General features: G+C 37.5%; 2 protein-coding genes across 8 annotated transcripts; both read right to left on the reverse strand.

The window, feature by feature from the left end:
• Positions 1–7,229: 7,229 nt before the first annotated feature.
• LOC117421734 (TBC1 domain family member 2A-like) lies at positions 7,230–23,550 on the reverse strand. The gene is made up of 9 exons (XM_059025535.1): positions 23,244–23,550; positions 20,549–20,722; positions 18,986–19,093; positions 16,508–16,680; positions 13,822–14,322; positions 12,698–12,818; positions 11,988–12,173; positions 11,516–11,637; positions 7,230–10,251 (listed from the first exon to the last, which is right to left on the reverse strand). The coding sequence occupies exons 1-9, from the start codon at positions 23,385–23,387 to the stop codon at positions 10,017–10,019; spliced, it is 1,764 nt and encodes a 587-aa protein (XP_058881518.1). The 5' UTR covers positions 23,388–23,550; the 3' UTR covers positions 7,230–10,016.
• Positions 23,551–39,912: 16,362 nt separating this feature from the next.
• On the reverse strand, positions 39,913–114,960 carry LOC117410414 (protein FAM184A-like). Of its 7 annotated transcripts, none has more exons than XM_034016929.3 (21): positions 114,748–114,960; positions 114,192–114,378; positions 95,872–96,726; positions 94,153–94,288; positions 89,943–90,124; positions 89,332–89,517; positions 83,139–83,165; positions 80,263–80,385; positions 78,482–78,643; positions 77,213–77,334; positions 74,520–74,670; positions 70,908–70,949; positions 69,303–69,515; positions 67,793–67,946; positions 66,715–66,842; positions 58,240–58,424; positions 55,361–55,507; positions 50,774–50,891; positions 46,796–46,900; positions 45,887–46,092; positions 39,913–40,148 (listed from the first exon to the last, which is right to left on the reverse strand). In XM_034016929.3, exons 2-21 carry the CDS (start codon positions 114,366–114,368, stop codon positions 40,067–40,069), a joined length of 3,501 nt encoding a protein of 1,166 aa, XP_033872820.3. In that variant the 5' UTR covers positions 114,369–114,378; positions 114,748–114,960; the 3' UTR covers positions 39,913–40,066. The 7 variants fall into 7 exon arrangements, with proteins under 7 accessions (XP_033872820.3, XP_058881519.1, XP_033872821.3 ...); XM_059025536.1 differs by having other exon boundaries at positions 114,636–114,960; XM_034016930.3 differs by lacking the exon at positions 83,139–83,165 and having other exon boundaries at positions 114,636–114,960.
• Between the last annotated feature and the right edge of the window lie 6,936 nt (positions 114,961–121,896).

Below are 121,896 nucleotides of genomic sequence, written 5' to 3' on the forward strand. Positions count from 1 at the left end.
GCGAGTGAGTAGCCAATGGGAAAGTGAAAGATCCGACAGCTGTCCAATCATTCGTGAGCAGAGGCGGGCTGTTAATATGCCGGGTAAACACTGAATTTCGCCGACTGTTATTGAGAAAAATAATACATTTCAGTATTTAGAATTGAATTTTCTCTATATATATTTTTTAATTTCACCAGACAAGGGAAACACCGTAGTAGATTTAGTTACAAATCCACTTTCTCTGAATAATTGTACTGGGAGATGAGCGATCTTTAAAACAGAGTAGTGTTGACAGATTTGACAAATTGACACAAAGCGAGACGCTATCTATCCTCTTATTTTAGTTTATTCATGGTTATCTATGTAAACATGTTATTTAAAAATATTTGCATTTTGTATTTTATATGAATTATTTAAAAAATAAGCGCAGCACACACAATTCCTGCCTGAGACTTGGCCTTATCAGAGTAAACAAAGAATAACTCCCACTAAAACTCTATATATAACGTTATACTATAAGAACCTATGCAATAGTCAGCGTGCCCGCAAACAGCCAAGTAAGATCAATTTATGCCCGTGCCCAAATTACTTTGAGGACCACTGCTGTAAAGTCAAACTGATAACGGTTGGCTAATAAAAAAGCACGTACTAAACTAAACAAATTGCCTATTTTTTAAAACATTGTGTCCTTTTGGCATGCCGTAGTTATTTGACGAAATAAAAAAATCTTATGCCAACTCAAATAAGAAAAGCTGAGTAGCGGTGCGAAAAAAAAGAAAAATCACCAAACTCAAACTAGCTAAATCCGAGGAGGTTATAAATAGTACCGCAAAACTCACTAAACTCTTTAAAAGTCAGTGTCAGAAGAATGAAAGTGAGGAAGAGCCACATGAGTCAGAGGAGCAAGCAGAGAGCAGCGAGTCGGTTAGCGCTGAGTGCACAGCCACTACAGCAGAGGAGAAAAACGAGAGCCAGCCATTGAACTGCCAATTTAAGGCGAGAGAAACTGACGAAACAGATAATGCTATTGCTAGCTCTGATACGGCATGTTGGGGTCCGATAACTGAGGAGGTGAGGTCGCACTAGGTGAGCAAGTGTCCCCTTATTTGCCAGTAAGACAGTAATTTTTCCGCCTCAGAGAGAATTTAATGAATTACTGAATTTAATGACTCAATCATTTAACTCTCATGTTCACTGAACATGACCTGCTTCGCCAACTGGACTTCACGGACATTAGTAAGGAATTATTTTTTAAGTTTTAAGGCAAGAAAGCATAAGATCTAGCAATGGTAAGTCAAATGTGTCTTTATACTTTGCAATGTTAAGGAGGCTTGAGAGTAGCGCCAACTACACTATGTTTTTGTCTAATGTCATATCATGCTGTGCTGCCTGATAACATGGTCCCACCGACTACAACTAGCGGTGATTTAATTAGAAACGATGTGGTCGGTAATGAGAGCTAGTGGTAGTACCGACTACCATACTATTTTGCATGCCATAGCTACTGTGATGTGAGTGGTAACGCTGTCCACTGTCTATTCGAATGACATGATTGTGTTGGTATTGTATGAGTTTGTGCTTGGGGGGGGGGGGTTCTCCAAGGGGGCCCCTGAAATGTCAGTAGCCCTGGGCCCCCAAATACCTTAATACGGGCCTGGGTGCATGCAATTATATATATATATATATATATATATATATATATATATATATATATATATATATATATATATATATAGTTATTTTTTTTCTTTGTTTTTAATGTTAGGAGTTAGGATGGTATTTACTCGCGGATAATTTTGAATGTGATTTCCGAATCTCTCCTTTAACATGGCTGAAGGGGACACTGTATTACTTAAAACGTGAATTAACGTCTTCAAACGTGTTAACAGTGAGCAGTTACCCTGGGATTACACACCAGGTTCAGACGCATTGATTGGACTAATGTATCCGCAGGCGACCTAAGACTCACCGTTTCAACGGTGTCAGTAGTGCTCAACAGAAAAGAATGCATACAGAAAAATGTTGTATACAGGCCATGGGCTTTGGATTTGCGCAGAGCCGTAACTAAGCATTTAACTACCGGGGCATGCAAATATATATATATATATATATATATATATATATATATATATATATATATATATATATATATATATAAATTGCATGCACCTCCGGTTGAAGCAATGGGAGGTGGATGGAAAGACTCCATATCGCAGCTACCGGGGCATGCAAGACTCCATATCGCAGCTACCGGGGCATGCAATTATATATATATATATATATATATATATATATATATATATATATATATATATATAGTTATTTTTTTTCTTTTTTTTAATGTTAGGAGTTAGGATGGTATTTACTCGCGCATAGTTTTGAATGTGATTTCCGAATCTCTCCTTTAACATGTCTGAAGGGGACACTGTATTACTTAAAACGTAAATTAACGTCTTCAAACGTGTTAACAGTGAGCAGTTACCCTGCGATTACACACCAGGTTCATGTGCATTGATTGGACTAATGTATCCGCAGGCGACCTAAGACTCACCGTTTCAACGGTGTCAGTAGTGCTCAACAGAAAAGAATGCATACAGAAAAATGTTGTATACTGGCCATGGGCTTTGGTTTTGCGCAGAGCCGTAACTAAGCATTTAGCTACCGGGGCATGCAAATATATACATATATATATATATATATATATATATATATATATATATATATATATATATATATATATATATATATAAATTGCATGCACCTCCGGTTGAAGCAATGGGAGGTGGAAGGAAACAGCTACCGGGGCATGCAAGACTCCATATCGCAGCTACCGGGGCATGCAATTATATATATATATATATATATATATATATATATATATATATATATATATATATATATAGTTATTTTTTTCTTTTTTTTTTTTGAATGTTAGGAGTTAGGATGGTATTTACTTGCACATAGTTTTGAATGTTATTTCCGAATCTCTCATCATGTATTGTGTATTAAAAATTGCGATTTGCACATCAATATTGTAGAGCACAATTTACAATGTATTGATATAAAGAGTTCTAAGATTAACCCTTTGCAATATTATATTAGACAGAGCAACCAGAGGTTCCCAAACGAACCCTTACTGAGAAAAAAACTTGCAATAGAACCCTAGGTTCCCTGAGGAACCCTCAAAGAACCTTTACTTTTTAGAGTGTAGTTTGGAATGTTATTTCCGAATCTCTCCTTTAACATGTGTGAAGGGGACCCTGTATTACTTAAAACGTGCATTAACGTCTTAAAACGTGTTAACAGTGATCAGTTACCCTGGGATTACACACCAGGTTCAGACGCATTGATTGGACTAATGTATCCGCAGGCGACCTAAGACTCACCGCTTCAACGGTGTCAGTAGTGCTCAACAGAAAAGAATGCATACAGAAAAATATTGTATACTGGCCATGGGCTTTGGTTTTGCACAGAGCCGTAACTAAGCATTTAGCTACCGGGGCATGCAATATATATATATATATATATATATATATATATATATATATATATATATATATATATATATATATATATATATATATATATATATATATATAAATTGCATGCACCTCCGGTTGAGGCAATGGGAGTTGGATGGAAAGACTCCATATCGCCGCTACCGGGGCATGCAAGACTCCGTATCGCAGCTACCGGGGCATGCAATTATATATATATATATATATATATATATATATATAGTTATTTTTTTTCTTTTTTTTAAAGTTTAGGAGTTAGGATGGTATTTACTCGCGCATAGTTTTGAATGTTATTTCCGAATCTCTCCTTTAACATGTCTGAAGGGGACACTGTATTACTTAAAACGTGAATTAACGTCTTAAAACGTGTTAACAGTGAGCAGTTACCCTGCGATTACACACCAGGTTCAGACGCATTGATTGGACTAATGTATCCGCAGGCGACCTAAGACTCACCGTTTCAACGGTGTCAGTAGTGCTCAACAGAAAAGAATGCATACAGAAAAATGTTGTATACTGGCCATGGGCTTTGGTTTTGCGCAGAGCCGTAACTAAGCATTTAGCTACCGGGGCATGCAAATATATATATATATATATATATATATATATATATATATATATATATATATATAAATTGCATGCAAGTCCGGTTGAAGCAATGGGAGGTGGATGGAAAGACTCCATATCGCAGCTACCGGGGCATGCAAGACTCCATATCGTAGCGACCGGGGCATGCAATTATATAATTATATAATTATATAATATATATATATATATATATATATATATATATATATATATATATATATATATATATATATATATATATATATACATATATATTATTCTTATTTATTTATTTATTTATTTATTTTTTGAATGTTAGGAGTTAGGATGGTATTTACTCGCGCATAGTTTTGAATGTTATTTCAGAATCTCTCCTTTAACATGTCTGAAGGGGACACTGTATGACTTAAAACGTGAATTATCGTCTTCAAGCGTGTTAACAGTGAGCAGTTACCCTGCGATTACACACCAGGTTCAGACGCATTGATTGGACTAATGTATCCGCAGGCGACCTAAGACTCGCCGTTTCAAAGGTGTCAGTAGTGCTCAACAGAAAATAATGCATACAGAAGAATATTGTATACTGGCCATTGGCTTTGGTTTTGCCCAGAGCCGTAACTAAGCATTTAGCTGCTGGGGTATGGAAACATATATATATATATATATATATATATATATATATATATATATATATATATATATGTATATATATATATATATGTATATATATATATATATATATATATATATATATATATATATATATATATATATTGCTGTGGTTAGTGATCCTAATTCACCATCAGTGCACTAGAACACATACACATATATATACAGACATGCTCAAATTTGTTAGTACCCTTACAGTTCATTGAAATAATGCTTCATTCCTCCTGAAAAGTGATGAAATTAAAAGCTATTTTATCATGTATACTTGCATGCCTTTGGTATGTCGTAGAATAAAGCAAAGAAGCTGTGAAAAGAGATGAATTATTGCTTATTCTACAAATATATTCTAAAATGGCCTGGACACATTTGTTGGTACCCCTTAGAAAAGATAATAAATAGTTGGATTATAGTGATATTTCAAACTAATTAGTTTCTTTAATTAGTATCACACATGTCTCCAATCTTGTATTCAGTCATTCAGCCTATTTAAATGGAGAAAAGTAGTCACTGTGCTGTTTGGTATCATTGTGTGCACCACACTGAACATGGACCAGAGAAAGCAAAGGACAGAGTTGTCTGAGGAGATCAGAAAGAAAATAATAGACAAGCATGGTAAAGGTAAAGGCTACAAGACCATCTCCAAGCAGCTTGATGTTCCTGTGACAACAGTTGCAAATATTATTAAGAAGTTTAAGGTCCATGGAACTGTAGCCAACCTCCCTGGGCGCGGCCGCAAGAGGAAAAGCGACCCCAGAGTGAACAGAAGGATAGTGAGAATGGTAGAAAAAGAACCAAGGATAACTGCCAAAGAGATACAAGATGAACTCCAAGGTGAAGGTACGTCAGTTTTTGATCGCACCATCCGTCGCTTTTTGAGCGAAAGTGGGCTCCATGGAAGAAGACCCAGGAGGACACCACTTTTGAAAGAAAAACATAAAAAAGCCAGACTGGAATTTGCTAAAATGCATATTGACAAGCCACAATCCTTCTGGGAGAATGTCCTTTGGACGGATGAGTCAAAATTGGAGATTTTTGGCAAGTCACATCAGCTGTATGTTCACAGATGAAAAAATGAAGCTTTCAAAGAAAAGAACACCATACCTACAGTGAAACATGGAGGAGGCTCGGTTATGTTTTGGGGCTGCTTTGCTGCGCCTGGCACAGGGTGCCTTGAATCTGTGCAGGGCACAATGAAATCTCAAGACTATCAAGGCATTCTGGAGCGAAACGTACTGCCCAGTGTCAGAAAGCTCTGTCTCAGTCGCAGGTCATGGGTCCTCCAACAGGATATTGACCCAAAACACACATCTAAAAGCACCCAAGAATGGATAAGAACAAAACATTGGACTATTCTGAAGTGGCCTTCTATGAGTCCTGATCTGAATCCTATCGAACATCTATGGAAAGAGCTGAAACTTGCAGTCTGGAGAAGGCACCCATCAAACCTGAGACAGCTGGAGCAGTTTGCTCAAGAAGAGTGGGCCAAACTACCTGTTAACAGGTGCAGAAGTCTCATTGAGAGCTACAGAAAACGTTTGATTGCAGTGATTGCCTCTAAAGGTTGTGCAACAAAATATTAGGTTAGCGGTCCCATCATTTTTGTCCATGCCATTTTCATTTGTTTTATTATTTACAATATTATGTTGAATAAAAAATCAAAAGCAAAGTCTGATTTCTATTAAATATGGAATAAACAATGATGGATGCCAATTACTTTTGTCAGTTTCAAGTTATTTCAGAGAAAATTGTGCATTCTTCGTTTTTTGTGGAGGGGTACCAACAAATTTGAGCACGTCTGTGTATATATATATATATATATATATATATATATATATATATATATATATAGTAATGACTTGGTAAGAATGGAAGTGTGAAACAGACGTTCTTCAAAAGCAGCAATCACTTTTATTTTGCATTAAAGAACAGGCTACATACTTCTTAGCAAGACAGGTTACTTCTCCAACTCTCCACTCCTGTCTAGCATGCAAGCTGCCTCTTACAGCCCACAACCCGTACAACATTGCAGTTTAACCACGACCAATCAGTGGCCACTATCAGCCCCACTCCCCCTGGCTCCTGCAAGGTACATATAATGATCCTGCAAGGTTGCACCAATAATCCAATATAGGGGAACAGTGTCTGCAGCAGGGTAAGCGTTCCTACGCATGGGAAGCACGGTCGCAGACCATGCAACTTTGCTCTGCAAAGCACTTCAAGCACAGACGCATGCACAAAGTCCCAGTGACAGCCTTTTGTTACAATATATATTATTAGTGATTGTATTAGAGGCTCATATATCATCATTTGATCCTCGACTACCTTTTTTCTATATGGTCTCCTTTTCCAAACATAGATGAAAAAATTATGATTTTAAAATGTTGACTGCATCAGGATACACAACATAAAAGCTTGGCTGTTGAATAATTAACTGGAATGTCATTGAGTAAAACAGAAATATATTGGGGAAAAGAAATACACTCGTTTCAGCAGTTTAATATTAGTTAATGTTTTTTATTAACATTTATTATCAGTAAACTAAAGGGAGGTATTAACACTGTTGTAGAACAATCTTTTCTGAATTTGCTGTGGGACAAATTAATAAATGAAGTGTTTCTCCACTGCAGTGTCAGCAAATGTTATTACTGTATTTATATAAACCTTTATAGAAACAAAAGAGAAATATTTTCAGTAGAATAAGATTGTGTTTAACAAATCTAAAACACAATGATAATACCAGTATTTGATGTTTTTCAGTTCAAATACCTTACACAAAGGATGCAAAAAATGCACACCATTTCATCAAAAAACAAGTTCTGTTATATTATACAGCAGAGAAAATGCCTTGAAAAGGGCTCATCTCAGCCAGTTAAAGTATGTTCTGGGTTTCACAGTTTAACCTTGTGAGGAGAGTGACACTGGTAATATATAAGTGCTTGTGCCGTAATACTTTCCTAAAATAATAATTCACTTTGAGAGACTTTGACTATAGTTCAGATTGCCATCACATTATAAAACTGCAATACAAAAATGAACGCCTAAATATTAGAAATGTTCTCATTAATTCTCCCTATTGTGCAATAATACGTACATAAAAAATCCAATCAAATATCATAATATACAAATACAGAATACAAATATGTTCTAAATGTTTTACATGTATGTGTTTAGTCTTTGACCAGGTAATCAACCTGGCAACACCTGAGAAAATAAAGGCAGCTTGTATTGGTTGCCAACAGGCCCTTATAAAGTGATTTGAGTGAAAAAGACAACCCATTCTTTACAAAAATAATTTATTTTAACACATTTTTCCATTATTCTTATTTTTTATTTTAGCTTTTCTCTTCACATTTTTTAGTAAACAAAAAAAGCACAAACAAAATCTCAACATGTTTCGACAGAGTCTTAATCATGAGTAAACTTAATTTGATACAGAGGAACACCCCCTTTTTTTTTACACTCAATTCTCCACAGGCGATTAATCACCTTTACGTCACAAACCTTCAATTGACAATCAGAACAATCAAAAACAACTGAAATTAATAAGTAATTAGGTACAGAAATGACAACAGAAGGCAGAAGACCATACTTTTTATATTATTTTAAACACTCAATCTGTACGTCAACACAAAACTTTTCATACCACTAAATATTCTTTTACTAAGTTACTTTTTTCTTTTTTACTCTGCAACTTGAATAATGAACAGAGGTATATACTGTATACATACAAACATACATTCTACAAAAAATACCCATATTTAAAGTCTTCATTAAGGCCATGTGGTGGAACAGAATTAAAAAAAAAAATATCACAAAAGTTTCCCTTCTCAAGAGTTGTTTGTCAACTGAGGTTAATCACCTGTGGAAAATTGAGTGTATAAAAAAGGGGTGTTCCTCTGTATCAAATTAAGTCTACTCATGAATAAGACGAAACACGCTGAGATTTTGTTTTCTAAAAAATATTTGAAGAGAAAAGCTAAAATAAAAAATAAGAATAATGGGAACAATTTGTTAAAATTGGTTAAAATTCAGCGCAATAGAGAATGCAGCCATGCTCCAGTCACAAAAGCTATCCCTACTATCAACACATTAATATCCATAATTCTATTTATTTAACAGTTGGCATTTAAAAACTTTAGACACAAAGTTGTTACATGTCTTGCATCCCTAAAAAATAAAAAAATAAACATTTTTAAAATCATTACTGAATTAAACATTTTACCAGCGTTGAAAAATCTATATGTAGCGATCAATTATATATATATATACACACACACACACACACACACAGTATATATAGCACTGTATTCATCCTATTTTTTCCTTTTCAAGCTCAAGTAAAAAACGTTTGTGTTTTTGCTTTCGTCACTTAGTTTAGGTTTATCAGAGGTACATGAATTAAAACTGTACCTCTAAACCTAAGTGAATTCATGCAAATCATGAAGGATTGCCATACAATTTAACATAATTAAACAAAGCAACGTCTTCCTCTTAACTTAGCAATAACTGAACTAAGCAATTTACAGGAATATAAACAAACAACCAATGGATAAAAAATAAGTTTATTTCAGAGATAGTCTCGTTTAGAAAATCTGGAACCTGGTTGCCGGTCTGAAAAGTAAATGGAATCTCTGTACTTGTTCAGATTAGCCTGGCCTAAATTAATCACATTTCAAGACATTAATTTTCAAGATCTCCAATGAGTTTTTGTTTTCTTGGGAAACTACAAAATAATTAATTTACTGAACTGATCTGAGTGGAATGGAGCTGCTGATTGAAGAAATTCAGAGACTGACAGATGATAATTATAGTAAAAGGCTGTTTTATGAGATAAGAAACAGGTTTATCCTTTGTGCCAATTGTGCTGCACTGTGTGTTGGTTTTGTGATGTGGAAGCCGAGGGCTTAGGACCACCATACTCCTTTCATGTGTGACTTAAACTGGATTTGAAGTCAAGCATTCAGAGATGTAGTGTGTGTGTATTACCAACACACCTATTTCCATTAATATTCTGCATTTTGACAGGTTTGGTCAACTTAATTTGTTGACTCTAAAACAAGTATGTCGGTACATCACGCGCGCCATTACAAAATAAGAGCCGAACTGTACATGTAAAAATGTAAGTCTGACATACCTATATACTCAACAACAGACAAAGGATAACAGTTAGATGTATGTGTGACATACAATATGTAAGCCCCACTATATTCCACAGCAGGGAATAATAAGGCAAACAAATTAGTTTAAATAGTATCAGTGATGTGTAATTTTTCAATAACTTCAGGACGTGTGATGCAAGCTAACTGCAGTCTGTATTACTTCTTCGTCTTCGCTGACAGCAGTGTCCAGGTCCTTGTCTTTGCGCTCCACTTGTTGTTCTTTCACAAACTCCTCCTGTATCCTCTCCAGCTCCAGCAGCTCGGCTGTCAGCCTCTCCATGTGAAACTCTCGTCTGTTCTTCAGCAGCTTCATAGGGAAGGGGTTCATATCATTAAATGCTATGGTCATTAGTTTCCTAAAGACAGAAGATACAGAGAAAACAAAATGCCACTGATGAAACAACTGCAAAGTTAAAAGGACCTGGGAACTCTGCATTTTTCCCTTTCAAAAAATACATACATAAATAAATAAATAAATAAACAACAAAATGTGGGCCTGCCAAAATTAAATTCATAAAAAGACAAAAAGACAAACATACACACTTGAGAAACAATGCACAGTTCTAACAGGAACAAAAAATGTAAGTCTGACATACAAAGTTGTTGCTTGCTAATTTTCTAACATAATTGTTTAGAGATTGAACCCATTAACTTCTACAGTGTATCAATCTTCAGGTGGTCCAAATCAGTCAATGGCCCCCTGTCTCTGCACAGCCGGCACTGCCTGGATTCTTGTGTAATACTGAAGCATGAATGGCTGCATCTAAATGAATGTGTTTGTATTTCAGGTTTAGTGGCTGGGCAGAGGAGAAACATGGTGATTGAATCAATAATTCCAATGAAAAGGCTTTGAGAACTAAATGGAAACATATTTCTGCTGCTTTACAGTCATTGTGAGAAAGCTCTGCCAAATTATTATCTTTTTTTTTCACTGAAAATCAAGAGAAAGCAGACTGATTGATCCAGTTCCGTGCTACAGTATAACAGAAAGGAAATGTTTTCAGTAAATAAAAGGCAACAGAACCTTGGAATTATTCATCCTTAGGATAACTTATTTTTTACTACTAAGACCTAATGGCAAGAAAATTCTGTTTTTAATAGGATCTTAAACGGCTGGTTTCACAAACTACAATTAGCACTAATTTTGGACTACCTTACCTAAGATAACAATAGGTAGTCCAGGATTAGTGCTAATCAGGGCCTGTGAAACCAGCCAATTGACCTACCAGTTAAATTGTTCAACACTTTAATAATCTGCTTGCCAACTGTTCATTAAACAGCTATACATACAGTACATCTGTTTTCTAAGCTGCAAAGAGGACATTATGTGGGTCTGTGAGGTGGGGGCTCCATTACCTGTAGGAAGTGAATGGTAAAGAAGGACTTACGGTTTCATAGTGGATGCATGGTAAAGCTCAGTAAACTGCAAAATCACTGTTCACATTTACCATCATCAAAATGGTACAAGACAGTTTACTGAAATCACTAACTTTACTAGTGGTTAAAAGCATGGCCACTGGAGTGAGTGAGATGAGTGTGAACTGTTTATACAGTCTGTGATTGACAGCAACTGGTCTGATGCGTCTGCTGTACATTATCATCATCCTCATTCTGCCTCACCTGCCATCAGAGATAGTTTTGGTGAAAAAACTGAGGTATTGGTAGATTTCCAGATTGTCGTGAATTTTTAGAATGTCCTCTTCATTGTACTTAAAGAGGGCCAGTGCATAGCGAAATATCACCTGGAAACAGAAAGAAGGAAATACTGTTCAGGTTAAAAAAGAAGGATACTTTCGCTCATCAAGTCGTCACTGATACTGAGCCCTTTTATAATTAATTATATTTTACTTATTTCCATGTTTTTCATTTTTACTCTCTATAACTCTCTAAAATGTCATTACTATAATTTAAAATAATTGGATAAGCTGTTACAATGTAAGTGTGACATACTGTGCACATGTTTGCAAGTTAAGACAATTTTTCTCAACAATTTGTGCTGAAAAATGTATTAAGCACGTTTCAACACAGTTGGGTAAGTGTGGGTGGTGTTGGTGGTGGGGGGGGTGGGTATTAAACACAGCCGGCGCTGTACCTTTGTGCCCTCATAGAGGAAAGCATCCCACACTCTGAGCAGGATGTCGCTGACCAGACTTTCCACGAAGACCACCAGGAACCAGTTGAAGGTGATGAGGGAATGATCAATGCTGTGCTCCTTGAAGTGGGCTGTCAGGCGAGGCATCTTCTCAGCAAGAAAGTCACGGAACACCCTCTGATCAGCCTGCAGGAAGAAAGAGCTCTGCTTAGAGCAGCAGGAGTTGCTCAGCTGTTAGAACAAATAGGGACTATGACTGCCTGAATTAGCACATCCACAGTACTTACTGGTGAAGCAGAGGGGATAGCATTAAAACTCAGCTATAGGCTGACGAGCAATGTCACAAATATTTTAACATTTTCTTAGTAATAACGGAGAGACATGGACAAATTAGCCAATTTCCATAACAGGTGCCTTTGGAAAATAGGCAAAAACTGGTCAAACAAAATCTCAAATAAAGACCTCCACGAGAAGACCAAATCATCACAGATACAAAAAGAAGAAGACTGAGGTGTATAGGCCACGTACTCAGGATGGAAAAAACCCATATCCAGAAGGTAGCTCTACAATGGATACCACAAGGGAAAAGAAAATGAGGCACAGAAAGTTGCTAAGATCGAGAGGTGGCAAGGGCTTGTTGCGTCTTGTTGTGTCCCTGGAGGGAAGAAGAGGGTTCACTGATTTGAAATCAGTTGTTGTACATACTGTACCTGAGAGGCAGTGAGGGTTTTGCTGTAGTAGTCTTGTGGCATTATGATTTCAACAACAGCCACCAGACACCAGAAGGCATCCTCTTCATCCTTCAGAACTAAAAGTGCAATAGCTGCCAACCTGCAAGAGGAAACACACACTGCTGCTAATATTCAGAAGAAAAGCCACATTTTTACACATTTTAGGCCCTATTTTGAAATAAATTCAGAGGAATTTGATGTATGAAACTAGCAAGAAATTATGTAAATTATACACTTATTTGTATTTATTATTATTTTATTTCTTAGCAGACACCCTTATCCAGGGTGACTTACAGTCGTTGACAAAAATACATTTCAAGAATCAGTATAAGTATTAATACGATTACGATTCAATAACGGAACAGATAACAGTGTCAGTGATAGTTACATCAGGATATAATTAAATACAAAATACTACAGATTAAATGACACTCGACAGATTACAGTACTCTAAAGTACAGGGTTAAAAGCAGTAAAATAGGGAGCAGATAAGAGCAAGTAAAGTGCATTTAAGGAAGAGTGATAAGTGTCCAGATGGAAAAGAGGAGTTTCTACAGGTGCTGTCTGAAGAGGTGAGTCTTGAGGAGTCGCCGGAATTATTTTTAATCTGCCTGAATATGGCCACTCGTGCTTTCCACCACAGTTTTCTTTACAGTTGTGTAGAATATTAAAGAACATATCTGGGCCAGTATATTTGTGATTCCAGAAAAAGATATATTGTACAGGGGAGGGATGAGTAGCTAAGAATACACAACACAGTTAACAACCACTAGGTGTCATAATTTCTCAAATCAATAAATAAACACTGTTTGCATGTGTATTCTTATTGCTATTTATAATACAACAACACATTGCTCTAGTATAGTGTCCTGGCATAGCTTCCTCCAACAAAGTGCTCTAAAATGTTAAACACCGGTAATGCTGCCATTACCTGTGGCACTGCTTAGCGGTAATAGGCATTATTCTCTGTTTCAGAAAAGGATAAGTTATGCTAGTCCACGTCCAAGAAGTACAAGAAAGTGTTTTGTCTTTCTTGGCGACACCTTTTACTACTTAAAATGAGCGAATGGCATTAAGAACTTTCAATACAAAAGGTACAGTACCGGTTGAGGCCCTGGCAGTAGCCGATGGTGGGGTTTTGCCAGGAGAAGGCTAGCAGAATGCGCTGCAGCTTTTGGACTGCATCGGAGGTGGGCGAGGAGAAGTGCTTATTGCTGGTGAGGGTGCGGTGCAGGTCCAGCCTGATCTGCCGCGAGGCTGGGTGCTCCGACACCTCGCAGTGCTTCCTCAGCTCCTGGTAGCGATTGGGATTCCGCTTCCTAGAGACCTGCGTCCGTGTCCTCACGATCCAGCGCCACACCTGCTCCCGGTACTCCACAGGGATCCCACACCGGATCAGGCCCTTCAGCTCCGGGGAGGGTGCCAGCTGGTCCAAGGGACGGCTGGCCAGGTAGTTAGCCCACCTGGTCCGCAAAGGCTTGTCCACCATCGCATTGTTGCGCAGGTTGTTGGAACGGATCTCCAGGGCCTGGATTTTGGCCAGGAGCTTCACGTCCTCTACTTCATAATCAGGAATGGTCTTGAATCCATAGTCGTCGTACTCACTGGGAAGGAACAGAAAGTTAAACAAGGATGTTGGTAACATGCAGTATTCACATATTCCCTAAATTATCATACAACATTGTATAGTAGGTGCATGGCTCCAGGTTTTTGTGATTTAGTTATGTGTAATGAACCTCTATGTTAAGTTGTACTGTTATATTTCTAATCAGTCCCCTCTGCCAGCGTATTCCTCCCCATCGCTGCAGGAGAGCATTGAGTTAGTTAGTTGAGTTGGAACAGTTGGCGGAGAGAGACAAAGGGAGAGAAGGGAGTGGGCTGAAGTTTGACAGTTAGGAGGAGGTAAATGTGTTTGGAAGCCAGTACAAGAACCAGGAAAGGGTTATGTGTAAATGGTATATGTGCCTGAAACTAACCTGCCTAGGGTTATGTATAAGGCCCTGTGTAAATCGAGATTTCACGAACTGCGCAGAAATTGCGAACTTAGCCCAATACCGTGATTTTTTCAATATTCTTATAATTATTATTTGTATTTCATACGATGGAGGTAAGCTATTCTGTATGTCCTGCAATGTTACTGCAAATCATCTCTTGACAGGCATTTAGATTCAAGTATTCACTGAAAGAGAAAGGCGGAAATCCAAGAAACCAAAAACGTGAACTTCCATGTTCCAAAAGTCCACTGAAAACCGTGAAGCACGAAACACATTAAATTTTGACCTGACAGGGATGTTTGTTTGCGCAAATATCCCTCTTGAAAAACTGGACAACCAAAAGTTACGTAATTTCTTCATACTGAGTGTAGCAAATGGTGGAGTGATTCCTTCATCAGCCCAGCTGAGACGTGAATACTTACCTAAAGTTGCCGACTATCACAAGCAGGAGATTATGGAATTAGTAAAACAGTCTGGTTGCTTGTCAATGGTCACTGACGAGTCGACTGATGCCCAATAGCAATATGTGTTTCACATTGTATTTGTTTTGCAGGGCCTAAATGGTGAACATGCATCTGACATAGAACTGAAAGCTGTCCTTGCAGATACACTTTACCTACAGGCTGTTAATGACAACACCGTTTCACAAGCTATTGTAAAGTGCTTGAATAACTTTGACGTTGATTTTGAAGATGTCAGTGCATTTATCAATCTATTTGCTGTATAAAATAATAATAATAATCTGTACACATAATTTATAAAAGAGTTATGTGCACAATCTGCAAAATAAGACACTTTACCCGTGATACTGCCTTGAATTAAAAAAAAAAAAAAAAAAAAAAAAAACACACACTATTTTCACAGGGCCTTATGTATGAACAAAGGATCCTGGAGTTTTCTAAATAAACTGTAGACTTGCTGCAGCCTCTGACTTCTTTTTGGGCATACATACACCTTCACTGCCTAACATCAACCCTTATATATGGTCCTGGAATTGCAGTGTTTATTGACGCACATTGCTGTTTATGTGGTTGGTTAGGGAGCAGTTCAATGTCAATCCAATCTTTGACCTTTCTTTTTGCCTGCTAAGGTGTGCAGTGGTATTGTGATGTGGATTACTATACAGTTAACAGCAAGCTCATTTCAGCTGCTTGCATCAATCGCTCGAACAGCAGAACAAACATTTTCTGTTCAATTTACAATCAATACTATTCAATCTGAGTTCCTGTGCAGCTGTTAAGACTACAGTAAACTCTACGAAAGGAATTTCTATAATATTGACAAAAACAAACTGAGAAAATAATCATGAAAAATAGGAAATGCATATAATTTGCACTTCTGTTCTAAACAGACCATGCAACAAAACAAAAAGAGTTTTTGTTTTGTTTTGTTTTAAAGAAGTGACATAAACAAAATATATATTTTTTTTCAATTATTAAATTATCACATTAAAAGAGCAGGGCACATGACATAGAAAATCATAGACAGCAAAGCCCAGAAACTACTGTAAGTTCCAGCTCTTTTTTGGCTTTTCATTTGCGCACCTATTAGATCACAATTGCAACAAACCAACATTAACATTTTGATCCTTTGCTTGTTTTGGTATTTCAGTTCGGGATATGAGAGTATTATATGAAAATGGAACTGGTGTAGCTTGCAATCACATCATCAGTTTAGCAATAGAATTGCATTTTAAATATTTGAATATACTTAGTAACAACAAAAACAAGAAAGTAACCGGGGGGAAAAAAGTTTGCTGTGAAATCCCGGTATGGAAATGTCAGTACTGTCTTACCTGACAGGGTTGAGTTTAAAGACATCCTTCTTGTCTCCCTGCAGTGAATCCTCAATGAGCCTTTTCACCATCTCCTGCTGACTGCTGTCCAGCCCTTTGCTCTCCTGCAGCCTGCGCAGCACGACCAGGTACTTGCTCTCAATCTGGCAGTTTTTGGCCTCCAGGTAGGCACACTGCAACACAAAAGAGAGGTTTAGGGTTAGGATTAAAACAAAACACAGCAGCTGGTGAAAGCAGTAACCCTCCCACAACCTCCCACTCATTTCCAAGACAGGGCAGTCCAAAGGCAGAGGGTTTCTACACCCTGTTACTTTTTAACTGGGTTGAACTTGTTTATTAAAATGTAAAAATGAACCTAGTACATTTCCAAATAACTAATTTTACAGTTCCGATGGAGCCATTCCAATTATAATCTTGCTTCTGCTCCTTAAATTAATTTTATTTAAAAATCCTCTTCGCTGCAGTGTTCACTTGTTCCCTTGTGCTGCTTATATTAATTACAAGACTGCTATTTTCTACAGTGCAATATGTGTGTCACCCGAGTGCTTATGGACACTGTGGCTGTGAAGGGTCATTTCTTTGAAAGTTAAACTGTTGTGTACAATACATGTTTTTTTCGATTACGATTCAGAAATCAAAGCGTTTATGTTTTTGGCAATTTTAGCAGTTTTAGCATAACCTGCAACTGAAATTATATTTATTTATTTATTTTTACAATTTTTGCTATTTGGTTCTTCTTTAAACAAAAGTCACCCTGGTATCAAATGTGATACCTATTAATTCAAGTGCTCCCAGAAATCCTGAAACAACTCTACTGTAGTTCATGTCACAAAAATGGTCTGATCCTAAATATATCTAAAATAATTTAAAACCATTGCCAATCAGACCAGATAGATAAAACATCTAATTTGCTGCAATCATACCAGCCAGTAGCTGTGTCATTGCACAGTGCACTCAGGGGATATCACTATATGGAGCCATGATGCAGGCACTAGGACAGATCAAGCACTGATACAGAAACAGCTACAACTTGACCCACCCCAAAGAACACATTGGGGTCAACAAGATTAAACATTAATTTAATTTGCAAACCAGGCATTTGTGTTTTTGTGAACAGTGCCCTACATTCACAGCACTGTACTTGTATTTAGAATTCACTACATATCTTTCCAATTTGCTTTCTGCATCTAGAGAAGACCTAGATTTGGAGATGAAAGGGAAACATCCCAGTCAGTCTGATCTGTTCATTCTGGGAGACTGGAGCTGGCTCAGTTGCTAACTTCTCTGTGGTTTTAATTAGTAATGCATGAACACACCCGAGGTTGCTGACCAGGCTAACAGCCAGCCAGTCAGAACTACTATGACAGTCAACTAAGAAGAAGAAACAAGGAGTGAAACCTAGCAGGAGTACAAAGAAAATTATAGAAATAAGGGAAGTACAGTATAAAATGAAAAAAGAAAAAACACAAATTACTAAAGAGAAACATAACAGAGGAAGTATCTCTGCAAAAAAAGCAAATAATTGACCAAAAATACTGACTGCCTATGTCTTTATTTATGCAGATACTAGACTACAATAACAAGGTAAGAAGGTATGTGGAGGAGTGGTTAGGGCTCTGGACTCTTGACCCGAGGGTCGTGGGTTCAATCCCAGCTCTGGACACTGCTGCTGTACCCTTGAGCAAGGTACTTTACCTCGATTGCTCCAGTAAAATCCCAACTGTATAAATGGGTAATTGTATGTAAAAATAATGTGATATCTTGTAACAATTGTAAGTCGCCCTAGATAAGGGTGTCTGCTAAGAAATAAATAATAATAATAATAAAAGTATATTAATAAACATGGTAAACCCAGGTAAATTATTATAAATGCATTGTATAACCATGGGAAAAGCATGGGTAAAACTGCAGAAATACTGTGGTTAAACAGGAGGCCAAAGGAATGCTTTAAACTTTTAAAAAGTTACCAGGATGTGAAAATGATACAAAGTGAATCTAAAGTTGTTTTGTTTTTTATTTTGTTTTGTGTTTTGCGTTAGACTGTGTAAGAATAGTGCCCAGTAGGTCACCAGCTTGCGTCACTACATTAGAACCACTTGCAATCCATGTGTCACTAAGCAGTTTGCTTTATCATAATGTACCAGCATGCTAGTTGTTCTTTAATTTACTTTGGCTTCTTAGTGCAGACAGAGATGTCTCTAGGCGAAATCACAGATCTCATTGTGGTTTTGTGGTTAAAGCTATAAGAAAAAAGAAATAAACGAAACTCATTACTATTAATCTGGGGCCTAGGCTATAAAAGCTGAAAATAAGATGTTTAGTATTAAATAAAGTCACTTATATATTAGCCTTACACAGTGACGATACTGCATTAAAGACTTGTAAGGATAAGGATAATATATTTTTTGAACATATATGTTTTTTCACAATGGTTAAATGGGTACAGATCTGTCACACAGCAAGCTGTAAAGCACATACCTTCATCAGGAGGCCCTTCTCTTCTGAACTGTTCCTCCACAGCTTAGTAAGCTGGTAGATTTCAGAGTTGAGGAACTTGTTTTGGATCTTGTGCGCCTCTATATCGTCCTAGTAAACACAGTAAACGAATGAAATCAGAACACAATCTGGGGTTGTACTTAAAACATTTCTACTGTGAGCTCTACTTATTAAGAGCACAGGTTTGACCTAGTCCTGACTGATCACTGCTTTTCTTTGCTTTCATAATTTTACTCATTTGTACCCTATAAAACACTGTTTGAAAAAAAAAAGTGTGGTTAACTAATGTCAATTAATACACTGTACAAAAACAATATACTTGTTTTGTTCTAATAACAAAGAAATAGAAGAAAAAAATAGTTGGCCAACTGATCACGTGTCTGGAATTATTATTTGACTTTATATTAGTGGATTTAAGTTTTGCTAATAAGCAGATAACTGGTCTCCTAACTTATCAGAGAGCAGTGTACCCCCTCATGCCTAGTAGCCTGGGGTTACACAGGGATCTTTTTTTTTATTTTTATACAGTATGTTTATGTTATTATAATAATTTTTGCTGTTCATTGTAACATCACATCAACACTGTGCAAGCCTGACCTATAGAGTACAAAATCACAGTAACGTGATACAAAGTACAGTCGACCCTGTCGTATCTGATCCTGTAAGATATGACACCATCATTACCCAATGGACCTGTGCCATGTGTGACTTACATATGCTGCTACCAACTGAATGGTACTGATGGAAACTGACCAATGCACATTTTATTATGGGTCTAAAACAGTAAATTCAGCTCTTAGCAGGTCAGAATTTGTACACGCTGTCACTTCACATAACTGCCCAGTTTAACCATAGTAAATAAAAGAAAAGTAAAGGATTCATAAAATTACTGTACTGTTAAAAAGCGTGCATCCTTCTTGTTGTTTATGTCTCAGGTTAACACACACACAATGTAAAAAAAAACCTGTCAGATTACTTTGGCATACACTGAGAAAGCACGTTAAGAACTGTTTGGAATGCTGTTTTGTAAACTGAGAAATACTGTACTTCAGTGCTTCACAGATTTTTTTGTATAGAATACATGCTGTGTCGTACTTTGGTGTTTTAGGCACGCTGATGTTCCTGACGTTGTTCATTTATAATGCCCTGACGTTAATAAAGAAACTACAATATACTAAAACGACTTCCTCTGAGATACAATATTAGTATATATTCGCTGGACCCTTGGACCGGTTCTACTATAAATGAATCATTCTTAGACTGGAGTGGCAAACAGTAATTGTGTGTCTGCTCCAATGCTAATAAAATCTAGTTAAGATGTCATGTTTGTAATGCTTATTGGATGCAGAGAAGGTGCAGAATACCGTATGTGACACCCCAGCAGTGAAAACATGGATCAGTTACTTTACTGCTTTTTCACATCATGCAGGATTACATGGTGGTCAAACAAAACCAAAAAAAAGAGTGTGGTTTTATCCGTGTTTCTTGAAACAAGAGTTGACGTACTTCCCATGGCTGTAATGTAAAAGTAACTTTTAAAATAACCTTGAGGTGCTCAATCTTCTCCTGCAGCCTGCAGAAGGTCTCTGTGCCCATGGAGTTGGCTACGGTACGCTGGGGGTCAGCCATGCAGGTGGCCACCTGCTCGGAGAACTGTTTGCTGGTCCTCTTCTCCTGCTGTGCTGCCTCCAGGGCCTTGTGAAGGAGTCGCACCAGCTCCTGATTTCAAAACAAAGACACTATGGTCATTTACTCTTAAAGGTGAAGCTTCATGAGCTGTGTTGGAGGTCCCGTAAATAAATTATACTGTAGGTGGTCCCTGAATAATGCACCTGTACTTTCTTTGTAATCTGAACCAGGTGGGATCAGACCTGTTCAGATTAGTGATTTGTTTGGAGTACTGATAATAAACTGTACCATATTAAAAATGCCTGGTATAGTATTTGTTTTAGGTTTTTGATTCTTGCATTTCCTGAAAAATCTGTAATATCCCTTTGAATAAAAAAATACTGTTTTACTTATCATATAAGAACAGCTGTTAACATCATGCATTTAATTACAGTTATGGCTACAGGTAAATTCAAATAGTCTACTGTACAATGCAATAGTCTACTGTACAATGCAATTTTCCCTAAAAAACAGCCTGTTGCAGTATTTATTAGTAGTGCATATGAGAAAAGGCTCTGAAGCTCTGCCCTATATTATACGTCAGTGGCCTTAAAACCAATTATCAGACATTATTATTATTACTATTTTGTTTATTTTGCAGACACCTTTATCCAAGGCGACTTACAGAGACTCGGGTGTGTGAACTATACATCAGCTGCAGAGTCACTTACAACAACGTCCCACCTGAAAGACGGACCACAAGGAGGTTAAGTGACTTGCTCAGGGTCACACAGTGACTCAGTGGCTGAACTGGAATCTGAGCCGGGGACCTCCTGATTACAAGCCCTTTTCTTTAACCACTGGACCACACAGCCTACTATTTCAATAACAATGTCCTTTTTTTAACCAATTATAAAAGCTGAATTCAGTGAAGTGTTTTTAGAAAAGACCAGCAAAATGACTGAAAATTCTGCACACTGCCTGCTGGTGGTCATTTTTCAAACCATTCAGGAGATCAGCTTAACTTGTGTGTTTTTAACAGGCTCAAAAAAGACCTTGTTTTTTGCAGCTCTGTTCTTTGTACTCTGAAAGAAGAAAACAATGATAATACAATAAAAGTACCAAACACTGGAAATACTGTCCCAGTATTACAATAATAATGAGCAATGGTGTCTTGTAAAGTGGTTTCATAAGGTCCAGGATAACCGTGTCTTTAATCAAGACACAAAAACTAATGATAAAATAAGTCAAAATGCACATGCACAATAAATTCTGTGCACAAATAAAGATTGTGTCTGTTGGTCTAATTTTAGATCAAATATACAATTAGCTACAAACTCTTGCATGTTGCAGATCAGGTGCATTTGAGCACCGCGTTAAAAGTCGTATGGGTTACTAACAGGAAACAAGGCGGCGGCGATGCAAGATTAAAGTTTATGTTTGGGAAGCAATAAAATATGCTTATTGAAGCTCATAAAAATGTAAAAGGAAGTTTTGTGACCATACAGGCAAAAATGTAAGCTGTCTTTTTATCATCATAAAATACAGAGCAGTCATGACTGAAAACCCAAAATTGCATTCAGGAGCTCTATTGTGACTGTTTAGATCTAGCCCTGCAGAAACAGTCCCTGCACAGGGCACAAAATTACCCTTGACTTCCTGACTCACCCTGCACACCATGCACTTTACCAGCTGAGCCCCTCGGGGGCCCCAGAGATTTTGTATTTTAATACACTTGTACTGTATGTGTTGATGACAAAATAATAAAAAAAATTCTACATTGTAACCTTTATGGATTCATAGCAACAGTAGTACAGCACAAGATTTTCGGTTACAGACAATGAAGCAACAACAGACTCTCTTCACTGTTTCAGAAGTGCCCTTCAACCCTATTTTACATACACAGCTACTATAGAACATCATACCACCATGTTTATAACAATTTGGATTATCAGCAATACAGTTATCACACTTTTAAAAAGCTCTCCTGTTAGGTAATGCATGAGTTATTCTGCTAAATGCGTTTGCCTTCACACCCAGTGACACCTTAGCCAAAGAGGAAAGAAAATGCACAGTAAAGCAACCAATTTGTGGTCAGCATGCAGGTTTCTGACTTGCATAGAAAAAGAGTTAAGACATCACACAGTCAATACAGTAGATCAGTACTTTAATCAGTTTAGGCAAAATTATTGCTGGTCTTGAATTTGAGTTTGTATTACTTTGTGTAACTGCTTGACTAAATCCACTGTTTCTGTCTTATGTTCGTTCATACCATGCTTATTATAGATACAACATCATATTTAAATACTATCATACAACTTTATAAAGGTTTACCACTGTTTTTGCACAGTATTTTTTTACAGTTTTCCCATGCTTTCCCCGTGATTAGACTGTTATTTTCCCACAGTGTACCCTGGCTTTCCATGTTTATTAATATGCTTTACCATACCTAGCTGGTCTTTACAATGCTGACCTATGCTGTACCACTATGCTTTATGATTTTACTATGGGAAACATTTATAAGGTTCAATCATTCATTGTACAAGTGCCTCACAAGACATATTATTTAATAAGTCAGTTATCAGTTGTTATGTGCTTAAATATACTTCAGTCACCCAAACCAAACATATACCTTTTGTGACTTGAGCTCCTCAGTGAGCGTGAACACCTCGTGCTGGAGTCTGGATAGTTTGTCCATGGGGCTCCCCTCCTTTCCTGACACCTTCTCCCCAGAAGGCTGAAGAGAACTGGTCATTTTCTTCTCCCTCTTGTTCATGCTGCTTGATGGAGAACTCTTTCCTCCAGTCTTTGCTTCCTGCGCAGACTCGTTTGTAACTGAAGAAACTGAAGGAGCTGAAAGGACTGTAGGTGCTGGGGGTGTCAGAGGTACAGGCGGTGCTGGAGGTGCTAGGAAAGAGAGCAAGCAAAGAAAGCATTTGAAATGCATGAATATTTATTTAATATATATATATATATATATATATTGTGACAACTCTGGAAATGTGTGTTATGGTTGTCACTTCCTCCGGACCTTTTACACTGTCCTCTAGCATTAAAGAAAGTCAAACTTCCAGGAATGTGGTTCAAACAGGTCGGCACCTGTGCGTTTATTATTTACAGTGCTTAATAAAACAAAATATCCAAAACAAACAAAAGCCTAACTCCTTTATGGATTTCTAACTCAACAGCAAGTATCCCTATCTAACCGTCCGGGCAGCTAAGCTGCTTACCGGCCCCAAAACACCAGGACTTTTAAGTCCCCCTTTTCACAAAAGATTTGGTTCTTGTTCCCCTTTTCAAAACAGCTCACAGCTCATTCTTCAACTCTCCTTCTCTCCCTTTTCCAACAGGTTGACCCTGCCCTTTTTAAAAGGTTCCCAATTGTTAAATTGAAGGCAGCTGTTGAATCAATTACCCAATCACCTATTATAATTGGGCCATCTAAAATGGCTGCCCATCAGTCCCATGGCCTCCTGGGAATTGAAGTCCTGTTGCGCCAGACCAACAGGACTACATTTCCTTAAAAAGGGTACAGACTGCGCAAAATCCGAGGCCCAAAATACCGGCCCTCGACCACAGTGCCCCACACCTCATCACACATCCCCCTCCCCAGCTCAGACTCGAGGGGTTGAGCGACACCGGACAACAAACAATGAACTCTGGATAACCCGTCTGCATTCCCCTGTTTTGCCCCAGCTCTATGCTCAATTACAAAGTTGAATGTCTGTAAACTCAAGAACCACCTTGTGACCCTTGCATTCTTTTCCTTGCTTTGGTGCATCCAAGTAAGAGGGGCATGGTCAGTAATCAATGTAAACTGCCTCCCTAAGAGATAGTATCTTAACGTTTCCAGTGCCCACTTAATGGCTAGGCATTCTTTTTCTACCACTGCATAGTTTCGTTCCTGTGGATTAAGTTTCCTGCTCAAGAACATAACAGGGTGTTCTTCGCCTTCCACCTCTTGTGATAATACTGCCCCTAGCCCAACCTCAGAGGCATCAGTTTGCACAATAAACCGTTTGTTAAAATCAGGTGTGATTAACACGGGCTGTGCACACAGAGCATTTTTAAGAATTTGGAATGCGGATTCAGCCTCCGCACTCCACTTTACCATTAATGGCCCTTTTGCTTTGGTCAGATCTGTAAGGGGAGCAGCAATTGTGGCAAACCCTGCGATGAATCGCCTGTAATACCCAGCCAAACCGAGGAAGGCCCTCACCTGTTTTTTATTGACAGGTCTGGGCCAATTCCTAATGGCCTCCAGCTTGTCTATTTGGGGTTTTATGACCCCACGTCCAATTGTGTACCCCAAATACTTTGCCTCCTCCAGACCAATGATACATTTGGTTGGATTCGCAGTTAGCCCAGCCACTCTTATGGAGTTTAAAACAGCCTGAACCTTCTCTAAATGTGTGTCCCAACTAGTACTATGCACTACCACATCATCTATATAGGCGGCGGCATACTCCCTATGGGGTTTTAAAATCTTATCCATTAAACGCTGGAACGTTGCGGGAGCCCCATGAAGACCGAAGGGTAGTACATTATACTGGAATAGGCCCTCAGGAGTGGAGAATGCCGTTTTGGCTTTGGCCTGTTCAGTAAGTGGTACTTGCCAGTAGCCTTTAGTTAAATCTAAAGTGGTGAGATACCGTGCATTTCCTAACCGGTCTAATAACTCATCAACCCTGGGCATAGGGTAAGCATCAAACTTTGAAACCTTATTTAGAGCCCGATAATCATTGCAAAACCTGAGCGACCCATCTGGTTTTGGCACCAACACAATGGGACTGGCCCACTCACTGTCCGATTCTTCAATTACCCTCAAATCTAGCATTTTTTTTTCTTCCTCCCCTATGGCCTTCCTACGGGCTTCTGGGACACGGTAGGGTTTTAGGGTTACCCTTTTCCCGGGCTCTGTTACAATATCATGTTGAATAACATCTGTTTTGCCCGGCTTAGTTGAAAATATATCACTATTTCTCAGAACTAGGGCCCTAACTTCCTGCTTCTGAGAACTAGACAAACCTTCTGCAATCCTTACCGTGGGTTCAGGGTTCTTAGGTTTGGGAGGTAAGTTATCATTAACTGCAACCAGTACCTCTCTGTCTTTCCACGCCTTTAAAAGGTTTACGTGATATATCTGTTCCGGCTTCCTTCTGCCTGGCTGCCGTACTTTATAATTGACTTCACCGACACGCTCAATAACTTCATACGGACCCCTCCAGGTGGCCAAAAACTTGCTTTCTACAGTGGGCACCAAAACTAAGACCTTGTCCCCTGGTTGAAAAACCCGTACTTGAGCGGTGCGATTGTACGCACTTCTCTGGGCCTCCTGTGCTTGACGCATATGTTCACGTACAATGGGCATCACTGTGGCAATGCGATCCTGCATTTGCGACACATGCTCTATTACACTACGTAAGGGGGTAGGCTCACGTTCCCATGTCTCCTTGGCAATATCCAAGAGACCTCTGGGATGTCTCCCATATAAAAGCTCAAAGGGAGAAAACCCGGTCGAAGCTTGCGGTACCTCTCGGACAGCGAACATTAAGTAGGGTAACAAAAAATCCCAGTTTTTCCCGTCTTTATCTATTACTTTACGTAGCATAGATTTTAAAGTCTTGTTGAACCTCTCCACAAGACCGTCACTCTGGGGATGGTAAACAGAAGTTTTTAAGTGTTTAATTTTTAACAACTTGCACAACTCACTCGTGACCTTGGACATGAATGGGGTCCCCTGGTCAGTCAGTATTTCCTTCGGGATACCGACACGGCTAAACATGAGCATGAGCTCTTTAGCAACCGTCTTAGCACTAGTGTTGCGAAGAGGTATTGCTTCGGGATACCGAGTGGCATAGTCTAAAATGACTAAAATGTGTTGGTGGCCCCTAGCGGATTTCCCCAGGGGTCCTATGAAATCCATTGCTATTCGCTCAAACGGCACCTCAATTATTGGCAGTGGCACTAAAGGACTTCGGAAAGCTTTAAACGGGGCTGTCTGTTGACATTCAGGGCAAGACGTGCAGTGTCGTTCTATATCGGCGTGTACGCCTATCCAATAAAACCTTCTCAGAATTCTGTCCTTTGTTTTCTTGATACCCAAATGACCTCCAAGAACATGACCATGGGCAAGATCCAGTACTGTACGTTTATATGAAAGCGGCACCAGTAACTGTTCTGTTATATCTTGCCCGTTTTTTTCTACACGATATAACAAATCATTTTTTTGTATAAAATGAGGGTAGGTCAAGGGAATCTCCGGGTTAACAGGAGTTCCGTTTATTATGCTTACACCTTTCCTTGCACTGTTCAAAGTGGGGTCCCTTAACTGGGCAGTAGCAAAATTCTCTGAGTTAACCTCTGGTAAGACTATTTCAGCGACACTGTCAGTGTCATTATCATGGGAGGTACCTGGGACCTCTTGACCATGTTCTTCTCCTACTAAAACCTTCACTAGCTGGGTTTTCTCAAACACATCAAAAGGAAACAACTCCCCTAGCTCACCACTCTGTAGCTCCAACTCGGCCACGTCATTTACATTGGGCGGTTCCAATTCACCCTTTTTGTCCCATAACTCCAAAAAGTTGGGGAAATCCCGCCCCAGTATTACGTGATAGGGTAAAGTTGGTACCACGCCCACTCGATAATCTACCGACCCGGCGTTGGTTTGTATGTGGACTACAGCAGTCGGATATGGGCGGGTATCACCATGCACACACGTAATGCTGAGTTTACGGGACTGATCCAATTTAGTGTGGTCTACCAAATGTTCGGCCACCAATGTTACCATGCTTCCCGAATCAAGTAGAGCCCTGGCCGTGTTTCCTTCCACAGTTATCTGACAGAGATATTTAGTACCATACTGTACCCCCATTAAAACAGTAACATCTGTGCAAGTCAACAAAGAATACTTCCGCTCCCTTTTCCCCATATTACATTGCATGGGCTCATCCGCTAATGGACAATTACTGGCTATATGCCCTATTTCCTGGCATCTAAAACATTTCACATGTTTTCCAACAAACCACGGTTTAACCCGGTCGGGTTTATCATATTTATACCAGTTCCCCTGGTTCATTTCCCCATAGTCCCCAAGTCCCTTCACAGCCCTGGGCTGCTCTTCGGCTCCCCCTGACCCAAGAACAGTCTTACCGGACTTGTTGACACTCCGGGCCTTCGGGTTCTGGGGTCGCTCTGGTCCGGTGGTTCGGAGTAGTTCGCCCGTTGCAGTGTATCGCTCTACAAGTGCAACCAGCTGCTCAGCAGTTGAGGGGTCCCCTTGTCCAACCCACCTTCGCAAAGGTGGTGGTAGACCTCTCAGGAAGTGATCCATCACGATCCTTTCGACGATTTCTGCAGCAGTGCGGACCTCGGGTTGTAGCCATTTTTTTGCCAAATGTATTAGATCAAACATCTGTGACCTTGTAGGTTTCTCTGGTTGATATGCCCAGTCATGGAACCGTTGAGCTCGGACAGCAGTGGTAACTCCTAACCGAGCCAGTATCTCTGCCTTGAGTTTATTGTAGTCATTAGCTTGGGCTTGGTCTAGGTCGTAATACGCCTTCTGAGACTCCCCACTCAGAAATGGGGCCAGCAATCCAGCCCACTGTCCTGCCGGCCATCGTTCCCTCTCTGCCGTCCGCTCAAAAGCCCTTAAAAATGCCTCCACATCATCGGTGTTAGTCATTTTCTGTATATAATGACTGGCCCTGATAGATGCAGAGGGACGCGGCGCCTCCCTGGTCATCTCATCCAGCTTCTGGGTCAGCATTTGTAGTTCCTGTTGGGTCTGAAGTGCAGTACGTTGCTGCTCCTCCCGAAGTAATCGGTTTGCATCTTGTTGTGCTGCAGCCATTTGTTGCAGCGCTGCCGTGCCTTGCAGCAGGGCCTTGAGGCACTCCTCCATATTCCGAAAGTTTTTCTTTTATGCACAGACAAGTTAAGGTGTTGCCCGCATTCTCCACCATGTGTGACAACTCTGGAAATGTGTGTTATGGTTGTCACTTCCTCCGGACCTTTTACACTGTCCTCTAGCATTAAAGAAAGTCAAACTTCCAGGAATGTGGTTCAAACAGGTCGGCACCTGTGCGTTTATTATTTACAGTGCTTAATAAAACAAAATATCCAAAACAAACAAAAGCCTAACTCCTTTATGGATTTCTAACTCAACAGCAAGTATCCCTATCTAACCGTCCGGGCAGCTAAGCTGCTTACCGGCCCCAAAACACCAGGACTTTTAAGTCCCCCTTTTCACAAAAGATTTGGTTCTTGTTCCCCTTTTCAAAACAGCTCACAGCTCATTCTTCAACTCTCCTTCTCTCCCTTTTCCAACAGGTTGACCCTGCCCTTTTTAAAAGGTTCCCAATTGTTAAATTGAAGGCAGCTGTTGAATCAATTACCCAATCACCTATTATAATTGGGACATCTAAAATGGCTGCCCATCAGTCCCATGGCCTCCTGGGAATTGAAGTCCTGTTGCGCCAGACCAACAGGACTACATTTCCTTAAAAAGGGTACAGACTGCGCAAAATCCGAGGCCCAAAATACCGGCCCTCGACCACAGTGCCCCACACCTCATCACAATATATATATATATATATATATATATATATATATATATATATATATATATATATATATATATATATATATATTTTTTTCTTAAACTTGCTGGTTCTTTATTTTATTCTGGAGCCACCTACCTGACAATAAACCCTTCATAATCATTAAACAAAAAAAAGAAAATAATGATTATTTCTGGAATTCAAATTTGTTATACACACAAAAATCATCATAGAACCCATAGTACCGATGTTAATTCTAGGGTGCCTAGCCAAAACTACAATTTGCTGCAAAAGAAAATAGTTGTTAAAAAGAGCTGTTGTTTTCAATGAAAGGTGAAATTGTGAGCTATCTAGTGAGTTTTCTAGAAATTTCTTAAAAAAGGCTTTATTGACACTCATTCTTTATCTTATTAACAAGCTTTACTCCTGCATGGTTCACCTTTTAGGAACAGGAAACCTCTGCACATTTATAACAGCAGAAAGAGTTCTTACCCTGCATGAGAAGAATGTAATAGTTTCAGAGCCACTGTGGTGGTCCCCGCATTGAACTGATCCAGACATGAACTAAGCAGAGACACAGACTTTGCAGGGCAGTTTCCTGTCAACTGAAGGATGCACCTGTTGTTTCCCCCCAGTATCTGTGTCACAGGATCCTCACAGGGACAGTCTTCCGACTCCGTCTCAGCTCCTGAGCTGGCTTGTTTCCACAGATATTGAGGACTGTGTTCCTGTAAGGGCAAGGCAGAGGAAACACAAACTGACTTCTGAAGGCAAAGTACAGAGAAAACGAAACTAAATGCATAGAAACAAACACACACACAAACTAAAGTAGTACACAACAAATAACAAAATCCAAAGCTCAACTGGTTGCTTCTCTTGCTTACAGGCAGCTGCCTGGATAGGGCTGACTAGTTTACATAACAGGTTTGAATAACTTCTGTAAATTTTCAAATACAAAATGACCTTAGGATAAAAGCACATGTTGCTTCCCACTAGTGAAAACTTTGCTGTTATTAAATAGAAGCCAAGGAATATATTTTGGTTACAAAATATTTGGTGCTAGCAAATCATGAGCAACTGACACTGCCCTAGCCATTGCCGTGATTTTGGTACTTACACTGTACGTAAGAGAGCCATTTAATTCAGTGTGTTTTCCCATTAAGAGGCACATAAAAAACAAGGTATGCAGGTAGTGTCTTACTGTATCTCTGTGATGGGGTGCTTGTCTGGCAGACAGGCTGCGGCTTCTCCGACTAGGCCCTTGGGGGGTCTTTACTGCTGGGAGGAAGTCCTCTGTCCTTCCTGAAAAAGAGCACAAGCATCTCAACTGCCCATCCCTTCAAACAACATTTGTACTTACTTGCTGGACTTCATGGAGTAAATATAATTAAATGATTAGATATACAAATGTATTATTTGGTTCCATTCTCCGTATTTCCAAAAGCTGTAGATATATGTATGTTTTAGTGAAATGAAAATTTCCTTCCCTGCACCTTTTGCTTGGGAAAGTTTCTGGCAACATTAGAGAGTCTCACTCACAACAGCTGTCAGAAACGGTGTTTGCGGGCTGTGTTGTTTAAGCTGCTGTCTTAAGAAAGTCATTCTTATACCAGAAGACAAGAGTCAGCTGTAAATACTGGGTCTATTTTATTATACATACAGAGGTGATTATACATCTTGCCAGCTTTAAACTGTATACAGTACCTAGTCTAAAACAGCACCAGATCTAAAATACTGTGCGTCTACTGGGTGTTGTTAAGAGTTCAGTGGTATTTAAATCTGGTGTTGTTAAGACATTTTTACAGCTTGTCTTGTGAGTAGTTTGGACAGGCAAAAGGACTGTAAAATATAAAAATTGACAATTTTATTATCACAGCAGTAAATTGAGAAAAAATAAATAAAATAGCATTGGGAGGGAGCAATATAAACCCAATTTGGTTAACCTGAATCCAAGTATGAACCAAGTATTTCATTAACATACATTCCCCACCATGACTGTAAATTCATGACCATGACATAAGCATTATGAAATGGCAATGCAGTTTCCTGAAAAGTCACAAGACATGAATGGACGCACAATAAATATTACCACAGAATGTGTACACCTAGTTTAACCAAAATTAGACAGGTGTGACATACAGATGGACAGATGAACAGCCAGAGTCACCTCCACACAACGCTGTTGTTATAAAAATGGAAACAAGGCAGAAGATAACATCACAAAGTGAATCCCTGTCTAGTTACTATGTTTGTGTTCTCAGCAACTAAGCCTGCTTCAAGGCTTCAAGCACAACAGAGCCGGCGAGTCATCGGCAGAAATGAGACGGTCTCACTGTGAACATTCTCAGCATGGGTATGGGGCAGAATTGAAATCACCCTTTTGTTATTTTGAGTTATTTCCACCACACAGCACCAACATTCTCCTGTATGATCATCATTTTTGATTGTTTGAATTCATTAAGATATTTGACACCAGACACAATAAACAAAGTCCTGGTACTTTTGTTACCTCACCTAATTAAAGCATTGCATTTCTTGCTTCACATTACACCTCATGAACATATCTTAGATATAATTACAATAAAGGGCAAAACATGAAAAAAAATATGTGGTGGTTACAAGAGTATGGCAACACTTTGTAAGCGTTTAGAATAAATAATTTAAATTGGGTTATTCTGGTTCAGCTGTTTTGTTTTGCATGCACACAGCATCTACCCTGGAACCCTTTTCTCCATCAGATCACAAACTGAAGAACCCCACCCCACACACAATTTGGTCGACTTGAGCTAGAATTAAAACTGGGCTGTCAGTGAGCTTACCTTCCCAAGGTGCAGAAGGCAGCTGGCAGAGCTGTGTGAAGGTAGTGGAGGGCTCTGCAGGTATTTTCACCAGGCTGGTATTGTGCTGCCACCGTTTTATTTGCAGCTGCTGCAACCAATACAGCATGGCTTGGCTGTTTAATGCCTGTAAAACAAAAACAAAACAAACTAGATGGTAACTTTACAAGTTGTGGGGCTTGCTTTATTGGGAAAGTCGTTAAAGTAGCTGATTTGTCTCATCAGCTGAAAGTCACATTGTTTATTAATTGCCTCATGCTTAGAATGTGCTAGAATTTGATATTTCTCAAAGTTCTATGACAGTTAATTCAACAGTGGGAAGTAGCCTACTGAAAGAAGTTGATGTGGTTACTAAAACAGCTGTACCTCTTGATTGGTAGACGCCATTCCTGTTTTGATTTCATATTTGAATAGCTGAGAAGTAGAGGAAGATTTCATTTGCTCTAAGTAGTTGTCTAATTTGTTGGGAAAGTGGTCAAAATGGCAGTTTATAAAAAGTTAGAGAATTTTAGTTGGTGCGGTTACTAAAACAGGTGTACCTCTTGATTGGTAAAAGTTATTTATGTTTTGATTTCAGATTTGAATAGCAGAGAAGTAGAGAAAGATGTCATACCCTCTAACTTTTTGTCTTACTTGTTGGGAAAGTGGTCAAAGTAGCTGATTTGTGTCAAAAGTTACATCGTTTACAGTAAATAGAATGTTGGAAGTCTGGGAGTTTTTAAACAATGGGGAGCTTTAGAATGTTGAAAAAAGTCCCATTAAAGTGAATGAAGATGGACAAAAAAAGGATAAAAAGCTTAATAGTTTAAAAAGTATAAAAGATATCAAAAAGTTGTATACAAGCACACTATTCCAGACCGGTCTACACATTTTAAAGTTTGAACGGCGTTTCTAGCTTAAACGGTGTAAGAGGAGTAGCGTGCCAAAGAATAAGAAGAAGTACATTGAAGATTTAAAGTGGGGACTCTTGCTTCGCAAGCCCCACTAATAAAAATGGTTGGTAATTGTGACAGAGAATGAATGAATCCTCGTCAACAATCTCCCTCTCAATCTCTGAGGGCGCTGTATAACCAGAACAGAGTGCCCCAGAATGGATGTTTTTGCAGTTCATTCCAGGGTCAGTCGGAAGCCAGACATTCAGGAAGGGGGTGGGGCCACGATACCTGAAGTCAGCGCCTTAATGCGGTAGGTGATGTGTCAGTCACGGATTGGAGGAGACGTGATTGGCCGCGCCACCGAAAGAGGGCATGACGGAGGGTTTTAAGGGGAAGTGGCCCCAGTGATCTGTTCCTTAGTTTTGATGGTTAAACTATAAGGACCGTATGCACAGGAGAATTAAAAGTACTGTGAGTGTTTTGTGTTTTGTTTGTTTGTCAGCTAACTGTCATTGTTTGTTTGGCTAGACGGCTAACACGAACCGGGAGCTGTCGCTGCACGCCAGCACCAAACCCTGGACTACACTGACCTACTGTTACCTCTGTGTTTGTCTTTCACCATTCACTTGCACTAGAGCACCCACTGTCAGGAGACATGTCTGTGTCTGTGTATTGTGTGTTTAAAAAGTGTTTTTATTATTTCGGGACTGTAACCCTCCTTTTGCATGGCGCAATACACATTGATGTGTAGAGCCCATGCTTATTATTTAAAGTGTTGTTGGCACGCAACCCAGCTGAAAATAAAGAGCTGTTAATTGTGAACTGTCTTGTGTGTGTTTGTTCTGGAGCACTGCATCATCACTACACCTGCACACTGCAAACCATTCCTTCACAGTAATCCATTTTTATCATTGCAAAAATTTTAGATGTAGGGAAACCTGCTTGGGGGATGCTATTGTGTATTATCAAAGCAGCATCTGAAAAGGATTCCCTTTGTTATACTGACAACCTTTTTACAGCAAACACTTACAGAGCTGCTATTTTATAGCTTTATAAGAAAAAAAAAAGATTAAAATGATAGCCTTGCTCTGTTCGCTTAACTCAAACTATAAAGGAAGGCTGTGGATTTTAAAGTGGTCACAATGCAGTCAAATACCAAATTCAATATACTTTGAAGTTTAATCTCTTACCTTCAACTTACTAAACCCTCAATACACCATACACTAAGTTTTTGTCTTTTCTTTGGATACATTCCTCCCCCACATTATCATACAACAATCAGAGCCTTTTCTTGCACAACTGGCTGGATGATGCTCATGTAAGATTACAAGTGAAAAGTTAGTAAGAATCCCTTCTTTCATAGCCAATGAACAATTTATAACTTGTTAGCTGGACAGTTTATTCTGAGTTCAGGCCATGGGAAGAATGGTGTGGAGTACTGCAACGTAACTTATAAGTGACTATATATTGGGATATTAGAACGGAACATACATTATATATAAAATTGCTACTGCTTCAAATTAATTCAACAATCTCTTTCATAATTGATCAAGCTTATCCGTAGATCATTATTACGCACAGTGTTAAGCATGTTAGCTGCAAGCTGTTAGATTGTTAATATACATTTTAAAGACTGAGAACAACAAGGCTAGAACAGTAATGCTTATTTTTGTGTTCACAACCAAGAGCATTTGACAAGAGCATTTGATGAAATGTATGCCAGTAGATACAGGGAATACATTTCTATACCAGTTTAGGATGAATGTATTTATTTTAGGTAAAGCATAACATGAGACCATACAATGGCTAATTTAATGTAATTGTATGCGTGTATAAATTACATTTATATACAGACGTGCTCAAATTTGTTGCTACCCCTCCACAAAAAACGAAGAATGCACAATTTTCTCTGAAATAACTTGAAACTGACAAAAGTAATTGGCATCCACCATTGTTTATTCCATATTTAATAGAAATCAGACTTTGCTTTTGATTTTTTATTCAACATAATATTGTAAATAAGAAAACAAATGAAAATGGCATGGACAAAAATGATGGGACCGCTAACCTAATATTTTGTTCCACAACCTTTAGAGGCAATCACTGCAATCAAATTTTTTCTGTAGCTCTCAATGAGACTTCTGCACCTGTTAACAGGTAGTTTGGCCAACTCTTCCTGAGCAAACTGCTCCAGCTGTCTCAGGTTTGATGGGTGCCTTCTCCAGACTGCAAGTTTCAGCTCTTTCCATTGATGTTCAATAGGATTCAGATCAGGACTCATAGAAGGCCACTTCAGAATAGTCCAATGTTTTGTTCTTATCCATTCTTGGGTGCTTTTAGTTGTGTGTTTTGGGTCATTATCCTGTTGGAGGACCCATGATCTGTGACTGAGACAGAGCTTTCTGACACTGGGCAGTACATTTCGCTCCAGAATGACTTGATAGTCTTGAGATTTCATTGTGCCCTGTGCCAGGCGCATGCAAAGCAGCCCCAAAACATAACCAAGCCTCCTCCATGTTTCACTGTAGGTAGAGTGTTCTTTTCTTTGAAAGCTTCATTTTTTCGTCCGTGAACATAGAGCTGAGGTGACTTGCCAAAAAGCTCCAATTTTAACTCATCTGTCGAAAGGACATTCTCCCAGAAGGATTGTGGCTTGTCAATATGCATTTTAGCAAATTCCAGTCTGGCTTTTTTATGTTTTTCTTTCAAATTAATAAACCATGGTAAACTACAGTAAATGCATTGTAGAACCATGGGAAAAATGCTAAATTCCTGCGTTAAATTTACTGTGGTTAAATTTATAAGAGAACCCTTGGTATTGCACAAGGGCACTTTCTTAAAATGATACATCGTTTAAGGTTATTTGAAAAAAAATGACAGTAAGTGGAAACTGATTAGTGTATCCTCAACCAAAGCGGTTGTATCTAACAAAATAACTTAATTAAGACATCAGTATAGGCACAAACAGTGTTTTTTTTTGTTAATGAAAATACATGTTTGCTGTAACTTGTGTTTGTTTCAACTCAGAACTGCACCTGTGTGTTCTACTCAACGAATGGAAGTGCAAGATGTATATTATTAAGTTTTATTGGCTGGCTTGTTACTGCTTCACGTACCTTCACAGATTAGGGGATTTCCTATTGCTTTAATTTTAAAAAGACATACCTTCAGCACAACAACCCGTCCTGGGATTTGAATTTGAAAGGTCCCTTCCTGAGCTTGAGCCGGATAGCCAAAGGTAGCGTTAGCCAGGTCAATGCTTCCCAAGGGATTGACGTCCTGTGACGTTCTGTAGTAGTACAGCTGGCACTTCTCTTCGAAAACAAACCAGCGGGCTTTCCAGGCCTTCAAGGCCCCCCCCCCCCCCCCCCCAGTTTGTTCATGTACCCACACAGTTTTGTGGAGGAGGGTTCCATCTTAGTTTTCATGACTGGCTTCTCTTGGGCATTGCTCTGGTCCATGTGTGTGGAATCACCCTCGTTCTCCTTGGTGCTTTCCACTTCCTCTCTTGCACTGGCAGTGAGGTCATGATGATTGTCTGGGCTTGTCAGATTGGGATCAGCTGCAGGCATGGGTTTTCCGACTTGACAGTCCTGCTCCATCTTAACAGTCCTCACCATGTGTCCTCACCAGATTTCAAAGAAAAGATGTTAACTGGCTTGTCTTTGGCTATTAAAAAGAGGTGTAGTATGGTATAATCAATTTTCATTCCCTTTATTAGCTTTTCCCTGCCCCTGGTCAGTTAGTTAAACTTTCACAAACACCAGCTTCAGCGAGGGACGAATTTGTAAATAAAATGTTACATCCTTACAGTCCCATGTGAGTAACAATTAGTACAAAAAAAGAAGCTATCAGCTATGAAGGTCTGAAGAAGAGGTACTAGTTTCCCTATGCTCTCTGTGGTGATTGCAGTGTCCCTTATTCAGGATTATGTTCTATGAAAAATAAAATCTAAACTTCACACAACTTTAAATTATTGCAACTTTTTTAAAACACATATTTTAATACAGGATTATATTGTTAATGAGCACATTTGCTGTAAATGCTTTTTTAAAATACTGTATAACATACAGTGACTGTAGTAAATACTACTGGCAATTACACCTCCTTGAAAGTATGCTATAGTAAATTCTGAAAATTTCTATAACCACTTTGAAGTATGCATTATTCAAGGAGGTTATAGTAGACTACAGTACTAAGTATGGCCACTATAGTTTACTGCTGTATAATAAAAATGCATTTACAGCAAATTACCACTTTAAAGTATAGTGTTTACAGCAAAATACTGGAGTAAAATGCTGCAGTAGCACAGTTCATTTTATTAAATAAATAAACCAAATCTTAAATCAGCAATAGACAATTGGAGTGTTCTGATGTAGTTGACTGAAGGTGGCCTCCATAAGGAAAAAACACCAGAGCTCAATGACAAGAAACAAAGCGTATTAATGTGTAGCAGGCTACTGTCGTGTTTTCAAAAAAAGGGTTTAAAGCTGCCTGACAATGTGAACTGTACGCATTGGATACTTCAGCATAAACGCCCTTGCCCTAATACTTTACTGGAGTAGGCTTTCATCCAGCTATTATTAGACTCCTTCAGAAAATGAATTTGGGATCTAAAACTGAAATATTGTGAAAACAATTGGCATTTCCTAGACTTATTTGGTAAACTGACCGTGGTTAGACGTATCAGAGGGTTGGGAATAATGTTTTAGTTTAACTAATTACAAGACACAGTACAGTTCCACTTGTGCAATTACGATACATACTCCTAACACCCACATGTACAGTAATACAAAACAGCTCACGTCTTAACCACGATCATTCTTCATTGCAAGTACACATTTACTATCAACTGCAGCTTCAATATATCCCACTTTCGTTTTTTTCATCAGTAAACAACCTCTGAATCCCGTAACTTGAGAGAGCACTTATAAATGAATAACACTTCTCTTGGTTCTTACCTCATTCACTTACAGAAACGACTTCTTCAATGTCGTAATACTAGAAGCTTCGTGTTGTCGTAATACTAGAAACTTCGTATGAACTTTGTGCTCCTCAATGTTTCACAACGACAGTTTAAACTTGTTCCCCGTGCTATGGAGACAGTTTAGGTCAATGGACTTGTTTTATCTCCTCTTTGACGATGGTTTTGTATATGCATTTCCTTTGGGAGGGTTATTTAAAGGGTCTTCCTTATTACAAACCTGTTTCTTCGTTCCTTGCTGACAGTGTTTTGGGAATTTTAGCAATGTCACGTCTTCTGTGCTTGCGTAATCCCAGACACCACTGACCTTTGTGGCAAACAATTACAGTGAGCAGTTACCTAGGGATTACACATCAGGTTCAGACGCATTGATTAGTGCTCAACAGAAAAGAATGCAACAAGAAAAATATTGTATACTGGCCATGGGCTTTGGTTTTGCCCAGAGCCGTAACTAAGCATTTAGCTACCGGGGCATAGAAATATATATATATATATATATATATATATATATATATATATATATATATATATATATATATATATATATATAAATTGCATGCACCTCCGGTTGAAGCAACCGGAGGTGGATGGAAAGACTCCATATCGTAGAAACCGGGGCATGCAATAGGAGTGTAGCGTAGTGGTTAGGCCTCTGGACTCCTGTATGCAGGGTTGTGAGTTCGAACCCCAGTAGGGGACACTGGTGTTGTACCCTTGAGCAAGGTACTTTACCTAGATTGCTCCAGTAAAAACCCAACTGTGTAAAATGGGTAATTGTATGTAAAATAAAGTGATATCTGTATAATGTGATATATTGTAACAATTGTAAGTCTCCCTGGATAAGGGCGTTTGCTAAGAAATAAATAATAATATATATTATTGTTATTTTTTTCTTTTTTTTTTTGGATGTTAGGAGTTAGGATGGTATTTACTCGCGCATAGTTTTGAATGTTATTTCCGAATCTCTCCTTTAACATGTCTGAAGGGGACACTATTACTTAAAACGTGATTTAACGTCTTCAAACGTGTTAACAGTGAGCAGTTACCCTGGGATTACACAGCAGGTTCAGACGCATTGATTGGACTAATGTATCCACAGGCGACCTAAGACTCACCGTTTCAACGGTGTCAGTAGTGATCAACAGAATAGAATGCATACAGAAAAATATTGTATACTGGCCATGGGCTTTGGTTTTGCCCAGAGCCATAACTAAGCATTTAGCTACCGGGGTATACAAATATATATATAACCGGAGGTGAAGCAACCGGAGGTGGATGAAGAGACTCCATATCATAGCTACCGGGGCATGCAAGACTCCATATCGTAGATACCGGAGCATGCAATAGGAGTGTAGCGTAGTGGTTAGGGCTCTGGACTCCTGACTGCAGGGTTGTGAGTTTAATCCCCAGTAGGGGACACTGCTGTTGTACCCTTCAGCAAGGTACTTTACCTACATTGCTCCAGTGAAAACCCAACTGTGTAAAATGGGTAATTGTATGTAAAATAATGTGATATATGTGAAATAATGTATAATGTGATATCTTGTAACAATTGTAAGTCGCCCTGGATAAGGGCGTCTGCTAAGAAATAAATAATAATAAATAATATATATTTGTTATTTTTTTCTTTTTTTCTTTTTTTTTTTTTTGGATGTTAGGAGTTAGGATGGTATTTACTCGCGCATAGTTTTGAAAGTTATTTCCGAATCTCTCCTTTAACATGTCTGAAGGGGACACTGTATTACTTAAAACGTGATTTAACGTCTTCAAACATGTTAACAGTGAGCAGTTACCTGGGATTACACACCAGGTTCAGACGCATTGATTGGACTAATGTATCCCCAGGCGACCTAAGACTCACCGTTTCAACGGTGTCAGTAGTGCTCAACAGAAAAGAATGCATACAGAAAAATATTGTATACTGGCCATGGGCTTTGGTTTTGCCCAGAGCCGTAACTAAGAATTTAGGTACCGTACAGATAAAAGACAATATCATTAGACAATATTTAGCAACATATGCACAACTTCAGAAATTGCATAAAAGTCAAACAGATTTATTGTCACTGTACAAACAAGTAATCCATTCACAGTGAATTAATAAACATAATATGGTGTATATATCAGTACAGATGTTTCTCTTGACATGCTCTTCCAAAGTCCTACACATAAGGTCCAAAAGCCCATGCAGAGTATCAGAACGTGAAGTATCTGGCAAACCATTCTTGACGCTGTGGGTCTGATGAGTCAACTGGCGGGTCTTCTGCCTCAGGAGGGCTAGACAAATAAAAAGTACAGCAGTTAAATCCACAAGGAGAATAGGAATAACAAGACTGTTTAATGTGTTATAAATGAGGTTTGAAAATCCTAAATTGCATTACATATGCTTTTCTCTGCCCTTATAATTGTTCAGCTGAGCATTTTATTTCTGATAAGCTTTCTCCACACAAGCAGTATTCTTTATGTTCTGCACAGAGACATACTAAACTGTGATGATAAAGTAATGGTTTTGTGAACAAACCAAATTCATTAAATGTTAGGTGACTAGATTTGTTTTCGAATGTTCTCTTCCTGGTTGTTGGTTTTATCATTATTCAAGTACTTTAACAAATATTCATTACAGTTATTTTACTGCAATTAATTTGTGAGGCAATTGGCAGAATATGCCAGCTACAACTTAAAAACAGTTGGCAGTACAGAATGTAAGTCTCCCCCCTCGCTACCCCACTGGCTACAGCAGTAGCAACCTACTTTGTTTAATCCTTGCCCTTGGTATGAATTCTGAGCAGTTTAATTTATAACGGCCTGTTATTTCTCCCAGTATAATTACACAAGGAAAATCAATAACCTACATATTTTGCCTGTCATTGAACTAATTTGTAATGCTCAAGAATTCAAATATGTGTTTTATTTGAAATTCCCACCTCTGCTGGTCATGCAGTGCTGGTTAAACCATCCTTTTACATGTTGAACCTCACTACATGTAATACATACACAAACAAATAACCATACTGTATTGCTTATGTTTTATCCTTCTTGAAGTTTCAGCACCTCAAATGAATTACAAGTTGATGCTGCCTAATCGGGATTTCTGCATAAATGGGATGCAACTCTAGGATACGATTCCTCTCAATGCTATTTATGTCATTTAATTGGGATGTCACTTCATTTAATTGGGATACAGTATTTTCAAATGATGAACGGAGATCGTTTTTCAGAGCAAAGACAGGTTTGCGTAGTGCAGGGCAGTGGGTATGTGATTACACTGTGACTTGCGTAAATTGCGTAAACCATGTTGAACTCCTGAAGGAGCTGTGTCTCCTGTGGTTTCTCCGGCTGCTGTTGCAAAGAATGGCATCAAAGCGGCGCCACTTGTACTACAATCAAGAACCAGTGCAAAAGAACATGGTACCTCTAATGTAATGATATGTCTTCATAAAATGTGTCGTTTTAATTAATACTGTGGTTTATTATGTCCTTGTTGTGTCATTTTGCATTGCTACCCAGTGCTTGAAAGTACACAATTATATTTTCTAATTTTGGGTTGCCTCTTCGCTTCAAATTACATTCTCTTACATGTTTAAGATATAAGGTTAACTACTGTTGTCAAAAATAATTATTTCATGCCGTGCAGCATCTGCATCTGCCCTGGTTGGGCTCTAACCATTCTACTGCCTTAGGAGATCACAATTTTCTCACTCTCCCCTCTCCCTCAAACACACAAAAATATGAACTGTGAAGGTTCATTAGATTTTAAGTCCCAGTAAGATGTAGAATTGAAAACCATATCATTAGTAAGCCTTCATATTGGATAATCTATTTCAAGAATAAGGGACCATATTCAATTAACTATTTAAGAAGCGGTATAATATTTATTTTGATAAAGTTATCATGTTACTGACAAGTTAAATAAATATTGCACGTACTAAATTTTTATACCATGGCTTAAAATGAACTGACTTGTGTCCTAAGCCATTATAGAAATGCAGAGGTAATATAGAGGAGTTATATGTAGGTTAAACTGTAGTTTAATTTCAGCAGTATATTGGTTACACACTTGTCAATGCTCCATTAGCCTTACATTTAATTAGGGTCAAGTGTAAAGGCCTGTATTTTTCCCAGCACCCCCCAAAGAATATTACCATTCTAGTAATCAAAGTTTGACCATATAACTGTTAGAAGGGCAAAAGTGCTTTTTGTAGACTTGTGCCCCCTGATACAATACAAACAAAAATATCTACAATCCAAACATGTATTCTATTGTTTTGCATAAAGAAAAAAGTTTTATTTGGATCAAGCAGCGGTCTGGAGTAGTGGTTAGGGCTCTACACTCTTGACCAGTGGGTCGTGGGTTCAATCCCAGGTGGGGGACGCTGTTGCTGTACCCTTGAGCAAGGTACTTTACCTAGATTGCTCCAGTAAAAACCTAACTGTATGTGATATCTTGTAACATTTGTAAGTTGCCCTGGATAAGGGCGTCTGCTAAGAAATAAATAATAATCAAAGGTGGCCAATATGGCATTTCTTTGTGTTTTAAATTGTATTTAGTATGCTAGCTTTATAGTTCATGTCATGGAAATATTCATACTTTATTTTCATCATTTTGATTTTTTGGAAAAAAAATACAGGCAATGGTGACATCCATACTTTGTTGAGGTTACGGATCTGTTAAAGTATTATGATCATGATAGGCACAGAATTTTTATTTTAAATTAAACTTCTCTGTTTTTTAATGTGTTTGACATGTATGTAAAGGCAGCTCAAACCTTTCCATCCATATTTTCTGTTGCAGTAATGTATGTGTGTTTGCTGAACCAAAACAAATACATCTTCCAGTTCAGAACAAATCTATTGCTAAAGAAAGTTGCTAGAAGTTGGCTCCAGGACATTAACCTTTCAAGCTATGCTGCAGCTTCCCAACCTGCCTCATTAGAAATGTAAATGTATGTACTGTATGTTCTATCAGAGCAGTAAACACAGGAGTTATCATAGTTATAAATAGTAAGTTGCTGATAGTTTTTATGAATGTATTACTATTAGTACATCACTTTCGTTTTCATCCTCTCTATCTTTATCCAGATCTGAGACTCATTTCACTTCTAAACACCAGGCCTTGGGAGGATCATCCCTGCAATTTAAAAAGACATGTCAAACTTTTTATAGACTGTCTTGAAAAGAAATATGACCCTGAAGTAAAATGCAAGTATAATTTTTGGTAGTATTATTGGATTTTCACATGCAAAGTGATGGGTTTATCAAAGTTTAGGCCTAAATCTGTCTGTCTGAGCTATCCTACTCACTGATTAAAACTGAAGAAAGGCATGTCAAATATACCATGTGGAAATATTTGGTTATTTTACTAATGGTGTGATTTTTTAAAAAAGGCAAAGAATTATGGGTTGCTATGTTTTAAAAAACCTGATTTAGACCATATTTCTAATATTGAAAGGGTCATATATAAAAAGTTCATGGTTGCCACTTTAAAACACTAAAGTGATGTAGGTTTTGAACATTATTATAGGTACTTTAGTTTTTATTGTGTTTCCTATTGGAAACAATCATGTACAGTAAGGTTCTTTATTTTGATTATAGTACTTTGTTATGATTGAGGGTTTAAAGAGAAATATCATGTCCACTGGCAGGTTCAACTTCAAATCTGCTCCCTTATTTTTTCCCATGCGACTAGGAGCAGGGGTTTCTGTAATGTTTGACTCACTATTACAACTCTATTGGTGTGTCTCTCTCTCTCTATATATATATATATATATATAGACACACACACACACACACACATACATGAATTAACAAGATATTTACAAAAATAGTCAAATGACTAAACTAATGGATACAACTTGAAGCTAAGGTATCTTTGCATGCTCTATCATTAAACCCGCTATTCCTTTGGTTGTTTTGCAGATATCTATGATATCATTTATTATTTTTTCTGGCTGTAACTTTCTTTACCTTCAGTTTCTACTTCTCATCAGAATTAAACAGTCTCCAAAAAGACTAGACATTTAAACTAGAAACAATGAGAAAAACTTCTAGTCAAAAATGTGTCATAGAATCATACGTTTAATTTAGTATTGCAAAGTATTCTACAGTTGAGTGCTTGTTTAATGGATGTGCATATCATTTACACCTTTATTCTCACTTAGGATTTCAGTGTGCTTAAAAATGTAAATGTTAAAGTTTTGTGGTTATTGGTGGGTTAACAAAATTCCTTTGTGTAACACTGCATAGTTTCTATTACTGTAATTATGTTCTCTAAATTATGATACATATCCCAAAAGTAAGCCAATTCAGTACTCCTCATTTAATTGTTCCCAAATTAACGTTAAAAATATAACATTTGCCTTATATTGTAACATCATAACTTTGATGCTATGGTAATAGTGCATCTGTTGTTATAGAAACAAAGATGCTGGGTCACCTTGCACTGGGCAAGATAACAGAGTCCCATGACAATGAGGAGGCAGCCCCAGAGTAATCAATTTCATTGATTCATTATGACAAGAAATTGTGCAACATACTATGTAGAACAGCAGGGGATGATGTCCTGTTTTGAGACTGAGTATTAATGCATATATTGTTAGCATCACATTCCGGAATAAGTCAGGAATATTCCAAAATGAGCATGCATTGCATAAATAATAATAAAAAAATAAAACAAACAAACAAAAAAAAGAAAGCCTTGTACAACAAAGCCTTATAAAGTTTTCGGGTTTATTAGTTTAAAAACAAAAAACAAAACCTCACCGTATGAAATGTTATTTACAGTACAATAATGCATGACATTCTTTAAATGAAATAAGACATTTAAAGAATAACAAAACACCAATGTTATGGGAATACAACAAAAAATATGAAATATAAAAATATAAAAAATGAAAAACAAAATGAATATATATATTGACAACAGTGAAAAGTGCCTTCAAAAGTGCAGTGTACTATATATATATATATATATATATATATATATATATATATATATGTGTGTGTGTTTTAAAATGTTATCAATATCACAGCTCCTCCAGCCAATTAGTTATTAGATACTGTTTTTTCTTTAATAATTGAATACACTTTGACACAAATTTATCACATGTTTATTTGTTGCATTTTAAAGACAAAATTCAATGTCTTTGTTGGTGTTTTTGTAAGATTCTATTTGCCTACATGTAATAAAACAATGACAACACACAATGTTTTACATACATGTTAGTTTGACCTTTTCAAAACATGCCTCATGTATGTAACGTGTATGTTCAGACAAACAGAAAAATGTCTTAAAAAAAGGCAAAACAAAAATCACTATCCCTTTTTCTAATCTGAAACTTCGTAACATTCAACCCTGATATAAGGTTTTCTATGATAACACCACGTGTTATAAATAGCTAATATGCATGGCTTCCATCTAAATGAAAGCTAATTCAAATTCACTTTATTAACAGTGCACTCACCTATAGTAACAGTGTAATAATGTACATGGGGTATTTACAATAATAATAACAGGAATGAGTAATGCACGTATCTGAAAAAAAGCTTACGTCATACCAATGGTTTTAAAGAATGTGTCATTGAAAAGGTTTGTATCATGCTGTGAAATGACAGACAAAGACTGTTAACCTAATATTATTTTCATAAATCTGCAAAGTAAATGTAAGCTTTATGCCACTACCCTATGGGATGCAAAGAAGTGACACACATCAAAGCTTATAAAGGTATTACTTATGCTGTATATCATAGACAGGGTCATTACAGAGAGCATTATAACAAAGAGCAATGGGGAAAACAACAAAAGAAAATCAACACATAAAAACTGAATAGCAAGGTATCAATTCTATGGCTATAGACTTCTGTTTAGACCTCAGGAAAGGGATAGTGCGACTTTATTAGTAAACTACTGTATGAGACGCATATATCAGTAGATTTATTAGCTATATTTCAGTGCCAGGGTAAGAACATGACAAATTATTTTCATCATTTTTGAAAGTTAATGACGAGGTGTGGCTCACCTCAGAAATTTCTTGGGCTCTTTCGGTGGTGTTGGTTGGGGTAGAGGTTTGCTACTGTTGAACTCAAGGTCGTGAATAGGGGAGTTGGGAATAGGTTCTAGACGGGTAGGCTGAGGGGGCCCATGCCCCGTTCCTGCTGGTTCCAGGGCACTGAGATTTGGAGCACTGATGAATCTGTTTGCTGATTTGTCATTCTTTTTCTTTTGCTACATAAAAAGAAAAAAAAAAAGGATTTGGACAGCTAATATCACTAAATCCTTAAATGTCCTTAACTGCGTCTACTATATAATAAATAAATAATATATTGCATTACCAAATAATCCTACTTAAACTAAATACTACTGATGCCTTTGAAAGCAAAGTCGATTTAAACACTTGAATGGGTAAAACAACATAAAAACACAACACAAAGATAACATTGAACAAAAAAAATCTTGAAGCTCAGATTACAAACGTGTGGTAAACAGTAACATCATGTGCATGCAAAGTGATCCATTCCACTTTTTCAGAGTTTAAAATTAAAATTAACCTTAAAATTCCCAGATGCACTAAATATTTACAGGTACTCAGGTTGATGGCGTTTTCCCAGATCATTATTAAGCTACTTAGCTTTAATGACTGCTCTAAACTCTGTACTTGGGATGTGGAGGCAATTAGTGCTTGTAATGTTCTATTTGAAATCATGTTGATGCATGTGGAATCTGTATGCTCTTTTTGAAATTCTGAAAATCCCATATTAGATAGAGAATATAAAGCATCAATCAAGTTGATAAATGCACACCAAACAGTTTAATTGTAGTTGTCCAAATATTCCAAATTATGGCAACCATGCCTCATATTTTATTCAATGGCTTTTAGGCTCCTTATTGTTTTACCTAGGGTTCTGTAATTGAATACTGTTTGACTTACCTTTACCAGTGGGTTAATAACACCGACATTAGGGCTTGCATTAAACACTTTGTTAAAGTTAGTCTCCCTGTTCACCAGCTCCAGTTGATAAAACTTCTTATCATCCTGTTCACAACAAAATGTTGAAATTCAGTCAGTTACTAAACTGAAGAGATGGAATGAAAACAGCCTTATAAACATGTAGTGTGATAGGGCAATATGATGCAGACATGTGTCTGGCAAAAAGAGGAAGTGCATGAGCTCTGTTCACCTTTGTGAGAAAGGGTCAGCCCAAGACTTCCAAATTCCATCAGGCTGCTTGTTTTTTCCTGCCCTGCAATCTCATAAATAGAGGATATTGGATTTGCTTTCATCAAGTACTGTGTTTATTCACTGAATGAGGAGCTCTGAACAATCCATAAACCCCAACTGGGGGAAAGTGGTTTGTGTGTACACATCCTTATAACGGGAATAAACAGGGTACGTTTATCCAGTGTTCTGTTTATATATATATATATATATATATATATATATATATAAACTGGATAATTTGGGTGATTTATTTCCCCTGGATGATCTTTAACTTTATTAAGATGAAGTCATGTATATGAGCAGTATAATTTAGATCAGTGGTCTATTAATTGTCAACTGTCTGTACCATAGAATGTTTGGAGTCTGTTGGTGAACAGCAGTTACAGTATGCATTTACTGTAGTGTGAGTAGTTTGTCATTTGAACGTAAACATGAGCAAAATGAAGTATTAGACTATTTTAAAAAGTCAAGGTGCAGTGTCCCATACAGTTGGATGTGACATATTTCAGAAGGTTGTTATGTACAGTCATATACAAGAGTTCCCTTATGTTTTTTATCAGAAAACATAAAAACATAAAACAAATCCTTATTTGTTCCTGGTCTTTTTTTCTGTTCTGCTTAGTAGAACTTATGCTTTATATTATTTAACCTCCAGCTGCTGCAGGTAGTAGCAAGAGCTTGGGGGGAGGGTGGATTTTCAAAAGTTTGTAAATGATAACGCCAGTGTTGTTGTTATTATTATTATTATTATTATTATTATTATTTATTTCTTAGCAGACGCCCTTATCCAGGGCGACTTACAATCGTAAGCAAATACATTTCAAGTGTTACAATACAAGTAATACAATAAGAGCAAGAAATACAATAACTTTTGTTCAAGCAAAGTACAAGTGTGACAAAACACAATTCAATAATACAGCAGATAATAGTGATAGTTACATCAGGATATGATTAAATAGTGATAGTTACATCAGGATATGATTAAATACAAAATACTACAGGTTAAACACTTGGCAGATTACAGTATTCTGAAGTACAGAATAACAAACAAATTGGTATGTAGCATTGATTTTGGCATTTTCAAGCGGTCGTTAGGCCTATTTCGTTATTAAATAATCGTCCTGATGTGATTTCCGAAATTATGTTGATTTACAAATAATGTTAATATCTTAACGAGCTGTGCTTCTTGCGAATATTTGTTTTGTTTGTGTGGGAATTTAAAAAGAAATCTGTGTCATCATTTATCAGGTGTTAATTTGCACTTGGAAAAGGAGTGTTTTAATTAACGAAAAAGTATATAACTAAGCTTGAAACAGTATTTAGGTTTTCTGGGAGTGGCAGTGTTGCAGGAGCAGTAGCAGCAAATGTAATTTTAGAGCTTGAGTGCGAGCCTGTGATTGACAGAGCCTAGCTGCGACGCCGATAATACAGAGAGAGGGTATACAGGACCAAGGTTAATTCCTTAGATTTACCAGATGACGATCTAAAACCTCGATTGCGTCTGGATAGGGCAGCTATTGTCGCCCTCTGTCAGACTCTGCGGGAGGACCTTGAATTGCATATGTAAAGGAGTCGTGCCGTATCCCTGCATTTGCATCGATTGCACACACATTGCATCAAATCACCGCAGCACCATGCATATACATATATGAACAGGAAGGCGTTCCATTCACTAGGCGCGCAGGTGATTTGTGATGAATCCTATAACTGGAATGTATGTATAAATTTCCCTGGTTCCTGTCATGACTTACATTTTGACACAATCCACTGTGTTTAATCATTTCAGAGACCCAATAAGCCAGATGGCATATTAGTAAGACTACCTAGATAATTCAATATTTTTAGTTATGAAAATATTTTAGCCTTTTCTATACTTGTGGTTATGAATGAGATTTACTCACTTGTTTTAACCATTTGTAACCTTACAGTACATTTGTTGTATTGCTGAAATGATATACCGTTATTTGCACCCAGTGCAATGTTACTACCAAGAAATTATCAATGCAACTGTAGCCTGAACTCTGGATCCGTACATTTTATGACAACTGACCTCTACTGTTGATTTTATTTGAATTGTACAAATAAAAACCTAACAGTAAATAATGAAATCTTGGCACAGAAAACAGCATACTAAATATTACAATAAAGTTTCCTTACAGGTGAATGCATATTTGCATTGCATCCTTGGCATTTAACACCTGTATCTAATCCACACACGAACAAAGAACAGGCGTACAATAGGAATGTGATCAAGCGGACCTTTTGTTTTCAAAAAATGAGGTTTCGGTGCCTCGAAAAATCAGGGGGTGTGCTTCAATACGACCCCCAAACTGTGACTAGGATCTGTGTAGCGTGTTGTATCCTACACAACATAGCTATACATTGAAGATTGCTGAAAGATGCTCGACGCACTTGAGGAAGGTGAGGAGGAAGAAACGCCTGATCTTGAACCACTGGAGCTTCCTCAGAATATTCCCCCCACTTACTGTATGTACAATATACACTTCCATCTTCACACGTTTGTATGCATATAAAATGTTCTTATAATACTGCAAATGTTTGGTGGCTACTTCTAATCATGTTGAGTTTATTTATCGTGGAGGCGAGCAAAGTACCGTAGAAAATGCATTAAACATGATTAGAGGAATTCACGAACAAACAAACAAACTGTGTATTGGGTTTGGGAGTTCTATCAATTTCAAAAGCTTAATAAACATATAATGAAGTGTTACATAAATGGCATACATGTATAATAAGTAACAACTACAAACACAAATGGCACTTGAACCATATTTGTTTATAGCCTAAAATCGTACATACCAAAATACATACAAAAGTAGATGTTAAAATAAGAAAATAAATTCCAACCAAGCCTACATAGACGGCTTAGCACCCGGCCCATCAAAATAAAAATTTTTTGCTGTCATTTTTCGATTAAAAATACCTTTTTGTTCTCCCCTCTACCTGCATGCCGGCCAGTGCGACGTAGAAGGACAGATAGGGGAGGTGTCTGTTGTGCCTGTACACTTCCAGCAAGTGATAACAGCTAATTATTTTTCTTGATCTCGTTAGCATGCATTTTGATTAACAAGCTCCCTTTAGGTAGTCGTTGAGAAAGGAAGTGATGTCCGTGACCTGCGACAATTAAGCTTTTTCTGAGAAATTTGTTCATGAACGACCTCATCGACTCAATTTCAAAGCATTACCGGATTGATTTTACTAACAAATTCCGTTTGAAAAACACTTGCTACAAAAGCTGTCGTTACTATACCGCGAGTGTGATACAATAATGCTGATGTCTGAAAATCCCCCCCTGAGTGTTTAATGAAAGAGTGACAAGGCGGCTTCTGCATCTACAGTACAGCTGAAAATACAGAGTGTAATATAAACAAGTTGACAGCTTACGGTTTCTAATGAATTAGAAGTAGTGCACAGAACAGTAAACTCTGGAATACTATTGAATACAAGCTTTGATGCTCAATAGGTTCTTCCTGGTTACCCAATTATTGGTCTCCTAGGAATTATATTTTATATTAATTCATTTGTTTTATTTAAACTGAACATGACCGTGTGACAGTGTGACAGTGTGGTTTTAAGGGGCTTAAAAACATAATCATAAGCAAAACCATCTTCAGTACCCATGCATGAAGTTATTATTTCAGAATAGCACCAGAGGAAAACACTTACGATAAGCTTCTTAACAAGCGACTCCCTCTCAGTCACCATGTCCTTTAGCTCTGCAATAAACTGCAGATCCTCCGGTCGGCTCTCTCTGTTTCTGAACTTTTCCTCTGCACCCTCTAACCTGCAGAGGTAATACACAATCAGAACCATGCATTCAATAAGCTTTGTAAAAAAGAAAAAAAGCAACACTCAATTTAATGGGAACAGATATTGGCGGGGGGGGGGGGGGAAATGGGCAGATCAATTACTGCCTTAAGACTTCCTTTCTCTGTTTTCCTTTTAAGCTGGAATTTATAATAAGCAATTAAAACAGATAGAATTGTTTGCTTTTTAATTTCCCCCAGTTTTAGAATTTTAGAGCTTAAAAATTGATATAATTGTTTTTCTTATGCACTTCAAAACAGCCTGTTTTACACCTACTTAACGCCAAGTCAGGCAGCGATGTGATGCTTTATACAGTACTTCACCCTGCACAAGCAAATTTAAATACATAAACAGAAGCAGGTCTCCTTTCAGGTGTTCTACCATCATATTCCCAGATGTCTTAACAGTCAGATCTTGAGATTCTTCGGAAGAGTGAAATGGCAGCTTGTCTCTTGACAGAGATAAAACAAAACAACAACTACAGAGCCATCTATTTGCAAAAGACAAAAAAGGTAAGACTGCTTGACAAACGGCAGAACAGAAACTGTGCTACGGTGTTGGGAGTAATCTCATTTTCAAGGCAATGTGGGTTTGACTCGTACTGTATTTCAATAAAGATCTAAGCTCAGAACTTGTTCCAGGCTTGTCATCACTATTGTAGAGGGATAAATGCGTGTCAGCTGCTGGAATGTTAAGATTTAGTTATTGGTAAAAACATTTATCAGATCAGTGTGTTTGATACAGTAAAATATTCAGGATACAAAACAATAGTAACATACTGCAGTTTAAGTTAATAACATCATTAAAGCATTCTTTAAATAATTAAATATTTAATTATTCTGCAAAGGATATGTTTTTGTCATTAATCAGTTTTCAATACTTCATTATGTAAATCAACATCTCTAAAAAGAAAGACAGTTAAGGCATACTCTATAAGTTATTTTCAAAACTCCTAAGAAACGCATCTCTTGACCTATTAGGTTGAGCCCACCAACAATTAGGATTTCCTTTCAAAATATCTATCTATCTATCTATCTATAAAAACCGACAACCTCAGCTAACTCGACATCCCACGGCGATGCCATTTAGTGTTGACTTAACCGAGGTGTCGAGTTAACCACGGGTGCACATGAGCCATGGCATTAACATGCATATAAGTAATAGAAATCACACGTTTATAGTATTTACGCGTTTATTTTTTGTTAAATGTCCTTATGAAAACGGTTGAAAGAACTGCAATGAATGAATCAATTACAGTATACAGCACTGTACAAACTCAGTACAACTTGTATAGTTGGATTGAAATAAGAATTAATAAAATAACTACAGGGCTGTGTGCCAGGCTGTGAAGCTGCATGTCCGGAGACCTGTGTAGTCCCACAGAAAGATACTGTGTTCCTGCGTTCCTGTACTGTGTGTAGAAAAGTTTAGTTAGCACTCTGTTCAGGAGTTAGGCTTTTGTTTTAGTTTATTTGCTTATTTGTTTATTGTAAATAAATGTGCGCAATGGCGCTAAAATCAAAGTTTCTGTGTTGGGTCAGTGTTTTTAAAGGGTGCAAAGAGCCTGAGTCAAGGGCTTTGCCACAATATATATATTCTTTGCAAAAAACTGTTAATGCATAATTTAGGGTTGATATTAACATTAGAACTGCCTGGTTTATGCTACTACCTAGAACTGCCGGCAGCAGTCATTTTGACGTAGATTTTAAACAGCTTCAATATGAAAATGAAAGACAAACTTTCAGATACAATTCAAAAGATGTATTCATGAACATCATATCTAACACTTGCATTGCAGAGACACTGTATTTAAATGAAAAAATAAACATAAAAGGCTTTATTGTAAAAATTAGCACACATAACGCATGGCTTTAAAAAATGAAAAACTATAATAAAATAAACATTTGATAAGAAAATATTGTATAAACAGCTGTAAACTGGTATATGTACATACCAAATTGTAAAAACAGTGTAAAAAAAATAACATAAAAACTAACTCAATTCCCATTGTGTAACATGAATGCACATTCAGGGAAACATACTTCAAAGTAGCTCCCACATTAGCACAATCCATTCAGATGTAACGCTTATCAACATGTCATGTGCATTTACCACATAATGCTCTTCCACACCTGGGCACAGATATCAGAAGTTTTATTTTTATTCCACTTAGTTACCTGGCACGGTTTTCTGTTGGATAAGACTAGCAAAAGAGTATCCACAGACGGATGACCCTATGCAATGCAATATGGGGAATTATCATTGTGGGGTCATAAGTGTCTCAGGTGTGACCATTTGTAGTAATGCCTATCTGATAGGGGTAATGGTAAGCGGTCAAAAGACGTTAGCATTAGTAGACTCAGGTAGTGCGTTAACTTTAGTGGTCACAGGGTTGGTTCCGGAAACTCAATGGGACAACCAGAATTATCCTGGGTTTAAAAGGCATGTCATATGCAGACAGGCTACAAGAATTGAATCAGTCTTGAACAAAGAAGACTACACGGTGATCTGATTCAAGCATGAAGCAATCCAAGGGGGGGGTGGGGGGGGGGTGGGGCGCAAGAAGAGTCCAAAAATAAATAAATAAATGAATGAATGAATGAAACATTTTATATATATATCACATATATATCACCGTTTATCTGTATGTACCATAATTAAATTGAGGTTCTAAGTGTCTTACTCACGAATTCATTGTTTTTGCTATACTCACTAAGAATGTTTTTTTCTCTCTTTTTACTGCAAATACACTGTAGATGATGTGCATGAACAGTGTTATGGGCATTTAAGCAGGAAACAAATTGGTCCATTGAAAGATAGTTGGTGAAAGGCTGCTAGGCTGTTTAGTGATTGAGAAAAGAGACGTGTATGTCCCCTTGCCCAAAGGAGTTGACCTTTGAAATATCGAAAATACTCTTTTGAACAGCCACACTTGTAGGATAAAAGCTGCTCATTATGAACAATAACTATTATAACAAGGGTTGTGAAACTGACAAAAAGATCCCTGTGGCATTCTCAAAATGTAATTTTGATTTGAGTGGATTTCATGAAACACCAGTGCTATTTTTATCACAGAGCAGTACAGTAGTTCAACAGTGCCAGATGGTGCTCTCATTCAAGTGGAGCAAAATAAGGTCATCCCTTCTGATTGTGATGCATCCCTCCAGCTGAAAATGGAGGTTATTCAAAATGATGTGTACATGTCTATTTAAATATATCTTTTTGAGTAGCTTTTTAAGGTTACCTATTAATTTACAAATACTCTCTTGCTGGAGTTAAAAATACTGTTTCTGAAATGGAGGCTCTGTAATAATGCCCATAGGATTAAAACCCCATGCTCCTGCAATGGCACGTGCTGTGTGATATTCTGGGTTTATAAAGGGCTGGGAGTTCTCTGCAGCTGTTTCCCTGTGGAGCTATGATGTCAAGGTGATGCAGACACACACTCGGGGTGTGCCGACTCATCGACTCACACGGTGAACCGTGATATTTTTCTTGTTTCATGCTAAATTTACTGTATTGTGATAAGTATCGTGACCCTCGTATCTCATATCGCGATATGTATCATATCATTAAGACACTGCCGATACCCAGCCCTAACACACACACACACACACACACTTAAGTCAAAACTATTACTTCAGAAACATGTCCAATGACAAAAATACATTCCACAGCCAACCAGGTTGATAGCCTTTACAGGTATTCCTAAATTGTTAAATGTATACAGAACACTACCCTGGCTTTTCATCTCCAGTTAAACCAGTAATATCTCCAGAGGTCACCGTCACTGGGATGTTATCACAGCTAAAAGTATCATGTTGTGAACTTAGCTTGTCAGAATGGGCTGAGACATGGCAAAGAATAAGCCAAGTCCCCTGGTGGCACTTTCCACTGTATTTAATGTACTTTTTCATGTATTATTATTATTATTATTATTATTTATTTCATATCAGACGCCCTTATCCAGGGCGACTTACAATTATTACAAGATATCACATTATTTTTTACATACAATTACCCATTTATACAGTTGGGTTTTTATTGGAGCAATCTAGGTAAAGTACCTTGCTCAAGGGTACAGCAGCAGTGTCCCCCACCTGGGATTGAACCCACGACCCTCCAGTCAGGAGTCCAGAGCCCTAACCACTACTCCATACTGCTGCCCATAAATAGGAGGCTGTCTGTAAGGGTGTGAGCTGACTCTTTGCATGGTTCACTGACAGACCAAACCGATGAAGGTGGTCTGTGATGAGTTCTGTGTGAGTCACTGCCTGCACTGGAGACTGAACATAAATGAGCCAGTCATTCAGGTAATTGAGTACTCTGATGCCCCCGAGTTTCAATGGGGCCAGAATAGCCTCCATGCACACACGCACACACAAAAACAGACAGACAGACAGACAGAGTCACGTGCACATGCATGAGATATGGAATTCAACTTACAAGATCTGTAACGCTGTGATCTTATCTTTCAGAAGCTCTTGAGCCTTGTTGAAATCCAACAGCATATTCTGAGTCTCCCTAACGTGGACCATGGTCATCTCATTCAGCTCCTTCTCATGCTTCTTGTTCAGTTCTTGCTCGTGGACCCTGTTCAGAAAGAAATAATAGACTGTGCAATTAGAGTGCTGTACTGTTTTGTTGATTTACGTATTTATTTATATATAACAAGGTCTCTAGTGGATGAGAAAGTATAACAAATATGTATCCAAAAAGATACTTTGTGTAGTTATAGCAAATATTAAGTATATATACCCCACGGGGACGACATTTAGTGTCAACTTATCCAAGGTGTTGAGTTAACCACAGGGTACACATGAGCCATGGCATTAACACGCATACAAGTAAAAGAACTCGCATGTTTACAGTATTACAGCATTTACAAGTTTGATTGAAATAAGAATTAATAAAATAACTACATTACACAGTTACATAGTTATTTTTACAAAAACAATCCAACCACAAACTGTTAACTATACTTTTAGGTGTTGGCTTGTACTTTCTAATTTCACGGCTTAAATAGCAAAAGTTAACAAATGTACATTACAGAATTAACTCGGTGAACAAAAGCAATAATAAACAACTTACAGTTTCACACAGAAATCAATCATTGTCGATTGTTTCATATGCAAAAACACGCGCTTTCAAAGTTCTGCTGACAAGCTTGTTATTTTCCGAATAACCTGAGCTTTAAAGCCAATTGAACGAGAACTCATTTTTCACTTCTCACTCATTGTGAACTGATACTGTAACCAGCTGCACTTGGTAGTTGCGAATGAATGAATGAATGAATGAATGAATGAATGAATGAATGAATCTGTTTCCAGTCTGAGGTCAGTCACGTGTTATGTTGATCACTCATTAGAAACGACAATGTCGAATTACTCACTAGTCTTCTTAATAGTTTTTATCCCTTCGGTACCGGTAATAAGTGTCAAGTTACAAGTAAATTGTGGTGTCGAATAAAAAAATTAAAAGAGGCAGGATGTATATATTTTATATGGAGAAAATTCAGGACCAAGACTGTCTGTCGAATTAAGCGAAGGTGTCGAGTTATCCACCAGTCGAGTTAACCGAGGTTGACTGTATATTATATATATATATATATATATATATATATATATATATATATATATATATATATATATATATATATATATATATATATATATATATATATACACTGGCAGAAGGCACAGGTGTGATTTGATGGATAACAGCACTTGTGCCTTCTGCCAGTTCTGTTGTCAATTCAACACTTGTCTTCTTTCTATTCATTAAGGATATTATCTTCAAGTATTGCTCATCCTTGTTAGACAGCTCATTACAGATGATGTTTCTCTGTACTTGTTGATTATGCTTCCGATACCACACTTTGAAAATCTAGTGATGCGAGCTATTTCACTCAATGTTTTTCCTTCTTTATGCAAGTCAAGGTTTTTATAATAGTAGAAAACACTAGTGGAGGCTTTGACTAAATTGTTGATGCTCATAATGCATCAGAGTAGCATCAAATGCAACATGTCTAAGACTTTCGCACAGCAGTGTGTATATATATATTATATATATATATATATATAGTACTGTGCAAAAGTTTTAGGCAGGTGTGAAAAAATGCAGTAAAGTAAGAATGCTTTCAAAAATAGACATGTTAATAGTTTATATTTATCAATTAACAAAATGCAAAGTGAGTGAACAGAAGGAAAATCTACATCAAATCAATATTTGGTGTGACCACCCTTTGCCTTCAAAACAGCATCAATTCTTCTCATTCGTGCAGACGAAGAAATGTGTATAAAACTTTAAATAAATAAATGTAAAATATAAATGACCATGAGAATGGCAAATGTAGTCCTCCCAGGCAATTAGTCAAGAAGGCTACATTTCCCAGTACACACCTGGGATAGGCAAGAGGGCCGACCTAATCGGCTGAAATTATAGAAAACACCTGAAGCTAGTTAAGGAGGTATTTAAAAGCTAGGCTTTGTCCACAATGGACAGAGACTACCAGGGAGCTGGTAGACAAACGTGAGTGTTTGTAGTTTAAATGTTAAACAACTGTGTGTTGTAAGATGGTGGGTTTGGGATACGGGGAAACAGCTTAGCTGTCCCGTCTTAGTTTAGTGAATACATGTGTTTAGTCTAGGTCTCCAAATGGAGATAGGCTTTTATTTTGTTTGTGTTTTCTTTTGTGTCAAATACTTATAAATAATAAACGTGTGCAATAGCGCTTCAGTACAGTTCCTGTGTTTCTCTTTTTTATTTTTACTTTGCTATTTTGAGAGTGAAAGTAAAAAGATGTAGAAAAAATATTTTTAAAAAGATATAGAAAAAAACAATAAAAAAACCCAATAATTTAATCTCTCCAGTTAAATCTTTGTGTATAGGCACCAATATTTTAGCTTTGATCTTTCTCACTCATTTTTTGGTGTCAGCTAATTTTACCCCAGCTTCATACCAAGTAAGGATTTTCAATTATGTTCCTTCAATTGCAGCAACTCCTCATAAGCAAATTGTCTCTTTACAACCAGGAGTTTGACTGGATGATTTAGAGGAAAAAGGCCAGCCCTGCAGGAGTCTAATCCAGCAAACCAGGTGCCTGATCACTGGGGGCCGCGGTATTTGGTGATATGAAACAATTCTTGCTGATTTTGCCTACCCAAACTGTGGAAGGCCAGACCAATGCTATGGGATCCCCTTCCAAGATCATCAATTGGGCACAGCTAGGTGGCAAATCATATCTAGGTGGCAGCTGTACCTTTACCAGCACTGGTTGGGTCCTAAGTATGTATGTTTCTTAACCAAAAATTTGAGAAAAGCACCTGATCTGCTGGTTGGCTTCGCTACGTATTTTCAGAACCTCCTTGCCCTTGTACTCCAGCTCCTTGGTGAGGGTGCTGATGTTCTCATGCAGAGAATGGATCTCTTCATCCAGCTCTGTGATTTGGTTCTCCCTGTGTCTCACTTCCTCCTGCAGTTCAGAGATGCGACCCAGTAGCTCCTTCTCCTGTCAGCCAAACACAGAATCCAAGAAGTGGTTATATGCTCAGGTGAAATAAATTACACATATGGTTACTGAGCCAATTGCCAAACACAGCCGCACACATAAAATAATACATGTTGTTTGATTCATTTCTTCTGTTCTGCATATGAATTCTATAATTTGTAAAATGTTTTATCAGGTACAGGTAATCCAATTCACTAAATCCTGTTATCTTTCAAGTTATCTCCTAAAGACCCCAAAACCTGAATATTATATACCAAAGCTGCTTGGCCGAGTCTGTGACGCAGTCATGCCCGCCCTCGAGGGAACAAAAGGACTGCACGCACAGATCTCAGTGTAGTGCTGGGCAGTGTCACCAGAAGGGAGGTCGTCACCACGGATGTGTCCAGCCTGGGCTGGGGCGCTGTGTGGAATGCCAGATGGGTGCAAGGTGTGTGGAACCCCCCTTGGCAGGGTCTCCACATCAATGTTTTGGAGCTGCAGGCAGTTTACCTAGCCTTGTAGAATTTTTTGCAGGAGGTTCATTGGAGGCACCCATTAGGTAATGGTTACATTTCGTACTTGAAAGGTAATGTTAGGTTATTATCATAGGTAATGATCATTCCCTAAAATAGAAACATAACCATTAACCTTCAAGGTCGCTGCGTCCATGATTGCAGCAGGCTTGAAGGAAAAATGACGCCGAGATCTGTGCGCGCAGTCCTTTATACCCTCGGGGGCGGGCATGACTGCATCACAGGCTCGACCGAGCAGCTTTGGTATATAATATTTAGGTTTCTGGGTCTTTAGGAGGTAAACACCCATTAGTTAAAGGTTACATTTCTATTTCAGGGAACCAGGGTTATGATAATAACCTAATGTTTTTACTATTCAATTAAAAAACAGAGGCAGTTTATTTTTGTAGACCCAGCAATAAGGTTGGGTGCCCCAGTTCTACAACATCTTCTTACACCTAGTCTTTGTACATGGTGCTCAGCAGTGTATAGGCAATAAGTAACCATTAGTAGAAATTACTGAAAACCATCATACATCAATGAAGCAAGCCATTAAATAGATACTGTGGGGGGAAGTAGAACATCTTCAAAATAATATAAAAAAATAACTTATGAAGACCCTTTCTAAGACTCTTTCCATGTGATCTGAGCTTTTTTTTTTTTTTTTAATATAGTCCTGAATGGGCTGCAAATCACCTATTTATAAAAACCTGTGTAATCATTCCTCTTGAGCCATGGATGTTGGATAAGCAAACCATGTGTGACATGTAATTCTTCCACATGGAAATGTATAAAAGAGCACAGATATTTAATAAACTTAATCAGTGTTCGTTTGTTCGTGTTGTCCATTAAGTTATTTAATTATTATGGTAATCATGTTCCCTAAAATAAAAATACCCAGCAGGGGCAAACATGAGTCAGATTGCATTTTTTTTATATAATATTTTTTGCATGTTGGGGATTCGTTATGGTTATTTCACTCAGCAGCCACTGTAGTTGGAGGACATGGAGTTGGAATAGCTGTGGTCTGCTATGTGACAAAATCACATTAACCCTGCAACCACTTTGAGGAAGGCAGGCAAGTTTCTATGTTTTCCCCTGCCCTGTAAAGCATCCTCTAAAAGCCATCCTGGAACTTGGCGCAGCCCTAGAATTTATTTCTAAGATAAACAGGAAGCATTGAAATTGAAAAACTCTTTTGATGCTTAGTATGCTCGTAGCAATCTGGTAAACTTCTGGGTCTTAATTTATTTATATATACTGTGAACTAATCACACTCACACTCACCACGGTTCGTTGCCCCTTTAAAAACACTGACCCAACACACAGAAATGGATTTTTTTTAAGCGCGGTTGCGCAATTTTTAATAAACACAAAAACAAAAATAAACAAAACAAACACCTAGCACTGAGCACTAACTAAAACAAAACAGGAACCTAAATTAAACAGGACAGCTAAGCTGTTTACCTGTACAAAAACAAACAGAACAGCACACACAAAACAAAGGCTTCACTCTACCTTTTCTTTTAATTACGGCTGTACCCACACACCAGCACAGTCGGGCCTCTGCCCTCTTCAGCAGCCGCCCAGAGCAGACTGACTGCTCTCCTTAAATATCCTGCACCTGGCTCCAATTTTCAATAGTAGTCAGGTGCAGGTAATAATTAATCAATAAAACAATTAAACAAAACAATTAACAAAACAATTAAACAAGACAAATGTGCATTCCGCACATGTTTTTTCTGCCATCTCACAATACATACATGACTGAAGTTTTTTACTATTTTCTTTTCAGTTTTTTTACTTACGGTTCACTGCCTGCGAGGCAGATTTCATGAAATATAGGACAAATTGATTGTGAAGCTTTTTATCCTGTTGACAACTTTCATGTCATCACCAAGTTGAAAGAATAGACAAAGCTCCCCTGCTTGTAATGGAAACAACATCAAACAGTTCTCTCCAGACATCCATTTTTAGATTTTTTTTTTGTAATGTAACCATAACAAACCGAGTAGCTAACAGCTAAGTGATAAGTTTATGAGGCAGAAGAGTGTATGAAAGCATTTACCAGTGACACAACAAAGCTGGCTAGCTGCTTAGTTGCTGGTTAGCAACTTTGAGAATATACCAATTGTGTATTGCTAGTGGAAATAGCTAGTTTTACAGCCAGCTTCCTGTTTTTCAGTAACCAAGCAGATAAAATCTTTAGCAAAGTCCTTTTGAAGCCTGCCCTGATGTAACACCTGAACTAGATGTACAAATTGACCTTTTGTTAAAAAGCTGTCCATGATAATAATGTTCCACATTGTTATTAGTCAAATTTGGGACAGTAGTCAGCAAAATCCAAAGAGATACACTTTGTTTACAATACAAATTTAATAGAACTCTGAACTTGTTTTTTTCTGAAAAAAATTACGTCTCATAAAGTGTACTCTGTAACCTAATGTTCTATCCTTACCCATTATCAAAATGCGATTTAGCTGGGAACTCTGTTTTGAAAAAAGAAACACCTGCTTTTGATGTTCTGAAAATTACAGACAATTAGGGCCTACAGAAAATGATTGTTTTCAAGGCTAATAACAAAGATGTGATTCTAACCTTAAATTATACCAGAAAAAAGAATGCCTTTGAAGATTAAATTTTTTTTACAAAAATTAAAAAAGTCTAGTCTGGTGAGTTTAAAACGCGAAATAGTCATTAGTTCTTTTTGTGAAATCTTCACCCCCTTCCTTCCCTCCTGGCATAGATAAGCACTCAATGAAGAGAGGAAAGAAAGAGCTGAGACGGCATGTCTTGCCTTCTAGTCAAAGCATTTCAGAAATTCCAAAGCGAGATGAATTGTTAAAATGAGGCCCCAAGAAAGAATGAAAAAGTTTGATATTATAAGTTTAAGCAAAGACTTTAGTTATTATATATAAAAGTACAGAACTGTCACATGTGTCATTATTGGCAAGTATGTGTACTAGTATTATGAACATTCATTTAAAATGGGGGCGTCAGGGAGGGTAGGAATAGAAAATATACTGTATGCAATAATTCAGTAAAACGGAATAAGATGATAAAGCAAAAACAGATATTTGCCAGACTCTGTACTGATAAAAGAACACCAGGAAGCTGATAATATCTGAGAATGATGAGGGCTGCCTTACATTACAAAAGGTTCCATGCTTTAATGGAATCGTATTCCCCTAATGGAAGTGTCAAAATGCAATGTTAATTTAAGGTATTATAGAAAACCCAGTTTGTCATCCTTAATAATTTTGTTGTCATTTAAATCCAAGGGACTAATCTGGCAAGTCTAATGGTAGAATTCAAGGCTGACTCAGCTGTCTAAGGCAATTGTCTATGGTGTACAAGTAATCAAAAAGCTTCATTGCATCTGATGAAATGTCAAGGGTAAAGGGCTGCAGAATGAAATACTGTGTGAGGTCCATGAGCCAACACTGCTGTCTGCTCTGCCAGTGAAAATCAAGTTGTAGTCAAAAGCACAATGTTTACAGTCCTCTTTAAAACATGTTATTATGACAGGGTCTGACCACATAGTCTTCTCATTATGTATTCCATTATGGCACTATATTGACAGACTGTGACCTCATTATTCCAACAAACTGTAAATATGTTTTGTTTGTTTTAGATTTTCCCTAATACACACAATTGTTACCTTAAGAATGAATACATGTCCATAAAAATAGAAAACCATAAACTCTTTTTTTTTCCTTGGAAGGCAAGTGTTCCCAGGAAATCCAAACGACCATTGTACAAGCTGCTATAAACACTAAACTAACCAATCTGCATTTTAAAAGATGCTACACTATCGACTATGCCAATTTTTATTAGACAAAGACTGGATCAAGTTTAAACGATATATCTAGATGCACAGGAAAATGACTGACCTCAGGCTGATACCTAACTAAAAATCTGGTTTCATCTTCAGATGTGTACTTACATATTTTAATTAGTCTGCTGTGAACAATTAAATAAAACATAAAACAACTGTTAACATAAAACAACTATAAAACCAGGCCATCTACAGTATTATCTGGCAATTAGTAACACAAGTTTACAATGACTTTTAGCAAGCCAGAATGACAAGTTATCTTATGCACACACTTAATATTTTTTATGAAGTTTGTATAACCAGTTATTATTGCCCATAATTTGAGAATGCTTACAAATATACCAGTAAGATGTTGCCAGATTATTATTATTTTTTTAACAGGAATCAACCAGTTTATTAGATGTTTAAGTGCCCAGACTGGATTGCATTCTTAACATATTTAGTAAATAAAGCATACAGACTAATATAATAATAGAATAGAAGCAAACTTATTCTGTATGATGACAGATTTTATAATACAGGAGGTCGGACTTTATGCATTCAACAAACACTACAGGTTCGTTAGAGTGGTAAAATAACCAGTAGTTCATGGTTCGACGCCCACATCTCTTTTATATTTTTATTAGGCTTCCCAGCCAAAGGCTGGCAAGCCTATTGTGTTTATTATTATTATTATTTTTCTTCCCAAACATCATCGCAGAGTTATAAAAACGCATAAGTAAGTAGATGCCTATGGCTGGACAACCAGACTGGCGTCCCCGAATGAAAAAGTCACATGGTTCGACCGCCATATTGGATTTCGTGGAAATTTGGGGAATTTTTCAAAACTCTTGCCTTTAAAAACAACTTAATGTGGAACTGTGATAATGGCAGCAGATAGTGCAGCAATGGCCTATAAAAAACACATGTTCAGTCAAGGTCGATTGAAAAATTACTTTGCCCACTATGCTGGATTGGCGCCAAATATTCAACAATCTTCTTGTCTTAAACCACAAAGTCAATCGACACCTAAATTGGAACGCATGTTCATGACCAGGTCCTTTCTACCATTTGTAAAATCCACGCTTTTTCGCTAAAAAACATGGCCGCGGCGTGCAAATAACCATTTCACGACCGCTCTATTTTCATACATTCGTGCATAAATCCAAGGTGCAACACACTACAGTCATGAAACTTTATATGACCATAGAGACTCACGTAAAGTACTGGTGATATGAAAATGACACATTTTGGTCACATGGTTTGGCGGCCATATTGATAATTGTAAAAAAACTTTTGCAACCTATAACAAGAACACTGTTGCACTTATGCTCTTCAGTGTCAACATAATTGTACAGACCGTTGGAAAGTAATAACTGCTGAAGATTGAAACCAATTGCTCAAACGGCGCGACGACCATATTGGAATTTACATTGAAATTTTAACTCCTAGGGCGTGCCGACAGGGTCAAAGTTATAATGGAACACGTATAGGAAGTCATATGTGCTCTATGAAAAAATGTCATCGCCGGTGACCTCTGACCTCTCTTTAAGGTCAAACAGTGATGTATGACATCATCAACATAAGAACCTGGCTATAAAACTGCCTATAACTTCTGATCGGTTGCACCAAAATGCATGAAATTTGACATGGATGTAGAGGACTATGGGATGTCGTGCCGTGGTCAATATGGCGGCCTTTGGTCACATGGTGTGGCAGCCATCTTAGATTTAATGACAATTTCGGGGAATTTTAAAAAGTATTCTTATATTTGTGCCAAAACTTACACAGTTAGCACAGTTGTGATGATAACGTTTCATCTATAATAACCAATGCGCTTACATTTCACGATAACTGCTTGGAAGCCTTTATAGTTGCTAGCAACTCTAGTTTTATATATTTTTTCAATAAATATAATTGTAACACAGGAAATGCAAGCCTTAATTGCTTATTTCATATCTTCCCATTTTACGTACATTGTTAAAAGATGCATTGATTGATAGATTAATATTCATCCTTTTTTTGTTACATTATAATCATTTATTATTATTTGTATATTTAGCAGACGCCTTTATCCAACGCGACTTACAGAGACTAGGGTGTGTGAACTATGCATCAGCTGCAGAGTCACGTACAATTACGTCTCACCCGAAAGACGGAGCACAAGGAGGTTAAGTGACTTGCTCAGGGTCCCACAATCAGTCAGTGGTTGAGGTGGGATTTGAGCCCTTTTCTTTAACCACTGGACCACACAGCCTCCTTTGTTTATTCCCTTTGTTTTTGTTTATACAAATAAATGTTACTGTATATTATAAAATTCACAATTCAAAAGCATGCATTGCCTGTATTAATTACATTTAAATACAAAAAAATAACAATAATAAAAAAAGAGAGGCAGGATTTGAACTATGCATTGAGGGGATATTCAAAGCAGCCATACATTATGACTGACACAGGTTTACAGAGGGGGACGAATTCTACCTGTTAAAACCAATTTAAAAGATGACTTCAGTAGGGAGTCACACAGGACATTCATGCAGCACTCCATTGAACTGAAATGCTTGACTTCAGAATTACTCAGGATAGCCCCCACTTCAATTAAACTACAATGATGCCCACTTAGGACATAGACAAGTTTATTGTAAATCCTCCTAATAAAGCAGGCAAATAAAAAATAAAAAAGTATTGTACTACAAAGGTACGACAACACCATACCAGTCCGTTTTCCTGTTGTAAACACAGCCATAGATAGTTTTAAAAGAACATTTTTGAGTAAAACAAGAAGGATTACACACTGTAGACAAAATGGGAAGATGATCTGAAAATAAAATAAAACTTTCTAGAGATATTAAAAAACTAATATTCTCCTAAAATGACATATACTTGAAACTGAAGTGCTGTTTCAGATTCAAGGAATATCTCCACTCATTCCCATATCTTTATACAGCATAAACATCATCTTGTCACAATCTTTTAATTTTGATATGTAGCATTTCCCCTTGAGGATAACAAAATGGCCCCATCCTAATTGATCACTCCTGAGAATTTTCAGGTGTCCATCTTCTGTCAATGATTTAATGAAACTTGCCATATATGCATTTTTGAATTTATATTGTACAGTGTTTTTCTTTCCTCTGTAACTCTTGGGTCCTTGCCTTGGATCACTGTGGCTTCTTTTTTTAATTCACAGGAGCTGTATTGTCAAAAAGTGTCCTAAAATCTGTCACTTAGTTTTCCACAGCAGAAATTCATTCAGGCATGTATTATAAACCAGGTTTTAAACCAGCTTCTGACTTGAATTGTATCTAACCATAAAACAGTTATTTAAATGTGAAAGTAGCAGGAGATAAATATATATTTTTTAAATGTAGTCATTGCCAATTATTTTTTATTATTTTCTCCCAATTTGGAATGGCCAATTATTTTTAGGCTCAGCTCACCGCTACCACCCCTGCACTGACTCGGGAGGGCGAAGACGAACACACACTGTCCTCCGAAGCATGTGCCGTCAGCCGACTGCTTTTTTTCACACTGCAGACTCACCATATAGCCACCCAAGAGCTACAGTGTCGGAGGACAACGCAGCTCTTGGGCAGCTTACAGGCAAGCCCGCAGGTGCCCGGCCAGACTACAGGGGTCGCTGGTGCGAGGTGAGCCGAGGACACCCTGGCATGCATTGCAAATTATTTCTTTTTTTAATGATATCTTCAATTGTAAGATGATCAAGAATTGTCTTTGTTCTCCTCTTTCCAGAAAGGCATATCATCTATTCAACAGTTCAAAATCCAACATTATTTTTTAGGAATTAGGAAATCAAAGACAATGAGCAGGGCGCTAACATTTTATATGGCTTGTACATTTTGCTCAGTCAACTATAAGGAAAAATATGTAATCTAAAACACAATAAGCATGCATGCCTGCACATAACATTGTGAAATCTGCTCTTTGATATCTCCAAGTAGGTATAAGTAGTTCTGCATACCTGCCGTCTGCTCTGTTCCAATGCGTTCTCTAGTTCCAACTTAGCAGCTGCTGTTTCCTGCTGATGGGTCTGTCTCAAGTGTTCTATTGCAGATGCGTGCAGATGGTTCAACTCTGAGCGTAAAGAGGCTAGTAAGAATTGACAAAGTACATTAGAAAGATCTTGAAACAGTTACCAAAAAACATAGCTAGTTATGTGAAAATAGTAACGTGGTAAATGTAAAAATGACATAACATTAAAGAGCAAGTTGGGGGATTCTGAAAAATATAGCGTTATAGATCCCCACATGTTGCTACAACTGTTTAAATAACGTACCTGTCATTTTTCTTTTCATTGTTAACATCCTGACAACTTTTTACATTTACAACTTTAAACTATGTTTCAAAGCTCTTTTCAAAATGGCTGCTCTAGTGCACTGGGGTTAACAACAAGTGCTCTGGCTTTTCTGTTCCATTCCGTACATCATGGATCATTATTGCTGCGTTACCCGTGATGGGCAATAATCCTTACACTGTCAGTGCACTAGAGCGGCCATTTTGAAAAGAGCTTTGAAACAATTTATAAGTGTAAAAACAATGAAAAGAAAAATCACAGGTACGTTATTTACACCTTTGTAGCAACACGTGGGGATGTATAACGCTATATTTTTCAGAACCCCACTACTTACTCTTTAAGGCAGTCTGGGGTTAATTCTCTGCTAAGCCACTGACTATATAAACATTAGCAGGTTTATTGAACAGGATCAAACATTGGTTGATATATTTAGAATGTCCCTTGTGTCCCGTCGCCCCCCCCCCCCCCCCCAATTACCATAGATAATACATTAAAAGTTGCAGACCTAATCAGCATCAAGTCTGTCAGTTTTGTGTTCAGATTAATAAGATCTATTTGATTATTTTTTTTTTTTTTTATATAAAACTGGATCGTTAAAGACATTAAGCCATTGGAATTAAAAAACATAGAACCATTGGATTTACTAAACTAAAACAATTAGCTTATAATTCTTTCTTAAGACAACCACTGTGAAAAATCCTGTGGTTTATTGCTTAAAAATGAACTGTCTGCAAACTATGCGTACCAAGCATTGCTTTGCCTTCATCTTCCAGCTCGAAGCGGAGTGTCTGGAGCTCTTGCTCTGATTGCTGTTTCAGGGTGTCAATACTCTGCCTGTGGGCCTCTTTCAGACAGTGCAGTTCTTCATAGTGCTGCAGTCTCAACCTCTCATCCAGCTCCTGCAAAACAAAAGACAGGATCAGGATTTTTTTAAAGTTTTTATACTTGGATATAGTTGAATTATTTTAATCTTAAGCATCCTGTATGTTGTCCTGCAATGCATTTGTAATTCAGGTTTTATCCAGCTTACTATGCACTCAACATTCATGAAAATGACTTACAGAAAATGTAGTTGGGTTTTGGACTCGTGCCATGTAACATAAACCCATAGTTCTATCACATGCAGCAAATAAACCAGATTTGTATTTAAGCATTAATGACTGAGGTCTGTAACTGGCAGAGACCTGATGGGGTGGTCTGGCTCCCAACAACCCGCAGGTCATTCATTATCTGCCAGAGTTTAATAATAATATTACAAACCAAATTATTGCAATATTTTGGGAAACTTAGCAATGATTTCTTCAATCAACTGACTTATTTCAGACATACTATTATAAAATCGCTGAACAATATTTTGTCAAAGAATATTTGGGGGGCCACACACACACCATTTTAAGCTATAAAAAACATGTTTTTGACAAAATATTCTTCTGCAATGTTGTAATAGTACTTCCAAAATAAGCCAGTTGATTGAAGAAACCATTGCTTAAAGAGTTTAGCACAGTAATTCAAGAGATAAATTCTATTTAGTTTATAAAGACATTATTATGTTAAACAATTGATAAGCAAAGATCCTGGTGTTGGTCAGGGAAGAGGAACTGCACTTTTTTCATTTTCCATGTCTGCTACTTCAGAGATGGTAATAGTTTGTGAGAGTGTTGTGTACCTGCTGAAGCAAGTAATCCTAAAAACAGTTTTCCCTCTTCAACAACAAACCGTTGACTAGTTGCTTAATTTTCAGGATTCATTCTTTAGCCCAGCACGAGAGGATTTCTACTGCAATTGCACTATGTATTTTGGCCATCATCTTCCCATGTTTAAATGTTCACAAACTTGACAAGACAGTTTTCTAGTTTTAATTAGTCCAGCCAACATATGTCCTGTAATTGGCTTACTGAAACATGTGTAGCTGTGAAAGTAAATTCTACTACTAAGCTTACAGTTACAGTAACCGCATAATTGATTACTGAGAATCAATCTTGTTCAGAGTGACAATACAGTAAGAATCTGCACTGACCTTGTGACTTAATAGCACAGTAATGAAGAAAAATATCATCCATAAGTTAGAAATAAACAATATACTGCATTTCTTAGAAAGACAGCAATGTTGTATGAATTAAAAGCACACATACCAATCACTGGATTAATATACACAGGTCGGCTGTACTTAGATCCGCAATTGTTCAGTTCATTAAAATAAACCTGTCATGTCTAAATTACTGGGAGACATAGTGCAAAATAGTAATGGCCAATACCTTCAGTTCTTGTGCTTTGGCCTCCTCCATGTTGTGCAAGTCAATGCAGTGGGCTTCTTCCAGGGATCTCTCCTGGCGCTGATGCTCCCCCTCCATCTCCTGGAGCTGCTGGTTGAGGTGCTCTCGCTCCTGGTTGAACTGAGCCTGCAGCTGGTGAAGGGAATTCTGGGACTGCGAAAGTTGCATTTCCAGACTCTGCTTCAGTAAGGAGATCTGGGTCAAATTGAACAAAAAAAGGAAGACATGTCAGCCACATCTAAACACAAAACCCTGTCCTAATGATAAACACATATCAGGCATATGTTTATAATATATATATATATATATATATATATATATATATATATATATATATATATATATATATATATATATATATATATATATATATATTTTTTTTTTTTAATACTACTTTGTTCTACCCCTTTCAGTTTTGAAATTGCAATGTCACGGTTCACTGTATTTACCTTAAACACGTTTACAAATTCTGCAGTTGTTTTAATCGAAGATTTTTAAGCAGATTCTTTGCGTGTTTATTTCCCCCTGTAGGGAGATGTTTCAGTGGATTAAATTGGTAACAACTAGCACTGAAAGGACTCATTTAACTTTACTGTTGTACCTTATTCTGGATTTTGTTTTACTTCAAGTACATGCATCTGAAGTAGCCGATACATAAAGTGGGACATTGATATTAGTGTCATTATTATTTATTTATTTATTTCTTAGCAGACGCCCTTATCCAGGGCGTCTTACAATTGTTACAAGATATCACATTATTTTTACATACAATTACCCATTTATACAGTTGGGTTTTTACTGGAGAAATCTAGGTAAAGTACCTTGCTCAAGGGTACAGCAGCAGTGTCCCCCACCTGGGATTGAACCCACAACCCTCCGGTCAAGAGTCCAGAACCCTAACCACTACTCCACACTTAGAGATTGATAGATATACAGTATATATATATATATATATATATATATATATATATATATATATATATATATATATATATATATATATATATATATATATATATATATGTAAACAATGTGTAAAAAATGCAGGCTTCTGTGCGCTCATGCATTGGTGTCTGAAGGTAAGTAAATAACATAAATGTAAAACCTTATTAACGTAATTGCTGTTCATGCACACTCTCTGATAATCTTTGCTTGTTAGTTCCATTCATTTAACATTTAGGACCCCATTCAATTGATCTTATGAACATCTTATTTAACACCATACTCTTACAACTCCATCATCTATAGCAAACATGCATTTAGTCCTTTGGCACGTTCCTTCAAAGAGACAATGTAAATACCTGTTGCTGTTTAGATCAATTGAATAAGGCCCTCAGGTTTATTTTGCATATTAGTCACTACAAGCCTAACACAAATTGGCAGATTCAAAACAAAAGAACATGAACTTGAGAACTAGACACAATGAAATGGAGCAAACACTGCAAAAGCTGAATGGCAAATCATTAAATACAAAATAATCCTGCTTTTATACTCAAGCTTCAGAAGAGTTTTGCATTGCCAACATGCAAAATACACAGAAAGACCAGTAAGTGCGAAGCAGCAAGTTTGTAAGTGCATTTCACTTACATTACTGATTGATTTATGTAAAGCTTCACCAAGATTTTGCCGCTATGAAGAAAGACCATAGGAATAAGGGGAAACATTTTGAAATCAACTGAGCAAAACAAATAAAAGGGAGATAAATGTACCGATAAACAAAGGACTATAATGAAGAAATAATCCAAGGACATACATTAAGGACTTCAGAGCAACAAAAAAATGCATGTTCACTGAAATAACTGAAATTGACTGGATAGAACTGAAACAATATAAAACACAGTGAGTTTTATTATTTAAAAATAAATCATTGTTAATGTCTTTTATAATGTGTTTGTGAGTGGCATTATGGACAGTGTACTGCTGTCAAGCTAGCTAGAAGCCAGAGTGAAGTAAATTGGCCAGAATGAAACCCTCTTTCTGTGACACCCAAGAGGGAAGGTAGTCCCTATTCATAAAGACTGCAAAACATTTTTTCTAAATTGAAGAAACTGCAAAAAAAAACCTTGAACATCCTAAAAACATTTAGTGTTGTGACAGGGGGTGTGGGTTATCCGCGAACAGTTGGGGGCGCAGGATTTATTTAGATAGGAACACTGAAGACTGCAGGTGCAGGCTGGTAACAGCAATGGTAGTTGCCATGGCTGTCACTATACAGCAGTGTAAACAATGAACAGAAATACAAAATGCTAAATAAAACACTGTGAAAAATAAACTACAAAACGAAAGGTGATGCAAATACCATGAGCGCTACTCCGCTATTCAAAGAGGTCCGGCTGACAAACTTGTGAGATTTAAAATCCCTGAACTAATCGCTGGGTTCACGCGCGGTGGTCAGAGGTTTTTGGCTATACTCATGGAGATCCGATTCAGATTAAACACAGAGATCAGAGGATTTGGGCTTTTAAAGGTTTGGTATTGTTGTAGCGTGGATGGTCCTGATTGTTTGGATTTTCACCCGCTTTGAGGTCAGGTTTGCCAACTATTTACAAAAACCCGCCCACTTCTTCCTGAAAACCCGCCCAATCAGGAGCATAAGTTGTGACATCACAATCACCTCTGATGTTGATCCCCATTGTAACTTTTTTGTATTTTATGTGCTAAATTACCAGGGTTCCTAGGAATCCATTTGCTGTGGAATAACACAGAAAAACACAGATTTTCTATGCTGTCGTAGAATTTTTAGTTTTAAGCTTGCAAAAAACATGCAAGGCTTTTTTTGGTTGTTTGATAACCAAATCAATACACTTATTTATATATAATCATCAACACAGGCAGTTTTACATTTAGTAAACATACTTGTTCAATAAAACTGCTTCTGGTGTACAGAGGTCAAGGTTGAACGAGGCGCACTGTCAGTGTCACATTTATGCTGAATAGTAGCTGCAGTTTATTTCAGTATCCGGTGCATTTTTACTACTCAACAAGCTGTTTAAAGATGCTGAAAACGATAAAAATCACCCCTAAATATCAGGTCAATGAATTTGGCAATAGCCATCCGGACTAACTCGAGATAATTAATACGAAAACTATTTTTGTTTTTTTATTATTAGTACAGAGACGTATTTGTAATGTTTAAAGTAAAATGGTACCTTTCTTTATATTGTAGCGATCCGTGCGTTTGTGCTTTTGTACTGTATTTCCACTGTGTTTGTGTACTGTAATTCCTGCGGTAATTGTGTTTCCTTCCCGCCGCTGGTTTTGTGTGCCTCTGTCTGTCTGTGTAGTCTTTGCCTGCTTGTAGTGCATAGTCTGTGTCTCCCCTGTGATTGGTCCTGTCTGTGAGTCACTGTGTGTGCACCTGTTCCGTGTGTTCCCATTGGCCGGAAGTGTGCAGCTGAGGACCAATGGGATATGTAAGCTCCGGTACCCTATTAGAATAAAGGGGTGGAGCTAAGATTATAAAAGGCGTTGCGCTGGCATTTTATGTGTTGTTTTTGTTTGGTTGCCATGGTTGCTGTGTTCCTGTTTGAATTCTTTGTTGCTGACAGAGCTGTGGACTCTGGCAGGTGCAAGTTAGCATCCGAATAGAAGAAAAGATCTGAACAAAGAATAAGCATGTCCTCCTGTTTTCTGTCTCCTGCAAAACGCTACAATATTATTGATTGATGGCACTCTGGTGAGCTTGTAACTTCCTTCGAATTTGAAAGTGTACCAATAAATACTTCCTGTGTTAACTGTTATACAGTAGTAATGTTTGTGGACAATGACTCAGTTTTAGCCTTTTATTTTAATTGTGGAATATCTGAGAATTTCAGGGTTTTTTTATTGTTGAAAACTAGGATCCCTTATAATTACTAAACTTTCACTTGAAATACAAATCAATCAATCATTCCTTTTCTTTAATCAAGTAAAACCCTTCAGAACAAATTCTCTTTTGCAATAACGCCTGTTACCAGACCTGTTGCCTTTTAGAAAGTGCTACGTTTGTAGCCCAAAGTAATACACTACCCATAATGGAATGTACGTCATATCCACAGATATTGATGTGTGTTATCGTTACAATGATGAGCAACAGTGATGTAAACAGTAAGGGTTGTGTATCATATAGCTTAGTATTTTGCTTACAAATATCATTAAAACTTTAAAGCTATATATATCCAAATGTAATACCTGCACAAATGCCCAAAACTAGCCCAAAAATTAGGCACCCGCCCAAAGCCATTTTTTCACACACAATAAAAAAAATACAAGCCCATTTGGGCGTGAACCAGCCCAATCTGGTAACACTGTTTGAGGTGTGTCAGATGACCCCATTTATCATGAGATGGATCCACCAGGACACGCCCACCTGCTAGGGATCTGCAATTGGCCAATCACAGCCTGCTTTTCTCGCAACCAAACACAGCAGGTAGCATGTCCTAAGCACAGAATGGAAATAAACAAAACTAAAATACGCTTTTCAGCCCTGCCACATGTGTATTATTATCTATTTATAATTACACTATGTGCCTCACAAACAATATAACAAAATTACATATTTTAGGAAAAGGAAGCCGTCTTTAGGCCCAACAAGCCTGCCCCTTTGTGTTTAACTCTTTATCACAGTTTAAGAGTTCTTGAATTACAGAACAAATATTTTAAAATATTCTCAGTGTTTACCAGAATGGTTTAGGGTTAGGGTTAACATACTGATTACATGTGTAGCACTGAGTTATAGATGATTGCCAGATATAAGAAATAAAAAAAAAATAATAAAAATAAAAACGAATACATTCTTAGTTACAATTTTGCATACCATAAAATAATCAAATGTTAGCATTGATTACAACCACCTGAGATCCTTAAAGTGCAAATAGAAACAAATTGCCATTGTCAGAGAGTTTAATTGAGTAAATGATAGACATTTATCGAAATGGGGAAGACAGGAGAGATGTCAGATTCTGGCCTTTTAAAAACAACTAGAAGCACTTTATTCAGGCTATAGGGAAATTTAAATATAACTCACAGTTTGAGAAAAAGCTCTTGGACCCACTCAGAGCAATTGCAAACACTATAAAAAGGTATGAGGAAAAGGTACTTTCCTTTAAATACTGAAGGTCTTCAAATTACTGTACAATATTTGCATTGTAAACTATTGTTAACTCATTGTTGTGTTTCAGTTGAGAATGGGAATGATATGCTGTTAGCAGATGTGATTACCTGGTCAAGGAGGTCCTCCATCTTCTTCTGCCAGCTCTCCCTGGCTGCATTCATCTCCTGCTGCTTCTGCTGGGAGAGCCGAGTCATGATTGACTTCTTATCCTCTTCATGGTCCTCTCTCAACTCCTCACGCAGTTTTTTACACTCTTGTCTGAAATCAAAATGTGAAGATGTTCCATGGTTTGAACTGAACATTTTGGGAAAAAAACTATTTTTGGTTTGTTTGTTTCGTGAATGCCATAAAAGTACTACTGTACAGCAAGACTGGCTAGAAGACTGGCTCTACCTCCTCTACGCTCCCCTGCCTCCAGAGCCCGCTCCTTCTCCACCCTTGCTCCGCAGTGGTGGAATGACCTTCCTACAGATGTCAGGACTGCCCAGTCCCTGACCACATTCCGGCGCCTCCTTAAGACTCACCTCTTCAGACAGCACCTGTAGAACTCTGTTTTTCCCCTGGGACACTTATCACCCTTCCTTAAATGTGCTTTACTTGCTCTTATCTGCCCCCTATTTTACTGCATTTAATCCTGTACTTCAGAGTACTGTAATCTGCCAAGTGTTTAATCTGTAGTATTTTGTATTTAATCATATCATGATGTAACTATCACTGACACTGTTATCTGCTGTATTATTGAATTGTATTTTGTCACACTTGTACTTGATTGAACCAAAGTCATTGTATTTATCTTGCTCTTAATTGTATTATTACTTGTACTGTGATACTTGAAATGTATTTGCTTACGATTGTAAATCGCCCTGGATAAGGGCGTCTGCTAAGAAATAAATAATAATAGCAATGTGATCTTTGCCATCCTCTCAGGGTGCGAAGGAGAAATTTAGTCTTCATGCTCCAATCCTTGTTGCAGGGCGTCTTTTTCAGACTCCCTGCAAAGATGACCAGTGCAAATGTGCTGTGGTTTGGTGGTGTGGACTGCTGCACATTTAGTTTGTAATCCGGCAGATTTGAAATGTGCTCACCACATTTTTTTAGGTGTGGCTGGGGAGTATATTTTTTTCCAAAATTGTAAAGTAGAATAAGTATATTGCACTTACATTTTTTATTGTGACATTTTTTACATGTATTTAGGCAGTAACACAGATTTTTCTATACATATATAGCAATTATGTAGTTAAATAGTACATTCGTTACAGTTTTAAAAATAAATTAAAACATCTCTTCGACGATATGTTCTGAAAAGGTTGCTCCTGTAATAATTTTTGTTTATAACACTGCTAAAGATGCTCATAGAATAGGATAACATACATTACAGCTGCAGCTAGCTCTTTGTCTTCATTGATGAGAAAAGGGAAGGAACTAATTTCTACTGGTAATATTCAAATTACTTGTACTAAGACATGACAATAATGTCCTAATTTCATTTTTAAAATAGTCTGTTAAGTTAATTAATGTTCGAGATTTTATTACAGATCATTATTTTACCAACATAAACTGCGTTTGTTTCAAAAACTACAACAACAAAGTTGATCCTAAATCGATCAGACAGTAGTATCTCCCAGAACTCTACATTAAATATTTTCAGTACAGTTAATTATCAGTAATAACAATCTGACAAGCTGCTACCAGAAGAAGAGGTATGGTGATGTCTTCTATCAACTGGCTTGCTTTATTTGTACAAAACACTAAAGCCACAGATAGGCTTTAAAAAGTCTAAAGGGGGGGGGGGGGGGGAATATTGGGTTGGCAGGGAGGGGTTAAATTTCTCCCTGCCAGAATACATGCGAGAATGTGGCCAGAGCCTTAATTGAATGATTGATAGTTAATTTGGCTCCAGCCACATGGTATATAGGAGGGAGTTGGGGAGTGAACACTGTGTTGTTTGTTTTATGTGTATATTGATCAGTGAAGGCGAATGCCCAGCCTGACAGTAGTGTTTTGTTTGAACTGTTTATTTTGGCCCTTGTGCCGTTGTTTGTTTGTTCCTGTTTATTTATTTGTTTAATAAACGAGTGCAACAGCACTTTAACTACCGGGTCGTTCTCCTGCCGGGAACGAGCCTTGCCAGTGATGCTACCCTGTCACAGCCTGCAAAATCAGGCAACAAAACTGCCTGTTCACATACCAGTACTATTCTTCATATGGTCATAAGATTGGACAATTAATTAATGCCATTCTCATGTCCACTTGTAATTTCAGCAAATATGCATGCCATGTAAATATTGATATAATTTCAATCTATGTTACTATATAATTTGGTGTTCAACTGGACTAAGACAATTTTAAGTCAATTTTAAGATTTATGCCTGTCATTTTTTAACAGATATTTCTTGTAAATATACGGACGCAGCTTAAATACATGCTCATATATATTTGTTCATTAATACTGCTTGTGCTTGTTATAGGGAAATTAATCACTTTCCCACAGTGCTGACCTTTTTTGATAATTTCATAATCTCTGAACAGTACCATCTATCTACACAGAAGAGTTCTGAAGTAATGCAGCCAAGCAAAGTTTCTGGAACTTTTTGAAGTTTACAATTCTCTTAGGGTGCTTTGAAAAATGAGAATAGGCTAACAAAACCCTCTCTCAATCATTTAAAGTTTAATGAAATACAAATTATTTCATTAAAATGGCCTTTAAAAAAAAAAAAAAACAGTCCTTAATAAAGCATTCATTAAATCAGTGTTAAAAGTTTTGTGAATAGGCCCCAGTATGTCCTGTAGAACTGTATACCTTAGAGTTTCTGTCCATTTCAACTCCAGCTCCAGTGCCACTTTGTCTATTTTAAGCTTTTCCTCTTCTTTAATTGAAATTAGCCTTGCTTCATGCTGTTGCCTTTGTTTATCCATCTCACCCTGTGGACCCATAAACAATGTTTTATGTGAGAGTTACACAAGCTAAAAGCAATGACATTTAAAAATGAACTACATGCATTTTTTATATACTGTACCAGGTTTTGGGAATCATGTACAAGAGGGTCATGGGGATGCAGTGTTTCAAGTACAGTGGCTTTTTAGATGTCAGACATATATGGAAGTATAAATTCTAACACTGCTCGATGCTGACATTACTTTAAGTTCAATGTTAAATGTAAGCTGTAAGTAACTAAATTACTATGTGAAACAAAAGAGTGAAATGAACCAAAAACATTGGCCTAACAATTTAAAGAAACCGGTATTATTACATCTGTTAGAGAAAAAGAAAAGCCAAAAGTAATAAAACAATGATTTTGGTTTGGATATTTAATAGAATGCCATATGGACACTTTAAAGCAAGATATGGCAATATAAGTATATCTGCCTATAAAGCTTATGCATGTCATTGTCAGAGACGATAGAGATTTGTTCAAAAAAAGAAAACAAAACATTTCTAATATAATATTTTTCAATAAACACCACAGAAATCAATTCAGGAAGCAATTCCATATTTATTCAGATATTCATGGAGAATGATTATATCTTCATTGTATTCTTTAATTCAGCTTCTCTCATATTATATTATTCCCTTAAAAAGTTTGACATTACCTAAATTGTCACAACTCCAATCACAATGACACATACTACAATATTAATACATTGCATGCACAATTATATAATTGACATTGCATTTGTTTCTTGCTACATGGGGCAAACTTCTTAAAGCTATTTATTTCAAAATGTCCTCAACACAATTTTTACCTAAAAGGACATAACTGATTACAATTATACTTATTACAAGATCCTAATTTAATGTCTGAGTTATTTGGTGCATTTTTCCTATCTGATTTATTTATTTATTTTTTGTTAATGTCAATTTGGAGCATGAGAATCTAACCCATTGTCTATAAGCAGTAAGCATCCCTTCCACCAAAATCTCCATAGAAAAGATTTATCCATCCCAGTGAGCTCCCCTGGGCCAATCAGTCAAGTATTAACCAAATAAATTGATCAGTTAAGCTAATCAATAATCAGTGTCATCTCCTTAAATCCACTCCCCAAAACATAATGGAAAGGGTTTATATACCTGTAGAGCTGTTAAGGAGTTACTGGTTTCTCTTAGCCTTGCTCTGGTTGAGTCCAGCTCATTATGCAGCTTTTCCTGGGCGTCCTTCAGGCTGGATATGTGTCCTTCAGCTGAGACGAGCCCCTGCTCACTCTTTTTCACAAGCTCTTGTAGACGAGACACCTGGGTTAAGATCCAATATTGCACATATTCATTTTAAAGTCATACAAATTGATTAGTATTTGAAATTATGCTCATTATTACCCAGTCGTTTCTCTTTTTCTTTCCACAAATGAATTGCAGTCTTTGGCTACATCGACCCTATGGGGTAGATGTACGGATATGTGCAAATTGATTTGCGGGTGCAAAACCCCCATAATGCTGCCGTAAATCGTGTTTAGCCACCAAAAAGTCTGATTTTACTGGCTAGAAGTGAGTAACTAAAAGCACACCCCTGCAGAGACCTGTCATTGTCTTCAGGATGGCTGCTGTGGTACACTTCCTGATGTAGCGACATTTGGCTCTTGTTGAGGAGAGGCAGGAACACGTTCAGAGGAGAAGGGCAAGATGAAGAAGACCCCGCATATTCAATCCCAGAGTCACTTTGGGATGCTGGAGGATGCAGTGCTAAAGCGGTATCGTCTCACTCTGCAGGTCATACTAGACCTAATAGCTGAATTGAGGGATGCGCTAGACCCCAGCGTCAATCCTTCCACCAATATATTGGAATGTAACTTACATTTGGTAATTTATTTTGGAAAGTGGATCACTTGTATATCCATCCACCTGGAGGTAGGCAGTTTATCAGAACTTGAGAGATTAAAGACTACTGAAACTAGCACGACCTATGTGGTTTGGGATGCTTGCATGAAGCAAGTGCTATTGTTACAGGTTCCCCAGTTATTATCTCAGAACATACTGTGAGATATCCAGCTACAGTGAGGACCTTTGTTTCCAAACTATACTTTTTCCCATCTGTACTTTTTTCTCTTAGAAAAACACAGGATGAGGTGCTCCTTGGGTCTCAAAGACTTGCCTGAGGGATCTGAGATTGGTATGCACTTAGTATTATTATTTATTATTATTTATTTCTTAGCAGACGCCCTTATCCAGGGCGACTTACAATTGTTACAAGATATCACATTTTTACATTATTTCACATTATACAGATTCACATTATTTTACATACATTATACAGATATCACATTATTTTACATACAATTACCCATTTATACAGCTGGGTTTTTACTGGAGCAATCTAGGTAAAGTACCTTGCTCAAGGGTACAACAGCAGTGTCCCCCACTGGGGATTGAACCCACAACCCTCCGGTCAGGAGTCCAGAGCCCTAACCACTACTCCACACTGCTGTAAAGAGTTTACAGAACTACTGTTAAATCTAACCGTCTGAAAAAGCTGAATTAAACCACTTCAATGAACGAGATAACCAGGAGAGTACAAATTCTGGAGAATCTATGAGTTTTCCAAGAGCACACAAATTACTAATTAGCAAGCTTCTTCTATAGCATCTTCAGTCTTAATCTATATACATCCCCAGTAAATTGTGTATTTAGATAGGAATAAAACAAAGACAGAAATAAATGTACTGTATAATCTTCAATTGTATAAGAACTGTTTCACATTGTACCCTGTTTAATCCTAAGTGGTTACTGGGTTTAGACAGGTGAGCCCCTGCATGAACTAACAACCTTGTTAAGAGTATTAATCGAATAACAAGACATTATTGATTACCTCTGGTCTGCTGCACTTGGCAGTAAATTGATATTAGAGATGGGATACTTGCCTCCTGGTTGGCTGTGCTGAGTTTGGCTGTCAGCTCTTCTCTCAGGTTTTCCAGCTGCTGCCGGAGTCGGTTTTCCTGCTCTTCCAGAGACAGTCTCTCCTTCTCGAACTGCTGCTCCATCTCCTGAAATCACACCGCCAAACAACAATATTAATGATTGGAGCCTGTGTCTTGCAGAAGGAAGTGCGTGCAGAGCAGAAAAGTGTCCAGGTGTCCAAGAATAATAACAAATGTATAATTGTATCTATCAGTTTTATTTATTAATTATTTTGCTAAATTGTTTTATATACATATATATATATTGTGACAGAGTAGGGGGAGGAAAAAGGAAAAATGTAGTTAGTGAGCTTAAAGTGGGTAGTAGTACTACTACATCTAGAATACCTAGAGGTTGGAATTAGAGCCGGTAATGAGAATCACCTGGCTCTAATGGAATGAGAGACACCTGCCTGTGATCATGCAGTCAGGTATATAAACAGGCCCTAAAGTGTACAGGCGTTGTCTGTGTGAAGGTGTAGACATGTGGATAGACTTGTGTTCCTGTAACCTTAAAGAAAGCTACTGTGTACTGTATGTAACTTGTCTTGGTGGACAAGTGTTTTTGGTTACCGGTAAACAGTTTAGCCGTCCAGTTTATAGTTAAAACTTGTCAAAGTTTAGTTAGTAATCCTTGGTGGAGTTAGTTTTTTGTTTGTTTATTTTGTTTTATATAAATAAATATACAGACACTGCTGTGTTTGAACTATAACTGCTGTGTTTGAACTATTAATTGCTGTGGTCTGGAACACTTCTTTTGCACTAGAAGACCGTGATAAAGGATCCAAACATGGCAAAGCAATTCCCCACTTTCTCACAATATACATTATTTAAAAAAATAATTGCCTAATAATAATAGTATAACAAATTATGTATTATTGTTATTCTCATAAAACAATAACAACAGTGTATAGGAGAATAGATGGTGTGTAGTTATTTAGAAAAGAAAATAACTAAAAAGATTTCATTGCAAGTCACACGGTTTACAGTCCTGTAAAACTCTGGGCTTTTTTTATTACTCTCTTGATGCAAGCCATTTATTCTGCTGTGCTGATTCTGAATGACTGCTGGAGGTAATGAGATCCTTGGATGTTGCAGATGACAGAAAGCAATGTACAGCAACAAAGGCATTCTTGATTGTTATATTACTGTTTAAACATATTGTAAATAGTAAACCAAGCGATTGTATATATTATAATAATAAATGTGTACAATTATGTCACATCCCCATTAAAACCTTTTAGTGGCAACTGCACTTAATTTCGCAGACAGTGACGTCTTGTTTAACACATTTGATATACAACACTGTAAACAGCTTAAAATAGATATGTCAAAATTCCACAGAAAAATAAAGAGGGTAAACGTTGGGTTTATAATAATTAACTTTTAGCATCCTTAAACAAAGAATTAAATAAGCTGCATCCTACTTCGGTAGATCTGGCATCCTAACATGATGAAGGGTGTTAACAGTTGACAAAAGCTTTGTCTTAGCCATACCATGGAGGCCTTTTTCTTTTGAGACAAATCAGAAATTCAAGAATGTTACAGTCATTCCATAACTTAATGATTGTCAGAAAGAGCAGCAACACTCGAGGAGGGGTTTAGGAATAAACAGAATGACCTAAGTTGTACTAAAAATATTCTTTCTCTTTCCTGTTTTACCAGGCTTGGCATTCAAATCAGCTTTGAGTCACCAATCAATCCTTTTTAAAATTATACCTAAATAGAAAGCTTATTTTGATTTGAAAAAAAGAAATCCTTTAGATTAATGTTATCAGCAGGCTGCACAAAGTGAGTGCGACTGTATGATTTAAATTATGAAACAGGGTTTGAATACAGTTAGCAGGGCTTATAATAAATGTTCTGTACTCGCGCCAAACATGCATGGAGCTGAAGGCTACAGGGACATATTGGAGGCAATAAAAAGCCTGGATAATATCTCAAAGGAATATGAAAAGTGCAATATTTTGTAAATTAGGGCTTGAAGTTTTCAGGTTTTATTTTTGATCACATGATGTTCCTTTAAACTAATTACAAAATAATGTCACTTGTTTTTACCTTCATATCTTGACTGCGCCTGACTCTGTTTCGCTTTATTTTTATTTAAAAAAGATGTGACAAATTACGTTCATTGTTCATCCCTGATCCAATTGCATTTCATTCTTGCACTCATCTAGTTTATCGTTGTGCTTTTCTTATTTACACTCGTTTAACAGAGTTATCCTCACAAATTTTCTTTTCAGCATAAAATACCAAGTATGGAGTGTACACTAATAGCAAGTTCATCATTTAAAATCTCCTTGATTTGTAGCAAAGAAAAAAATAACCTTAAACCCGGTTTGTAATTAATAGTTTTCTCTTTATTAGGATGCAGAGACAACTTAACAACTACTAATTAACATTTAAAGGGAGGTAGAGATTTGGAAAATAAAAAGCGAAAAGTCCAAGCCCTATTTATAATACTTGCAATCATTTATAGAATGTAGATCTACGAGAAGGAATGCTGGTTTGAGAAAGAAATTTGTTGTTACCTAAACAAATGATTTTCAGTAGCAATGCAATGGCAAATGCAGTGGTTTGTACTCAGAGGCAATGGTAGCAAAATGGGCAGCTACAGTGAGCTCATTAGTCATCCATAGACTAGCACCACTTATTGGTACCACTGTGCTACAATATTTAATTAGGATTATTGTGCAATAAATGTTCTAAATCCATTGTGTGTCCATTGTTGTTGATGCTCTGATATGGGAATGGTTCTGCTTGGGTTTTATAATAATGGTATCTGAGTGGAAAACGTTTCTGAAATGGCAGTGATTAGGAAATACAATTCTAGGGGATACCTGGTCTGAGCATGAGGAATGACAGCTCTCAAAAAAGAAAGACAGTGGAAAAGAGTATTATTTACCCAGATTCAACATTTAGCCTATGTATTAAACAAGTTAAACATACAAGAAAGATGAAATTAAACAACATTATTACAAACAGAATTACAGATAAACTTCTTGTTGCTGAGGGTGGCTTTATGTGGCTAATGCTATGAATTAACTAGGAATGAGCCCTATATAGACATGCTGTAAGGTTGGTTTCTTACAGGATAATCATTGGGGGCACAAAGGAATATAGGAATGTGGTTCTTGTGAATAAACATGCAATCTTAAAGCATTTTATGATTCACTGTACAGTAACATGGCTCTATCCATGTACTGAATTAAATTTAAATTATTAAAAAACAAAGGGGGCATATAATAACCGACTTGAGGAACTAAAATGGCTTCTCAGATGCTTAAACTATATATAACTTAAAGAAATAGAAAAAAACTTGAACAGCTACCTTTATCTGACCATCATCTTACCAATCACCTAAGGATTAATGTCCTTGGCAAACTGGAAAAACCTTGCAGGATGTGTAACACATAATGTGCCCTATTTTGAAGTGAGTAGGCCTGCAGTTTCCCTCTATTTTCCTGAAGCAAATCATATTAACATTATAAAACGTCCAAGAAACAACTTAGTTGAAAATAGGAGCAGTTCAATCGTTGTTTGGAAATGTCTTTTGCTTGTTTTATAATATTTAACATGGTTTTATTCCTCTTTTTAGAAAACTGGGGAATATCAAATGTGTTGCAGGGAAAGTGTGACTACTCTGTTTATACAAACTGGAAGTGACTCTCCAGTGTCTGAAACTGAACAGCAACATGGGATGAAAAGAAATGCAGTGCTCAATATTCAAGAATTTTGTTAATTCATAGTTAGGCCATGTTAATATAAATTGTGCAAATACTACTGCATATTTTATTATATAAGGGTTCTTCACCAATTCACGGGTTTCAATGTTTCACTTTTTTTTGTGCTAAGCAATCCAATACTCTTGGTAATAGACAGTATGAATTGTACTAGAATATGTTAGTGCTCTTTGCTCTCAGTACAAAATGTAACTTAAGAGTCAATGAACAATTGTATTTTGGCCTCCCTATCTGTACAGGTGAAATAATGAAATTTCTGGTTTACAATTTTAAGTACTGTGTATCATAATAATAAAAAAAAATCCAGACATTTCTAGAATGGTAAAATGGTTTTACTAGTGCCTTAATATGATCTAGCCAAATATTTCATTTTGAATAGGCTTCCATTTAGAAGACTACTGTCATTACTGTGATGGATTTTACTAAAGGCAGGCAACCATCTTTCAATATATATCCTGACAGTTAAAGGCAGCGTTATTTTCAATCATTAACATATTCCAACATTTCACTTTTTTCTTATCTTCAAGACAAATTTATGATTTCCATTACACGAGAGTAGATGTTAAAACTTCATGCTGATTTGAACTCGGCTCTCGCCAAGTTAAGCACCAACTAAGACGTAGCTTTACGGTAAACTAATGTGATCCATATGTGTCTCCATCAATTTACGATTCCTTCCATATGATGATGTAGATATCCTTCTGTCTGGTGTTAATGGCTGAAGTGTAATGCTGGCTCCAGGGATCAGCTTATTTTGCCTCCCAGACGCAGACCTCTTGACAGAAAGCCCAATGTCAGCTACTGATATTAAAAATTCAAGTGCAGCATACATATAAACAAGTCCTAGAACCTCATGCACCAGCCAAGACAACTACAGTTGAGAAAAAAAAAAATGTATATGTGTTGTGGAAAGGGACATCTTATTTATCAAAATGTATCTTCTTATTGATGTGAATATCTAATTGTGGGGTCTGGTTACCTCTCTTTAAATCTTAAATGTCTTAAATGCCGATGGAAATTCTGGTACAGTACACATTAATAGTTGAGGTTCAGGTAAGTAGTACTCCAGGGTGTCCTTTAGGGGTAGGTTTTGGGACTAAGGATCTGTATTGCAATATATTGCAGGAGTTTTTTTGCATGTGCTTCCAATTTGAAAAACAAAAAAACAGTGCTGGTTGAAAAGCTATTTAAAATTCTCTAAAATGTTAATTTTAAATGCAATTTTTAGTATAAATAATACCTTTATTTTAATTTTATATTAAACATGTTTTTCAAAAGTGCATCCTATGACTGTGGTCATAAACATGGGTTTAAAGCTGCTTTATATATCAGTCAGTGCAGAGACCCGGGGTTTGGAATAAACAACTGACCTTGCTTTTAAGATTTAATATACATTACAAAATCATAAATAAGTGCTTCACATTAATTTAAAATAATAATAATTTAAAAAAAAACTAAGTAATGTTATAAACTATTTATTTATGTATCTGCTTTGCTTGTTTTTCTCTCACAACTTGCAGTACCAGAACCTCTATTTTACATTTATTTTTATCGGATACATACTTGCCAACATTTGGAAACTGTTCAGCGGGACGCTCGTCTCCGGGGGAGGGTCATACGCATCATACACATGGGAGGAGTCGTATGCAAAAAAACTCTATCATATAATAGACGTATCCCCCCAACTCAACTCGACACAACCATTATGACAGTAAAAATAGACATAATGAAGCGTTCTTATCTTTGTATAAGTTAGTGATCAGCAGATGTGTCAGTCGCACGAAGAGCACAGTGTGTGGTTTTCACTAACTCTACTGTGCAGAATAATTTTTTTTTTCTATGGGTAAAATCTGGACTTTCTTCCTATGCATCGGGACGCAGGACATTTGTTAGGAAATCGGGACTGTCTCGACCATATAGGAACTTTTGGCATGTATACAGATAGAGATCAAATACGGGAGGTCCAGGGAAAAAAAATATATATATTCAGAATACAGTGTTAAATTACATTGTCCAGAACTGTCGGCAGATAAGTATTTATAAATAACTGTAAAAAAAATTAAAATTGAACTGATACAGTTCTTAAATTGGTGACAAATAAAAAATAATTGAGCGTTTGTGTAATTCGTACTTTTACTGGATGCAGAGTTCCAGAAAAAAGATGGGGGGAGGTTGTGATATACTATACTGGGCATCGTGGTGGTTGAAGTTCTGCCCTGGAGATGACCGCATAATTGAAAGGAGTAGAAAAAAAACATGCATAATAAAAATAGCCAAAAAAATAACCAAACCACCAAACACAACATTTACCTGCTAGATGCTTTCAAAACAAGCCAAATGTGGCTGGAAAATACCAATCTGGCAGCATTGATCAAGGGGGAGTAGCCTAAAGGTCGCATGCGAGACGCATGCATTACCTATTAAATTTTACCTCAAGTTCAATGTACAAATAAAACGTGAATTTGTATAATTTGTTTTAGAAAAATCAATATTGTAATTGGCGTTCTGATACTTTAAGATGTAGGACTACACCGCTGTATGTAAGGTTGATGGTACCACCAGCATATTTTACTTCAGCCTTGCATAAACAACATACTGCAATATTTGATGCTATACAGCCATCCTTTTTAGATTTTATTTTATTAGGAAATGATTCCACACGTGACTTTGCTTTGCAGAATTTATTAGTGTCCAATCCCCCAATTCAGCATCCCTAGAAAATGTGTAACATTTTAGGGATACCACTGCACTTGTAAGATATCGTGCTCATTCAAATAGTTTCCATATCTCTAAAGAGGAGACAATGATCAGGCTATGAATCCGTCCCAATGCAACTTTTTGGGAAGTACAAGATGACCCAAAAGTAACAGCTAACATGGTTTGCTACAGTGCCTTGCATAAGTATTCACCCCCCTTGGACTTTTCTATGTTTTGTAGTGTTACAACCTGGAATTAAAATGGATTTAATTGGGATTTTTACCATTTGATTTACACAACATACTTAACACTTTGAAGGTGCAAAATATTTTTTTATTGTGACACAAAAGTTAATTAAACAAAAAAAAAGACATTTGTTGGTTGCATAAGTATTCACCCCCCTGAGTCAACACTTGGTAGAAGCACCTTTGGCAGCAATTACAGCTGTGAGTCTTTTTGGGTAAGTCTCTACCAGCTTTCCACATCTGGATCTTGCAATTTTTGCCCATTCTTCTTGGCAAAATTGCTCAAGCTCTGTCAAGTTAGATGGAGATCGTTGGTGAACAGCAATTTTCAAGTCTTGACACAGATTCTCAAATCGGATTGAGGTCTGGGCTTTGACTGGGCCATTCTAAGACATTCAGGTTCTTGTTTTTAAACCACTCCAGTGTAGCTTTGGCTGCGTGTTTAGGGTCATTGTCCTGCTGGAAGGTGAACCTCCACCCCAGTCCCAGGTCTCTTGCAGACTGAAACAGGTTTTCCTTTAGAATTGTATTTGGCTCCATCCATCTTGCCCTCAATCCTGACCAGTTTCCCAGTCCCTGCCGATGAAAAGCATCCCCATAACATGATGCTGCCACCACCATGCTTCACCATGGTGGTGTTCTCATGGTGATGAGCAGTGTTGGCTTTGTGCCAGACATAGCGTTTTGCGCTAAGGCCAAAAAGTTCAATTTTGGTCTCATCAGACCAGAGAACCTTTTTCCAAATGGGATTTGATATGGGTTTTTTTTCAGCAATGGCTTTCTTCTCGCCACTCTTCCATAAAGCCCAGCTTTGTGGAGCGTCCGGGTTATAGTTGTCCCATGGACGGTTTCTCCCATCTCAGCTGTGGATCTCTCCAGCTCCTTCAGAGTTACCATTGGCCTCTTGGTTGCTTCTTTGACTAATGCCCTCCTTACCTGGTCACTGAGTTTTGGTGGACGGCCTTCTCTAGGCAGAGTCGTGGTTGTGCCATATTCTTTCCATTTTTTAATAATGGATTTAACGGTGGTACGGGGATGTTCAAAGTTTGGGATATTTTTTTATAATTCAACCCTGAACTTCTCCAGAACTTTATCCCGGACTTGTTTTGATAGCTCCTTGGTCTTCATGATCTTGTTTGTTTAGATATGCTTTCTAACAAACTCTGGGGCCTTTCAGAAACAGGTGTATTTAATCTGAGATCATGTGACACTTTAATTGCACACAGGTGGACTCCATTCAACTAATTATGTGACTTCTGAAGGCAATTGGTTGCACCAGAGCTTATTTAGGGGTGTCACAGCAAAGGGGGTGAATACTTATGCAATCAAGACTTTTCAGTTTTTTATTTGTAAATAATTTTGAAAAATATGTAGATTTTTTTCCCCACTTCGACATTATGGACTATTTTGTGTAGATCAGTGACAAAAAATCCTAATTAAATCCATTTTAATTCCAGGTTGTAACACTACAAAATGTGGAAAAGTCCAAGGGGGGTGAACACTTATGCAAGGCACTGTAAATTAAGTGAAAATGTGAATCTCCTAGAAAAAATGTCTCATTCTTATATGAAACAATATTGTTTGTATGCAAGAAGCTAGGTATGACTAAAAAAAAAAAAAAACCTTTGTAATTTGAGTCTTTTTTATAGTTAGAGAGGGATTTAGAATGCTTACTATAGTACCTTACATGATTGCAGGACAGTCAATACAGTACAATAAGGAGGCCTACTCCACCATAATCAAAATGACTTCTTTAGTAACAAGAATTAAATTATCTTTAGACTATGTAAACAAAATATAAAATTAGCCAAGGACATTCGATGTGCCACTTCTAAGTTTAAAATAATTAATTAGAATGAATTTACTCATTTCTACACAAAAAAATAGATACAAATAACACTGGTAAATGACCGACTGACTGTATTGAATTAGAGTAATAAAACAAAATATAATTTCAGTGTAATGTTGTAATCTTAAATGAGCAATGTATTCTTATCATAAAGAAGATTGCATTTAATTCAAAAGATATTGTAGTCTGCACGTTTTTTTTTCTCATTGTGAATTTAAAAGTTCTGTAGTAAATACTAACATTTGAATTATACCAGACTCACATGAGATCCTAATGAACCCACCAAATAGTACTGTTCACTACTGACCCAAACGGCACCAGCAAGCAGCCATATTTCCAGGCAAGCAACTGAAGAAGCAAGCTACAGTACCTTCAGCTCACAGGCAGTTCTGTCAAATGTAGTACTACTCTAGACATAATTCTCATAGCCCATCAAGCTTCCCTTTTGCATTATAGCAGTGTGCGGAAGAAGATACAAAGACATTTTTTTTATTCTTACCATTTGTAGCATCTTCTTTTCTCTCTCTCCCGTGGTCTGTGTGGTCTCTACAGTGGCTTGGTGTTGTTTAGATAACTCTTCTAGTACCTTAGCCTGAGTCTCTTTGAATTGAGCAGCTTCCTCTTCATATTTGGCACGGATGTTCACCATCTCTTTCTCGTAGCTTTGCTTATCTTCTTTTAAAGCCTGTAGTGGAAATAGGACACACACTAGTTAAAAAAGGGAGAGATTTCCACTTTAAATGGTGAAATATTTAAAAAAGTAAAATTAATGCTAAAAACTCTACTTAAATCTGTCAAGGCTACTTATTAACGTTACTTAAGGCGGAATTTCATGAGGCGAAAAGACTCAGACACCTTCAACTTGTTTGATGTGGTAGTCTTTTCGTGATGTACTAGCATCATGGCTGACAGCGATTTGGGGTTTGTGCTTTGTAATGATTTTTTTTAGGTCTTACAAAATATGTTCCTAACACATTCCTTGCAATCCTTCCACAAGTCCCCTCAACTAGATTACCTCTTCATGTAACTATTCCAGTCAAAAAATATGGTAAGCCCCCAAAACAATATTGTAATATACTTAATCAGTAATATTCTGTTTCCAAAAGTTACCTTCTCCAGTGCCAGAATTTGTTGCTTCTGTCTCTCGTCCATACTCTGTGACTTGCTCTGTAGCAGACCTCTCTCCTCTTCCAAACGTGCCAATTTGTCTTTTAACCTGGACTTCTCTGATTCCAGGTCCCTTATTGCAGCTTCGTGGGTCATCTGCATAGCCTGAAGGCTTCCAATATGACCTGAAGGGTATACAAGCTGGTATTAAAAAAGCATTTTCAATACTTCATACATGTGAAACCACTCCATGAACCATTTATGTAAATTAATAATAGGTATACATTATGTGGAGGGGCAGATATCATGTTTATTATGTAAGAATGGACATATTTATAATATTTATTGACATGAAAATATAATAGTTACTGTTAATTTTGTTAATGTGTATTTTATTTTCATAAAAATGCTGTTAACTTCAGGAAGTCCCTTGATAAGTATGTCCCATTGTACTTGAATGTGCTGCTATCCAGGAGAAATAAATAAAAGCATGCACTATGGGTAAGAGGGTTTTTTTGCACCCGATTCTCACTGCACTTTTCTACATGTATTTGTCTCCACTGCAACTGCTTGCGATTTAAATATAGCCTGGACACCTGAGTGGCGTTTCAATCACAAACCCTCTGTGAATCTCTCATCTCTCAGCGGATACCCACACAGTAACAGGAACACCCGTAACATATTGAGATACTCGTTAAAAATAGAACAGTGTACTTTTCAACAGTTTGGTAAGGGAATTGAATAATTATTGATGTGTCTCTGTCTTTTTTGTTGCTGAATAAAAGTGACAACAAACATGACTACAGTATGTGAGTAATACAAAGCAAGAATGATCTTGTTCTACTATTTTCTTTGACTAGTTCCTGTTCTTTGTTGTTGTTGCTATGTGGGTTACAACCCACCAAGCCTGCACTATATTGAGGTACATTTTTGTGTAACACATTCAGAATTTTATTCTCCATGCAAATGACTGGATGTTTTTTTTAACAACTCGCTTTATTTTACAGTTTGGGTTGGGTGGGGGACTTAAAGGGTATCACAAGCAAACTAAGGATCTAATAATAAACAGCAGTAAAAGGATACAATGTAGGCCAGGGGTTCCCAAACTTTCTCAGCTCAAGGCCCCCCAAAACATTCAGAATCCTGGCTGAGGCCCCCCACCCAATGAATCTATTATTATTATTTAGTCATTAGCAGACATCTTTATCATTTTTATTATTAAGTAATTTAGCTGCAGACACCTTTATCCATTGCGACTTACATTTTTTTTAAACTTACATATAATGTACTACATATACATTACAAGGGTAACAACATCACTACAAAAAATACACTGAGCCACACATTATGTCTCACTGCATGGTAGCATAAAGGCAGACCAGTAGTAGTGCCAACGTTTTTTCTTGTAGATACTAAGCAGATCACCTTACTCTTATTGCAAACAACAAATTAAATGATAAAAAAAGGTACAAGGATAAAAATACATTTAAGTAAATAATATGACTTACAAAGTACTCTGGGTTCGGCATGCCTAATGGGATGGGTGTGCTTGGTAATTCCTGCACAGGTCATTGAATCGCGGTTTCATTCCAATCAATGATATTCGCATGTCACTCTCCACATGCAGATGTGCTCTGTGCATTGTCTTCAGTACTGTCAGTGTGGAAAACCCAGTCTCACACATATATGTTGTAGCAAAGGGTAAATAGTTCTTAGAGCTTTTTCGCTAACAGGGTACTCATCCATAATGTGTATCCAGAACTGTGGTAACGGAACAACAGAGAATTTAATCTTTAAAGTCCCATCGTTTGACAGTTCACTCAAAACCTCTTGGGATTTCAGGTCCAGGTTTGTATCGATTTCAGAATGAATGTTTGTTTTCGAGCTCTGGAAAGTATTCACTGAAGTAATGTTGCAGATTAATCAAATGAGACAAGATGAATGGCAGGATGCTGCTGGAAGATTTAAGTTCTTCATGTAAAAGTGGAAACATTTCTGTCACTCCTTCATTAAGTTTATTTTCCCAGAGAGCAATTTTAGTGAATGCTCTAACTTTGTCTTGCATATTTAAAATGGTTACGTCACGGCCTTGGATGCTTTGATTCAGAGCATTTAACTGTCCAAATATATCTGACAAGTACGCTAGTTTCAGAATCCATGCAGGATTTTCAAAACAACTTGCGAGTTGGCTATTCTCTGTTGATAAGAACTGCTTCAGCTCATGTCGAAGTTCAAACACTCGTTGTGTGACAACCCCCCTTGACAGCCAGCGTACTTCAGAGTGGAGCAGTAAGTGCTCATGGCTTGCACCCATTTCATTACAAAGCGCAGCAAACATTCTGTGTTTCAGAGGCCTAGCATTTATCATATTGACAATTTTTATCACTTCTTGCAGCAGCTGGTTAAACTCATCATCCATATGTTTGGCAACAAGTGCTTCACGGTGAAGCATGCACTGACTTGCAACAGCATTTGGAGATTTTGTCTTTATAAAAGCTACAACACTATTATGTTTTCCGGTCATAGCAGCCGCACTGTCAGTGCACACTCCCACACAGAGACCAGTCTATTGAATTTTCTTGAATATATCCATCTAGCACTCTGGATATTTCCTCACCAGTTGTTCTCCCTGGTAATTCTTTACAGAAAAGGAATTCTTCGACAAATTCCCCCCTTCTATAAACCTAACATATACACAAGTAGCTGTGCAGCATTTGCAACGTCTGTACTTTCATCTAACTGAAAGGCAAAGTACGGGCTAGCACGCAACCTATCCAAAAGTTGAGCAGAAACATCTTCTGCCATGTCACATATCCTTCGGCACACAGTGTTGTTTGACAACGGCACCACTTCAATTTTTCTGGCTGCTTCCTCACCCAGTATTTCACTAACAATATCTACAGTCGCTGGCAAAATGAACTCTTCCCCAATTGTATGCGTTTTTTTTTTTTTTGTGCGAGCAATGTGGTATGAGGCTAGAAAAGACGCCTTTAAGGATCTCTCTGGAAGAAGTAACATGCTGCTTAAAAGTACTCATTTGTTTTAAAATTTGGGATTCCTTTCTTTTAAAAAAATCTATAGATTTCCCAGCTTCATTTGGGCGTTTTTGTTGAAAATGCCATTTCAACTTTGATGGCTTGAGGCATTCATTAGATAAGATTTTCGAAGCACATCACAGATTTTGGGTAATCAAGGCCGTCTTTCTTCGTGATGCAAGAAAACCCGAACTGAATGTACTCAGCATCATATTTTCAAGATTTAGATTTTGATGCCTTCACTAAGGATGGCTGCTCGTTTGTACAGGTGGTACTTGTGGCACTGGTACTCGTGGAAGCATCACTGCATTCGTTTTCTTCCTCAGGCTCCTTTCGTTGGCGTTTCAGAAACCGCTCCATTTTGACTGTTATACTCTGTTGAGTTCTCACTGTACATGTGCAGAAATTGAATGTTTTATTTTATCAACAGCGGGGGGAGAAAATATATCTAGAAGTTGAACCAAAAAAATATAAAATAGTTTTTTTTTAAATCGTATTGCGAGAAATTCTGCTTTATATTCAATTGTAGTCTTATTATGTAAATTGCATTAATATAGCTGTTTATCCATCCATCCTCCATCTATTATCGATCCACTTCTCCTGGTGAGGGTCGCGGCTATTATTATTATTATTATTTATTTCTTTGCAGATGCCCTTATCCAGGGCGACTTACAATTGTTACAAGATATCACATTATTTTTACATACAATTACCCATTTATACAGTTGGGTTTTTACTGGAGCAATTTAGGTAAAGTACCTTGCTCAAGGGTACAGCAGCAGTGTCCCCTACCAGGGATTGAACCCACAACCCTCCAGTCAAGAGTCCAGAGCCCTAACCACTACGCCACACTGCTGCCCTATAGTTGTTATTTAAATTGTAATTGCAATCCCCCCCGCTTTTGTGATAATGGTACATACTTTAAGCACGAAACAAGTAACCAGGGAAATTTAAGATTTGTTTATTTAACTTTTAAGATTTGCTTTTAAATATTTCACACATAATTTTCTTTTGTTCAGTAATTTTACATATTTGCTACGGAACCCCTGAAGCTTCGCCACGGACTCCAGTTTGGGAACCCCTGATGTAGGCTACTAAATGAAATGACCTAAAACTACATAACATTTAACCACATTTAATAAACATTAGTTTGAAAAAAATAAATAAAAATTCCATACTGGCTTTTAGGAGAATTTCTGTGGCTTGTTGCTGTACTCTGTCTCGAGTGGCTTCCAGTTCACATTCCATCTCTTTCTGTTCGATCATCAAGATCCCAGTGTTTTGTGTTGCTTCATCTAGCTGCTTTTGGAGACCCTAGAAAAAGACACAGCCTCTCAATCCAACACGCTTCTCAATGTTATATTTTCATCTGGCAATCAATATTATCCAAGACTAGGAATACAATCTGTTGGCTTGTCTTTTGAAAGTGAGACAATACAGGGTAACCATGGGCACAGCATCTGTGTCAAAAGTTGACAGAAACATACTGAAATTGAATGGAGATTAAGACATGAATGGAAAATTGTTGTTATCCTAGTAGTGAATCAGTAATAAAGTGAGACGTTACTGCTTCTGTTTAAAATGGAAACACCTGGGTAAATGAGGGACACCAAGTATACTGAAAGCAAGGGCTTCCACACAGGTCTGGCTCATGCATCAATTAAGCAAATAACATCCCAGCATGCTTAGGATCATGTACAAAAATGCTGGACAGGCCTGGTTGCCTATAATTATGGCTAGCATGGCTGCAAGAGGAGACCTCAGTGACTGAAAGAGGGGTGATTGTTGGGGCGCGTTTGGCAGGAGCTTCAGTGACCAAGACAGCTCAACTTGCTGATGTTTCACAGGCAATGGTGTCTAAGGTGATGTCGGCATAGAACTCTGAGGGAAAGACATCATCAGCAAAGGGCAACAGTGGGCGGAAGCGCATACTCCAGGATTGTGATAGCCATGCATTAATTCGAAGTGCAAAACAGGCGAGCAACTGCAGATCAATTGACTACAAATTTCAACCTGGGGCGCGAGCAGCCAGTTTCATCAAAAACGGTCCACCGAGAACTCCACAGAGCGGGATACCATAGTGGCCCAATGCCCTATTAAGCGACTTTACATCGGTGTTTCCATTTTTTTGTCCACTAACTATATATATATATATATATATATATATATATATATAAATATTTGTAGCAAGTAATTATGCTTTAGGAAGCTGAGTCCTGCTTAAGACTATCGGTATGGTTTATAAATGTTTAATGTGTTTTGATAGGTATTGTATCTATAAGAAAGTGAGTTAGTGTGTAGACAAGCATTTATTGGTTTAAAGATATTAAAATATTCTCAGTTATGCAGTGTCATATATTTCCTAAGTTTAAGACGACTTACAGAGACTAGGGTGTGTGAACTATGCATCAGCTGCAGAGTCACTTACAATTACGTCTCACCCGAAAGACAGAGCACAAGGAGGTTAAGTGACTTGCTCAGGGTCACACAATGAGTCAGTGGCTGAGGTGGGATTTGAACTGGGGACCTCCTGGTTACAAGCCCTTTTCTTTAACCACTGGACCACACAGCCTCCTTATTCGATTGTGAGAATACAAAAGTAGAGTGTATGATGGGTAAATTACAGAACAATTTACTAAACCAAGAAATCATATTTTATCCAAATTGAATTTATATTTAATTCATGACACATTCTGTCGATTAGCATATTACATCCATTGCTAGCTATATTTCACCAGAAAGAGGCACTTTATTATACCATAAAAAATCCCTGAGAAAATCTTTAATTTAACATTAAAATGGTTATCCTTATCTCATGCCCTCTGGTCTCTTTGTGAACCAAAAGCAAGGCATACATGGAACAATGCTGAGGAGCCTTCATTCAATTAAAACTGTACCTTGATATTGTTCTCTGCAGTTTTCAGGCAGGACTGAAGCTTCTGAGACTTCTCCCTGGATTCACAAGCCTCCTCCTGAACCACCTTCAGCTCGGTGCGAAGCTTCTCAAGTGTCTTCTGCAGGGCCGCCTCTTGGGCCTGGAACTCCTTTTTGAGCTCGGCCTCAGTCTTCTTCCAGGCGAGCAGATTATTGGCTGTCAACTGCTGGGTCCCCTTCATGGCCTCCAGCTCACGTTCATAGAAGGCCTGGGCCTTTGTCAGCTTGGCCTCGTACTCTTCCACCAGCTTCTTCTTGTCCATTTTGAGCTCTTCGACATACTCGGTCAGGGAATCCACCTCGGTTTTGTGCAGCTGCTCAAGTTTCTCCTGGTCTTTGCTGTAGTTGGCGTTCTGGCTCTGGTAGCCCCTCAGCAACTCCTGGATCTCCTGGCGGTGGGCTGACCGCAGTTCCTCCAGGGCCAGGCGCTTCTCCATTTCAAACTGGGCTTGGACCTGTGTGAAGGAGCGTAACTTCTCCTCAAAGCTGCGGCGCATCTCCTCCACCTCCCGAGACATGGTGACCACATGCTGGGTGTGCTGGGCTTCAGTGCACAACTGCATGTCCTCCACCCGGTGCCGGTAGGTCTTAAACTCAGCCATGGCCTGACGCTTCATGCGTTCATGCAGCTCCATGGACTCCTCCAGGGACTGGATGCGCCTCCTGAGGTCCACCTCATCACTGACCTTGCTCTTGTACTGCAAGATTTTCTCACGGGTCTCAGACAGGATCTGCTGGACCTCCTCCTCGTGGGCCTCTTTCAGGGTCTGGATGGCAGCTTCATGCTCGTCATTCTTTGTGTTAAGTGCATAGATCACCTGAAAAAAAGAAAAGAAAATGACAGAGGGTTAATATAGTTTTCAATGCTGACTCCGGAATTTACACTAGCTGTTTCCTGTTATATTAAAAAATGTATTCAAACTTCCATAAATCCACCTCATGTTAACCTTGATTGTTTATAAAATACAGTAGTTTTTCATTTGATTAAGAATGTTAAAACATTTTATAAATGCATGCTTTTTTTTTTTTAATTGCTAAAAAGGATTTGCTTTTCCCTTGGTGCACCGCAAAACCAGGAAGCACTGAAAGCCATGTTATTGTTATTATTAATTTATTTGGCAGACGCTTTTATCCAAGGTTACTTACAGGTGTTACTATGGCAAGCCAAATTATCATTTAGGGATATCTCAAATTAATTTATAGATATCTCAAAATATTTGAAGATATCTCAAAATAATTTCCCGATATCTCAAATACAGTTAGAGATATCTCAAAATGATGTCCAGATATATTTAAATGGAGCTTTAAATGAGATATCTATCATATCTTTCATTTTCAGATAAATTTAAAGATATCTCAATGTTTTTGAGATATCTCTAAATACCTTCCTGTTCATTTAGCTATCGCTAAATAATTTTAAGATATCTCAAAATAACTTCCTGTTCATTTAGAGATACAGATGAACCCGCTTTACATCACACTTGCCCTGCTGGCATAATTTGTGATATAAAATGGGTCGTGATATAAACCGAGTTTCACGTTTGCCTATGACAGCACATTATGAGTGCGAGAAAAAAAGAAAGAAAACTAACAGTGAATTAAAGAGCAGTGTTTTAATAGTGTACATTTATATCAAGCAAATGCATATAGTTTATTACAGGACAAATACGTTTTGTATCATTAACTGGAACAAAACGGTTTGTTTCAATATCTAAAAAAGGCATGAATTGTTGACTGATGAGAGCTATCAGTTAGGTGTTGCAGGTTTTTTTGTGTGCATTTGTATAAGACTGGCTATATTCAAATTTGGTGACATTGGTGTTTTTTAACTGAAATGTATCCCGTTAAGACCACCCACACAGCATTTGACAGGCATGGTTGTCAGATGACATCTTGAACACTTACGAAGTTTCAGTGACATCAGTTTGAGTACCCGACAGACAAGAAAATGGAGTCCAATACAGAAACTGATAGCGATACCAGCGACAGGTATTCGGATTACAAGAAGATTCCCAAATATCTGAAGATGGGAGAAATAGTAATGGACCAGTACCTTACCGGTTTGAACCGGTAGCAAGGCCAAATGTTTTCGGCGATAATGTGCCAGTGATAAATCAACCACCACCAGCACACAGACTTGATAATAATGATTGGTAAGTAACGACACAATTTCAAGTTGTGGCATCACATCAAATGGAAACTGTTATTTTAAAATATGTTAATTGCAGGATGAGATGTTATGATTTTTTTGTATTTATTTTTAATTATAAAGCGCCTTCTGACAATCTGAATTAGATCGCGTCTCTGCCCATTTCACACATCTGTATGTTTACCATACATAGCTAAGCAAGTGACAAAATAGAATGTTTAATCTTGCTTTTTATAATGACAACCCCTCCAGCTTCAGCCCTGATCACAAAATAAATGTGCAGAGAAGTGATCTACTCATATTGTTAAGACGGTTTGTCATTATCATTTTAAAGGAGAAATTAGAAAACAATGAGAATGACTAAAAGTGGCTCCGGGTCAACTATGGCACAGACCCCTAGTTTTTGTTTGAGATATTAAAATTGTATATTTCATGTATTTAATTACCGTACCCGGAATTACGTTTGATTTATTTGCAGAACCCCATTGAAAATTGAACATCATTTTTTAAACTGTCGGGTGAGAAATGCTCTCCACAAATAACCGAAGAACTAGTAGCTTCCTTGAAGCCTTTTCTCTTTATTTGTACAAACTTGACCCACAGACACCTTGTTGAGGGATCTTTCGGAAATGCGTGGATGCTATGTCCAGTATTATAAGAGTTCCCACAGAACTGAATAACACACCGCTGTACCATGGCGAAAATGGTTTTGTACAGTACAGAGCAAAATACCTTCCTTTGAAAACAAGCCGGATCTAATGTGCGCTTCTGCAGTACTCAGCTTGTTTTTTCCCAAACTGATGTCACCGGCAGCAGTTGCCAGATCACATTGTTTGGTTCAGGAGAGACTTCAAATCAATTTTTATTAGAAGTTAAGCAAAAAAATATAAACAATGTATACATTTTTAGAAAGGTATTATAACATACTTTATATGTATTTTACAAGCACAGTGTTAAGCTTATCTAATAAAGCTGTGATTTGTAAATGCCTTCTGCCTGGTTGTTTAATAATGTGTTTTACTGCTCTTGCCCAAATTGTTTTTCAAATGTCCGTGGGCGGGTGGCATGTCGTTAGTAGTGAATAATATTTCAACTCATTTATAACATGACTTATTAATTAAAGAAAAAAGAAAATAATTAACCCAAGGTATATAATGAAACTGTCCAACCCAGCTATTGCAGATCACCATGGCTGAAAACCAGATTACAGACGTCTGTGCCAGACACCTTCCACGTATGCTCCTAATGCTGTCTAGACTGCGAGCAGTGGGAGTTTTCATGTGAAATGCAGGTTTCCATGTGAACATGGGCGTGGATTTCCTGTGTTTTACGTCATGCTCACGAGTAAATTAGATTTACCCTCTCTCTGTGGCCGTTATTTTTGGCCATAAACCTGATCCCTCGATCTGTTCTCCCACAAGTGTACGCACATCGCCACTTCACATGTAAATAACCACACATGGAAACTCCCCCTATATGGTTTCTTTATATGTACAGTGCCTTGCGAAAGTATTCGGCCCCCTTGAACTTTGCGACCTTTTGCCACATTTCAGGCTTCAAACATAAAGATATGAAACTGTAATTTTTTGTGAAGAATCAACAACAAGTGGGACACAATCATGAAGTGGAACGAAATTTATTGGATATTTCAAACTTTTTTAACAAATAAAAAACTGAAAAATTGGGCGTGCAAAATTATTCAGCCCCTTTACTTTCAGTGCAGCAAACTCTCTCCAGAAGTTCAGTGAGGATCTCTGAATGATCCAATGTTGACCTAAATGACTAATGATGATAAATAGAATCCACCTGTGTGTAATCAAGTCTCCGTATAAATGCACCTGCACTGTGATAGTCTCAGAGGTCCGTTTAAAGCGCAGAGAGCATCATGAAGAACAAGGAACACACCAGGCAGGTCCGAGATACTGTTGTGGAGAAGTTTAAAGCCGGATTTGGATACAAAAAGATTTCCCAAGCTTTAAACATCCCAAGGAGCACTGTGCAAGCGATAATATTGAAATGGAAGGAGTATCAGACCACTGCAAATCTACCAAGACCTGGCCGTCCCTCTAAACTTTCAGCTCATACAAGGAGAAGACTGATCAGAGATGCAGCCAAGAGGCCCATGATCACTCTGGATGAACTGCAGAGATCTACAGCTGAGGTGGGAGACTCTGTCCATAGGACAACAATCAGTCGTATACTGCACAAATCTGGCCTTTATGGAAGAGTGGCAAGAAGAAAGCCATTTCTTAAAGATATCCATAAAAAGTGTCGTTTACAGTTTGCCACAAGCCACCTGGGAGACACACCAAACATGTGGAAGAAGGTGCTCTGGTCAGATGAAACCAAAATCGAACTTTTGGGCAACAATGCAAAACGTTATGTTTGGCGTAAAAGCAACACAGCTCATCACCCTGAACACACCATCCCCACTGTCAAACATGGTGGTGGCAGCATCATGGTTTGGGCCTGCTTTTCTTCAGCAGGGACAGGGAAGATGGTTAAAATTGATGGGAAGATGGATGGAGCCAAATACAGGACCATTCTGGAAGAAAACCTGATGGAGTCTGCAAAAGACCTGAGACTGGGACGGAGATTTGTCTTCCAACAAGACAATGATCCAAAACATAAAGCAAAATCTACAATGGAATGGTTCACAAATAAACATATCCAGGTGTTAGAATGGCCAAGTCAAAGTCCAGACCTGAATCCAATCGAGAATCTGTGGAAAGAACTGAAAACTGCTGTTCACAAATGCTCTCCATCCAACCTCACTGAGCTCGAGCTGTTTTGCAAGGAGGAATGGGCAAAAATTTCAGTCTCTCGATGTGCAAAACTGATAGAGACATACCCCAAGCGACTTACAGCTGTAATCGCAGCAAAAGGTGGCGCTACAAAGTATTAACTTAAGGGGGCTGAATAATTTTGCACGCCCAATTTTTCAGTTTTTTATTTGTTAAAAAAGTTTGAAATATCCAATAAATTTCGTTCCACTTCATGATTGTGTCCCACTTGTTGTTGATTCTTCACAAAAAATTACAGTTTCATATCTTTATGTTTGAAGCCTGAAATGTGGCAAAAGGTCGCAAAGTTCAAGGGGGCCGAATACTTTCGCAAGGCACTGTATCTAATTTGATTGAACTACTTTACATTTTATTTGTCTGTTATTATCTAAACAATCAAAATAGTGTTTTAAAATGAGACTCAGTAGCCCAGTGGAGCTCTCAATATAGTTTATTTTGAAAATGCATCATCTCAAATAAAAACCTTTAAGAAGGGTTTCTTGCTGTCAAAAAGCAGTCTCTGTCTTTATTCCACAGGCGCAGCACTGTCTGGTGCTGATCAGGGTCTGCAAAACCTGTTTTCTAAAAAGTGGTAGTTCATCCCTTCCTATGATTTATGAAAACATTAAATGTTTAAGAAGCATACTTTTCTTTCTTTTTTCTTTTGCTTAAAAAACAGTGATCAGACAAACATGGATTGACATTTGATTTTGCAGTTGAAATACTGAGTATACAGTATAAAACAATACATTTATGAATAAAACAATACATTTTTAATTGTGTTCATTTTTTCATTTATAACTGTATTTTCTAAATAACAAGGCGAGAACATTACAAACATTATTTCAAACTCGCTTGGAGTTTAATGTTTGAGTTCACTATCCTCCTAAATTGCTTACCACAACCCCCTTGCAAATGAGGCCACGGTCACAATGGGTTAACTTCCTGCATAAATAATAAATACATAAATAATGAATCAATGATGTGTATCTTATAAATATAATTTACTGATTTTATGTTCATTAAATAAAAAAAAATGGTATTAAAGTTTGTATTTCACTTGATGCCCATTTTTATCACCCCGAAATTAATTGCTAATCGCAAATTGAGCAGCATCTTTAAAATCTGTTCGGCAACTGTGCATTTGCTTAAAGCACATTTTGCAAGACCGAAGAAGCTGCCTCTTTTTTTTGTATTTCTCTCTTTGCTTGTTTGATATTTTCCATTTTGCAATTTGAGCCAAATAATTTGTTCAAAGACCAAAATAACCATTCATTCGTTCTTTGTTTTTGGTCACTGACCGAATCCTGACTATGAGTGTAACATATACAACTGCATAGAGATACCTGAAGATGTTGCTAAAGATTAACCAAATTTTAAATAACTTTACCATAGTGCACTGTATCAAAAAATATGTATCCACCCTGCCCAAAAAATGTAATTAAAAAATTAAATAAATTATACAACATTTTTTTGTTTTGTTTTTTACTTCAAGTATAGAAGTTTTCAAAATTAAAAGAAATCAACAGGAATGCAGGGAATCAATGCACAGTCATGTGCACAGATCTAATACGTGCACAAATATAGTAAGAGAGAGGCATAAGATATGCTCCCAGAATCGCCTTTATTTCAGTTTCTCAAGAAATCTCTAACAGGATGTTGATCTATTCTGTTATATTACTCCAGTTGCCTAGCAACAAAAGCACAAGTGCATTTAGTTAAGCTTATTTAAATGTATTTTATACATAAAATGTCTGCAGTTTCTAATCTACAAAGAAAATCTATATTTATTCACTGTAATGAAGGTTTTTAGCCAACAACAAATTCTGTTTGCTCATCGATTTAAAGTTAAATTGGCTTTTTAGGAGAACTTTTAGGGAACACAATATAAATTCATACATTATTGTATTCAAGGTATCTATTAACCATACATTACAGTTACAGTAATAAGCTGTTTTTTTTTTATTGCATGATCTCCATATAAATCAACTGGAAGCCGACATTTTCTAATTTATGATGAAACTAATGATTTAATTATTTCCAGTGTATGAGCGACAACGCCTTCCGATAAATAAATAAACTAATGCATTTAAACAAACATTTTTTCATGTTTTATCTTTCATCTTTTGTTCTTTATTATTAAAATGTTTTGTTATATGGTAGATGCCTTTGAAAATATAGCCTACAAGTTGAGTATTAGTGGCCATGTAGGCTAAATGGTACTGAGAATTTAATGGCAGTGACTAACAATGAAAAATCAAGCACCATTAGGCCTATAGATCAAACGTCTTATTTTTAACAGCATACACCCACTCAAATCACTACCTGTTGCTCTGCATTCTCTGAAACAAAATAGATAACAATGAGAGCTCATTCCAGAGATGTTTTATCATGTATGTCTGCCTTCTAAAAGTGAGGCTGACTCACATACTTTCAGATCAGACCCTCAACTTGAGATGGAGAAAAGTGGGAGCTCTAATTTCAGGGTCCAAAGTTCAATCCAGTCTCCCCTTCATAATGCTGGAGTCTGAGTGACAAAACATGAAAGACAGGATGATGCTGAACTGTCTAGCTTCCTTTTTCAAAAGCATATAACTATTAGTGGATATTTCAATATTTTTGTGTCTTTAGGTTACAGGCAATACCTTTTCATTCATTAATTTGTACCAACTGTAGCTGTAGTGGTCATTCGAAACCAACTGTATTTGTCTGACTTTCACGGCAACACATGACAATATACACAATAAAAGGACCTAAAATAGGAGGTTCAACTTGTTGCACAATGAACAGGCTCCATGACGTTTCAATTAAGAAATGGCTCAAATCCAATATGTTTCTCCAAAAGGTGAGTATTTTATTGCGGTATTTTGGGCACTTGTAAGAAATATGGACAACACAATTCAAGCCCTACTGAATATGCATAAAGACAAGGTTCAGATATTTAGAGCTTGAATCCCTTAACAGATATTTTCTGAAAGAGTTGAGAATAAATATAATGCTATAAAACTTGTTACAGTACGAAATGTACATACATTTTTTTTTAAAAAAAATCAACAATGGCTACAGTTTCATTGAAGTGGGTCCTTAGTGTTTTGACATTCTGGTTTATAAAATTCCTGACAAAAAAAGGGTACGGAGACAAATTAAGGCTTTCTGTTTGCCGTTCTGTTTTTACATCGCTTCTGCCAAAAAACTTAAATTCCAAGATTATGTTTTCCTCCAAAGGAAATATGTTTATATATTACCCATTCCATATGCCTTAATGACTTCTGCATGTGATCAAACTCTAAGTCTATGCTTGTCAAATAATTTATATTGCAACATTCATAATTTATACCTTTATCCTTTTTTTAATTACTTCTGTGTCGAGTGTGTCATTACAGAACATAAGCTTGCTGGAGAAAGCACAAATGGAATGCTCTGTGTCTAAGGCCTGACATGGCTCAGACAGCAAAACTGTAGGACTCCCTCATCAGCCCACTAATTCACCACACAAGTCTGCTTCCACTGTGTAAAGCACTTTGATCTTCTATTCTGTTAAATCTTAACTTTCCACACTCTCTTTTGAAGAGCTTGTACTAGGGGAGGTAAGTACTGGACTATAGGTGATGTGGATTACCAGTACGAAGATAGTCGGAGAAGAGAACAACTTATTGGGCTACAAAACATTTTATTTTTTGGCACACTGAAAAGGTGGTGGCTTAGAACAGCATACAGTACTATCGCACCTCAAATAATTCAGCTTTTTCTGCTGCTACTGTAACCTGCAGCTAGCCAATCAGAATGTAGTATGTAATCCATTTTAAATATTCCACCCTGTTTAATCAACTCTGATTGGCTGTCTACAATATATCTACTATATATTGTTTAGAGTAGACAGGACTACAGATTAACCCTTAATAGTACAGTGTCCCCTACAATAATACCATGCTGGGTTGAGTTCTGGCAAAGAGGGGAAGAGTATCCTCTGCCCAACTACTAATACCATTTATGTTTGGTGTTTTGGGTAAACTTCCTGTTCACAAAGTAAGTGGCAAGTAATCTAGAGAAGCAAGTATTAAAGGAAGGAAACACAACCAGAAAGAGTTAATCTTCATATCTGAAAATGCTCCATGCTTTTCTTTTTTTTTTATCAAAGCCACCATTAGCCTACAGACAATTGTTTTTTTTTCTATATGCAGAATCCAAAATATTTTTTTTAGAAAGGAAACATCAAAAGAGCTCATAAAATAAGCACTGCAGCTGGTAACCATGCTACAAAGCAGGCGCTGCTCAATACCAAACTTCAAAAGAAGCAATGTAACATCCTTCATGTGACAGACCTGCTCCAATCAATACAGCATTAACCACACTCAGCTGTAACAGTCAAAAGGGAAACAGCAAAGCGCTACAAGAGCTGAAAAAAATATTGTAATCATTCTTCACTTGCATTTCTTTTGCCAAATGTGGTGAATAACACACAGAAGCTTTGAACTCATAAAATCATTGAGTGTTGTGTACTGTATCACCCTGGATGGCTAACCAGTTATTTCTATCCCCAAAACATTATACAGTTGGTTAATTGTTTCAATATATATATTAATTGTTTCATATATATAGTACTGCGCAAAAGTTTTAGGCAGGTGTGAAAAAATGCTGTAAAGTAAGAATGCTTTCAAAAATAGACATGTTAATAGTTTATATTTATCAATTAACAAAATGCAAAGTGAGTGAACAGAAGAAAAATCTACATCAAATCATTATTTGGTGTGACCACCCTTTGCCTTCAAAACAGCATCAATTCTTCTAGGTACACTTGCACACAGTTTTTGAAGGAACTCGGCAGGTAGGTTGGCCCAAACATCTTGGAGAACTAACCACAGTTCTTCTGTGGATTTAAGCAGCCTCAGTTGCTTCTCTCTCTTCATGTAATCCCAGACAGACTCGATGATGTTGAGATCAGGGCTCTGTGGGGGCCATACCATCACTTCCAGGACTCCTTGTTCTTCTTTACGCTGAAGATAGTTCTTAATGACTTTCGCTGTATGTTTGGGGTCGTTGTCATGCTGTAGAATAAATTTGGGGCCAATCAGATGCCTCCCTGATGGTATTGCATGATGGATAAGTATCTGCCTGTACTTCTCAGCATTGAGGAGACCATTAATTCTGACCAAATCCCCAACTCCATTTGCGGAAATGCAGCCCCAAACTTGCAAGGAACCTCCACCATGCTTCACTGTTGCCTGCAGACACTCATTCGTGTACCGCTCTCCAGCCCTTCGGCAAACAAACTGCCTTCTGCTACAGCCAAATATTTCATATTTTGACTCATCAGTCCAGAGCACCTGCTGCCATTTGTCTGCACCCCAGTTCCTGTGTTTTCGTGCATAGTTGAGTCGCTTGGCCTTGTTTCCACGTCGGAGGTATGGCTTTTTGGCCGCAAGTCTTCCATGAAGACCACTTCTGACCAGACTTCTCCGGACAGTAGATGGGTGTACCAGGGTCCCACTGTTTTCTGCCAATTCTGAGCTGATGGCACTGCTGGACATCTTCCGATTGCAAAGGGAAGTAAGCATGATGTGTCTTTCATCTGCTGCAGTAAGTTTCCTTGGCTGACCACTGCGTCTACGGTCCTCAGCGTTGCCCGTTTCTTTGTGCTTCTTCAAAAGAGCTTGGACAGCACATCTGGAAACCCCTGTCTGCCTTGAAATTTCTGCCTGGGAGAGATCTTGCTGATGCAGTATAACTACCTTGTGTCTTGTTGCTGTGCTCAGTCTTGCCATGGTGTATGACTTTTGACAGTAAACTGTCTTCAGCAACCTCACCTTGTTAGCTGAGTTTGGCTGTTCCTCACCCAGTTTTACTCCTCCTACACAGCTGTTTCTGTTTCAGTTTCAACCTACATATTGAATTGATGATCATTAGCACCTGTTTGGTATAATTGTTTAATCATACACCTGACTATATGCCTACAAAATCCCTGACTTTGTGCAAGTGTACCTAGAAGAATTGATGCTGTTTTGAAGGCAAAGGGTGGTCACATCAAATATGGATTTGATTTAGATTTTTCTTCTGTTCACTCACTTTGCATTTAGTTAATTGATAAATATAATCTATTAACATGTCTATTTTTGAAAGCATTCTTACTTTACAGCATTTTTTCACACCTGCCTAAAACTTTTTAAAAATTTTTTTTGAAAATTTTGAGCTAAAATATATATGTGTATATATACATACACACACACATACATACATATACATACATACATACATACATACACCGTATTACTGTGAATTACCATCGCCCTTGAATAAGCACTGCACTCAGATATCAGATTTGTAATAGAAGCCTGTGACAGAGAATGAATGAATCCAGCCAACAATCTCCCTCCCGACCTTTGAGGGTGCTGTATAACAGAAATAGTGTGCCCTGGACTGAAATATCTGGATTGTTTGGCAGTTCATTCCAGGGTCAGGCCCTTAATGCGGTAGGCAATGTGTCAGTCATGGACTGGAGGATACATGATTGCACTCACTACTGAAGGGGGCGTGACTGAGGGTATATCAGGGGATGTGGTTAAGCAATCTGTTCCTTTGTTATAGAAAGACTTGAAAAGGACGTACGAGAGAAAAAGTACCGCAAGTGTTTTGTGTTATTTTGTATGTCTACTAAACTGTTACGTTTGTCATTTGTAGACGGCTAACTAATCCAGGATCACTAAAAGCCAGCACCCACCCCGGACCACTCTACACCATTGTTGTCACCAATTGTATTAATTCACCACTTACACTAGGAGCACTCACTATTGGACTTGTGATTGTGTGTTTGTACTAAGTGTGTGTGATTACTGTTATTATTTCGAGACTGAACCCCGTGGTTTACCTGTGCAATAAACATTGTTGTGTAGAGCCAGGTATTATTATTTCAGGTTGCAAACCAAGCAACCCAGCTGAATAAAGAACTGTTTTGACCGTGAACTGTATTTTTGTCTATCATTCCTGAGTACCGCATCACCACTACACCTGCACACTGCAAACCACTTTGCCACAACGCCACTCTCAATAATCTTCAATATCGGGATGAGCAGGGTGAAACCCATCACCACATAGCCTGTTCTTTTTACCATGTAAAAAATGGAGCCTTTCAAAAACCGTAGTACTTCTAATTACCGCCGCTGAAGCTGTTTTTAGCAATTAAAAAAAACGCTGCAGCGTGAATTCAAAGTAATACGGTATCTATCTATCTATCTATATACAGTGCCGTGAATGTTTAGGTGTCATTCTCAATGAATGACACCAAAACAATAAACAAGGAACGGGAACCGGTAAACATTACACCTCTCTCTCTTGCTCTCTCTTAATTGAAAAGCAACAATGGTGGTCTCTCGCTCAAGTAAAACATGCTGTTTTGGCATTGGTTGTTCATTGTAATGTAGTTTATATTTTAAAATCATAAAAACAACAATACTGTACAGTCCATAACACTTGGTACAGTCCATAACCCATGACACACATAATTTACCAAATGGCACAGTGCCACCTTTGAAAAAACTGGAAGGTCATAGACATGATACTGTAGCCGGCTAAGAGTAAATCTAAAAGAAATGAGAGCACTACGGCAGGCTGGCCACCTGTCCGGTGGATAGAGAAGATAACATTACTCAATATAACAAACTCCAAGGGGAACCAGAAAAAGGCTTTCAATCTCATAGCTGAAGCTGGAGAGCAGATGGGCACTGCCAGCGGTATAAAAAAAAAAAGCTGGGGGGGATAATAAGAAAGCTGCTGAGCCTCTTTCAATCAAACATTAAGGGGAAGACTGTAGTGTTGCAAAAATAATGTAATGTGGAAAGAATGGAATTTTACAGTACAAGAAAATGTAATTCTCATAGGCAACATTTACTAATAAGTTAAATTCTTTGTTCCTATGTTGTTTTTGTCAAAAGTAAAATTAGGCCTATTTCTCGTTTACAGTGAAATTGATTAAAATGATCATGGTACTGCATCAACATTAATCAACAGTAATACTAACATCTATCATTGATTATAATAACTAATGGTTCTAATTTTACAAAATACTTGGCACACAGTATTTGAATTAGTTGCTATACATTTCAATGTTAGGTTTAAAATGTGGGATGAAGCCATCCCAAAGTTTACCTTAGCCCCCACTGTAGCCTCGCCACTGAAAAAGTAAAAGGGGATATTTCAAATTTCTGAATTATCGACATGACAAAGTCTTCAACAAGGAGACTTTAAATCAGGGACCAACAATACAGTACAGACATTCAACATGAACTCAGGGACTGGGCGCTTGCTGTGTGAGCACCCACAACAAGATACTCACTTTCGTGCTGAAGGGGGAACTGCGTTACCACTAAACATTCCCCCCAGGAAATGCCATCTCACAATCTCTTGTGTTGATTCCATTCCAGTACGTTCAAAAGTTCCTACTAGTTTATATATAAAGAATGCATTTATCAACTCTTATTGGTTTACTTTTAAACAGGGCAGAACTGTGTTACTCTCAAACATTCCCTCAAGGAAACACTATTTCAAAAACTGTAGTGTTGATTCCATTTCAGTATGTTCAAAAGTTCCTATTAGTTTCTATTTAAAAAAACACATTTTGCAACTCTTATTGGTTTACTTTTAAACATTACATTTAGTTTAACTTTCCGTTAAACTAAAACTTCTACCCCTTGCTTAAACATTGAAATATAACCTATACACAGGGGCGTAGCCAGGCATACGCAGTGTATACAATTGTGTACAAAACTTTCAATGGGGGGGGGGGGCAACATTTTGAAAGTTTTCCCATTAGCCTGTTTATTTTTTTATGCTGATTGTTTGCTTCAACTTAACCCATAAAATGCCTACATATCTGCCAGATGACTGAAAGATTTGTTTGTCGGCATCACGTTGCTCTTCAAAAAATATTCTTTGACAAGATGGGAGTAAAATGTAACAATTGTCAGGTACCCTGCATAGGAAGGCAAAACGCGCTTGACAAGAGGAAAAAGTACAGCTGTCTAGGGTTATGAGCTCTTTTCTGATACGATAAGTACAAGTAAAGTATATGCTGCCTGGCTTCTGTTAACTCCTTTAAAGGTTATTAGGTTAAGTTTCACTTCTAGTAGTTTCATGTTATTTTTTTACACATGAGATTTTGTTGTGCAAAATATATTGTGATTATCGGTACTTTGGAGAAAATTGCTGAGTTCGACAACGATGCAGAAAGATTTCTGTATTCCATTTCTATGTCAATTCTGCAACTCACAAAGCATCTTCATTTGTTCCTGCAATGTGAGGATGTCGACTTGATTCAAGCATGTGAAGAAGCAATTGTTGTGGTTGATGTACTAAAAAGCATGAGCCAGGGTGCCAACACCAATTTTTCTAAACTCTATGATGAGGTGAAATGTCTAGCAAATTGTGCATTTGTTGAAGAATTCGTGCCAAGGATTTGTGGAAGACAAACTCAGGGGAGCAATGTTAGTGCTTTAAAGCCACTAGATAACTACAAGAAAAATATCTTTATTCCTTCTTGGACCATGTAATTTCAGAACTGACAGAGCAACTTATTAAATGCCGCCCACGCTTTCTTGCTCAGTACTTCATACCAACTAAATTGCATGGTATGGAAACTGAGACCATCGTGTTGGATGTGTTTAATGCATACAAGACTTAACCTCTCCATCCAGTCCAACCTGGAAGGCAAAGTGGATAGCTGTCCCAGAGAAAAACAAGCCGAACAGCATTCTCTCAACACTCTCTAGTTTGAGTGCCACATTCTACCCTAATATCAACACAACTCTTGCCAGTAAGCATTGCTATGGCTGAAAGATTATTTAGTGCACTACGAAGACTGAAAACTTGGCTGCGGAATCGCATGAGTGTAAGTCAGTTTACGGGTTTGGCACTCATGTGCTAAAGGATTTCGACCCATGTGGTGATCGCCGGAATACATAATTATTGTGGAGTAGTGGTTAGGGCTCTGGACTCTTGACCGGAGGTTCGTGGGTTCAATCCCCGATGGGGACACTGCTGCTGTACCCTTGAGCAAGGTACTTTACCTAGATTGCTTCAGTAAAAACCCAACTGTATAAATGGGTAATTGTATGTAAAAATAATGTGATATCTTGTAACAATTGTAAGTCGCCCTGGATAAGGGCGTCAGCTAAGAAATAAATAATAATAAAAATAATAATAATAGACAAACAGCTTTTATTGTGTGTGTGTGGGGGGGGGAGCTGTTTTGCATTGTGGTTTAGACCAGTGGTGTGCAAAGTGTGGGGTGTGCCCCCCTCAGGGGGTGCAGAGAGTCAGTAAGGGGGGGCGCAACTATGAATGGGGCAGGTCGGTAAAAATTAAAACATATTTTATTTAAAGGATAGACATTTTACAATAAATACATAAATGACAGCTAATTAGTCCAAGTTCTTACCTTTCAAATGAGTCATTGACGATCACTCTAGGACTTGTATAACTAGAGAAATTATGTTTGAAATGGCGAGTGTCAGTGAAACTGCAGTGAAAAGAGCTGAAATGGTGGCTTCCAGGTATTTCTACCCGGATTTTAAATCCTGTACGTTATCCAAGATTTAACCAAAACAAAGTCCAGATTTAGCTAAACATAAATGGTAACAAACACATTCTTAAAAGTTTTTAAATGTGTGTACATTTTTTGGCATTGTATTCAGAGGAGGCGGAGGGATTGGCTCTCATAGTGTAATGTTTTATTTTTTTTTAACTCCGATTTAATTGCTGAACAATAATGTTTTTCAGATTTAACTGTAGCGTAAAAAAAGATTTAAGTTACATGTTTTTTTTCATGTAACTTAAAATGACAGTGCTCTACAGAAATACAGCACTGTGTATGACACTCAATTCCACTAAAAATGTTACAAAATGAAGAGTCAATATATAGTCGTACAGTATTATCTTCCAGGATGGAAAACCTATAAGTACTGTATGTGTTATTAATTCTTATTTAGACGACATATGATTGGTTTAGTTTCGTGCTACTATAACAACGGTATTTGCTCGATTTTCCTCCAACCTACAGGATAACAGGCAAGTTATGTCTGTATATGTTTAGAGTTATTACAAATACTTTGAAATGGAAAAGAACACTGGGGGCTTTTCTATTCAAATATTCTATGCTTCAGTCCCTAAACATAATTATTCTATAATCTTAAGAAACAACATGGTAAAAATAAAATAGACTGTGTATCAACATGCTTGGCAGAATGTGTAAATCATAAAATTACTGGATACAAATTTGTGGAGCAGATCAGTGCTTGGAGATGGAAATGTACTGTACATCCTATAATAAATGGCAAGACAGTTTAATGAGCATAAGTAATATTACCAACATTTTCTCAAAGATTAACTAAATAATAAATAACCAAATAGTACATGCTATACTTAAGCTTGACTATAAACAACTTTTAAATTTTGCTTTTAAAAAAAAAAAAAAAAAAAAACATTTTTAAAGGTCAACAGAACCTGTGCTGTAGATTAGAAGATCAATACTGTAGGCTACTGATCTTTTGAAACCACACTGCAGATTTTTCTGCGTTTGGCAACTGTTAAATTATACTGCAGCCATGGGGCAAACACAAATAAAGTAATGGTCCTATATACTTTAGATGAACAGCACACACTGCAGGTTTCTCCTGAGTGAAATATATGCAGCACTGTGTACAAACTTTGTACAAACAGGTGTACTGTAGCATGGAATTATGCTACTGTATGCCCTCTGTATTTTTTTTTAAATGCAGTTTTGCTAACAAGTAAGCAATAAAACCCGACAGAACTTAAGATACGCTGCCTAACGAGTCAGTGGGAGTACAATCGTCTTTCTTTAGTAGCATAATTTCACCTGCTCCCACAAAGCTTTTATGGATGAACGTTCAATGTCCCTAAGGGATGAACATAAAGAATTGCAGTTACAATGTTGGAAGCAATAGCAAATACAGTAAATGGATTGGTTCATGCTCTATTTAGAGCTACTGATAAAATGCAAGACATTCTGTGTAAATCATTTAAATATCATGTACCCACACTGACACTAGGGTGTGCTGATTAAAGAGTTAAGACTATTGAATGTTGTTTTGTTAAAAGTAGTTGATAGTATTGCTGTTTATTACCTTTGGTTCCAGAATTGTATTCCAAGCATATTTTCACTTTGATCACTTTTCCAATTTACCTGTACCTTAAGTAGTCTGTACACTGCTTACTGAGTAGCAACTATATTTTATATAAAAAAAAATAAAAAAAAATGGGATGTAGTTAGCTACATTCCATAGCTACAAAGAATAGCCTTACAGAACAAGTGTAGCCGTTACATTACTGGTAAAATGCACAGTAGGGTTTAAACGGCATCAATCTAATATCAGAGAAACACACGTATAAACGGTTACATAATACTACTCTAATTTGGAATGTCGCTCCAGCTGTCGATGCAAATTACAGTACTACACTGGGTGTCTCTTAGGTCTGAATAAACTGTAGTCTATAATTGTGTGTTTTGGTCTACAGTAAATGGTTAAACTGTAAAACCAAATGTTTAGGAATTGAACACACACACACACACACACACACACACACACACACACACACACACACACACATATATCTATTGCAAATAGTTTTTTTAAAGCGTTTTTTGCTTAGCATTCCTGAATACTGTACCACGTTGCAACAGTTATTCACAGAAAAGCACAATTCACAATTACACTGTAATTCAACATTCTGCTTAAACGTGTATGATCAAATGTTTTGTACGTCAAAAAATCACTCCCGGGGGATGAAGAATTTAGAGTACAGGTGGCACTGCGCGCTTGTGGTTTGGAATTCCTTATGATTTTACTTGTAATGCCATAAATCATGGCCACATGGTCACTGTACAACCAGAGCAAGCCTGCTGGCACAAATCCCTGAAAATATACTATTTCGTTGTGTCAGCGACATCTTTATACACAACCACAAATGTTAAATCCTTCTCATTTTAGATTTTCATTGTAATTGTCACTGCAATTTATTCTACCCCTATCCTTAATTTGAAAAATAAAACAGAAGATGCATAATAACATATAACGTCAAATTACCTTTAGGTAATAATATAAGCCCATTTCATCTCCAGCCTTGTTGTCTCCCTTGGAAGCTAACTACTGCTATCTTCCACATTCTCAAAGTGAACTGTCCAGTCACAAACAGGGTCAAGGGCCCCTTCTCATGCATGAAACAAACCATAGTTCAGTTTTTTTTTAAGTAACTATATACTGCACACAAATATTTAATAATACAAAAAAGCATGCACAAATCTATTACACTTAAATAATAAAAAGTACAAAAAACACGGTACCTTTGTAAGTTGTGCTATTTTCTTGCTTATTTTAAGATGAAGGTCTGGAGTGTATTCCATACTTAACCCGGTCTGGTAGGACATTGTTGATGTTGTGGCAGAATTATATTTCCCAGCTCCAGTGGAAGAATTGCCAGCACTGTTGTAGTACTGCTGCCAGCCCGTTCCAGTCGCCATCTTCACAATCCTTCAAATGCAGTTATTATATTATATTGTTAGTATTGTCACAACAACAGATTACCCCCCAAAGGCAAAAATACAGATGAACTCGTTTATGCGAAGTTCATCAGCAAAAACATTGAATTATGGCATTGTTTGCAAAGGTAACTGGCAAAATGCTGCTTTACTTTTATGAATGAAATTAAACAATGGCACTACTTTAAGTTTGAAAACGTTTTTTCCTTCACGCAAGTCTTAAGTATATATATATATATACACACGCACGATATTATTAACAAATTGTCTGCAGATTTTTCACATTGCATTGACAGGTTGTTGTGAATCAGATTCTTCAAATTCCTATGTAGATCACCAGCAGCAGCCTGATTCATTTCACCTAGTCTAGCTCGTGTATCATGATTGCAATTCCAGACCAAGCTCTGTTATTTTCTCTTCTTAAAGCACTCGTTTGTGTCTTTTGTTTCCAGGTGGGAAATAACTCTGAAATGAACTCTGGTTTCTACAGTACTACAAGCCCTCTTCGTTGATTCCTGTGGCTGTGTTTCGGTTCTACGTCTGTCAGTTTGGCCGGTTGCTGCACTGCTGAATGCTGTTACCATGGATCACTCCAACAGTTTACATTACTGTCAGTGACGTCAGTTCCGCTCGGCCCTCCCTCTTCGTTGTTGGGGCGGTGGGAGTGCAGCGGTACGAACTGAAGCACCTGGACTTCTGAAAAGAAGCCGTTCTTCAAGCAGACTCGCCACAATCTTATTTTATTTCCAAAGTTACTAGTAAAAGGATTACTGAATTAGATCTTTACTTGTTCTAATGCTCATTGGGTTACGGTACACTTAACTCATACATTCAAAAATAGAAAATTCTGCCAAATTGTTGCTCGTTAAGCTTTACTAGGTCATTTTAAGAAAAATAAAGCGGAAAATACAGAAATTATTAAGTTATTTATGAAATATAGGTTAAAACATTACTGCGTATTACCTTTTAGTGCAGGGCGTTGAGCGTCGAATGTAGTGAGAGGGGTATCTCTGCAGCCTGAATCCTAAAGACGTGCAGTCATGCGTGCGCAGGTTGTAGTAGACGTCATTATTCGTCTGCTAAATATCTGTAATAATTATGTTTTTAAACGATCTATTAAATAATGGTGGTTTAATCAAATCAAGGCATAATATTAGTGTATTTTTTCAAATAAATACATCTCAAGATCTGCTCCGGGGAGCGCCTACACATTGATTTAAATAATCCTCATCATTATTTTCTGAACCCAGCCACATAGAAATGTTCCTCATGTGCTTCTTTTTTCAGCTACTGAGATTCATTATTATTGGGAAAGTGTCATACAGTGATATGGATAACTATAATAATATGTAATGATGCACACAGTGATATGCATATTACCATATACTCTGACATTCCCATTGCAGTCGTGTACTACAGTCATCTGTGTTTAAATAACAATCATCTTCATCAACACTGTTTCAAAATGTCCCTTGTATGAAAAAGACAGGGTCTCCCCTAATAATGAACAAATCAATGAAAGATAAAAAATAAATATATATTTATGTAGTCAATGCCATGCACACGTCCTGCATGCACAGGTATTTCACGTCAAACACCATAAAACCAGTCTTTGAAAAATAAAGGACATTATTTACAATGATATTGCTCTGATGTAAACTAAATTGCAACTAAATATTTTACAGCCTACAAAGAGTGTGTTGGGGGAATTTTTTCACTTTGAAGTTTGAATTTATAATACAAAAATACATAAGTTACGTAAAATTGACGTTTTCGCTTCGTTACGTTTATTGTTATTGTTAATAGTAATCGTTTGATGGGGGTCTTATGAAGTTTCAATCGGCAGTATTACGATAAGGTACGATGAGAGACACTGTTCGATGTAGTAGCCACTGACTAGAGGCCTATAGAGGTTGCAAACTAAACGGTTTGAAGTAATAGTAAGAGTTAGTGTTGAAATAATAGTAACAGAATTAGTTTTAGGTGTAAGGTTTAGGGGTTAGATGTTGGGGTTAATTTTAGGGGTTAAGTGTAAGTCGCATATGATCTGGCATGGACTGAAGTTGCAGCTGTATTTTGTTTTTGAAAGACCACTAAAGAAAGTGATAATGTGGTTAAGCTGCCCAGAAAGGCCCCTCTACCACAGCATATTTACTGGCATAATGGATTTGTAGCAGGTACTGTATATACAAAGCTATGCAATTTGATTAATTTAGAAGTGTTTTCAACCATGTATTAATAGACATGTACAGCTGAGGTACACTTTTTTTTTATCAACTTTCTATCTCTCAACCAGCAAACTTCAAGCTCTGACAGCAATACTGGTGAATTTCTAAATTTTTCTGGGTCATGTTGGGGCAATACAATAAAATGTGAATTTTTCAAAAGCATGCTAGTCTCCTTGCTTCAATCCATCAATCCATATCAGGACTGGTAATAAAGTTTTTTTTTTGGTTTATCTGAACATCTCTGGGATGTCTAGATCAATAGCTTGTTACAGTAATACAGTTTCATGGATATGTTATTAACAATAAATAGCTTTGTGCTCCAGTGTACTGCCTGCATAATTAGTTTCTGAATGTGAAAAAAAACATGCACAAATACAAAACAGACCACATTGTAATGTTGCAAAATAAGAAAAGCATATTCCAGACAGTTAAATTAAGCAGGGTTCCATTAGATGTAACTTTTTGACATTTTATGTCTGCATCTTCTCTTTATTTATGTACAGTATATTTATTCATTTTTAAAATTAATTGTCTCTCTCAGACTATCAGCTGCTTTGGTTGGCTAAGAATGGCAGCTGTGCTTGTGTCTGTAGACAGAGCCAGCCTTAAGGCAAGGCGAGCGAGGTGGCTGCCTAGGGCCCACACCCTTTAGGTGGCCCGCGCTCAACCGGACTGCCCTGTGATTTGGGGCCTGATTTTCAAAAGGAGCAAAATAAAAACTAGTTCGTAAAGTGATTTCTAAAACTTGATTAGGGGTCACTAAACATATGGCTTTCAAAGGGTTGATATAAAATGTGTCACGTAGACACCTGTTGAACCCTTAAAAATATAAATAATTTGATTTTGTTACATAAATCACGTATTAGAAATCATTTTGCGACATAGTTCTTGTTTTGCCCCTTTTGAAAATCAGGCCCTTAATGTGTTTGTTACATGCGCACAAAACGCTCAGGGGTGCAAATTTGATTCTAACGCTAGGTAACATATAGTGCCAGCAACATTAAATTCTGGCGCCAGTAGACATGTTTAAAAAATGTTTTAATGTTTTTTTTATTCCTTAGCAACCATAAATGATGATAGTTTCTCATTGGGTCTGGACTACTCACATGACCCACTCATACTCATCCACATAAACAAGGCCAAAAGTTATATGGGTAATTCGTAGACTTAACAGGTAACAATACATTGTTTCGTTAATATGTTGAACGTTTGGGCTACTCAGGTCTGCCGTTTTAAATTTTCTTAATCCAGCAATTTTTCTGTTGAGATTAAGGTTGGCCCTGTCTGTAGATTATGAAATATTAGTTGATATTTTGCCATTTTTTTGTTGTTTTATATAAAAAAAACCAAATATCTTCTTTGTAACATGGTGTCTCCCTCACCTCACATGTTCACCAAAGCAAGTAATAACAGCAACTCCACTCCATAGTCAGGCTTTGAGCTCGCTTGCTCCTTCACCTCACCTGCTGCTGTTATGTAGGGCTCAGGGGTACACCCCCTTGTTGCTTAGATCATTATTTGCCATGGTAACTAAATGACCACCTCTACAGTAATGTTCTATGTTGAGGTAAGACATCAAAAGAGTCTCTTTCTTTTACTGTCTTTCACCTAGTGTTGTACAATGTCATGTTTTAAAATGATAATACATGTTTGCTATAACGTGTTTCTGCACATTTTAAACCTACACTAATATAGAGAATGGACATGCTTGACAAGTAAGAGTTATGAATTTAGAATTATTTTGTTAACTACAACTGCTAACAGCCATGTTCATACAATTAATAAGGTAAGTTTAAATAAAAATGCTTCTGAAGAGACTCCTTTAAGACTAATTGTGTTACAGGAAGTTGGGGAAGCATAGTGTCATGCTGTGCTCTGAAGCCTGTGCAATACTAATGTGCCCCAATTTACTTCTTCACAATCAGCCTTGATGAGTCTCTTAAAAATGTTGCTGGAGTAATTACTAAGCAAGGCAAATAATGCAGACACAATATTAATGCAGATACAACATTAATCATTAATATACAGAACAAGCATAATAGGAAATAAAACAGGTAGGAAATAATAGTAAAATGTAGATGTTACTGTAAGTATCCCGGATGATCTACAGTGCTGTGGGTTAAATGAAGAACAATATGTATGTGTCTAAAACCTATTGCTGGGTAGCAACACTTTAAAATATGAAATCAATTTTTTTTCCTCTGGAGTCTTAATACTCCCCCTCAAGGACTGTGTTTGGGATTTCTGTTGCTGTTAGAGAGAAAATATCTGGGCACCCTGCCAGCTTCCACTTCTATAAAGGGTTCTACTAGCTGAAGAGAAAACCAGAGCCAGCTACATTTCGACTAGTTTGAAAAGGGGCTGCTTGTACTTAGGGTGACCACACGTCCCGGTTTTCCATCAAAGTTCCCGGTGTCCCAGCATTTTGCTCAAAATCTCAAAAAAACTCCCGGTTTTTAGCCACTTCATGTAGCGTGACACACTCAAAAAACAAGGTACTAGGGTAATCAAGAACATTATTTTTATAAAGTGATTAACACAGGCGAACGTGCTTATTCCTCAGTGCGCCATGCGTTTTAATTTAGTTTATATTTAACCCTCATAAGGTAACCTATGGGGTCCATTCGGACCCCACGGTGATTTAGTATCAGTTATTATGTGGATCTAGTGACTTGGTTTTTGTTTCCTTTTAGATAGTTGTCAGACACCCATTCTGTTACACTATGCAAAGGATAATTGTAGTCCAGGTAGCCTGGTTGAATTTCCCAAATTGTTTTAGGTTTGGGGTCCGTAGGGACCGCAGGCGTAGTGTATCGCCGGCCCAACCTTATCACGTCATTATTTCAGTCACCATACTAGCTAGTTAAAAGCTACCTATTACTCGGTCGTTTCAACAGATAGCATTCTGGTTTCAACGTCATTTAAAAGCACAGGCTTTGGGGTTTCCATTGATGTCAAGCATGTCCGTATGCGTACTTTCTACCACTCCCTCATTCAGTGCTCTAGTCCTGTGACGCGCAGCAAATCGGTAAGTGCCTGTAACTCAGAAATGGAAAGGAACGCAGGACACAGCTGTGCGGATTGGACGTCTTATCCATTTTGCATAGCATAAACAACACATTATACCAAACAATGGCTAGAAGTAAAGGAAAAGCTAAATAAAGTCTTCATATACACATATTCATTTATTCATTTACTCCAGTTAGGATCCCAGGTTACCAGGAAAGTCCGTTTTCCGACGTGTCCTATGAGGGTTAATATGAATCTACAATTGTCTGTAATATGGTAATTTCGTAGCTGTTCAGTTCTGGCAAGATTTAGCCCAGACACGAGTCAGAGCAGCGAGAGCATCACCCAAATCCACCAGGTTAAACCTGACGCAGTGAGTAAAAAAAGAAAGAAATGCCAAAATGTAAGTGTATTTTTAATGATGATGATGATGATGATGATGATGATTATTATTATTATTATTATTATTATTATTATTATTATTATTATTATTATTATATTATTATTATTATTATTATTATTATTATTATTATTATTATTATTATTAATAAACTCAATATAAATGTAGCTATATATATATATATATATATATATATATATATATATATATATATATATATATATATATATATATATATATATATATATAAACACAATATGGCTACTTAAACTAATTAGCCACAAATTATACACCCAGGAGTGTAATAAAATTAGCTAGCTGCTTAAAAAAAATGGTAACGCTGCGAGCAGAATAGCAAACGGACCAGAACGTTTTTATAAGTACAGAAATAAGTATAGCTTTGTTTCAATTGTAAAGTGAGTTGCTACTTTGATGCTGCAACGTGAGCGAGTTGTGTTGAATTAACAATTTGCCAAGTAACAGCAGGGCTCGGCTGACTCGATTAGAGTAATTTGAAAGCGATTGCCTGATGCACACAGCTCTTGACCTCCAAGGCATTATATAAGTACTGACTTTAACCTAGTGTGCCAGCTCACCGAAGGGCCTTATCAACAAAGGGCTGGTAGCCTAAACTGTGGTAGTCCAAACGAGGACTGGCTGCAAAATGTTCTATCCAAGCAACGAACGTGAAGGCTCCATCTCCAGACCAGGTTTGCATACATGTCTTTCTTTTTATTAATTAATGCTCTGTACCTGTCTGTCTTCACCTCCCGCGGCACCACCCTCTCCCATAGCCATTTCTACTTCCTTTCCTCTACTGCGCCCTACCATTAATATCCCTGTAATCCTCTCCTCTCTTTCCTATCCTCTGGCTTCTCATTTCTGCTGCAAACCCCCCCCCCCCCCCCTGGTGCCTTCTGGAATTGTCACTCGGTTTCCAACAAAGCTGACTTTATCTCTGCCTTTGCCTCTCACCTCTCTCTTGAATTCCTAGCCTTCACTGAAAACTGGATCTCCCCTGATAACTCTACTACTTCAGCCATCCTTTCCTCTCTCTATGTCCTCTCCCACGCTCCTCGTCCCTCTGGATGGGGTGGGGGAACAGGACTGTTCTACCTCCCTGCTCTTCTATTCCCTCTGCTCTCTCCTCTCTCTCTGTTAGAGATTCATGATGTTGAAATCGCCTCCCCTTGTCACCTCCTCATTGTTCTCTACCGCCCTCCTGGACCCCTTACTCACTTTCTTGATGAGCTTGACTTCCTCCTCTCCTCCCTCCACTCCTATTGTTCTATTAGGTGACTTGAACATCCACTCCTCCAACCGTAACCACTCTGTTGGATTTCTTCTCCTTCTTCACCTTCTGTCTCCCCCCACACTCACACAGCAGGCCGTCAACTGGACCTTGTCTTCACCAGGGACTGCTTTCCCCCCACCCTGTCAGTCACTCCTCTCTATATCTGATATATCCCATCCCTTCCTACTACACTGACCCCTTTTATCACCTTCCACTGAAACTTCAGTTATCTCTCCTGTCTTTTCCTCTGCTGCTCTCTCACACCTCCCCTCTATCGACTCCTCTCCCAACTCTGTAGACTCGGCTACCTCCAACCTCTTCTCCTCCCTCACCGGCCTCGTCTCCCTTTGCCCCCTAGCCTCTCCCCGTGCTCCACTCTGCTCGTACTAAACTGCGCTCTGCTGAAAAGAAATGGAAGAAAACCAATCTCCCTGCTGCCTTAGATCTCTATCGCTCGCTTCTCTCTTCCTTCTCCTCTACAATCACCTTACTCTCCTACTTCCACTCTATCATTCAGTCTTCTAATAAACGTTTCTCTACCTTCTTCCTCCTTAGCCTTCCCCCTCTCTTCCACCTTCC

The sequence above is a fragment of the Acipenser ruthenus genome, chromosome 6 (assembly GCF_902713425.1).
Source record: "Acipenser ruthenus chromosome 6, fAciRut3.2 maternal haplotype, whole genome shotgun sequence".
Classification (NCBI taxonomy): Eukaryota; Metazoa; Chordata; class Actinopteri; order Acipenseriformes; family Acipenseridae; genus Acipenser; species Acipenser ruthenus.

Excerpts from the sequence above, each read along its gene's own strand:
- LOC117421734 (XM_059025535.1), bottom strand. The coding sequence starts at position 23,387 with ATGAACAAGAGGGAGAAGAAAATGACCAGTTCTCTTCAGCCTTCTGGG. Across the intron at positions 20,723-23,243 it reads AGGAGCTCAAGTCACAAAAG|GAGCTGGTGCGACTCCTTCA; the intron begins GTATATGTTTGG and ends TTTTGAAATCAG. Across the intron at positions 10,252-11,515 it reads AAAACTATCTCTGATGGCAG|GAAACTAATGACCATAGCAT; the intron begins GTGAGGCAGAAT and ends TTCTGTCTTTAG.
- LOC117410414 (XM_059025536.1), bottom strand. The coding sequence starts at position 114,742 with ATGAATCAGGCTGCTGCTGGTGATCTACATAGGAATTTGAAGAATCTG. Across the intron at positions 74,671-77,212 it reads AAATGGACAGAAACTCTAAG|ACAAGAGTGTAAAAAACTGC; the intron begins GTATACAGTTCT and ends TTTTGATTTCAG. Across the intron at positions 55,508-58,239 it reads GAAGCCAACCAGCAGATCAG|GGTCCACGAGCAAGAACTGA; the intron begins GTGCTTTTCTCA and ends CTTTCTGAACAG.